The 144,179-nt window shown below is 40.2% G+C and overlaps 1 long non-coding RNA gene and 2 pseudogenes across 3 annotated transcripts; 1 reads left to right on the top strand and 2 right to left on the bottom strand.

The window, feature by feature from the left end:
* Positions 1–11,368: 11,368 nt before the first annotated feature.
* On the bottom strand, positions 11,369–12,147 carry LOC131816051 (tetraspanin-5-like; annotated as a pseudogene).
* A 21,858-nt stretch (positions 12,148–34,005) lies between these two features.
* LOC131815643 (cilia- and flagella-associated protein 251-like) lies at positions 34,006–80,140 on the top strand (annotated as a pseudogene).
* Positions 80,141–84,101: 3,961 nt separating this feature from the next.
* LOC131816052 (uncharacterized) lies at positions 84,102–102,734 on the bottom strand. 3 transcript variants are annotated; one of them, XR_009347925.1, is made up of 4 exons: positions 102,453–102,733; positions 99,575–99,661; positions 98,755–98,845; positions 84,102–84,284 (listed from the first exon to the last, which is right to left on the bottom strand). It is a non-coding gene; the product is annotated as an uncharacterized LOC131816052 (long non-coding RNA). The 3 variants fall into 3 exon arrangements; XR_009347926.1 differs by lacking the exon at positions 84,102–84,284 and adding an exon at positions 98,016–98,573 and having other exon boundaries at positions 102,453–102,734; XR_009347924.1 differs by lacking the exon at positions 84,102–84,284 and having other exon boundaries at positions 98,711–98,845; positions 102,453–102,730.
* Positions 102,735–144,179: the final 41,445 nt, after the last annotated feature.

Below are 144,179 nucleotides of genomic sequence, written 5' to 3'. Positions count from 1 at the left end.
CCTGAGTTGGGTTAGGAAGTGAGCTTTCCCATTTTCAGAATGGATGTCACAGATCCATTAAAGATCCATTAAAGAAACCTAGTTCCTTTAAATCAGTGTCAGTTATGCATTATGTATTTTATAACCCTATTTTTATTTATTGGAATATCCATTTTCTCCCTACAAAAATAGCATTATTTATACACACACGAGAAAGTCACTGCAGAATACAAAAAGACTTGATGTTATGTCAATGTGATTCATGTATTCTCTATTCTTGGATGGAGAGAAAGGATGAAATGCTATCTCAACACTGCCTTTGTTCCTCAGCTTGTCACATGTATCTTGAATTATTCTTAAGCATGACATTTCTACTCTGCTAGTAATTCTATTGTTTTTTGGTAATCTGTAGGAAAGACTGTCCCTACCAGTAAAATGCCTGAAAATTGAAATCTTCATGAAAATATCTTTAAATGTAAATAAGAATTAACAACATAAACATTATTCTATTTATCTATATACCACTGGTGATTCCTACTGTTACCTTTGTCCCAGAAAAAGTCTTAATTTGGGAGAAGTTTCATGAAGTTTTATTTTCAAAATATCACTTTTTAAGAATTAGCAAATACCTTTCAACTTAAAATTTGCAAATGAAGTAGGAGGGAATTTCCATGTACTCTTTACCAGCATTTCACCAAGATGATTTACATTCAAAATAAAGTTTACATTCAGAATGGTTGTTGGTGTTCTCTCTCTTTCTCTTACTCATTCACTATCTCACCTTATATAAACGTACATATATATGTATGTATGATATCTTTTTGATTTTGTTTTTGATTTTTCTGTATGTGCATAATATCTCTGTAATGAAGATAATATTACCATGACTCCAAGGGACTTTGATTAATAAGGAATCATTTCCCTATTGCTTTGACCATTATCTAAAACATACTTTTTTTTTTTTTTTTTAAATTTGCCTTGCGTCACTGATGCAGTATACTAACTAGTTTTGTTCTCCAGCTTGGACTTACACTCAATAAATAGTCATAGAAATCACAGTGAGGATTTATAAATGTGATTTCTAAATATATTCAAATCACACCAAAGATCTAAGTTGCTCTCTGGATGCAAATGTGCAATAAGAGAAAAACAGAAAATCTAGACTTAGGCAGAACACTTTGTACAAAACCTTTTTACATATTATAAGCAGAAACTTGTTTTATTTATATCTTTGGTATATCTTTAGTATATCTTTGGCCCAGCATAAAGTTAGTTGAAAGAAAGAAGCAAGTTCCACTCCTAGGCATATAACTTAAGAGTACATCATGACTTCAGTCGAAAGAAAGGAAGTTCAGTCAGAGTAATAAAGTTTGAAGCTATGGGATGAAATATTTCTTTGGAATGAATGGATGAGAAGCAGTAAAATTTAACCCCCATGTCAATATTTCTCAAATTTTTTAATAACTTTGCATTGTTCTGAACAGCATCTCAAAGGGTGTGCCAAGATAATCAATTATTAGGGAAAGTTTATAGCTCATCATATATGAGCTGAATTCCAAGAGATGCTCAAATTTCACAGTCCACACTTTCCATACATTTTTCATTGGGTGGCCTTTAAAAAGTTTTCCCGAATATCTCCAACCATCCATCCTTCTTTTTCTTATGCTTTCTGTGGGTAACTGCCTGGTCTTAGGCCCAGAAACTCAACCCTGGCATTCAACAGTGGAGGGATCTAAATAATCTCTTCTTTTAACCTCAAAACATTATAATGCTACATATCCTATCCAAATAGGATCGACTTGGCTAGGAATAAAACAGTGAAGATAAATGAAAACTTGGAAGTAACTTGTCTTTTGTTGGCATTTTCATATCATGTTCTTATGAAACATTGTAATAAGTAAGACCAATAAGATAATAATATAATATTCAACATGAAATAAATTTTAGGTTCTGTAAGTTTTAATGGGACAAATCATGTCATCTGCAAATAGGTCAGGTTTATTTCTTCCTTTATTGTTTTTATGTTTTTAATTTTCATTTTTTGCCATTTTTGTACTTGTTAGAACTTCCAGAACTGTGCTGAATAAAAAGGATGAGAATAGACATCCTTGTTTTGTTCCTAATTTTCGGAAGAAAGCATTATCTTTCACCATAATATAATGATAGCTGTTTTTCTTTTCTTAACCTATTAAGGAATTTCCCCTTCCATTTCTACTTTTCTGAGAGCTTTTATTATGGATTATTGTTAAAATTTGTCTTTTTTACTTCTTGGATTGGATGATAGAATGATGCAATTTTTCTTCCTTATCTTGTTAACAGGATGGATTGTGTTGATTGATTTTCAAATACTGAATTAGACTGCTATACTAGGATACTTGGTCATGGTGTATAATATTTTTTCTCAATTTTATTAGCTAATATTTAAAGGATTTTTTTGTGACACTAATATCATCAAATGAATAGGAAAGTGTTCCTTAAAAAAAAAGGAAAGAAAGAAAGAAAATGAACATTTTCCTCTCCAAAAAAAGGAATGTTCCTTTTCTTTTTTCCTATTTTCTACAAAGAGATTATAAAATTGCTGTTAATTTGTCTTTAAAAGTTTGTGGAGTTTTCCAGTAACAATGCCTGTCCTTGAAATTTCTTTCCTGGGAGTTTTTAAATTACAAGTTCAATTGTCTTAGTTGTTATAGGGATATTCAGTTTATTTCATATCAGAGGAGCTGTAGTTATTTGTTTTCTTTGAGGAATTGGTCCATTTTGTGGAAACTGTCACATTATGTAAGGAAAGTTATTTGGAGTATACCCCTTTTGTTCTTTTAAGTCAACAGTGTCTGTAGTAATATCCCATAACATTTCATTGTCATCTGTTTTTTTTCTTTGCCATTGTTGCTGGAAATCTGTTAATTTGATTAGATTTTACAAAGAACTAGCTTATAGTTTAATTGATTTTTCTCTGTTGTTTTCCTGTTTTCACTTTATTCTTCTTTTACGTTCATTTAAATTATTTTTTCAGTTATCCTCAGGCTTATTTTGCTCTTCTTCTTTATTATTATTTTTTTTAGTTGGATGCTTAGATTGTTGTATTGAGACATATTCTTTATTTTTTTAAAAATATTTTTAATTTATTTGACAGAGAGAGACTAAGCAAAGAGACAGGCAGAGAGAGATGTGGAAGCAGGCTCCATGCTGAGCAGAGAACCCGATTAGTCAGGGCTCAGTCCAGAACTCTGGGATCATGATCTGAGCCAAAGGCAGAGGCTTTAACCCACTGAGCCATTAAGACACCCCTAGACCTTTTCTTTTCTAATGTATATTTTCAGTGCTACAAATTTTCCTCTTAGCACTGCTTTATCTGTAACCCACAAAATTTGATTTGTTGTATTTCCATTTAACTCAAGGCACTTTTTAAAATTTTCTTTAAAATTTTGATTCATGGAGTATTTAAAAAGGTGTGATTTAGTTTTCAAGTGTTTCAAGTTTTCTTATTATTTTTCTCTTATTTATTTCTAGTTTGATTCCATTGTGGTCAGCACACTCTGTAGGATTTCAAGTCTTAATTTTTTTAAAGATTGATTTATTTACTTGTTGGAGAGAGAGAAAAAGAGAAAGAGCATGAGCAGGGGGAGCAGCAGGCAGAGGGAGGCAGAGGTAGAAGCAGGCTCCTTACTGAGCAAGGAACCTGATTTGGGACTCAATCCTAGGACCTTGGGATCATGACCTGAGCTGAAGGCAGATGCTTAACTGACCGAGCCACCCAGGATTCCCTCAAGTTTTATAATTTGTTGAAATTTCATGGCCTAAGATAATGATATATTTGGTATTTATTCCATGAGAATTTGAAAAGAACATGTTTTCTACTATTATCAGGTAGAATGTTCTATAAATGCCAATTAGATCTTATTGACAAATGGTATTATTAAACTCTTCTAAATAATTGTTAATTTTATTTCTAGTTGTAGTTGAAAAAGGGGTCTTGAGGTCTCCAATTATAATTGTGAACATGTTCATTTCTTCCTTTCAGTTCTCTCAGGATTTGATATATACATTTTGCAGCTCAGCACCGGTTTGGTGCTCAAAGAATTATGATGACTGTATCTTATTGCTGTGGTAGTTTGGACTTTTTACCATTATATAATGTCCCTGTCTGTCTCTCATAATTTTCTTTGCTCTGAAGTCTATTTTATCTGATAGTAGTATAGCCAGTTTTGCTTTCTTTTAATAAGTGTTTTCACCAAATATCTTTCTTCCATTATAATTTTAAGCAGCATATACTGTTTTATTTGTGGTAGCATTTAGGGCAGGGGAGGTTCTTTGTTACTGCTAGGCAGGGTGGTCTTCTTGTGGGCTCCACTGACATTATGGTGAACTCAACCTCATTACAACCTCATAATGGCAAATTTTTTGACCCTCCCCTAGGTCTCCTTTGACAGTATTGTAGTGGAGAGAGAGCAAGGTGTCCTCTTTTACCTCTTTTACCTCAGTGGGGGTAAAACTTCCACTCCCCTGTTTGACATTCCAGTGACATGTTTAGTTGCCATAACAGCCTTGCAGGTAGAGAAGTCTAAGTTCCCCATTTAGCATTTGCTGGTGTGGTTCAAGTGGGGCCACAGTTTTTCTGTGGTGTTTCCCTGGATTAAAGCAGCTATTATTTAAAAGTTCTGCCTTGAGAGGCTGCACCTTTGAATAGAGAAAACAGGCTTTAATTGTGAATTTTTTGCCTGTGCTGCATTATACTTCCTTGTTGCCCATTTCTTAAGCTTCAAGTCTAGAATATATGAGACCAAAAGAAAACCTAGACTACTAAACACTGTTGATGGTTATCTTCTGAGGTCCCTGAACAATCTATTTCCTTCTCTCCAACTTTTAGAGTCCTCTTATCTTTATTTTATATAGAATGCCCAGGCTTTCAGTTGTACTCAGTGGGGAAAAATAGATAGAAGTATGTCTATTCCATCTACAAAGAAGTAGAGGTCTCCAGGGAAAAGTTTAAAGTCTACAGGCCTAAAAACACAAGTTGTTGGATTTTCAGATAAACTTACCAATAGAAGCTAGACTTTGATGTCTTTTGAATCCCAGTCAATTATTTGCCAGGTCTTAGATAGTAAAGATTGTCTTTGGTAGATATTTGAGAAGGCCCTTATAATATCTAAATTCTTTGTTTCATCAAATAATCCCAAATTGCAGTGGTTTATAGTAGCAATCTTCTATCTCCCTTACAAAACAGTCTTCAGGTGAGTTATAGTTCAACTTCAGGCTGTGTCAGACTCAGGTGTTCTGATTTAGGGCTATGGTCTGCTCCTCATGTTTTCTCATTCTCTCTAAAGAGAAAAAATAAAAAATTAAAAAAAAAAAAAGAAGTTTGAGGTCAAAAAAGAGAATTTCTCTTTTCTCTAAAGAGAAATTCTCTCTAAAGAGAGTTCTCTAAAGAGAAATTCTCTCATTTCTCTCTAAAGGAGAAATTCTCTGAATATATGCTGTTTCATGGCAAGGGCTGAAATAAGAAACTGACCAATATATGCAATGACTATTAAAGCTTCCACACAGAACTGATATATTTTTGCTTTTATTTCTATTTCATTGGCTAAATCAAGTAACATGGCCAAGCCTAAAATCAATTAGGTATAGAAGTATAATACTTTTCTACAAGGCAGACAAGTTACATGGCAAAGGGCACTGATATATAATCTTTCAAAGGAGGGAGTGCATAAATACAAATTTTTTACTATCATAATCTAAGAATTCTCAGGCTCTAGGTTAATTGGGATAAAACATGATTTGATTTGACATATATTTTGAAATAGAGAATTGTCAAAATATATTTTATTCTTTTTAAGATTTTATTTATTTATTTGAGAAAGAGAGAACACAAGCAGTGGGAGGGGCAGAGGGAGAGGGCAGACTCTCCTTAGAGCAGGAAGCCCAATGCAGGGTTCCATCTTAGGATCTCCATCCCAGGATCCTGAGGTCAATGACCCAAGCAAAATGGCAGATACTTAAGTAACTGAGCCAACCAGGTGTCCCTCAATATATATTTTCTATTAAAGATGCAAACCTTGGGGTGACTTGATTTCAGCTTAGATCATGATCTCAGGGTTGTGAGATCAAGGCCTGCATCGAGCTCTACTCTCAGTGGTGAGTCAGCTTCTCTCCCTCCCTCTCTTCCCACCCCATACAATCTCTCTCTCTCTCTCTCTCAAATAAATACATAAATCTTTTAAAAAGTAAATAGAGATGTAAACCTCATCCTGGGGGGAAAAAGCAGCTCCATAATATGTTGCAAAGTTTTTTTTCTTTTGCATATGTTTTAAAAGATAAGAATAACTAGTTATTAACTTAAAGTGATGTGTCAAGTAGGGTACCTGAAATGCATGTTAGGTTTCAACTTAATTTTTAAAATAAATATCATAAAAATTATCTCCAGGTCAATACTTTTCAGACTAATTATGTTTTAGTTTGCATCCCAAAATCTCCATTAGAATAGGTGCATCACAAGGCACCTGAATAGCTCAGTGCTTTAAAGCCTCTGCCTTTGGTTCAGGTCTTGATCCTGGGGTATTGGGATCCAGTCCCACATTGGGGTGTCTGCTCAGCAGGAAGCCTGCTTCCTGCTCTCTATCTGCCTGCCTCTCTGTCTACTTGTGATCTCTGTCTGTCAAATAAATAAATAAAATCTTTAAAAAAGAGAATATAGGTGTATCTACAGAGATAGAAATATCTCTATTGTCTCATGAAATCCTATGTTAAGGCCAGATATGGAATAATTCATAAAATGATAGCAAGGGAGTAAAAAGATTTTTAGGCAGCTGGAGTGAGAAGAAAAATATAAAGAAAATGTTCTGTCCTGGGGACTATTTTAAGTCAAGAGTCTGGGGCAAAATTTTATGTAGCTGCTTCTTTCTAAATGAAATAAATAATTCTTAGCCCCATAAATTCAATAGTGAGCTCAAAGGAGTTCCACATAAAGGATTACATCATAAAAGAAGCAGTACAGTATAGTGAGATATAAATTAGTTTGTGCTGCTTACCTTTGTTTAGTTACATATCTTGTCATTTGTTGATAACTACTCAGATAGAACAAAAACTACTTAAGATATCTTTGTTCAAGGCCCAGTATAGAGTAACTGAAAGGAAATGAGGTAGTAATTTGATCCTATCCTTCCTTATAAAAGACTTCTGTCTTCAACATATTGTTGGGAAAAGTACAGTGTTGGTGGGACACTGACTGTTCCTTACTTTCTAATACCTGTGATTGTGAGACACAACATAAATTGAGTTGAAAGTTGCCTTTTTCTGTTGTCTATTATTATTATTGTTGTTATTCTTTTCATTCTAATGAATTCAATAAAAAGTACCTAGTAAGTGGTAACCATATATTGGCACACAGTAGACACTCAAAAAGAGTTAACTAACTGATATATGGTCTCATGAATCCAATAGAAGAGGTGAGACAGATGACCAAACAGATAAAATATAAGACAGTATATCATGTCTACCCTGGAAATATGCAAAATGTTAATGGGACTCCAAGCAGTAGAGATTCTATGTTATTGGGGGGAGGGGAACATATGAGAAAGAAGAATGAAATCTACTTTCAAGGTGGATTTGACACAGGCTTCAACATTTAGGTAGAATTCTAGCAGGTAAATGTGGGACATAAGTAAGAAAAAGATAGGATGCAGTTCCAATAAGAGAAGGAGGAGGTAAGACTGAAAAGGCAGACAAGAAGCCTGTATTAGTTGGTTTGGGCTGCCATAACAAAATACCACAGATGGAGTGACTTAAACAAGCACTTATTTTTTAACAGTTCTAGACTCTAGAAATCCAAGATCAAGGTCACCATTAGGGTTGGTTTCTAGTGAGACCTCTCTTCCTGGTTTGTTGATGCCCACCTCCCTGCTGTGTCCTCATGCACATGTGGAGAGGGAGAAAGCTTTGGTGGTTCTATCTCTTCTTATAAGGGTACTTGCCCTATAGTATTCAGGCCCCAACCTTATAATACCATTTAACCTCAATTACCTCTTTTAAGGCTTTATTTCTAAATACAGTCACATGGGCTTAGGTCTTCAACATAGGGATTTTGAAGGCAGACAGTTCAGTCCATAAAAGTTCCCAAAGTGGATAATTTTCAATGTAGACTGCAAATTAGGACTTAATTCACTTAGAATTAGGGAGCCATTGACACAAAAACCTGGGTTAGAACTGTGACATGTCAAGCTTTGTATACCTTCTTAATTGCTTTCCTCTAGGTCTGGGGCTAAACATGACATAGCCTGTTGTTAAATTCACAAGTACTGATCATACAAATATCCTTAGAGTTTCATTTGATACTAAGGAGTAAATGAATCCTAAGGAAATCTTCACTGTACTTATAAAATATTAATATAAGTAAACCAAAATTACTTAAACTCAGCCACTCTTTTCAGTTAAAACATTCAGTACTGCTAGATTGTTCTGAGTATAAATCTGAACTGTAGCTCTACATGTCTGTACACAATCAGCCTCTCTAAAATACTTGATGCCAAATAATCCAGGTGAAGTAGAGATATGTTTTGTTTTATAATTACTATGAAAATGTGGGTATCAAAAAAAAATAGAGTTTCTGTCTTCGCTGGCAGAATATAATTTTAGTTGTTTCTTTTATTGCTTTATGAATTATTAAAAGCTTTTGTCATTTCATTCATGTTTAGCTAAAAAAATTAGGCATGATTTATGGATGCTTAAAATAAGGCAATATGAAGTAGAAAACTAAAAGCACAATCTCATTAATTCACAACTTAAAAATTCTTCCACCAAAAGGGGAAAATATTTTGGGATTTCATTCTCATAATTTTCAATATTGTTTACATAATCTGAACTCATCACATAATTAAATATTCTCTGGTTTTATTTTTGTCAACTCAGTGCTTATGCTTCTTAACTCTTTTTAATTGGGTATGTTTTCCTGTCTGTTAGAACAGACAAGTTATTAAAACAGGTTTTAGTCTGTTTTATTACAGTTTATTAAAGAAGATGCCAAAGTAATTCATACTAGCCATAAGTTAAAAAAAAACTAAAAAGAATGTCTCTTGAGTTTGTAATTTCATACTAAATGTTGAGATGTATTAAAAGTTATTTTGTCATGTGTGATAAGAACATATCAGATTTCTGTGTAAAGCATGGCAGTGCAAGAGTCATTTGACTCTCAGGTAAGGGAACAACATAATGCTTGCTAACCTTGGTTTATCACTTTTGGTTGACTTTCAAAAGTCAATATCACATTTAGTAGAAAGGACATCTCATTTTAATAAAAATGTGAAAATTTTCACAGGGGGTGTGAAAATATATAGTTGTAGCATCTTTTTATTTTTTTAAGAAGAACCAATTTATTCATGACAGCTTTAATTACAACCACTCTCAAGTATAAAAAAATAAAGGGTAATTAATTAAAATTTAGAACTTACTTGGACTTGCTGATTAGCCTTTCACTGGATATGCCAAAGGGAGGGCATCTTGCCTGATTCTGAATCAACTGGTCAGATGGAGTTAACTGGAGAATGAGGTAATAAAAAGAGACAAGAGTGCCAACCACAGGGCTCAAGTCTTCTCCAGGTTGTAATGACACTACAGAATGACAACTGCATGTGGGCAGAGATGATACGGAATTATCTTATAGCCGGGATATGGAATGAACATCTCCAACTGTACAGAGACACAAAAACACACATGCAGTCATACACACACCCACACTCCAAAGACAGTTTTCAAAGAATCTTTGTCCTTCTTCTGAGCAGATTAACACATTCATCAGCTGCCATGATGCAACATAGAGCTAAAACAGAAAACCTTGCTAAGTTTCCATAAAGTCTGCTCGCTGGATGCCTAGTTTTGTGTTGGCAAGTGGGTCATCACTGCAAAAGACACCTGTGGTTTTCCCAGCATTCCACAGGCTACGATCTGCTCCCCAGAAGAGGGACCTCCTGGCAGAAACTAGCTGGGTTCAAATCAGAGGGCAAAATTCATCCCTCCCCAGGCTCATGGGGACAGGTGAGTGGCAGCACCTGAAAGTGGTTTCCCACTTTGGGTCACAGAACACTTGTCCCATCAATGAACTGCCTCCCAAAGTATTTGTGCTTTGTTACCATCCTGATGGTTAGTCTGAACTATGAGAACAGAAAGAGCTCTGGCCATGCACTCTTTCTTTTAATAAAAGCAAACTGAAACCAGAATAAGAACAACAACAAAAAAATTAGGATATTTCTGATTGTGTCAACACTGTTTCAGAATTAGGTGCGATTCCATTCAAAGAGAAGGGGGGAGGGGCTGCAGACAGGTCCCTGAAGACTGATAGGGCAAAGGGATCATGGAGTCCATGGAAACACTTGCAATAGCCCAGCCAGCGGGACCCTCCCTGGCCACGGAGGACATACCACACCACTCAGGGTGGTGAACTTATGAAATAAATGCTGACCAAATAACATTTATAAATGTTTGTAGGAAAGACGGCAGGAAAAGGAGCTGGTAGAGTCAGATTCACAGATCATGCAGGGAGAGTACACTAAAAAAATAATTAATATTTGAGCTGAGTAAGAAAATGCTTTAAGAGAAACTGTATTCTAGTTCCCACTTTTGGGAGACAAAAACAAAAACATACGAAAAAGGCAGAACAAAACCCAGAATATTACAGTTTCCAAAGAACCCAAGAACTAATTTGGTGGGCTGGAGTGAAGGGTATTAGTTAATGCCTCTCCATTAACCTCATTTTTTCCTTGAATTTCATGGAAAATACAGCTCAGACCTACTGACAACAACAATCTGTCCTGTTAAAATTCAGCATCATTAAGTGTTCCAAAGCCCTTACTCCATACACATGAAACACACAAGTCCCCTTAAAAGAGACACTTCAGGAGGGACCAGGCATGCCCACCCACCTGACTTGTTGAATGTGATCACAACATCTGAACCAAAGACAAGCTGTTTTCTTCTTGGGATGATAGTTTTTGGGATGCCAAAAAAACAAAACAAACAAACTGAAAAAAACCCCTGAAAAACCAAAAAAAAAAAAAACAAAAAAAAAACAAAAAAAAAAACCCAAACCAAACCAAAAAAACCCACAGCCCTCCCAGGTTATGGGTTGAGTTTTAGAATAGATGCACTTCTTTAGGCCATGGGCCAGAAAGTCCCTTCAAGGTCTGATGAAGAGCAAAAACTGCCTGTTCCAGCTCTCTGATCACTGAAGAAATGAACAAGGCTGTGTGCTCCACAAATTCAAGTATAGCTGGGTCCCTCACCCTCCATTTTTTTCTTTTTTGGTAAGTATCCAACCATCCCAACCATCTATAAATTCATGGATACAGCAGAGATGCATGGTACAATGACTTTCATACTGGTTGTCTTTTTAATTTCATCAGTGAAAAGCATTTCCCAGTTGTACCTGCCCAAATCCAAGTTCTCGGCAGTTCCATCCTGTGGGATTGCAGCGTGGATGTGGCTGGGCATGCTGGAGGGTCAGGAAGGCTGGGTCCGTCCAGTGTCATACAGCAGTGAGGCAGGGCTCTACCAGCTGGCCCTGACAGCTTGGATATTGCTAACCAAATTCTGAGCCAGGCAGATCCCAAAAATCTGTAGCAAAGCAATGCCTATGAAAATACCAGTCACCATGGTTAAATTGTCCTACAACCACTTCTCAAACTGGAGCACACAGCCTTTCGTGTAGATTACAACCTGCTGGTCAACTTCTGGTTTTTGCCTGGCATCATAGCCACACTGAGTGTTGATGACATCTTCTGTGGGGTCTTTGGTGCAGCTGGAGAATGGCATGCTGCTTTGCTCTGAACTTGTGTGGGAATCTGTGCAATTGAAGCAAATATTTAGGTTCCAATCATCAGCTCCAAAAGCCCCACAGCACTGCCAGAACTTCAACAGGAAAGTGTTTTCCCTTATTGATCCAATGCACCCTGCGAATCCCAAAATGAACATCATTCCTCCCACCAGGAGGAAGAGCCAGACTGGGTCAAAGCCTCCGAGATCAGTGGTGGAAGAGATATTAGACTGAACTCCTTTTTCATTCCATGCCTACAGTTCAATTCCAAGAAATGCTATTCCCAAGAACCAAAATATGACACTGAAGCCAAATATGAAGTATTTGATGCAACAACTGACTTCAAGACAGTTGTAGCGCTTCCCGGACATCCATCCTCTGGGTTTATGAAGACACTTGCCCTGGCAGCCTGAGTTTGGGAGAAGGGGGTGGGATTATGGACATTGGGGAGGGTATGTGCTTTGGTGAGTGCTGTGAAGTGTGTAAACCTGGTGATTCACACACCTGTACCCCTGGGGATAAAAATATATGTTTATAAAAAATAAAAAATTAATTAAAAAAATTATACTCATGAAAAAGACAATTCTATCATGGGATATTTTCACTCTTAAAAATATATCACTTATTTTGCTATTTGATTTTAGAACCTCTCATTTTCCCTGAGTATATACATAGGTTCTTTATATAGCTTATAAAGCCTTCTATGTCTACATCATTCCTGTTGAACTCTACAATAAACCTGATAGGCAGACAGAGCATCTCTTAATCTGATAAAACACCATCTCTGAGAGTTCAAGTGACTTGCCCAAGATAATACTGCAAATATCTGAAATAGGCAAATTCAAAAACTGTTTTCAGAATCAAGCATCAGATGGTATTATACTACATATATTAATATTTTTATTGGATAATATATTAAAGTTCTCTAAAGTATATACTAAAGTTCTCTTCTGATATTTACTTTTGGAAAAATCTGATGTTTCCACATATGTAATTAATATGCACTTTATTTTAAGCAATTCTAATTTTTATTATGCAATTTTGTTTTAATCATTTCTAATTTTATGTGATTTCAAGATAATTTGAAAATACATATTTGGAGTTCTTAAAAGCGAGTTAGTTGGTTACTTGCTAGTAGTGACTGGACTCATCCAGCATTGTAGCTTTTAGAGATCTTCCACCTTTTCTCTTAGCATGACCTTTCAATAAAATTAGTGTATATTGTCTGAGAACTGTTATTATTTCAAATGAAACACATATATTGAAATATATCAGTAGGCTCTGGACTGTCAGTGTTACAATGTAGTTATATCATTTATGAATTTTATTTAATAAGAATTCATCTTTGGAAGCTTATGAAAAACAGATAGAAAAGGAATTAACAATAATAATTTAAATTCCCCTGTCTAACCTTAACATGAATATTATCAATATTTTCAATGTGTAATTTTGTTCATTATATTATGATACATAGTTATATCAGATATGAATTTATTGTATTAAATAAATGTGCCTATACCAAACAATGCATATTATTTTTAGTCAAGAATTTAAGATAGCTTTTCTAGAATGTTTTGATTCTATACAATTTTTGCCTTTGTTGCTGAATTCAAAAACTGATATTCTTTCAGATGTTTTCCCATTGTAATCTTCAAAATGGGAAATAAATAAAGGCCTAAGTGGAAAGAGGATTTCTTTGAACCAGAAATCCAATTTGAAAAATGGAATGGACTATTTCCAGGATAAAATGAAAGGAGGGAAGTGGGAGTCTTTCTGAAATAGAATCCAAAGAATTCTATGATTTCTTACTATTGGCTTGATGAACTTTAATTGCCATCAACCAAAAACCCCCAGCTACACTCTTGTGGTCAAAAGTTATGACTTGATGCAGCAAAAGAGTCCACACACCATGGGAATTTGTAGGGTATCACAAAAGAAAGAGAATGAAGTCAGGAAAAGAGAACTGGAGTTTTGGATGCTGGAGTCAAGGGATGACCTTGGGAAGCATTGGTCAGATGGTGTCAATGCAAGCGTTGCTGGAACTCTCGGAGGTCTCTGTCTTTAGGATTTGTGAGCCCATGTAGAATCACTGCTGATCAGCTTGTGGGTAGTCTTATCTATATCACATAGATCTAAGTAAACTGGTGTTAAAAGAATGAATTTAGATAATTGGTGATAAACATGATTTCTCTGGCACCTTCTATCTATTTTGTGATTCAGGATATATTTTTAAATTGTGGTCTGTGTTTCAATTTTCACTGCCACTATGTCCACAATTTTTTCTCTTTCTCACTATTGACAAAATTTATCATTGAGGGTAAGTCATTTAAATTCCCTATTTAGTCAATCAGTGCTTTCATTTGTATAATAGAAATCTTGCCGTTGACATTCAATAAACTCTACTTCTAAGTCTGAAATACTGAAGCCCAGATATTCACTCTTAAACATCTATCTTTAAGCATAAAGAAGGAGCTGAACTTTGTATCAGGTAAGCTTTGTCCACCATCACCTCAAATTCCACATTGGAAAAATTATAAAAAATATGATTTTGAAGTATAAAAAACAGAAAATGCCAAATCCTTACTTCCCAAATACTTACTAAATATGTGAACATAAATTGAAATATAAAATTCTGGGTGCTTTCATACACTATGAATTTAATTCTAAGTGCACTCTTGTTAAGTAAAAAAAATATGATTATAATGAAACTGTTGACTCAAAATGAATATTCATCACCTTTGTCAGAGATCAAAAGAAACAAAGCAACCACAGATGAAATTGAAAACACACAGTTGCATTGTTTTACTAGTTAGTTCATCTGCTCAGGTTGCCATAACAAAATACCATAGACTGGGCAGCTTAAACAAGAGAAGTTTATTTTCTCACAATTCTGATGAGTGCAAGTTCAAGATCAAGGTGCCAGCAACATTTAGTTTCTAGTGGGAGCTCTCTTGCTGGTTTGCACATGGCCATCTTCTCTCCAAATGCTTACAAGCATAGGTATCTCTCCTCTTCTTAAAGGGACACCATCCCTGCTGAATTAGGATCCCCACTTTTATGGTTTTATTTAACCTTTAGTACATTGTTACTGGTCCTGACTCCAAGTCCAATAAGTCACTCTGGACCTTAAGACTTCAGTTTATGAATTAAGGCACAATTCAGTTGAGCACTAGTAAACCCCAAATAATTAATTTGCCTCCAGCAAAATACTATAACCTCCATTAAGAGTATAAATGTTTTGTTACTTTTACCTCATGAAAAAATAAATCTACATAAAATGGAAGGATTTCCATTGTCTTCTCTTGGCAACCCTTTATCTTTCCATTGAAAATAGGTCCCTTATGAGGACAGTGAGATATCCCTTGAACTGGACTGGAAAAATCTGCCACTTCTCAATCCCACCTCTGACCTCCTTAGAGATTATCTTGGTAGGATGCCTGATGGGGTTGGCTTTGAATGATCTTACCTTCAGCACTTCCTTAAACATGGACATAAAAAGGATCTGCTTTGGGGCACTGGGTGGCTCAGTGGGTTAAAGCCTCTGCCTTTGGCTCAGGTCATGATCCCAGGGTCCTGGGATTGAGCCCACATCAGACTCTCTGTTCAGCGGGAAGACTTCTTCCTCCTCTCTCTCTGCCTGCCTCTCTGCCTACTTGTGATCTCTGTCTGTCAAATAAATAAATAAAATCTTAAAAAAAAAAAAAAACCAGACACATAGATCAATGAAATAGAATAGAGAGCCCAGAAATAGACCCTCAACTCTATGGTCAACTAATCTTTGACAAAGCAGGAAAGAATGTCCAGTGGAAAAAAGACAGCCTCTTCAATAAATGGTGCTGGGAAAATTGGACAGCCACATGCAGAAAAATGAAATTGGACCATTTCCTTACACCACACATGAAAATAGACTCAAAATGGATGAAGGACCTCAATGTGTGAAAGGAATCCATCAAAATCCTTGAGGAGAACACAGGCAGCAACCTCTTCGACCTCAGCTGCAGCAACATCTTCCTAGGAACATCACCAAAAGCATGGGAAGCAAGGGCAAAAATGAACTATTGGGATTTCATCAAGATCAAAAGCTTTTGCACAGCAAAGGAAACAGTTAACAAAATCAAAAGACAACTGACAGAATGGGAGAAGATATTTGCAAACGACATATCAGATAAAGGACTAGTGTCCAGAATTTATAAAGAACTTAGCAAACTCAACACCCAAAGAACAAATAATCCAATCAAGAAATGGGCAGAGGACATGAACAGACATTTCTGCAAAGAAGACATCCAGATGGCCAACAGACACATGAAAAAGTGCTCCATATCACTCGGCATTAGGGAAGTACAAATCAAAACCACAATGAGATATCACCTCACACCAGTCAGAATGGCTAAAATCAACAAGTCAGGAAATGACAGATGCTGGCGAGGATGCGGAGAAAGGGGAACCCTCCTACACTGTTGGTGGGAATGCAAGCTTGTGCAGCCACTCTGGAAAACAGCATGGAGGCTCCTCAAAATGTTGAAAATAGAACTGCCCTATGACCCAGCCATTGCACTACTGGGTATTTACCCTAAAGATACAAACGTAGTGATCCAAAGGGGCACGTGTACCTGAATGTTTATAGCAGCAATGTCCACAATAGCCAAACTATGGAAAGAACCTAGATGTCCACGGACAGATGAATGGATAAAGAAGATGTGGTGTATATACACAATGGAATACTATGCAGCCATCAAAAGAAATGAAATCTTGCCATTTGCGACAACATGGATGGAACTAGAGCGTATCATGCTTAGTGAAATAAGTCAAGCAGAGAAAGTCAACTATCATATGATCTCCCTGATATGAGGAAGTGGTGATGCAACATGGGGGCTTAAGTGGGTAGGAGAAGAATAAATGAAAGAAGATGGGATTGGGAGGGAGACAAACCATAAGTGACTCTTAATCTCACAAAACAAACTGAGGGTTGCTGGGGGGAGGGGGGTTGGGAGAATGGGGGCTGGGGTTATGGACATTGGGGAGGGTATGTGCTTTGGTGAGTGCTGTGAAGTGTGTAAACCTGGCAATTTACAGACCTGTACCCCTGGGGATAAAAATACATGTTTATAAAAAAATAAAAAAATTAAAAAAAAAAAAAAAAGGATCTGCTTCCAGCAGTTTAAACTGAAGTGAACTACCAAGATTTAAATAAAACAAAACAAAACAAACAAAACCCACAAAAGACAGTTTAACTTTAAAAGAAATTTTACTTAAAATTTCCAGTTTTCTTTTAAGACTTATTATAGCCTAATTTAAATGAACAGATTTCTAGTTCACTATCAATTGGCTAATTATTGACTAGAAAGTTTCCTGGTTTTCATCCTATTTCAAATAAAGGAAAGGCTCCATTATTTGGAGATATAAATGGCTAACTTAATTTCCAAAAACATTATTTCATTTATTTTATTCAATATAGTTGGACTTATTTTTAATGAGCTTTGAAAAAAAATTCTAGCTCACTGCTTGTGTTTGCAGTTGAATTTCTTTTATGAAATAATCTATGATGTGGCTTCATTAATTTGATTTTTAGCTCATTATCACATCACAAATAGGAATTCTCTAAATTCTGATCTCTTATCCTTCCACTTGACCCAAAAGAGATAAAAACAAAACAAAATAAAACAAAAAAACCTTAATTCCCACTGCTATACAGAGGGGTATATTTTACTGTATTTTTTTTCCTTGTAAATGGAATGGCACATGTTGTTTTAGCAAAGACATCTTTTATTATTCTTCCCTTTCCTTTTCCTGATTACAACACTCTCTCCCCCTCTCCCTTAGGTAAGTCAATACTAAAAACTCAGTGTGTCTTCATATGTATTTTCCTACATTTATGGATTACATAAAGCTATATAGTCAGTCAGTGTATATCCTCATTCACACGTATACAGAGTTGGGTTTCTTTGTTCCTGTTTTTATTTCTGATTTTCATTACCTTGAACAACTCTATAAAAATTATCTTTAGAGATTCCTGGGTGGCTCAGTTGGTTAAACAGCTGCCTTGGGCTCAGGTCATGATCCCAGGGTTCTGGGATCAAGCCCCACTTTGGGCTCCCCAGTAAGTAGAGAGCCTGCTTCTCTCCCTCTCCTTCTGCCTGCAGCTCTGCATACTTATGCTCTCTCTCTCTCTCTGTCAAATAAATAAATAAAAATAAAATCTTTTTTTAAAAAGTTATCTTTATATATAAGTTCTTACAAATTGGTACATTTGTTTCTACAGAATAGCTTTCTAGGAAAGGAGTAGGTATCTTTTCTTAGTAGATATTTCATATTCTCATTTTACAGATTAATAATACTGAGGCTTTTTAGAATAGAGCCTAAACTTGGTTAATCACATTACGTTTCAGCCAGCAATCTAAGCTTACCCTTTCACCTCATGTTCATATCAACATGAAATCTGTAACATTAAACTTTCTCTCTGGTTAAATCATTATATTGATTTCTATTTCCCTAGTAATTAGTCATTTTTCTTATTCCCAAGGGTGTTAGTTATTTGGATTTGAACTTGGTATATTGTGTATTCATATCTTTACCCATTTTTAGACTCTGTGTTTTGCCTTTTTTCCTGAAGTTTGTAAGAACTTTTTGTTTATTACTCAAATGAACTCATGGCCTGCTATTTCCTTTTTCATTTTTTTCCAGATACATCATATCTGTCTTTTTTGGTATATCTTTTTTTGCATACAGATGGTTTTAATTTCATTTAATAAATTCTGAATTTCTAGATACTCTAGGTGTCTAACATTGCACATGAACTATCTAGGTTTTCTTGCACTATTGCCAGAAAACAATCAGTGTTTTAATTCAACTGGTGTTAATTTTTGTAAATAGTGTAAGACAGACAAGGATCCCTTTTTAATTCCTCCTAGATCAATGCATTGCTATTTCAGCGCTGAATATGAAATTTTCTAGTCTTTTCTCATTGAATGCCTCTACCACAATTGTTGTATTAACTTTATTATTTTGACAAGGTATTCAGAGTCTGATGCTTATCAGCTTATCAGCTACCCAAGTGTCCCTCAATTCCTTTATTCCTAACAACTGATTCTCTTTCTCTATTAACTTGTGTTGTCAAAAGTGATAAAGACCAAGAAATATATATAGAAAGTCTGTGATTTGTCTTCATCATCCCTTCCATGCATTTCTGCCTTTTAATGTCTATTTCTCCTCTTTGCTTCCTGAGAACCTTCTTTCTACTGCTTCTCACCCTCCATTGGTATCACTTCCACCTCCTGTCAAGCGCACCTTTCTTTATTCCTCTCAAATTAGTCATGTCCTAATACCTTTCTACAGGTTTTCATGTCATGAGATAGGTTGATAAATATTTTTTATACACAGCTTCAATTTTTACAGTGATCCCCCAAAGTAGGTATTATTATTATCATCACTGTTACTGAAGAGCCACACCAAAAAATGGCAAAGCCTATATTCAAACACAGACATTCTGATCATAAATGTCATGTGTTTTTTGCTGTCCTTTATTTATAAATGACTGTTTTGTTTGATTGACTAATCTGAGTTAGGGTGACAGTGATTAAGAATCAGTAGATAATTTTCCAAAGTTTATCATGTCAAATGTTTTTTCTACATCAATTGAGATGACCATGTGGTTCTTCTTTCATTGATTTGTTCTATCTCATTGATTGATTTGCGAATGTTGAACCACCCTTGCAACCTATGGATAAATCCCACCTGGTCAAGTGGAAAATCGTTTTAATGTACTGTTGGATCCTATTATTGAGGATCTTGTTGAGAATTTGGCATCCACGTTCATCAGAGACATTGGTCTGAAATTCTCCTTTTTCATGGGGTCTTTGTCTGGTTTGGGGATCGAGGTAATGCTGGCTTCATAAAAACAGTCTGGAAGTTTCCCTTCTGCTTCAATTTTTTGAAACAGCTTCAGGAGAATGGGTATTATTTCTTCTTTGAAAGTTTTTTAGGATTCCCCAGGGAACCTGTCAGGTCCAGTGCTCTTGTTTTTTGGGAGGTTTTTGATCACTCCTTCAGACTTGTTACTAGATATTGGTCTAGTCAGGTTGTCAATTTCTTCCTGATTCAGTTTTGGAAGTTTAGAGGTTTCCAGGAATTCATCCATGTCATCTAGATTGCTTAACTTATTGGCATATAACTATTGATAATTTCTGATGATTGTTTCTATTTCCTTGGTGTTAGTCATGATCTCTCCCTTTTCATTTATAATTTTATGAATTTGGGTCTTCTCTCTTTTCTTTTGGATTAGTTTGGCCAAAGGTTTATTGATCTTATCAATTCTTTCAAAAAACCTGCTTCTAGTTTCGTTGATGCATTCTACTCTATCTCTAGTTTCTATCTCATTGATCTCTGCTCTAATTTTGATTATTTCCCATTTTGTGCATGGGGTTGGCTTGATTTGTGGTTGATTCTCCAGTTCTTTAAGGTGCAAAGTTTAAGTGATTTGACTCACCATTTAATAGATTTATTTGGTCACAGAAATGCATCTGTGTATGTGTGTGTTTATGTACGTGTGTAAAGCAATTACTTTACATCTCAGGAAATACTTTTTATCTCAGGACATACTTTTAAGTTATTATCTTTACTAAAAAAAATCACATTTCTAAATGAAGGAAATTGGTTTAAATGTAGAAATATTTCACATGCCATAGGAGAGTGACTGAGAAACTAGAGTAAAGACTAGAGGTTAGAATTATTATTTATAGGAATATAATGAATAATAAATTATCTATTATTTATCAGGACCACCTAGGGTACTCAGAATGTCACTGGACATCTCAGGTGTACCCTTCCTTTACAATTCTAAATACTCATAGAATAGCATGTACTCTTTATGGCAAGGCATCATGAACATGTGCATTTGTATTAGAATCTCCATATATAGCAAATAAAAACACAGAGTACACAGTTATATATACTTCTCAGATAAAGGACAAATATTTGTAGTATAAGCATGTGTGTGCCATGCAATTCTTGGAATTCATGATAACTAACAATAATCCATTTTTATCTGAATTTAAATTTAAATAGGTATCATGTACTTTCTCTGGCAACTATTTTTATATATCTTAACACTACACTCAAATCAGTGTTCATATTGATGTTCAAGACAACAACAACTGATAACAGCTACATAGGGTCATCACATTGCATTAGCCTATTTTTAATGTTGCAATAGAACCCATATAACATAAAGTTTACTGTCTTAGCCATTTTTAGGTATGCAGTTCAATAGTGTTAAGTGCATTCACATTGTGCCACCAATCTCCAGAGTTCTTTCCATCTTGCAAAACAGAAGTTCTATACCCATTGAAGAACCTGTCATTTCCCCCTCACTGCAGCCCATCAATCAGCATTCTACTTTCTGTGTTTTTGAATTTAACTACTCTAGGTACCTCTTATAAGTAGAATCATGAAGTATTGGGTTTTTTGTTTTTGTTTTTGTTTTCTAGCAACTGTCATTTCACTAAGCATAGTATCATTAGGGTTTACGCATGTAGCAGGTGTCAGAATTTTCTACCTTTTTAAAGGCTGAATAGTATTCTACTTTTAGTTCTCTATTCACCTGTAAATAGATATTTGGATTGCTTTACCTTTTTTGGTTATTATAAATAATGTTTCAGATTTGGTGTCTTGGTCTGTTAGAGTTATAGTAACAAAAATCCACTGACTGCGTAGCCTATAAACAGCAGAAATGCATTTCTCACAGTTTTGGAGGCATGGTTGGGTAAGGGCTCTCTTACAAGATGCAGACTTCTCATTGTGTCCTTCCGTGGTAGAAGGGGCTGGGGAGCTCTGTTGGATCTTTCTTATAAAAGCACTAATCCTATTTATGAATATTCTACCCTCAACCTGTTTACCTTCCAAAGGCCTCACCTCCTAACACCACCATATTGGGCATTAAAATTCTAACATTTAAATATTGGGAGATCATATTAATTTTAGACCATAGATTTGATTTCTCCTCAGTCTCTTCTTCTTATCCTGTAAATGGTCATTTTCTCCCTGTATTGTCTGTCTTCTAGGTAAATCTGTATCCTAACTTTCTTTTCTTATAAAAAACACCAGTCATATTAAGTTAGGGCCAAACTCATTTAAATTTAATTCCCTCTTTAAAGACTGTATCCAGATACAATCACTTTCTGAGTTACTAGGAGCTAGGAATTTGGAGGGACATAATTCTGTTAGTAATAGGGATAAAACCAGATACAATCACTTTCTGAGTTACTAGAAGCTAGGAATTTGGAGGGACATAATTCTGTTAGTAATAGGGATAAAACTAACAGAACCATAATTCTGTTAGTAATAGGGACATAATTCTGTTAGTAATAGGGCTAAAACCAAAAGTGAAATTCTTAGATCATATGGAAATTTTGTTTTTATTTTTTGAGGAAACTCCATAAAGTTTTTCATAGTAACTACACCTTTTTGTTATATATCTAACATAGTGCATAAGGATTCTTTTCTCTACATCCTTCACAAAAATTATTTCTTTTTTTGATAGTAGCCATCATAGTGGGTATGAGGTGCTATCTCATTGTGGTTTGACTTGCATTTTCCTAATGCTGAACATCTTTTCATGAACTTATAGGCTATTTCTGTATCTTATTGAAAAAAAAATGTCTATTCAAGTCCTTTGTCCATTTTTGGTTTTTATTTTACTTATTTATTTTTCAAAGATTTTATTTATTTGTCAGAAAGAGAAAAAATGAGCAGAAGTAGGAGGAGCAACAGTCAAAAGGAGAAGCAGTCTCCCTGATGAGCAAGGTGCCTGATGTAGGACTTGATCCCAAGACTCTGGGATCAGGACCTGAGCTGAAGGCAGACACTTAACCCACTGAATAACCCAGGTATCCATGACCATTTTTAAAATTGGATTGTTTTGTTGTTGAATTGAAGGAGTTTTTTGTGTAGTCTGGATATTAAACCTTTATCAAATATATGATATGCAAATATTTTCTATCCTTCTGTAGGCTGCCTTTCACTCTATTATGTCCTTTATGCACAAAAGTTTTCAATTTTGATGTACTCACTTTTTCTGTGTTAATTTTTGCTGCCTGTGCTTTTCCTGTCGTATCAAAGAATTCATTTCCTCATCCTACATCATGAGGCCTTTCTCCTGTTTTCTTCTAAAGTTACATAGTTGTACCTCTTTCATTTAAGTTTTTGACCCATTTTGAGTAAAGTTTTGTAGATGGTGTAAAGTAAGTGTGCACTTCACTGCGTTGCTCATGAAGTTGCAATTTCCCTAATATCATTTGTTAAAAAGACTCTCCTTTCCCCATTGAATGATCTTGGCACCTTTGCCAAATATCATTTGACCATTTAGATTAGAGCTTATTACTGGATTATCTGTTCTTTCCATTGACCTATAGGTCTGTCTGTATTTCAGCAGTACCTTATTTTTAGTACTGTTGTTTTATGATAAGTTTCAAAATCAGGAAATGTCAGAACTCGAAGTTCATTCTTGTTCAAGATTGTCTTGGCTATCCTTGTTCTCTTGAGATTCCATATGAATTTTATGATAGCTGTTTTTATTTCTGTAAAAAATGCATTGGGATTTTCATAGAGAACACATAAGTCTACTATTTTGATGGATATTTATTCTGTTCTTACTCAAAAACAGTTCTTAGTATTTAGAGTCATATCTAATTTTATTAGTTTGGATATTATATCTCCATGGGAGGTAATGTTAAAGATGCTACCAGGCAGCAAAAAGCAGCACTTTTGAGATAGGATAGCATAAAGAGAAAAATAAAAACCTTAATTTACAAGTATCAAAAGTTAAAAAAAAAGGATATATATGTATGTATTTATGTATTGTTGTGCTCTGGCTGCCATAACAAAATACCACAGGCTGCATGGCTTACATAGCAGGAACATACTTTTTCATACTTCTAGAAATTAGAAGTTCAAAACCAAGGGATCTACAGGTTTGGTTATAGATGAGGTCTCTTACTGATTTTCAGAAAACTGCCTTCTTCTGTGTCTTCCTATGACCTTTCTTCTGTGCTTGATGAGAGAGTGCTGTTCTCTGATGCCTCTCCCTCTTCTTTTTTTTTATATAATTTTTTATTTTTTATAAACATATATTTTTATCCCCAGGGGTACAGGTCTGTGAATCACCAGGTTTACACACTTCACAGCACTCACCAAAGCACATAGCCTCCCCAATGTCCATAATCCCACCCTCTTCTCCCAAACCCCCTCCCCCCAGCAACCCTCAGTTTGTTTTGTGAGATTAAGAGTCACTTATGGTTTGTCTCCCTCACAATCCCATCTTCTTTCATTTATTCTTCTCGTACCCACTTAAGCCCCCATGTTGCCTCACCACTTCCTCATATCAGGGAGATCATATGATAGTTGACTTTCTCTGCTTGACTTATTTTGCTAAGCATGATACCCTCTAGTTCCATCCATGTTGTCGCAAATGGCAAGATTTCATTTCTTTTGATGGCTGCATAGTATTCCATTGTGTATATATACCACATCTTCTTGATCCATTCATCTGTTGATGGACATCTAGGTTCTTTCCATAGTTTGGCTATTGTGGACATTGCTGCTATAAACATTCGAGTACACGTGCCCCTTTGGATCACTACATTTGTATCTTTAGGGTAAATACCCAATAGTGCAATTGCTGGGTCATAGGGCAGTTCTATTTTCAACATTTTGAGGAACCCCCATGCTGTTTTCCAGAGAGGTTGCACCAGCTTGCATTCCCACCAACAGTGTAGGAGGGTTCCCCTTTCTCTGCATCCTCGCCAGCATCTGTCATTTCCTGACTTGTTGATTTTAGCCATTCTGACTGGTGTGAGGTGATATCGTATTGTGGTTTTGATTTGTATTTCCCTAATGCCGAGTGATATGGAGCACTTTTTCATGTGTCTGTTGGCCTTCTGGATGTCTTCTTTGCAGAAATGTCTGTTCATGTCCTCTGCCCATTTCTTGATTGGATTATTTGTTCTTTGGGTGTTGAGTTTGCTAAGTTCTTTATAGATTCTGGACACTAGTCCTTTATCTGATATGTCGTTTGCAAATATCTTCTCCCATAGAATAAAATATTTAATTTAGAATAAAAGTTTCCTGAAAATACAAAATACCAGTACTTTATTGATATTGAAGTAAAAAGAAAATGTGAGCGGTATATAAATGGTAATGATTTATTTTTTTAGACAAATACTGTTCTAGCTTCCATGTGATCTCTTAAAAAAAACTAAGATAAAGGTTAAAAAGAATTAGAGGAACTACTGAGTACTGGACAGTGGTCCTACATACGAATGAAATTTGAAAATTCTTACTTGAAAGCAAAATTTATGTTTTTACTTTTATAGAATATAGGAAAACTACACCTTGAAAAATAACTGCCTTCTAAAATTATATCAAATATCTATGCTATTTCAGTCACCACGAATAAATCAGAACTCTGTAAAGGCTTTCAAATACAATTTAAAACCACCAGTTTCTTTACCAAGATTATGGATTTAAATTAGTAGTTAATCAAGTCTTTATTTAACAATACTGTTTCTTGTATCACTATTTATGTTAGTTATTTATTTTTAAAATTTATTCTCTCTCTCTCTCTCTTTTTTTTTTTTTCTTTTTAAATTAACACAGCCAGAGTTTCCCAATTCTCCATGGAAATCATGTCACCTAAAGTCAAGTCACTCACTATTTAGAATAACAATACTTTTTTTAAATTAAAAGATTTTATTTATTTATTTGACAGAGATCACAAGTAGGCAGAGAGTCAGGCAGAGAGAGAGGAGGAAGCAGGCTCCCTGCTGAGCAGAGAGCCTGATGTGGGACTCAATTCCAGGGTCCTGGGATCATGACCTAAGGTGAAGGCAGAGGCTTTAACCCACTGAACCACCCAGGCGCCCCTAGAATAACAATATTTTTGAACTCACTGATAGGAAGTTCCAGTTTCACTGCTTTTGACAGCAAGTTAATTCCCCTCTCTTACAGCCACAGGTAGCAAAATTAGTCAAGGACAGCTGACTTTCAAACAGAACATTGTATAACAAGAGTATTAGTATAAGAATATGGTGAATTACAACCATAGCTTGAATTAAGACCTGGAAGATATTCTAAATCTATCACTTGAAAAATGTATTACCCTAAGCTTTTTTAAATTATTAAAATTGAAAAGGTAAAACAAAATAATGAAATGGAAAAGTAGGAATAGTTGTTTTACATAATGAAAAGGGTGTTGTAGGGACCAAATGTCTGTGAAAATGCCTGGCATAGTGAATTTAAAATAGTCTTTATTAATAAGTATTCTACAAAAGCTTTATATGCTTTAAAAAAACATAAAATTATATGTGTTTTAGAGACACATGGAAGTACAAGTTATGGTTAAGATCATTTCTGTTCCAGGGCAGCTGGGTGGCTCTGTGGGTTAAAGCCTCTGACTTTGGCTCATGTCATGATCTCAGGTTCCTGGGATTGAGCCCTACATCAGGCTCTCTGCTCAGCAGGGACCCTGTTTCCCTTCCTCTCTCTCTCCACCTGCCTCTCTGCCTACTTGTGATCTGTGTCTGTCAAATAAATAAATAAAATCTTTAAAAAAAGATTATTTATGTTCCTAGAATGACATTTTGATATATGTTGGGAGCCACTGGTTTTATGTGGCACAGAGAAATGATGTTTTCAAATGTTCAGTATCTGAAAACTTGATATTCTTTCATGTTTATCATCCAGTGTTCAACAATTCATCTTCAAAATTATTTAGGTAATATATACTATATACTCCTAAGTAAGAATGATATGGAAATAATCCAAGTTGACCCCTCTGTACCATTTAATCTTAAATAATTATACTAGTTGTGGATGACTAGGACACTATATCAGATTTAAAAATAACAAATAAATATACAAGAAAACAGAAAAACTGCATGCTTATCTCCCTTCTGTGACTAATACTTCTTGTATGACTTTAGACAACTCATCTGATCTTTTATACACTTGGCAATTCTATTAAAAAATGAGGGGAAAATATCATGTTTTGTATCCAAAAGGGAATAGGATTCTCTTAAGTTCCCTTCAAACATTAAGATGTTTATAATAAGTATAAAACATCTATTTTAAACTTCTACAAATTTCCACAAAAAAAAGGTTTCTACAAATTTAGTCCCTTATTGTATTGAAAAGAGATGACATCATCCAAAAAGAGCTATTCTTTGTTAAATATTCATAAAATCCAGTAATTTCTATATTGCCTGTGGTACAACAGCCATAAGGAAATACAATATTATTAACATGAAGAAAATTAAAATAAACATAGAGTGCATTTAAAATGCAAATTAGTTTATTTGATTGCACAGTCTACACTCAAAGTAACTCAAACCTGCAAACTGTATGACAAGCGAGATTACAAAGTGAGATTAGCTCTGTGCCAGTGACATGTATTTTGATACAGTAAGTGATTAAATTCTTCACATTTAGTAAAAGAAAAGCCATTATGAAAATAATGGTTGGAATCATTGTAATAGTTACACATAAATTATTTTGTTTATAATAAAATGTAGTTGGAACAAGATAAGGCTGACAGTTATCAATATATGTTCTCCCATCTCTTGGGCAGTCATTCCTGGAGGGTGATTAGCAAACTGGAACATTTTGATTTGAAGTGGCCAAGTTTCTAAAATTGGATCATGAATGTATGTGGTCAAATGACAAGAAAATCTCCTGAGAATGAGGATTCATGTATTCCAATTCTACTTTAGTGTCTTAACAAAGTTGCACATCCTTTATGCAGTTTGCATTTTTTTAGAAGAATTATCAAAATGATAAAACTGGGGGGAAAATAGTTTACACTGTCAAGAGTCTGACATTGACATTGTAAGAAAACCCATTTGTAGGGAAACACAGTAGACTGAGAGAAAATTTTACTTGATATTACAATTTATAGCTGTGTGGATACTTTACTCTCTAATTTATATATAATTAATTACTAGACCGTCTTTTAGGGCCCTTTAGCTCCTCATCTTATGAGCTGTGATCTCATCACTTCTAAAATGAGGAAACTCATTTAGGAGTTTCATTTCCACCTCCAATGAGGAAACTCATTTTAGGGCCTTGTAAAAAGCCAATGCACTAATAATAAATGTAACACACTTATCATAGCCTCTAATACATTTTCCAAAAAGTGACTAAATGTTAGTATAGATAGCAGTCACTCAGTGAACAATTCTGTTCACACCCCATTACCTAGTAATCCCCAAATTTTAGTCCCTCTCTGTTATGTATGATATTAAAAAGTATATCAGTATCCTCTAAAGTTGTCAGTGACCAATGCACAAGATGGTACTTTACTTTTTGCTGTGATCATATTTTTTTAAAGGACCCCAAGATCACATTATTATAAAGGACCCCAAATTCTGCAGATTAAACCAGGAATGAACCATGAACTCAAGAAGGATCTATAAGGTTAAAGGAATAGATTTTATACTAAACAAACAAAACAACAACAAAAATGAAAACCAGGTTGAAATAACCCATTTTTAAGCCTGTGAGGTGGCGTTTCTTGAAAACCAGTTATTAACTCTTTTCTGTCATGTAGAAATTTTCACATCTGAGGTCCCATAAAGGATATTTCGTTTAACAAGTGTGAACATGGGTTTCTGATAAAGTTCTTGTTTCAACATGCTTTGGATGAGGTGGAGACTGGAATAGTCACCAAGAAAATGGTGTCTTTTTTTCGTTTCCACCTCCAATTGAGAAGAAAATCTATCGGTTACAGACACAACCATTTTCTTAAATACATAATTAAAAATGGCTGCCTTGAGGTGCCTGGTGGCTTGGTAGTTAAATATCTGCCTTTGGCTCAGTTCTTGATTCCAGGGTCCTGGGATCAAGCCTTCATCTTAGGTGCTACCTGCTCACTAGGAAGCCTCCTTCTCCCACTCCCCCTACTTGTGTTCTCTCTCTTGCTGTCTCTTCCTGTCAAATAAATAAATAAATAAAAATCTTAAAAAAAATGCTGCCAAATCAAAAGCTTCTGCACAGCAAAGGAAACAGTCAACAAAACAAAGAGGCAAGCCACGGAATGAGAGAAAATATTTGCAAATGTCAGTACAGACAAAAGGCTGATATCCAGGATCTATAAAGAACTTCTCAAACTCAACATACCCACAACAGATAATCATGTCAAAAATGGGCAGAAGACATGAACAGACAATTCTCCAATGAAGACATACAAATGGCTATCAGACACATGAAAAAATGTTCATCATCACTAGCCATTAGGGAGATTTAAATTAAAACCACATTGAGATACCAACCTTACACCAGTTAGAATGGCCAAAATTACCAAGATAGGAAACAACATGTGTTGGAGAGGTTGTGGAGAAAGCGGAACCCTCTTACACTGTTGGTGGGAATGCAAGTTGGTGCAGCCAATTTGGAGAACATTGTGGAGATTCCCTAAGAAATTAAAAATAGAGCTTCCCTATGACCCTGCAATTGCACTATTGGGTATTTACCCCAAAGATACACATGGAATGAAAAGAAGGGCCATCTCTACCCCAATATTCATAGCAGCAATGGCCAAGGTCATCAAACTGTGGGAAGAACCAAGATGCCCTTCAACGGACAAATGGATAAGGAAGATGTGGTCCATATACACTATGGAGTATTATGCCTCCATCAGAATGGATGAATACTCAACTTTTGTGTCAACATGGACAGGACTGGAAGAGAGTATGCTGAGTAAAATAAGTTAAGCAGAGAGAGTCAATTATCGTATGGTTTCACTTATTTGTGGAGCATAAGGAATAACATGGAGGACATGGAGAGATGGAGAGGATAAGGCAGTTTAGGGAAATTGGAAGGGGAGATGAACCATGAGAGACTATAGACTCTGAAAAGCAACCTGAGGGTTTTGAAGGGACGGGGGTGGGAGGTTGGGGGAGCCTGGTGGTGGGTATTAGGGAGGGCACGTATTGCATGGAGCACTATGCGTGGAGCATAAACAATGAAATGTGTTACACTGAATAGAAATTAAATTATTTAATTAAAAGCAATTTATATATATATATATATATATATATATATATAACAAAACAAAACAAACAAACAAAACTGGGTGCCTGAGTGGCTCAGTGGGTTAATCCTCTGCCTTTGCTCAGGTCATGACCCCAGGGTCCTGGGACCCAGCCCTGCATCTGGCTCTCTGCTCAGCAGGGAGCCTGTTTTCCCCTCTCTCTCTGCCTGCCTCTCTGCCTACTTCAGATCTCTATCAAAGAAATAAATAAAATATTTTTAAAAAACCCTAAATATTCCTGTTGTTCATTAGTACCCCATGCATCTCCATTTTATTTTTACTTATTAATTTAAATTATATATATATACACACATTTGACAGAAAGAGACAGTGAGAGAGGGAGCACAAGCAGAGAGGGAGCACAAGCAGGGGAAGTGGGAGAGGGAGAAGCAGGCTTCCTGCTGAGCAGAGAGCCCCAGGCAGGGCTTTATCCCAAGACCCTGGCATCAGGACCCCAGCAAGAAGCAGATGCTTCACAATGGAGCCACCCAGGTGCCCCCCTACATTACCTATTAAATAAGTTTTATTAAGCAACACTTTTTTGGGTCTGCCTTCTATGTGTTAACGCTAACACATTGTGTTTTCCTTTGCTCTTTTGTGATCACTGAGGATGTTAGGAATCTTCATGTGTTTATTGGCTGATTTTTTTTCTCTTTGTGATATTTCTGTTCAAGTATTTTCATTGTTTTTAAGTTACCTACCTTTCTTTCTTGATTCATAGTTATCCTACATATTTTTGTATACAGTTAATTAGTTCATATATCAATACAGTGTTTCACAGTTTTAGTCTTGTCATTTGGTGGGCAAGAATTTTTTTTTTTTTTTTTACCTTTTAATGAGTAGAGTACAACTTGCCAACCTTTCTTACGCTTCATGTTTTTGGTGTCTTGTTGAACTAATCTTTGTCCCCTCCCCCAGATCGTAAAAATGTTTTCTTATTTTACCTTCTAGAAAATTTGTGATGTCATCTTTTGAATTTAGGCCACATCAGTCTGGAATTGAGTTTTAGGCTATTTTCTTCCATGTGGATATTCAACTAGTTTAGCACTGATTTTTCAAAGTCTGCCATTTTTTGTTTGTCTGTTTTCTCTGGTTACTAAGCCCCTAAATTTTTGTCCATTGTCTTACAATTTTTTTTCTTCATCACTTTTTATATCCCTTTTTAAAAATACATATATTTTTCCTTTATATCTTTAAAATGCTGATAAATGCTGTCAGCCTCCAAATTTCTGCTCACTAAAAGTACATACAAACTGAGAAAAAAATAAATGTAGACTTACAAAGAATAACCATTTAGCTTTTATAAATCCTTCTTTTAAAACTAGAGAATTTACTTTAACAAATAGAAACAAATTCAGAAGGAAGGAGTAGGATGAAAGTTACCTTCATTAGCACATAAACAGATATTAAATACCAAAGAAACTGTAAACCCCGAAAAGATGAAAACTGTTTTTCAAAAGATGGCATATGACTTTCGGTAACAATAGCTTTCATGGAGATTTAGGAGGTCGAGGTGGTAGAATTGTTCAGTAGGAACCAAAAGCATGCAGATAACCTTGTAATGAAAAGAAGGAAGACTGGGTTTCTAAACAAAAATTTTTTTTAGCATATATATATATACATATATATATATATATAAACTACCCCAGTCCTAAACCCCAGCACCTGGGGGTGTGACTTTATTTGGAAATAGGGCCCCTGTGGATGTAACTAGCTAGGATAAGGTCATATTTGAGTAGGGTGGGCCCCTAATTCAATAGAACTTGTGTCCTTATAAGAAGGGAAACTTGGGACACACAGATATGCACTGAGGGAGAAGGCCATGTGAAGAAGCCCAAAGCCAGAGAAATACTTGAAACTGGGAGAGAGGCCTGGAACAGATCCCTCCTTAATACCTTCAAAAGGAGCATAGCCTACCAACATTGAAGCATCTAGAACTGTGACACTGTCCATTTCTGTTGTTTAAGCCACTAGGTTTGTGGTATCTTGTTATAGCAGCCCTGGAAAACTAATACAAACCTTGTTAGAGGAAAATAAACCAACCATAAGCACATGGGGAATTGGAAAAAAAAATATATGTGTGTGTGTGTATATATATATAGAAAAACATTAAAACATTGAAAAAGAACACACATTTGTGAACCCTGTGAAAAGGAAAACAAGCAAGCAAACAAAAAACAAAAACAGCCCAGGATTCACTCAGCTTTTCATCTGGAGGAGTTCTGGATGGTGGGGGTAGGGAGGAGATTCCAAGGAAAAGATTGGAGTCTCCCGGTGTGAGGAAAGAGAGATTGGAATTCAGGAAAGCTGGAGTGATGAAAAGGGCATGGGTTTCAGAAAGAAGGAAGTCAAATAGAAAATAAGCTCTTGGAAATGCACACTGGAGTCCTCTTGAGTCCTTGCTCAATAGGAAGCAGTGTGTGTCTAAGAAAATGCCCCAGGTTCTAACAAAGCGTAAAGGCAAACTGAACCAGATGGTTGCCAAGACTCATTCAAGGCTAGAGGTTATTGGAGTTCCAACCAGCCAGAGGGAAGTTATTTTGTCTAAGTCAGAATATTCAGTAGAGACCTGGTAAGGATCACGAGTTAGTAGCGGGACTCAATGAACCCTAAAATAAAGGTTACTCTACAGATTCCCTCAACAAGTTGAAGAACAATTTTAGAAACAGAATTACCTACTAATATCTCACTGCCTGTGTGACAGCCAATAATAGAAGTCATCTGACAAATGACTCAGTTCATCTAAAGGAAGGTAGTTCAAAAGGGAGGATGGAACAGATGGGAAAAATAAAATACAACTAGCAAGGTAGTAGACTTCAACTCAAAGATTTCAAAAATTACCTTAAGAATTAACTATTAATATTCTATTTAAATAAAAGACCTAAATATGTTAGTGAAAAATAAACTTTAAATAGGATGCACAGGATAATATAGATTTTGTGAAAAGAAAAATTATGAAAAGGGCTATACTGTAAACATAGTAATCATCAAAGGCTGAATTTAATAGGTATTGACAATAGACAATAGAAAGACAACCAATATAATGAACAGAGAAAGACGACAATTCATAACAACAAAGGATCAATTTATAAATATATGGCCATCATAAAGGTGTCTGCATCCGGTTAGAGAGCTTCAAAATACAAGAAGCAAAAACGTCCTGAAAAAAAGAAATTGACAAATCCATAATTCAATTTGGAGAATTCAACACTCATCTGTCAATAATTAATAGAAGAAGCAGATAGAAAAATGGCAAGTAAATAGACCTAAAAATCCATTCAACCTGCTTGACCTGTTTGGCACTGGAACACAAGGCCCAACAAATGCAGAATACCCAAGGACGCAGGAAATACTCATTGAGATCAACCACATTCTAGCCCATTTTAAAACAAGGCTCAATAAATTTTATATTTTATTTTTTTTTTAAATTATTTATTTATTTGACAGAGAGAAATCACAAGTAGGCAGAGAGGCAGGCAGAGAGAGAAGGAGGAGGAAGCAGGCTCCCCACTGAGTAGAGAGCCCGATGCGGGACTCGATCCCAGGACCCTGAGATCATGACCTGAGCCAAAGGCAGAGACTTTAACCCACTGAGCCACGCAGGCGCCCCTCAAGAAATTTTTAAAAAGCAGCTGAGGGGCACCTGGGCGGTACCCTCAGTGAAGTGCCCAACTCTTGGTTCTGGCTCAGATCCTGATCCCAGGCTCTTGCGATTGAGCCCTGAGGCAAGCTCTGGGCTTGGTGCAGAGTCCACTAGGACTCTCTCTTCGCCCTGCCCTTCCCGCCTCCCCCACTCACGTGTGCTCTTTCTCCCCAACAAACAAATCTTTAACAAAAATGAACAACAGTTGAGAGTGGGAGGGGTGGGAGAGAAGCGCCAGAAGGGAAGGGGGAGTCGGAGGAGCCCAAGATACTGCCTTCTCCCCAGGCAGGGCTTGTTCAGCCGCAGCCGCGGCCTCCTCTGGGCAGAGAAGCAGAGCGCTTGAGCTTAGGCGCGCGTCAGCGGGGCAGCCTGGGCCCAGAGAGCCCCGCTAGCAGCGAGTAGCGCCTCCAGCGCCCTCTGAGCGCGCTCGCTTGGGGGCCGCAGGGCCGCAGACCAGTCCAGGGAGGAGGCGAGGGCAGCTCCCAGGCGCCCCTCCGGGGGGCTGGCGGGATGTGCATGGAGATCCCCGCAGGACTGACGGAGCTGCTGCAGGGCTTCCCAGTGGACAAGTCGAGGCACCAGCCTGCAGACCTGCTAGAGTTCGCGAGGCCGCACTTCACGCGCCTGCAGCAGCAGAAAGAGGGCAAAGGCGCCCTGTCCTTTGGCCATGAGGGCGGGACCTTGGGGCGCGGGAACCGCCGCGGGGGCGGCACCCCCAGTAAGGGAGTCACTTCGCGGAGTAGCCAGGAGGTGGGGAAATTTAGTTTTCTTTTGGCAAGGAGGAATTTACCGAACAGCTCATACCTAGTCTTCGGAAAGTCAGAATTGCAGGTGCCACCAATGCTGCTTCTTACGCCTTGGCGCCTTGGGAATACGTTGGGGGACGGAGCTGAAGACAGTGGTTGAGAGGGAGGAAGGCTAATTTCAGGACAAGGGCCCCTGTGGTGCCTCTCCCATACTGACTACCAGGGGGCGTGCCCGCCGGCGCGAGACAGAGCCTTGGACACGTGACCACCGGCCGGCCCTCCTGCCTTGTGCTGGCCCTGGTGGCGGTTACAATGGGGCGGGGCTTGGGTGACAACCACAGGGAGGGAGCGCTTGGAGGAGAAAGCAGTGGCCACTGGAGGCTGGGGAGGTGACCGAGGGGTCCAGGTGGCAGGAGGGCCAGTCCTTTGAGGCCCTTGGAGGGCGCACTCTGTGAGTTGGGGTTGGGGGTCCTGGTGTGGGAGGGCCTGGTGCCCCTCAGGGGATTGGGGATGCTTGGGGGCCAGGTCAGCCTCAGAGAGACCTAAGCTGGAGGAAGGACCTGTGCCTCTGTGTCCCCCTTCCCTCCCCCACAGACCCCTGCACTTTCCTCCCCTCCCCTGGGCCCCGCATCAAGATGCGCTGACAAAGTTTGCAGTTGGAGCAGGCCCCCTACTCAAGGCCCTGGGCCTTGAGTGCTTTTTCCACCTGGAGGAACTGAGCATTAGAGAGGTCTGCCTCTTTCCAGCGGTGTGAGCCCATTAAGTTATTTCAACTCCCAGAGCCACAAATTCCAGTTTGTCCAAAGAAATGAATGAGAGACTATGTTAGAAGGCTGTTAAACTGTAAACGATTGCTGCCTTTCTCAAGCCCTCTGTGGCAACTGCACTGAACGTTTTACATAGGACACCTCAACCCCAGAAATTAGGGTTCTCACTTTTATCCTGCCTGTGAGCAAATAGGCACTCTGAGGGAACAGCCACTTGCACAAGGTCTCAGAGCAAGTGAGTGGTGGAACCAGGATTGAGTGCTAGGAGAGGCCGACTGCAAAGCCCACGCTTTTAACCACTAAGTCGCTGCTTCTGTCCTTATTTACATAATTAGAATTGTTGTAAATGCCTGGGTTATCATTTTGCTTGCCTGTGGGAATATGAATGTATACAAAGTGAGTTACAGAGCTCTAAAATTATTCCTGGAAGGATGAGAGGCCCTGACATCAATATGCTTCTGATTAGGTATAGGTTTTCCCAGAAGTATGAAATTCTTTTTATTCCTGTGGAAAGGAACCAGAGCTGGTATTGCAGAGTTCATTGATAGGTTCATGTACTAGGAAATTAAAATGGGAAGCAGAGTGAACTGCCGATGGTTATGGTCAATATTTCTCTAAAGGAAATTCCACAAAGAATGTCAGGTGCAGGGCAGATACTTACACAGTCAGTCATGTCAGGAACTTCCCTAGTAAGTAGTAATTTTAAGTCATTCATCTATCCATTCATTCATTCAGAATCCTGGAATACTCACCATTTGCCAGGCTATGGGGATAATACAAACAAGACACAGTTCATTCTCTTAAGGAGCTCTAGGGTGTGTAGGGAGGCCAACTGATACCTGAGCACCATAAAACAATATCCTAAGTGCAGTGATTGAGAGATGCATGGGAGATATTTAAAAAACAAAAATCAAGGACACTTAGCCCAGCTAGGAGGATGGTCAGGGAAGGCCTCCTGGAGAAGGTATGCAGGGGAGCTGACAGAAAGAGTTCCTAGGGGTTAGTTGGAATGCAATTGTCTTAGAACACAGTCAGCATGATTATAATAATGTAGGCTCTCCCTGCGAAGGAGAACTCAGCTATGATCCAAGAAGAAGAGTGACTGTGACTCGCCCATCCTTGGAGATGACCAGGGCCACTTAGAAGAATGGTTTTGCTGTGTGGTTCTGCTCATAGGCCAAGAATAAACCTGGCACATGCATGATTCATGTTATTTAAGTATAAAATGTCCCAGGCTCCTTTTTATTTTTTTAAATTATTATTATTATTTGTTAAGATTTATTTATTTGACAGAGAGTGAGAGAGAGCACAAGCAGGGGGAGAGCAGGAGAGGGAGAACAGATGCCCCACTGAGGAGGCAACCCAATGTGGGGCTCCATCCTAGGTCCCAGAATCATGACCTGAGCCAAAGGCAAATACTTAACTCCCACACACCCCTGAGGCACCTTTTTGAAATAGTTCATAGTTCCAGTGTGAGAGGAACACTAAGTCTGGCTGAGTAGGAACAGAAAGAAAAGTAAAGGAGGGAATGAAGCGGCTATACACTGTATTTGGAATCACAATCTTCTTTTATTTCTTTTTTAAGAGAACACTTGGAGAGTGAAAGGATGCATTAGAATCAGAGCATTTGGAAACAAATGAGCCTTTAAGAGACTTGAGCTCAAAAGGAAAATGTCTTGATTTGGATCAAAGCGGTTCCAAGGAACCAGAGATTAGTTTCCCTGAAATACAGCCCTCAAGCGGGCTTGGGGAGAAAATTGATCAGATCCTCAGAATGAACTGGGATGGTAAAGGAGAGAGGAAAAAAAGATGATCAGACTTAAGTGAGTGACAAGAGGAAGAATTCCAGTCCAAAGCAGAAATCCCGGAGAAATCACTGGTGTCTACCAGCGAGGACATATTGTTTTGAAAGGATGACCGCGCCAACGTGTATCCTTTGGAAGGGAATGTAACATGGATTTTAGTGTCCTCTAGTGCTTTAAAAGCATTGTGAAATAAGGGGATTTTATGCATATGGAAGAAAAAATACCACCAGAAATATCCTTTTGAACTAATAACAGACTCCTATGTTTTAAAGTTCAGTTCAGCGCTCTGGAGGGACATGTGTGACAGAAGTGCTGACTCTGGGCCTGACATCTGGGTCCAACAGTCTTGCTCCCCAGGCAGGAAATTCTGGACATGGTTTTTCTGTTACATAGGGTGCCCTTTCTTGTGGGAGACTCAAGGACAATCTCTCCCTCTCCTCCCCATTCCCCTTCTTTCTCACTTCCTCCTCCTGCTCCTCCATTCCTTTCCCCTTTCCCTCCTCTCCTCACCTCTTCTTCTTTAGATGGCTTGATGCTTCTTCACAAGCTCCTAAAACCATTACGGGCTCCTAAAACTGCACGTTCGGAGATGGACCAGAAAGCAAAAGGTATGGGAAAAGTGAAAGCCACTGAGAAAGGCACCAAGGGGTCGACTGACATCTGTCTTTGCCGCACAAATATCACCATTTACCAAGAGAATAAGAGGAGGAGAGTTTTTCCCTTCCTCCTCCGTGTGCCACTGAAAATTGCTTCCTAGGATTCACCTCTATTTTTCCCTGTAGATTCTGCCTTTGGAAGATTTGTAAGCGATCGGATGCACGTAAAGTGTTTAATGTAGTTCCTGACACACAGTGAGCACTGGACGGGTGTTCACATCTGGATGATGATGGTGGTGGCGGCATTGATGAGGATGATGGCAAACACCTAGTGGGAGAGGCAGACAAATGACAGCCTCATTGCTGTAGACTGGGTTTACTTTGAGCAGTGGAGTTCAAGGTCAAAACTTGGGCTTGTCCAGTCTGAAAGATAGGACAAGATTTAGAGACTGTAAAGACTTTGGGCTTGTTTAGTCAGCCAGCACGACATCTGGGGATATCGCTAATGAGAGCAAGTGTCCTACATGCCAGGGGTTTGGGTCCCCTGTTAGCCTTGGGCTCACTGCAGAACTCAACTCTTCTAGACCATCTCCCTCCGCAAATTTGTTTAGCTCCTTGAGGACACCTTCTTTCTGTTCCTTTCTGTTCCCGTTCCTGTATTGGTTTTCTCTATCTCTCTCTCTCTCCCTTTTTAAATTTTATTTATTTGACACAGAGAGAGAGATCACAAGTAAGCAAAGTGGCAGGCAGGGATAGAGGGGGAAGCAGGCTCCCTGCTGAGCAGAGAGCCCAATGTGGGGCTCTAGGACCCTGATATCATGAGGTGAGCCAAAGGCAGAGGCTTAACCCACTGAGTCACCCAGGTAACCCCCCCTTTTTTTATTCCTGTTAAAAATAATAGGTGCCCTTAAAAAAAAAAATTAAAGCAGAGGTACCTGGGTGGCTCAGTTGGTTAAGTGCCTGAGTCTTGATTTCGGCTGGGGTTGTGATTGTGATCCCAGGGCTGTAATCTTGAGCCCCGCATGGGGCTCTGCACTGGGGATGGAGCCTGCTTGGGATTCTCTCTGCCTTTCTCCCTCTGGCCCTCCCCCTTCTAAAAATAAATAAGTTAAAATTTAAAAAAAATCAGGCAGATTCCTCTTCTCACACAGACCACACCAAATCCATTTCCTGAAAATGACTACCATTCCAGGTTTGTATAAATGTATATCTTTCCATACCTTTTCCTGGGCATCTATGGACACATCTGTGTGTGTGTGCACACACACGACACATGCTGTGTTTTGTTTTCTTTACCAGTCAGATCTTCTGCATGACCACTTAGTATGTCTCAGAGGGTTTTCTGTATCAGGGAATGTAGAACCACTTCCTCATTTTAAATTCAACCAATGCCCTGTTATGGATGGCCGTTTTTTTTACTTCTGATTTGTTCTCACCAAAGGGGCTTCAACAAGTGTGTTCCTGCCTCTCTCTGCCTGTAGCATCCCCCTTTTCCTTTGGGGTCCCCGCCTTACCCTAGAGGCCTGGAGTAATTCAGAGTGTTCCTGGTAAGTAGGCATAACCCTGGATACTGACTTCCACCAAGAAAACAAGGTGTCATGCATTTATGAGAAGGAATCTTTGATGATTGTCAAGTGCAGTGAAATCTGCTTTGGACCATAGCGTTTTTTGTTCATGTTTGGAAGGTTGCTGTAAGAGCCGGCTACTCCATGACCATTCACCACGAACGGTAGCACTAGTGCCCAGCATCAACTGATAGCGCGTGCTTTCAATGAGTGTGAGCGCTGCTGGAGCAAGGAGGTCCCGTTAATACTGAGTGAGTCAGTTGCTAAAAGTCTCTAATCACTTATCCATTACTTTAGATGCTACCACATTCAATTAATTGGCCTCGGCTAATTTTTTAAATGGAATGTTTCTATTTTAAGTAATCTCTGCACCAAACAAGGGGCTGGAACACTCCGAGATCAAGAGGCATAGGCTTTACTGACTGAGCCAGCCACATGCGCCTAAAAGGACTATTTTTTGGAGCAGTTTATATTGATTGCAAACGAAATGAAAAGTACAGAGTTCCCATATATTCCCTTGTGTCCCCCACCAGGTTCTTCTTTTGTTAATATCTTTATTAGTGGGGGACATTTGTTAAAGGTGATGAGCCCATGTTGTCTGTTATTATTAAATAACATCCATATTTTACTTTAGGGTTCACAATTGGGGGTGTAACATTCTCTGGGCGTTGACTAAGGTATGATGAGGTATATCCACCACTGTAGTGCCCTACACACTTGTGTTACTGCCTTCAAATCCCTCGTGCCCCACTCTCCATCCCTGCCTTCACCCCCTCACTCCCTGGCCATTATTCCACCCCCCATCTTCATAGTTTTACTTTTCCAAAATATCATGTAGTTGGAATCATACAATGTGAAGTCCTTTTTTTTTTTTTTTTTTTTAAGATTTTTATTTATTTGTCAGAGAGAGAGAGAGAGAGAAAAAAAAACACATGTCAGGGGAGGGGGAGAGAGAGAGAGAGAGAGGCAGACTCCTGGATGAGCAGGGGGCCCAATGCAAGGCTCCATCCTAGGACTCTGAGATCATGACCTGAGCCGAAGGGAGACTCTTAACCAACTGAGCCACCCAGGTGTCCCCACTGTGTCCCCCTAAGGTTGGGGGGACAGCCTTGTGTCCCCCTAAGGTTGGCTCCTTTCACTTAGCAAAATGTATTTAAGATCTCTCCATGTCTTTTCCTGGCTTGCTAGTTTATTACTTGTTATTTCTGAATAATACTCTTTTGTATGAATCCACAGAATTTATAAACAGTTTTAATCACTTCCGTGATTTTTACAAAAGACTTTGCACACAAAACTATGCATAAGTAAACTACTATTGAATTAAAAGTAATAGATTTATAATAGCTCAAATTTTTCATTTCAGAAAATTTTAATCTTGGATTTATTCCTGGGAATATGGAATTTTTAATCATGCTTAGGGAATTTTGTCTCTTTGTGCTTTATTCTTCCAGGGGAAATGGTATATGAGGACCAAATACAAATATTTCCAGCTGAATAATTGCCTTTCTTATGAAGTTCCTTGGTGACTATACTGTAATTTCCCCTTTCTATATATTTTCATGAAGTAAATTGAATTTCACTATATTAAGTGCTCACTATGTGTCAGATACTGAGCAGCCTAGGTTCTGGGGATTAGGAGGATAGGACGTTCTTTCTGTTTACTGTTGACTTTCTTTTCTTTTTTAAGCAAGGTATAATTCATATACCATTAAATTTACCTTCTTAAAATTTAAAATTGTGGTAAAATACATATAAAGTAAAATTTAGCATCTTCAAAAAAAAAAAGATTTTATTTATATATTTGACAAAGAAAGAGGCAGAGAGAGAGAGGGAACACAAGCAAGGGAGTGGGAGAGGGAGAAGCAGGCTTTCCCAGGAGCAGGGAGCCTGGCAGGGGGGTCGATCCCAGGATCCTGGGATCATGACCTGAGCTGAAGGCAGACACCCAATGACTGAGCCACCCAGGCGCCCCTCATCTTTCTTTTAAATATTTATTTATTTGAAAGAGAGGGGAGGTTGGGGAAGGGCAGAGGAGAGTCTTAAGCAGACTATTCATGGAGCCTGATGTGGGGCTGGATGCCACAACCCTGAGATCACAACCTGAGCCAAAGCCAAGAGTCAGTTGCTGATCCAACTGTGCCACCAGGAATCCCTAAAATTTACCATCTTCACCATTTTGAAGTGTACAGTATCGTAGTAGGTACATTCACACTGTGCTGCAACCAACACCTGGAACTCATCTCGTGAAAAGGAAACTCCCTACCCATTGAACAACTCCCCGTTCCCCAGCCCTGCTCCTGGCAACCACCATTCCACTTTCTGTCTCTATGGAACTGATTCTTCTTGGGACCATGTCTGTGGAATCCTACCATATTTGTATTTCTGTGACTGGTGGATTTCACTTCCATGATGTCCCCAAAGTCCATCCATGTCATAGAGCATCGGGTCTCCTTCCTGTGGAAGCCTGAACAACACTCACATGTTGTTCATCCATTTGTCCATCATGGGACACTTGGCTTCCTTTTACCTTCTGGTTTCTGTGAAGTATGCTGCTCTAAACATGGGCATGTGAATGTCTCCTTGAGAGCCTGCTTCCAGGTCTTTGAGCTAGGTATCCAGAAGTGTCATTGCTGCATGATACACTAATTCTGATTTCAGTGTTTGGAGAGCTCTCCCTGGGGTTTTCCAAAGCAGCTGCATGATTTCACATTCCTACCACAAGTGACCAGTGGTTCCAATTTTTTCACATCCTCATAAAATTGACCCCTTTAAAGTATACCATCCATTGCTTTTTTGCATGTCCACAAGGTTGTGCAGCTGTCACCACTGTCTAATTCCAGAACATTTTCATCCCTCACAAAATAAATCCATATCCCCTAGCCATCACTCCCCAACCACCTTCCCCAGGCCCCCAGCAGCCACTGGGCTCCTTTCCACCTCTATGGATTAGACTGACCCTGTACTGTGTGTGGCCCGTTTTACTCAGCTTCATGGATTCGAGGGTCCTCCATGCCCTAGAATGTGGTTGATGACGTTCTTGAAGAGATTTCTCCTACTTTGGACTGAAGATGTGAAATCCTTCCCCTCCAGAGACTGCGCCAGGGGTGCCTGGCATCACAGTTCTGGGCTCCATGCACTCAGTGTCTTGCTGGTCTTGCCTTTGCCTTCCAGACCATAACTTGATCTTTTGGATGGAACAGTTCTCTTCCTGTTTACTACATTTGAGATGAAAACCAGCGAGTTCTTCTGTACATCTGTGCTGACACTGTGTTTATCTACAATGTCTTCAGAATACTCAGCACCATCTTCAGGTATGCAAGTTTTTGTTGTTGCTTTTAAAGATTCTATTTATTTATTTATTTATTTAAAGAGAGCAAGCAAGAGAGAGCAATAGGGAGAAACAGACTCCCCTTCTCAGAAGAGAGCCTGACGTGGGGCTCGATCCCAGGATCCTGATATCAAAGCCTTAGCTGAAGGCAGACGCTTAACTGACTTAGCTGCCCAAGAGACCCCGGACATATATTTTAATAAGGACCTTCCTTAAGTCAATGCCTAGGTCAAAAACATCACAGAGGGTTTCCCAAAAGCCTAGTCAGTACTCAGGGATCCATGCCATGTAGGTGCAGAATTTGCTCTCTAGATGTCCAGAAATACCCAAGCCCACAAGCAGCCCTTCTTGGAGCTTAGTTTAATGTGCAGCACTGAGTCCAGTGCTGCTGGGAGGGAGAAGGGGGAGTTTGTGTCTGTGGAGCGAGGAAGGAGCAGCAGGCAGAGGGGCTGAGAAATAGGGACCATGCCAGGCAGGAGTCCAGCCTCCTGCAGAATCAGGTGGCTGGGAGTGGCCTTGACTATCCATCCATCCATCCATTTATTCCTTCGTTCATTTATTCCATAGGTATTTATCAGAACCTCTTTGTTTCAGATTCTGGGCCTGTAGTCATGAACAAAACATGGAGCTTATAGTCTCATAAATACACAATTACGAATTACAACAAACACTCCAAAGGAAATGTGGGCTGAGAGAGATCAGGAGAGAGATCAGGAGTGAGATATGGCCCTCCAGTTGGTTGTGCTGGCAAACATGCCCTTTGTGCCAAGATCTGACTGACTGAGGAGAATGAACCAACCAGGGGCAGTTTGGGGAAAAGCAGTCCAGACCCAGGGAGCTGCAGGTTTGCAGGCCTGCCCAAGGGGCCCAGAAAGAAGGCTGGTATGACTGACATGGAGTGAGCAAGGGAAGAGGAAGGAGGGAGGGAATGGGCTATTTCCTGGCAGGCAGCACTAGCATTTTGTTTGTTTCCAGAAGGTTCCTGAGTTACTGGGAAAGGATTATGGGGGGATGGGAATGAAAGCAGGGAGACCAGCAGAGAGGCTTTTGCTCCAGATCTGCTCAGTGGCTTGAGTGGACACTGTTTAAGGGAGAAGAGGCCAGCAGGGCTTCAAGGGGATTGGAGGTGGGGCAGAATCCCATTTATTCCCCACCTGGGTTCACAGTTGGGCACATGCCTAGATCTGTAGGGAGCCCTTGTCCTTGTGGGGAGTGTGGCTTACCCTTCAGAGGTTTTGCGGGAGAGAAAATCAGAAAACCACTGGTTGTGGAGAAATGCCAGGGAAAGGCCATAGGAGTGGGGTTTTCAGCCCGATGAACCTGGAAGGGGAGCTTAGTTCTCTCTGTGGGGCTCCAGCCTCTCTGGTCATCCTGAATGTTTCAGAGCATTTTCTCTGCATTTCTGCAGGGCCACACTAATGTGATCTCCTGCCTCTGAATCAGGGAAGATAGGTGGTGGATTGCCATGGCTGACAAAGTGCCCGAATTCCTGATAATCATATGGGACTCCTTCATAGGGTAGGTGTGGTGCAAGCCTCTTTTTCTCTACTCACTGTAGCGTATCTGCAACAAATGAGAAATGCTGGTCTGGGCATGCAGAAGCCAGAGCTGGGATGCCGGTGAGGGTGAAGCGGCCTGGGGAGGCTGGCCATCCTGTTGCCTTGAGGCCCGGTCAAGTGACATTACCTTCATGAATTTCCCCAGCTACAATTATTGGTCCTTTAGGCTGAGAAACTTGGTTTGGCGATGTCCCAGAGTAGATTAAGGAAGTTAACACTAACCCAGCTTGGAGGCCCAGAGAAGTGAAGCCATTTTCCCCTTCTACAAAAAAAGAGGCTAATCATACCCACTGTTTTAGTTTCCTTGGGCTGCTCTAAGAAATTACCACACCCTGGGGTGCCTGAAGGTCTGAGCAGGTTAAAGCCTCTGCCTTTGGTTCAGGTCCTGACCCCAGAGTCCTGGGACCCAGCCCTGCATCTGGCTCTCTGCTCAGCAGGAATCCTGCTTTCCTTTCTCTCTCTGCCTGCCTCTCTTGCCTACTTGTGTGATCTCTGTCCATCAAATAAATAATTAAAATCTTAAAAAAATAATTACCACATGCTGAGGGGCTTAAAATAACAGAAAATTATTATTCCCTCACAGTTCACGAGGCTGGAAGTCTGAAATTAGGGTGCCCTAAGGGGTGGTTCCTTCTGGGGCTCTGAGGGAGAACCTGCTCCAGGCCTCTCTCCCAGCTGCTAGAGGTAGCTGGCAGCCCTTGGTTTTCCTTGGCTGGTAGACTAATCACTCTAGTCTCTGCCGCTGTCTTCACATGATGTTGTCCTCCATGTGTCTCTTTGTGTCTGCACTTCTATCAGCTCAGCAGTCATTGGTTTTAGGATTCATCCTAATCCACCCTCATCTGAACTAATACATCTCAAGGACCCTGTGAGCATTATATGCTCACATCCTGAGGCTCTGGGTGGACCTGACTTCTGAGGAGGCCCTCAACACACTGCACTTACCTTACAGGACTGTCATGAAGACCAGTAGCGCACAGTCCATGGCCCATGATAGATATTAATGTGTGTTTTATTTCTTCATTCCTGGTCCTAGAGGCAGAGTGCAGTGCTAGATTAATTGATAAGATTGTATGGCCCTGATTGAGTTGTGGGGGTTGGTGACATGGGGGTGGATAGTCCAGTTGGGGATGATTAGGAAGAAGTTGTTTAAAGCTCTTGGGTGTTCTGGAAAGTTAGGTTGATACAGGTACCCCAGTTGACTGGTGACGTCCTACGGACCTGTTACTTAATCCTGGTCCTCATCTTACTAGACGTCTCAGTGGCATTTGACACTTGTCATTGCCTTGGCTTTTGTGATACCATGTCACCTTGGTTTTCATCTGCCTTCTGAGACTCTGCTTCCTCTGGCCCAAGATGGTGAGGAGGATGTGGTTGGTCCTTTTCTCCATCCAGAAGGGAGCAGACCTGGGGTGGTAACCACACCATCTTCATCTCCCTAACAACCTCATAATTCTTCTTTTCATGGATGAGGAAGCAGCTGGAGAACATTCCACCTGGATATCTCCTGCTAAAATATCTCCCAAGCCCTGTTGCATCTCCTCCCAGAGGCCTTCTAAAGCCACCTCTGCTGCCCCTGCCCACCCACTCCAACCTGGCCAGCCTCCTCCTCTGCAGCTTCACTCTACAACCCAACCTCCAGGATGGTGATTTAGAATACACATAACATGAAATTGACCATCTTCACATTTTTAGAAAAGTTTTCTTTATTATTTACTTAAGAGCAAGAGAGTGTGAGTGGGGGAAGGGCAACAGAAGATGGAGGGAGAATCCACAAGCAGACTCCTTGCTGAGTGCAGAGCCCAACATGGGGCTCGATCCCAGGACCCTGAGATCAAGACCTGAGCTGAAACCAAGAGCCAGCCGCTTTACCAACTGCGATACCCACGCACCCCATTGTAAAAATATATATTTTTTAATTTAAAGATTTTATTATATGCTGGAGGCAGAGGCTTTAACCCCCTAAGCCACCCAGGTGCCCCAAATTATGTTTTTAAAGGTCCAATTTGGTGGCATTAATTACATTCACAATGTTGTGCGACCATCGGCACTATTTCTGGAACATTTTCATCACCCCAAACAGAAACTCTGTGACAGTGAGCTCCCCATTCTCCTTCCTCTCAGCCCCTCATCAACTTTCTGTCTCTATAGGTTTGCTTGTCATTATTTTATGTCCGTGAATCATATGTGTCTTTTTATGTCTGGTTTTTCTCTCAGCATAATGTTTTCAGAGTTCTCCCGTGCTGTGGTATCAGTCAGTGCTTCCTTTATTTTCAAGATTCTATCACATGGATATACTGATTCTGCTTATCTACCCATCTGTTGATTTTTAATAATCTTTTAATTGAAAGCTAAGGTCTCCTTTGGCCACCATCTCCAATCTTCACCCTCTTCCTGGAGGTAGTCAATTTGGTATGTTTCCTTCCAGAACATTTGCTGTTGTCCTAAATACAGATCCATGGACATCAGCGTGTAGCATTGTGTGGTTGTTTTCCACAGCATTTTGAGTGTGATCTTTTCACAAAGGCAAAATCTGTTTGTGTTACTCCCCTGCTGAACACCCTTCAGAGGCTGCCTCTTGCTAATGCAGCCTGAGATAGAGGGAAAAACGCATCTTGCATCCTAGTCATGGAAACTTGTCCCCCAGAAAGTGGAATTCCCCTTCCATGTGCCTGGCTGTCACCTGTGGCTGTCACACGCTTCCAGCTGCAAGTAGTGGGATATCTGACTTACACCTGAGGGAAAGTTGTTCTATCCGTGACAGAGTCCACAGGCAGGAAGGGTGGGCACCTCACATGTGTCTCTTCTCTGAAACTGTTGCTGATAGCTCCTTTTCCCCAGGCATGGCTGGCCCCCTTAAAAGGCTTTATTCTTTGGTTTTTTCTTTTCTTTTCTTTTTTCTAAGATTTTATTTATTTATTTGACAAAGTAGAGAGCACAAGTAGGCAGAGAGGCAGGCAGAGAGAGAGAGAAGGGGAAGCAGACTCCCTGCCGAGCAGGGAGCCTGGTGTGGGGCTCGATCTCAGGATGCTGGGATCACTACCCAAGCTGAAGGCTTAATTGACTGAGCCACCCAGGCTCCCCTCTTATATTCTCTTGCTTATAAAGCTGTCTCCTCGACTAGACTAGGGGTGACTCTGACAGTGATTTTTTTTTTCTTTTTAATTACAAACTAAAGTGCATCTTTGGTTAACAATTCAATATGTCAGTATGAGTGTTATGATATAGTAAATGATGAATTTGGGACCCAGAAAAGATTAGCTGGTTTTAGAATGAATATTCACTTTATTAAAGTTATAAACTCAGAACCATAGTTTTCCCTTAAGTTTTTTTTATTCAACTTATAAATTTTATACCTTTTATAAATCTAGCAGATTTTTATAATTGCCTTTAAGGGGGTTTTGATTAATGTTTGGCCCAACTCACAAATTTGATTATTAATTCCTTTTAAACATTTTTATTTTTTTTTTAAAGATTTTATTTATTCATTTGAGAGAGAGACAGTGAGAGAGAGAGCATGAGCGAGGAGAAGGTCAGAGGAAGAAGCAGACTCCCCATGGAGCTGGGAGCCCGATGCGGGACTCGATCCCAGGACTCCGGGATCATGACCTGAGCTGAAGGCAGTCGTCCAACCAACTGAGCCACCCAGGCGTCCCCCTTTTAAACATTTTTAAACTGCACTTAGAAACTGAATATAGGGCGCCTGGGTGGCTCAGTGGGTTAAGCTGCTGCCTTTGGCTCAGGTCATGATCTCGGGGTCCTGGGATTGAGTCCCACATCGGGCTCTCTGCTCAGCAGGGAGCCTGCTTTCTTCTCTGTCTATCTGTCTGTCTGTCTACTTGTGATGTCTCTCTGTCAAATAAATAAATAAAATCTAAAAAAAAAAAAAAAAAGAAACAATATATTTGGTTTTATCTCTAAGTTCTTTAGTAGCCTGATTAAAAAATAAACCCTTCACCCATACTTAGAGAATTATTATAAATCTAATAAATTAGACATAACTATGACAAATCTTAAGTTCTCATAAGTATTCTAATACTGTTTATAAACCAGTATGATTTGAATGTAAAATCACAAGTCTGAATCAATGACGGGCACAATTTTAATCCATCAGAGTCACAAATTTAATCCATCATAGGCTCTGATACATTAAATTCTTTTAAACATCACCCATTCCTAAGCAAAATAAGCAGATTCTCTTCCCACCAATATGTTTATAGAACAGGCCCAGATGACATCACTGGCTCTCTGTTTTAATTCTGGAAAGCCACAGGGATAAGATGTTTTTCCACACTAAGGACATCATGGTGCCATTCACAGCAATGTTAAGACTGCCTTCTCTCAAAGGATTTGGGGGGCTAGTTCCCAGGGGGATGAAGCCTTCTCAGGTGACAGAAAACCAGCCAGGTCCTCAGCCGGGGCACAGACTTGGTCCCAGCCAGTGGGGGCGCTGGAGTGACCTAGGAGGCCTGCTGATATTACCTGTAACAAGAGCTCAGTAGTGAAAAACAATGGGAACCACCAGCCCGTGGTCCTGGATCATCAGGACGTCCTACCACAGGCCTTCGCTCCCCCGACCCCTGTGCTGCCGCTCACTCACATCACTCACAGCCTTGCTTCTGTTTCTCTGGCTTGCTTAGATATTTAAGTATCTCATTTAATTCTGCATGTGACAAGGTTTTTCCTGCTTCTTAGGGTTCTACAGTCTTGCCAGTGACACGGTATAGTAGTGAATGAGGGAAGGAAAAGTGAGTCCTTCCTTACCCAGACCCATCTCCAGAGTCACCCTTGTTTAGTTTAGAATCTGTTCCTCTAGACTCTTCTGTGCACAGAAATGTGTGCACTCTCTCTCCCTCATGCAGGATGAAGTTAACTACACTGTTTGGCAACTTGCTTTTTTCACAAAATATTGGTCACCTTCCCACATTGGCCTCATTCTTTTTTTTTATTTAGCTATTTTTCAGAGAGAGGGGGAAGAGATAGAGCATAAGTAGGCAGAGTGACAGGCAGAGGGAGAGGGAGAAGCATGCTCTCCACTGAGCAGGGAGCCTGATAACAGGACTTGATCCCAGGACCTGAGCTGCAGGCAGCCCCTTAACCAAGTGAGCCACCCAGGTGCCCCTGCCTCAATCTTTTTGCAAGTAGCCTAGTTTTTCATTATATGGTTATGTCATAATGTTTTTAAACAGTTCCCACATCCGTGGATATTTGTGTTTTGAGATTTTTTTTGCCATTAAAGCAGTGCCATGATGAACATGATTTTATATTTATCTCTGCTTAATTTCACTATTATTTTTCTGGGAAAAAAAGCTGTAGAAGAGGAATTGTTGAGTCCTAGGGTGTGTGCATTTAAAATTTTGACAGATGCAGCTAAGTTGCTGTCTAGAAAGCCTGTGCTTATTTTCATTCCCTCTTAGCTGGGAGGGCACTCATTTTCCTGAGAGCTGGGGTATTGTCCTAGGCATCTTTTTTTCTTATTTCCATCCTTCATGCCTGGCACAGAATCAGCACTCAATAGTGGGTGACAGTCGACTTCATGAAGAGAACTAACAGCATGTTTGCATAATGCTGAGTTAGTTTTATTATTTTTTAAAATGAGGTAAAATTCACATAAGGTAAAATTCGCCATTGTGAAGCCTGTGATTCAGTGGCATTGAGCGCGTTTACAATGTTGTGCCATTGCCGCTTCTATCTAGTTCCAACTGCTGTTTTAAAGTCATCTCTATGCCCAAAGTGGGGCTGGAACCCACAAACCCGAGGTCAGGAGTCACATGCTCCACCAGCTGAGCCCGCTGGGTGCCCCTAGTTCCAAAATCCCAAAAGGTAAACCTAAAGCCCTCAGTCATCCCTCCCATTCCCCCTGGCAGCCACTGACATGCCTGTCTGTCCCTGTGGATTTTCAAATTCTGGACACTTCATATCAATGAGCTCGAACGACGTGTGGTCTTTGTGGCAGGCTTCTCTACTTCACGTGATGTTTTGGGGGGTCCACCCCTGATACAGCAGGGGTCCATGCTTCCTTCCTTTGTATGGCTGGCTGCATCACAATCTGTTGTATGGATGGACCACATTTTTTTCCTCCATAGCTTTTGAAGCGAGTTTCTCTGGGGAGCAAGGCAGACCTCCGCAAATGGGTGTTCCCTGGTCCTGTTTTGTAGCATTCCTGTGCACACAATATTGACAGCTGCCCAGAAGGCAACAGCATTGGGGCCATAGCATCATCCGGGATGCCAATTATCTGGCAACCATCTCCGATGCTGAAATCCAGGTATGGGGCACGTGGAGGTGGCCTCAGTGGGCTGGCCAGCCTATCAAGTGGGTCCTGGTGAGCAGCTCTCCTCGGGCCTTGTGGTGATGTGATGCTCTCAGGGAAGGACCAGACCCCATGGCCCCTCATTGGGGGTTCTCTTCCTGGGGTTTAGCTCATGTTGCCATGTTCCTTAGCCAAAGTTACATGGCTACCATGAGAGGTGTCGGATTTGTCAACAGCCTTCAGGTACCTTCTCATTCTCCTCCATCTGCTGTCACTCACAGGAAGTTTTGCATCTGGAGGTGGACCTTAGCCGTGGAAATGCCAACAAGTACCTTCAACCTCCTCAAAGAGTATGGTGTTCAGGTGAGCTCAGTTTGAGTGTGCAAAGCTAGTTTACAGTCACACCAAGCCCAGGTCCAAACGTATTTTTGGTTTTGCTGGCATTCAGTTATGGTTCACTAGCACTTGTAAACCAAAACAAAACAAAACAAAACACGACCGTATCCTTGATCTCATTTTACTCTTCTTAATAGTGAGCAATATTTTTTTGAGCATGTATTATGTGCCAGGTTCTGCTAATTTTGTTACAGCAAGATTCTGACGCAGTGCATGCAAAGGTGCTGGGGACGGGTTCTTTAATAACACAATGGACTGCTACTGTTAAGTACTAGGTAATTTGTCTGAAGTCATGGGCCAGCGGCCTTTCCTGTTCTAGACATGCTCTTAACTGCTCCTGAGACCCAGAAATTATTAGTCTCAGTTTGCTTGAAGCGACTTGCCAAGGACACCCACCGAGTCAACTCTTCCATTCTGCGTTGTCACATTCATCCTTGCACCCTTTGCTCACCACATGGCTGCTCAGCCCCTACAATGTGCCAGACAGTGCAAAGTGCTCACCTGGGTGCAGGACCCAGAACCCAGTCAGAGGGCCTGGGTGACTGGGCTCTCCTGGGCACATGTCATGCTGTAGCTTCATGTCCATGTCTCTCCTTCTGACCCCCCCCACCTTCCCTCTAGGTCTCTTCATGTCCACGTCTCTCCTTCTGACCCCTCACCTTCCCTCTAGGTCACCTTCCTCTCAGCTTTTATAAGCTGAGCTGATACAGTAGCCACTGGCCATAGTGAGTTTTTCTGTTGCTGCAAGAAACCGCTCTGTGACTTAGTAGAGCTTGCATTGAATCTATGGATTGCTTTGGGCAGTTGTCCTCTTAACAATCCATGAGCACAGTGACGCCTGTGTGGCTCAGTAGGTTAAAGCCTCTGAGCTTCTGCTCAGGCCATGATCCTAGGGTCCTGGGATTGAGCCCTGCATCAGGCTCTCTGCTCAGTAGGGAGCCTGCTTCCCCCCACCTCCTGCCTGCCTCTCAGCCTACTTGTGATCTCTGTCTGTCAAATAAATAAATAAAATCTTTAAAGCAAGTAAACAAACAAAAAACAAAAGAATCCACAGGCACAGGCTGTCTTTCCATTCTCTTACATCTTTTTGAGTCTCCTTCAGCAGTGTCCTTTGCAGCAAACAAACCCTCCACCGAAAGTTTGTTCCTAGGTCTTTTTATGATATCATAAGTGGATTGGTGTTCTTCATTCCCTTCGTGGGTTTTCATTGCTAGTCTATAGAAACACAACTGCTATGTGTAGGATTTTGTGTCATGAAACTTTGCTGAATACATGTGGCTACTTGGATTTAAGTTGGTTAGAGTGAGATAAAACTAGAGATTCAGGGGCGCCTGAGTGGCTCAGTGGGTTAAACTGCTGCCTTTGGCTCAGGTCATGATTCCAGGGTCCTGGGGTCGGGCCCCACCTCAGGGTCTCTGCTAAGCAGGGAACCTGCTTGCCCACTCTCTCTGCCTGCCTCTCTGACCACTATGTGATCTCTGTCTGTCAATTAAATAAATAAAATCTTTAAAACAAAACAAAAACAAAGAAACAAAACTACAGATTCATTTCCTTGGCATCACTACATTTCAAGTACTCCCCAGCCACCTGTGGCCAGTGGCTGCCAGGTTTGACAGAACAGATGAACCAATATCTTGGTCACAGAGGAATGTGCTGTGTACAGTGCTGCAAGGCCCCAAGTCTGGAAGGATTCTGCCATCTTCTGCCTGCTCTACATTCTTGCCCACCCCGCTGGACCGAGCCCTTCCATTTGGCTTGAGTCACAAAGGGTGAGCGAGCTCTCAGCCCAGCCCAGCTTTCTAGTAGGCTGGCTGTTTCATTTCTAGAGCGAACTGTCTCACACCTTCTCTTCATCTCTCCCCATCCCTTCCTCTTCCTCTTGGCTGATGACCTCTCTCATTTTGCGTTGAGAGAATGGGGGCCATCAGATACAGACACTGGCCTGTTCTCACTCTCAGCCTACAACCTGCTTCATCCTCACCACCGTTTCCTGCCCCTCTGAGTGTACCAGCGGCCAGTGCCCGAGATGCCACTCCTCTCGGGCGCCCAAGGCCCTCTCCTGCAATGATCCGCTCTCTCTCCCTCCCTGGCTATACCCCGAGCCGACATACATGTGTTTGTTTCCCCGGTCTTTGGGGAACACCACTGACGGTGCATCACCCTCCGGCTCTGGCTCTCTGCACCTTTCACAGTTACATGTCTCTGAGGTGCTGTCTGTGCCTGCTTCCTGACTTCATCATGTCTCATTTACTCTTTTGTGCCCCAAAGATTTGACCTCTTTATATTTTCATTGCTAAAGGAGGCATACATCCAAAATGTGTCCATTTTAAGGCATGAAACAAAAGGTACCTGTGTGTTTACTGCCCGATGAAGAAAGAAAATCACCCAAACCCTGGAAATCCCTTTGTCCTCCTTCCACAATCCCGTCTCCTAGGTAACTAGGGGTAACTAGTTAACTAGGTAACTAGGGGTAACTAGTTAACTAGTGTCCCAGATTTTGTGTTACACATTCCCATGCTTTCCTGTATACTTTTGTCTAGCAAGTATCTCTCAGTACTTTATTTATTTATTTTTGAGTGAGAGAGAGAGAGAGAACGTGAGCAGGGAGGGGCAGAAGGAGAGGGAGAGAGAGACTCTCATGCAGACTCCAGGCTGAGTGCAGAGCCTGATGTGGAGCTCGAACTCAGGAGTCTGAGATTCTGACCTGAGTCAAAATCAAGTGTCAGATGCTTAACCAACTGAGACACCCGGGTCCCCGTCACCAGTTTTTTAAAATAGGCTCCACAGCCAGCATGGGGCTGGAACTCAGGACCTTGAGATCAGGAGCTGTGGGTTCTACTGGCTGAGCCAGCCGGGTGACCCTCCCTCAGCACTATCCTATTTTGTTTTACTTGTTTTGTTTGGGGCATATCAGGAATCATAATTGCTTCATTTTTTCTGCCTTGTTTCTGAGAATCATCCATTTTGATTACTGATCTATAATTCACTATTTTCATGCCTATCTAGTCTCTTCTACTTTGAATATAATATAGCTCATTTATCTATCCTACTGATGATGAACATTTTGGTTCTTCTGATCTGTCTTCCACCTACTCACAGCTCTACCAAATCTGTGCTTATCACAGTCACTGGCATTTCCAAGTGAAGCAAGCACTATTACATCGGCATGAGCACCGTTCCCAGTAGGTGCTGAAGACACCTTCCTTGTGTTCACAACCTTCCCTGAGCTACTCTGTGGCCTTATCCTCTTTGACTGCACACCTTCCAAATGCTGGATGTCCTCAGGGTTGAGTTGTGGGAGCTCCTCTTATGGCGACACCTTCTTCCTGGATGTTCTCTTCTCCATTCCCATGACTTTTAAGTCCTGTGCACTCCCAAGATACACCCGAAATCCTTCCTCCCCTCTCCATTTCCACGGCCACCACAGCTCCTTGCATGACTACAACATCCTTCCAGCTGAGCTGTGTTCACTCTTGTTCCAGTCCTTCCTGCCACACTGCAGCAGCCAGAGCGATAGTTCTTAAGTGAGCTGGACAGATCATACCACTCTCTTACTTAAAGTCTTTGAGTGGCTTCCCTTTGTGATGGGGATAACCCTAAGCTTCCCTCCACCCATCTTCCAGCATCTACCCTCCTGTTTATTAATGTCTGTCCATTTGTATTCCCTGGAATTTTACAGAAATGGACTCTTTTTGTGGCAGGTGCTGACTTCTTTTAATCAATTTAATTTTTTTATTTGATTTAATTTTTGAGATTCATCTATGAATGCAAAAATAGTTTATATAGCTTATTTCTCTTTATTCCTCTTTATGTGTCCTTTAAAATGTGAATGCTGAGTAGTCATCAAATGGATATGTCACAATTTGCTGATTCACCTGTTAAAAGACATTTGCTCTGTTTCCTGTTTGTGGCTGTTGAAAACAAAGGTGCATGAACTTTCATGCACAAGTCTTTGTAGGATATATGCTTTCGTTTCACTTAGTAATTATCTTTGTTTCTGAAGGCTATTTGCCCTAACTATAGGGCTGTAGGGTGGTAGTTATTTCCATATGCTGAAGATACTATTGTCTTCAGACTTAACGCCATTTCCGTTAAGAAGTCAACTATCAATCTTATTGTTCCCTCTTCTGAAAGTTATGTATGTCTTTCCCCTCCTACCCCATTCTGGCCGCTTTTAAGGTTTTCTGCTAATTGTTAGCAGCTTTTAAGGATGTGTCTCTATGTATATGGCTATGTTGTTGATTTTTTTAAAAATCCAAAATTGGTGCCTAGCTGGCTCAGTCAGTGGAGTATGTGACTCTTGATCTTGACTTGTGAGTCAAGCTCCATGTTGGGCAAAGAGATTACTCACACACACACAAAAAGGATAAATAAATAAAAATGAAAATCTAAAAAACGTATCTTCTGGAGTTCTTTGAACTTGGAATATCTTTCTTTAGTTTTGCAAAATTCTCTCCCACTACTTCTTTTAACATCGCTTTTATCACCTTTTTTTCTTTCCTCTTCTTTTGGTACTCCAATTATACAGAAATTAGACCTGTCTTGTGCTCTATCTCTCTTATTGTCTATATTGTCTGTTCTTTTGTGCTTTATCCTTCATTGTGGACATTTTATCCTACAATTTATCTTCCCATTGTACTGACTAATTATTTCTTTGGCTATATTTTATTTTCTGTTAAATTATCTTTTGAAGTTTTTTAAATCAATTTTTTTTTTCAGATCTAGAATTTCCGCTTGATACTTTTTAAAAGTTACTGCTGAGATTGCCCATCTTGCCCTCTACTCTCTGGCACATCGTGACCACAGTTATTGTCAAGTCTATTTGTGTCGATGTTATGCCTGCATCTCCTGGGGTCTCTTGCTGATGATTGCTTCCCTCCCGATTGTCAGTTGTTTGGAAATGTCTCTTTCATATGCCTGGTTGTGTTTCATTGGATGCCCAGTGTCATGCTTTAAGAAGTCTAGGAATAATTTGATACTCAGGATGACACTTTCCTCCAAGGAAGATTCACTTTTGCTTCTTGTTGGCATCTGGCAAAGTTCACGAGATTAACTGATTAATTGCATCACTAATTGCAGTGATTTGAGGCTGATTTCCAGCCTTTTTGAGGACTTGTCCATGCATTTACTTCCAACAGTTCTGCCCCACCCCCGGCCACCCCATTCCCCCCACCCCTGCCAAGGCTGATGAGCTGTCCTGAAATTACTTCTCAAACATTAGGTCTGGTCCTTCACATACCTGGAGCAGGCATGGAGTAGGTGATGGTGTGGAGGTTGGAGGAATGGAACTTAAGTTGTGTTTCTAGAAGTTGTCTTCCAGGGCTGCCCCCTGCATCCCTTCAACTCAGGCTGCAGCCACCCCCTCCCATACACATACCCCCACAGGACATGTGCCTCAGTCTCCCCAGGGAGCTCCGTGGTGGTGTGGTTGTTGTTAAGCTTCTGCACTTTGTGGTTTCCTCACTTGCATAGTTACCACAGGGTTGATTTAATGGAAGGGAGCCAGGAGTCCATGCTATTCACCATGTTGGCAGGAATCAGAGACTCTTTCCAGTATTTGCATTCACTCCAAGTTACCTTGTGGCCTTGTCAAATTTAGAAATGTGTATGCAGCAGGTTTTTGTCCAAAAGGGCACAGAGTAAAGGTTATCAGTGAATATTGTGCTACTTTTGCTTGTTCCAATTTACAGATGATGAATTATAATAAGACTAAATAAGAAAGGGGACACATTTGAGGCCAATAATTTTAATGTTCAGGTTTTCAATTCTATTCCTATTGCTTGCAAAATGCTGTTGTCTTTTCTGTTTTATATTCCTACTCATCTATTTAATATAATATAAATATTATTTATTTTTAACATTTAGCTTAGCCAGAGAGAAATAGAAAATTTGTAATAATGTAATATATTTCCATAATTTATATTTCAGAACTATTTTACTTTTAATCCAACAAATAATAAAGAATTGGTGAGCAACAGTAGAACACAAGTAATATATTATTTGTGGGTAAGTAGAAATATTTTGATTTGTCTTAAATGTAGGGACAAGTATATGTTCATTCCCCAAGTAGAGATGTTTTGGTAATGTAACCATACGGTATCTACTTAGGAAGCAATAAATATGTGTTAAAATGCTTTGATTTAATTATAGCATTTACTTTAGTCTCATTGGAAACTAGTGTATTAAGTCAGAAGCAGATAATTTTTTAAATTTATTTTTTATTTATTTTAGGCATAACAGTATTCATTATTTTTTCACCATACCCAGTGCTCCATGCAATCCATGCCCTCTATAATACCTACCATTTGGTACCCCAACCTCCCACCCACCCACCAATTCAAACCCCTCAGATTGTTTTTTAGAGTCCATAGTCTCTCACGGTTCACCTCCCCTTCCAATTTCTCCCAATTCCCTTCTCCTCTGTAACTCCCCATGTCCTCCATGCTATTTGTTATGCTCCACAAATAAGTGAAACCATATGATAATTGACTCTCTCTGCTTTACTGATTTCACTCAGCATAATCTCTTCCAGTCCCATCCATGTTGCTACAAAAGTTGGGTATTCATCCTTTCTGATGGAGGCATAATACTCCATAGTGTATATGGACCACATCTTCCTTATCCATTTGTCCGTTGAAGGGCATCTTGGTTCTTTCCACAGTTAATTTAAATTTCATTTAATTTTTTAAAGTAATGAGGCAAATATTTATTTGAATGTATTTAACATGTTTAAAAAATACAGGGTTTTTCAAGACCTTGGTTTTTACCCCCTTTTAGAAAGGAATTAGCAAACAGATCAGCAATGTGTATACTGACACAGGGCAGAATCATGAGATTAAAAAAACATCAAACTTAAACATAAAATTACCACATGACCCAGCAATTCCTAAATCCAAAGGAATTTAAAACAAATACAAACATACAAACGTTCATAACAGCAGTATAATTGTCAGTAGCCAAAAGATAGAAGCAAACCACATGTCCCGCAGCTAAGGAATGCATAAACAAAATGTGGTCCTTCTGTACAATGGACTATGATTCGGCCATACAAAGGAACAAGGCACTGACACCCACTACGACATGGATGAATCTTGTATACATCATGGTAAAGGAAAGAAGCCATACACAACAAACCATGTGCTGTATGAGTCCATCGATGTGAAATGTCTGGAAGAGGAGAATCCATTGAGACAAAGTACAGAATGGTGGTTGTTGGGCCTAAGGGAGGGGCATGCATGATAACTTAATGGAGGGGGGGTCTTCCTTTTGAGGTGACGAAAATGTCCTGAACTAGACAGAGGGGATGGTGCCCAGCGTTGTTAGTGTACTAAGTGTCCCCGAATTGTACACTTTAAAATGACTAATGGTTGGAATGCCTGGCTGGCTCAGTCAGTGGGGCACGTGGCTCTTGATCTTGGAGTTGTTTGGTGTAGAGATTATGTCAAAATAAAATTGTTATTTATCTATTTATTTATTAAGATTTTATTTGTGTATTTGACAGAGATCACAAGTAGTAACAAGAGGCGGAGGGGAAAGCAGGCTCCTTGCTGAGCAGGGAGCCCAATGTGGGGCTCGAACCCAGGACCCTGGGATCATGACCTGAGCCGAAGGCAGAGGCTTAACCCACTGAGCCACCCAGGCACCCCTCAAAATAAAATCTTTATAATTAATTGAATTTATATTTTAAAAATATTTCAAGCATAAAATCTTTAAAAAAAATAATAAAATGATTAATGGTTAATTTTATGTTATGTGAACTTTACCTCAATGGAAAATGCAAAGCAAAATCAAAAACACTGATTCAGTCACCAATTTTCAGTGCTAGTTGTAACTTCTGGTACTTATTGTAGCTTTAATGCCTTAGAAATGTAGCATTCAGATTTTCATTTACTATCATTTAAAGTCAAAATCATTTGTGGCATTAAAAAAAAAATATTTGCTTTTCTTTCCGAATGCTTTCAGATGTTCCTTGAGGCAGGTTCTCTTATCTGAGGAGGTTGCAAAGCTCTGACCCTGTTTAGATGCATTCCTTTTGATTTTGTGGTTATAGTAGTTCTTTCTCTTAGAAACCAGGTCTTTTTGTAATAGTGATTATTTTTTCTGTACCCCTCAGTATGAAGAGGGAGATATACTTGCTCACAGTGCCCCACGTTTAACAGAAAAAGTGAGTAATGCTTCCTGCATTTTTATATATCAGATGTTGTAGAGAGTAAATATGTGTAAGCTTAGTCACTCTTTATTTGTCTTCATAGTACACCATGGGCAAATCATTGGACATTTTTACTTGGGTCCTTTACTGTATTGAATTGTCAGCTGAAAATAATGGAACCATTGTTCAAAATAAAATATTATGTAAAAGAAATTTGACTACCCTGAGAAAATACCCCCCCAAACGTGATGCCTGTACTAATATATGTGTGCATATGACAAAGAATGAAAAGTTAGTTCGGAGTGATATAATAAAGAGTTGAATGTGAGTGGCTCATTTTTAGGCTATCCAGTTCTCAGAATAATAAAACATGATCTTACATATTTAGACGTTTCAGAGCCAGTACAAAGGTGGTGCATCAGGTGCATCAGGCAAGTTATCTTGCCTGCCTGCTCACCTGGAGCCATTGTTGCATCTGAGGTGGACTCAGGTCCCGTCTCCTGCCACAATTTCTGCATTTGACACCCATGTAAGCTGCCCACAGTGAGCACCTGATGGTGTTTCTTCTGCTTCCTTTCTTCACTCTTGGTAGAATTTATAGAAATTTATTTTTAAGAGGGCATGCAAAAAAAAAAAAATTTGAGATGGATGGATACAAAGATGATTCTGTCCAAACCTCTTTTTCATAAGTCAAAGTTACCAAACAATAAAGTCAATTCTCATTATATGTGGCAGTTATGTTTCACAAAGTCTCTGCAGACCTCAGCGAGTACAAAATCATTGCTCCTAGGAGAGGTATAGGATTAGATTCCTGCCAGCCTCGGGTCATAGCAGTTTCTCCCACAGATAGATACATAACCTTGTCTTATGTGTGTTTTCTTTTGAAGACACCGTGTTTAATACATGATGTTGATGCATTAGCACTGACTCACAGCCAGCAGCTCTGAAACGCATGCCTGAATGACATTTATCTAACTCAGGTATATTCTCTGGAAGGTACGTCATTAGACTGCCTTTCAGTACCATGTTTGCATTAGTTTAAATACTGCTCTCACCAAGAAAAAACACCTCAAAAACGTGACCCATGTGGCAGTAAGCAGACCCTGGAAAGACACTTGTTTACAGTTTGAAAGCTGGAATAAGAAGGCAGTGCATGTCTTCACTGGACTCAGCTAGGAACGTGTGCACAGGGAGAGTCAGATTTTTGCCACTCCGCATTTGCACGTGTCTGCAAACCATCATGAAGGGGCCACAAGGGTTGATTTTGGGGTTATAAATTGTAGCGAGTAGGTGAGTTTGCAAATACAGAATCCACAAGCCATGACAATGCCTTGTATGAAAGTAGAGCAGCTCTTAGGAAGAACTTGATGGCCTCCCTTGACCAGTGATTGTTTTTTGACCCTCCTGTGTTCAGGGCAGAAAAGGTGAGCCCGAGGATCTTCTAAGTGTTGTTAGAGAAGGGGGCAGCAAACTTGCTGTATCACATGTCAAATGAAGGCATTTCTCTGATTGATTCATTCACTGTACATTCATTGTGGGGCTCCACTCACCTCTCTGGGTTCTTTCTACACTTTGTCTCCAAGACATTGCCTAAGAAAGATGGCTCTCATGCCTTATTTTATGTAGCACAGATTTCATGAGGTGTCTGGGGCATGTCTGTGTACAGTACTTAATTTCTACTGATGGGAAAATAGTTCATGGAAAAAGTTTATAGTTATAAGACTGGGATAATTATTTTGTGATCTCTTACAACCGGAGCATGCTTTTGCACAAGACAGACATTAGTCTCTTTTATCAGTCTCTGAAACCTCGGTAAGAGAAGTTGAACAGATATAAACAAGTGGTTAAACACTTTTTCATTGCTTGAAGCAAACATTTTAATGAACCCCGTGCACAGCCCTTCACTTGCTCCTAGCAAACCTTCAGAGGTTCAGCAAATGCCATGGCCTGCACCATGGCAATTCATGGGGAAGAGATTTCCTAGTGATTGTTTTTTTTTTTTTTTATTTTTATCTTTTTTCCTACTGTAAATCAATGTAATTTATAAAATATGCCACACTGACAAATGCTTTGTTTTATATTTATCACCAACGTAATGTGTAATCTGTCTTCTGAAAGGCAGACCTTCAACAAGCTCATGGGAAAATTTAGCCAGTCAGTCTTTCATTTGAATTTAACATGAATACTTTCCATGACAATGGAAGGGAAGCTGGTTGTCTGGGACATCCACTGCCCACCATAGCCTACCTCCGCCTCTGTGGCTTTCCTCAAATCACACCTTGTAAATTGGTCCATTTTCAGAAAGAGGGCATCACTTGTGCCCTCTACAGTGGATCTGTAATTAACTTAATGAAAAAGCAGCAATCAGTAATTATGAAAGTATATTACAACCCTTTTGGATGTATACACATATTTTGTATATGCAGTAAATATTTCTGGAGAAAGTCCTTATTAACTGGGAATGTTTGGTGAGGAAATGAACACAGAAGCGGGATCAAGGGTGGGGGTGGCTTCACCTCTTCTCATGATCTCATTTGTACTAATTGGTTTGCTTTTTAAAAAAAATATTTTTATAAACATATAATGCATTATTAGCCCCAGGGGTACAGGTCTGTGAATCCCCAGGTTTACACACTTCCCAGCACTCACCATAGCACATACCCTCCCCAATGTCCCAACCCCCCCACCTTCTCCCTACCCCCCACCCCCAGCAACTCTCAGTTTGTTTTGTGAGATTAAGAGTCTCTTATGGTTTGTCTCCCTCCCAATCCCATCTTGTGTCATTTATTCTTTCCTACCCCCCAAAGCCCCCACGTTGCATCTCCACTTCCTCATATCGGGGAGATCATATGAGAGTTGTCTTTTTTCCAACTGATTGATTTCACTAAGCATAATACCCTCTAGTTCCATCCATGTCATTGCAAATTGCAAGAATTCATTTCTTTTGATGGCTGCATAGTATTCCGTTGTATATATATACATACCACATCTTCTTTATCCATTCATCTGTTGATGGACATCTAGGTTCTTTCCATAGTTTGGCTATTGTGGACATTGCCGCTATAAACATTTGGGTGCACGTGCCCTTCGGATCACTACGTTTGTATCTTTAGGGTAAATACCCGATAGTGCCATTGCTGGGTCGTAGGGTAGCTCTATTTTCAACTTTTTGAGGAACCTCCATGCTGTTTTCCAGAATGGTTGCACCAGCATGCATTCCCACTAACAGTGTAGGAGGGTTCCCCTTTCTCTGCATCCTCGCCAGCATCTGTCATTTCCTGACTTGTTAATTTTAGCCATCCTGACTGGAGTGAGGTGCTATTTCATTGTGGTTTTGATTTGTATTTCCCTGATGCCGAGTGATGTGGAGCACTTTTTCATGTGTCTGTTGGCCATCGGGATGTCTTCTTTGTGGAAATGTCTGTTCATGTCCTCTGCCCATTTCTTGATTAGATTATTTGTTCTTTGGGTGTTGAGTTTGCTAAGCTCTTTATAGATTTTGGATACTAGCCCTATATCTGATATGTCGTTTGCAAATATCTTCTCCCATTCTGTCAGTTGTCTTTTGGCTTTGTTAACTGTTTCCTTTGCTGTGCAAAAGTTTTTGATCTTGATGAAATCCCGATAGTTCATTTTTGCCCTTGTTTCCCTTGCCTTCGGCGATGTTCCTAGGAAGAAGTTGCTGTGGCTGAGGTCGAAGAGGTTGCTGCCTGTGTTCTCCTCAAGGATTTTGATGGATTCCTTTCTCACACTGAGGTCCTTCATCCATTTTTAGTCGATTTTCATGTGTGGTGTAAGGAAATGGTCCAGTTTCATTTTTCTGCCTGTGGCTGTCCAATTTTCCCAACACCATTTGTTGAAGAGGCTGTCTTTTTTCCATTGGACATTCTTTCCTGCTTTGTCAAAGATTAGTTGACTATAGAGTTGAGGGTCTATTTCTGGACTCTCTATTTTGTTCCATTGATCTATGTGTCTGTTTTTGTGCCAGTACCATACTGTCTTTTTTTTTTTTTTTAAGATTTTCTTTATTTGACAGAGAAATCAGAAGTAGGCAGAGAGGCAAGCAGAGAGAAAGAGAGGAGGAAGCAGGCTCCCTGTGGAGCAGAGAGCCCAACATGGGGCTCGATCCCAGGACCCTGGGATCATGACCTGAACTGAAGGCAGAGGCTTTAACCCACTGAGCCACCCAGGTGCCCCAGTACCATACTGTCTTGATGATGACAGCTTTGTAACAGAGCTTGAAGTCTGTAATGGTGTTGCCCCCAACTTTGGCTTTCTTTTTCAATATTCCTCTGGCTATACGAAGTCTTTTCTGGTACCATATAAATTTTAGGATTATTTGTTCCATTTCTTTGAAAAAAAAAAGGATGGGATTTTGATAGGGATTGCATTAAATGTGTAGATTGTTTTAGGTAGCATAGACATTTTCACAATATTTGTTCTTTCACTCCATGAGCATGAAACATTTTTCCATTTCTTTGTGTCTTCCTCAATTTCTTTCATGAATTCTTTATAGTTTTCTGAGTATGGATCCTTGCCTCTTTGGTTCGGTTTCTTCCTAGGTATCTTATGGTTTGGGGTACAATTATAAATGGGATTGACTCCTTAATTTCTCTTTCTTCTGTCTTGTTGTTGGTGTAAAGAAATGTAACTGATTTCTGTGCATTGATTTTATATCCTGACACTTTACTGAATTCCTGTACAAGTTCTAGCCAATGTGGAGTGGAGTCTTTGGGTTTTCCACATATAGTATCATATCAACTGCAAAGAGTGATAGTTTGACTACTTCTTTGCTGATTTGGATGCCTTCAACTTCTTTTTGTTGTCTGATGGCTGAGGCTAGGACTTCTAGTACTATATTGAATATCAGTGGTGATAATGGATATCCCTGCCGTGTTCCTGACCTTAGCAGAAAAGCTCTCAGTTTTTCTCTATTGAGAATTAATGATATTTGCATTTGGTTTTTCATAAATGGCTTTGATGATATTGAGGTATGTGCCCTCTATCCCTACACTTTGAAGAGTTTTGATCAAGAAGGGATGCTGTACTTTGTCAAATGCTTTTTCAGCATCTATTGAGAGTATCATATGGTTCTTGTTATTTCTTTTATTAATGTATTTTTATCACATTGATTGATTTGCGGATATCGAACCAAACTTGCAGCCCTGGAATAAATCCCACTTGGTTGTGGTGAATAATCCTTTTAATGTTCTGTTGGATCCTATTGGTTAGTATTTTGGTGAGAATTTTCACATCTCTGTTCATCAAGGGTATTGGTCTGTAATTCTCTTTTTTGATGGAATCCTTGTCTGGTTTTGGAATCAAGGTGATGCTGGTCTCATAAAATGAGTTTGGAACTCTTCCTTCCATTTCTATTTTTTTGGAACAGTTTCAGGAAGTAGGAATTAATTATTCTTTAAATGTTTGGTATAATTCCCCTGGAAAGCTCTCTGACCCTGGGCTCTTGTTTGTTTGGAGATTTTTGATGACTGTTTCAATCTCCTTACTGGTTATGGGTCTGTTCAGGTTTACTATTTCTTCCTGGTTCAGTTGTGGTTGTTTATATGTCTCTAGGAATGCATCCATTTCTTCCAGATTGTCAAATTTGCTGGCGTTGAGTTGCTCATAATATGTTCTTATAATTGTTTGTATATCTTTGGTGTTGGTTGTGATCTCTCCTCTTTCATTCATGATTTCTTTTATTTGGGTCCTTTCCCTTTTCTTTTTGATAAGTCTGGCCAGGGTTTTATCAATCTTATTAATTCTTTCGAAGAACCAGCTCCTAGTTTCATTGATTTGTTCTATAGTTTTTCTGGTTTCTATTTCATTGATTTCTGCTCTGATCTTTGTGATTTCTCTTCTCCTGATGGGTTTAGGCTTTCTCTGATGTTCTTTCTCCAGCTCCTTTAGGTGTAGGGTTAAGTTGTTCATTGGAGAACTTTCTTGTTTCTTGAGGAAGGCTTGTATCGCTATATATTTTCCTCTCAGGACTGCATTTGCTGTGTCGCACAGATTTTGAACCATTGTGTTTTCATTATCATTTGTTTCCATGAGTTTTTTTCAATTCTCCTTTAATTTCCTGGTTGAGCCATTCATTCTTTAGAAGGATGCTCTTTAGTCTCCATGTATTTGGGTTCTTTCCAAATTTCCTGTTGTGATTGAGTTCAGTTCTAGCTTCAGAGCAGTGGTCTGAAAATATGCAGGAATGATCCCAATCTTTTGATACCACTTGAGACCTGATGTATGGCCCAGAATGTCATCTATTCTGGAGAATGTTCCATGTGAACTAGAGAAGAATGTGTATTCTGTTGCTTTGGGATGGAATGTTATGAATAGATCTGTGATATTTATCTGGTCCAGTGTGTCATTAAGGCCTTTATTTCCTTGTTGATCTTTTGCTTGGATGATCTGTCCATTTCAGTGAGGGGAGTGTTAAAGTCCCCTACTATTTTTGTATTATGGTCGATGTGTTTCTTTGATTTTGTTCTTAATTGGTTTATATAGTTGGCTGCTCCCATGATAGGGGCATAGATATTTAAAATTGTTAGATCTGGGCGCCTGGGTGGCTCAGTGGGTTAAGCCGCTGCCTTCGGCTCAGGTCATGATCTCAGGGTCCTGGGATCGAGCCCCGCGTTGGGCTCTCTGCTCAGCAGGGGGCCTGCTTCCCTCTCTCTCTCTCTCTCTCTGCCTGCATCTCCATCTACATGTGATTTCTCTCTGTCAAATGAATAAATAAAATCTTTAAAAAAAAAACAGTTTAAAATTGTTAGATCTTCTTCCTGGACAGACCCTTTGAGTATGATATAGTGTCCTTCCTTGTCTCTTAAGTAGTCTTTTGCTTAAAATCTAATTGATCTAAGGATTGCCACCCCAGCTTTATTTTGATGTCCATTAGCATGGTAAGTTGTTTTCCACCCCATCACTTTAAATCTGGTGGTGACTCTGGGTCTAAAATGAGTTTCTCATAAACAACCTATTGATTTTTTTTTAATCCATTCTGATACCCTGTGTCTTCTGATTGGGGCATTTAGTCCATTTACATTCCAGGTAACTATTGAGAGATATGAATTTAATGCCATTGTATTGCCTCTACAGTGACTATTACTATATATTGTCTCTGTTCCTTTCTGGTCTACTACTTTTAGGCTCTCTCATTGCTTAGAGGACCCCTTTCAATATTTTCTGTAGAGCTGGTTTGGTGTTTACAAATTCTTTGTTTTTGTTTGTCTTGAAAGGTTTTTATCTCTCCTTCTATTTTCAATGATAGCTTAGCTGGATATAGGATTCTTGGCTTCATATTTTTGTCATTTAGTGCTCTGAATATATCATGCCAGTTCTTTCTGGCCTGCCAGGTCTCTGTTGATTAGTCTGCTGCTAATCTAATGTTTTTACAATTGTATGTTACAGACTTCTTGTCCTGTGATGCTTTAAGGATTTTCTCTTTGTCTTTAAGACTTGTAAATTTTACCATTATATGACAGGGTGTGGACCTATTCTTACTGATTTGGAGGGGGGTTCTCTCGAACCTCCTGGATTTTGATGCTTTTTCCCTTTGCCATATTAGGGAAAATCTCTACTATAATTCTCTCCAATACCTTCTGCTCCCCTTCTTTTTATTCTTCTTCTGGAATCCCAATTATTCTGACATTGTTTCATCTTATGGTATCACTTATCTCTCGATTTCTCCCCTCATGGTCCAGTAGTTTTTTGTCTCTCTTTTGCTCAGCTTCTTTATTCTCTGTCATTTGGTCTTCTATATCACTAATTCTCTCTTCTGCCTCATTTATCCTCGCAGTGAGAGCCTCCATTTTTTAAATTGCACTTCATTAACAGCATTTTTGAGTTCATACTTGGTTAGCTTTTGTTCTTTTATTTCTCCAGACAGTGTTTCTCTAATAACGTTCATGCCTTTTTCAAGCTTGGCTAGCACCTTGGGAATCATCATTCTGAACTCTAGATCTGACATATTACCAATCTCTGTATTGATTAGGTCCCTAGCCTTCAGTACTGCCTCTTGTGTTTTTTTGTTTTTTGTTTTTTTTTTTTGTGGTGATTTTTTCCACCTTGTCATTTTAATCCAGATAAGAATATATGAAGGAGTGAATAAAATACTAAACGGGTGGCAAAGACCACAGGAAAATGTGCTTTAACCAAATCATAAGAGAACCCAAACCATGGGGGGAAGAAAGTGGGTAAAAAGAAGATCAGGAAAAAAAATTAAACAGTAAACAAACAAAAAATATATATATTAGACTGTTGAATAGAACAGGGTCACCCACTTAATTTGGGGAGTATTTTGGTCTCTTAGAATAAACCACCTCCCCAAATTTTAAAGAATGAAAAGCATATATAAGGGTAAACACAATGAAGGGATGGAATATGGTTATGAAGATGAAAAATATTTTTAAGTTTCTATAAAAGGAGTTGATAAGGATAAATTGGTTGGGAGAATAAAGAAAAAGAAATTGGAGACAATCTGCTCAGGCTGGAGACTATAACAAAGCCCTGTGCTAGATTTAGGGTGTATTTTGATCTATTAGAAGTTGTAACCCATATTATTTTTAGAAGAAAAAAACCCTATGTATAAAAAAAATAAAGTTAGATACAATGAAGGATAAAATATGATTTTAATAATGAATGTTCCAAATGTTTTTTTCTTATGAAAGGTATTGTTAAGAGAAACTAGTTAAAAACGTTAAAAGAGGAGGGGGTAAAAGTTAAAAAAATTAGCAGTAGAAAAAAAAATAAAATTAAAAAAACGTACTAAGTTTGCAAGACTAAAGAATCGTGGGGAGAAAACCATGAATTCCCTGCTTTGCTTCCTCCTTCTCTGGAATTCTGCTGTTCTCTTGGTATATGAACTTGGTCTTTGCTGGATTTCTTTTTTTTTTTTTTTTTAAATTCTTTATTATTTATAAACATATATTTTTATCCCCAGGGGTACAGGTCTGTGAATCACCAGGTTTACACACTTCATAGCACTCACCAAATCACATACCCTCCCCAATGTCCATAATCCCACCCCCTTCTCCCAAACCCCCTCCCCCCGGCAACCCTCAGTTTGTTTTGTGAGATTAAGAGTCACTTATGGTTTGTCTCCCTCCCAATCCCATCTTGTTTCATTTATTCTTCTTCTACCCACTTAAGCCTCCATGTTGCATCACCACTTCCTCATATCAGGGAGATCATATGATAGTTGTCTTTCTCTGCTTGACTTATTTCGCTAAGCATGATACGCTCTAGTTCCATCCATGTTGTTGCAAATGGCAAGATTTCATTTCTTTTGATGGCTGCATAGTATTCCATTGTGTATATATACCACCTCTTCTTGATCCATTCATCTGTTGATGGACATCTAGGTTCTTTCCATAGTTTGGCTATTGTGGACATTGCTCCTATAAACATTCGGGTGCATGTGTCCCTTTGGATCACTACATTTGTATCTTTAGGGTAAATACCCAATAGTGCAATTGCTGGGTCATAGGGCAGTTCTATTTTCAACATTTTGAGGAACCTCCATGCTGTTTTCCAGAGTGGCTGCACCAGCTTGCATTCCCACCAACAGTGTAGGAGGGTTCCCCTTTCTCCGCATCCTCGCCAGCATCTGTCATTTCCTGATTTGTTGATTTTAGCCATTCTGACTGGTGTGAGGTGATATCTCATTGTGGTTTTGATTTGTATTTCCCTGATGCCGAGTGATATGGAGCACTTTTTCATGTGTCTGTTCGCCATCTGGATGTCTTCTTTGCAGAAATGTCTGTTCATGTCTTCTGCCCATTTCTTGATTGGATTATTTGTTCTTTGGGTGTTGAGTTTGCTAAGTTCTTTATAGATTCTGGACACTAGTCCTTTATCTGATATGTCGTTTGCAAATATCTTCTCCCATTCTGTCAGTTGTCTTTTGATTTTGTTAACTGTTTCCTTTGCTGTGCAAAAGCTTTTGATCTTGATGAAATCCCAGTAGTTCATTTTTTCCCTTGCTTCCCTTGCCTTTGGCGTTGTTCCTAGGAAGATGTTGCTGCGGCAGAGGTCGAAGAGGTTGCTGCCCGTGTTCTCCTCAAGGATTTTGATGGATTCCTTTCGTACATTGAGATCCTTCATCCATTTTGAGTCTATTTTTGTGTGTGGTGTAAGGAAATGGTCCAATTTCATTTTTCTGCATGTGGCTGTCCAATTTTACCAGCACCATTTATTGAAAAGGCTGTCTTTTTTCCATTGGACATTCTTTCCTGCTTTGTCGAAGATTAGTTGACCATAGATTTGAGGGTCTATTTCTGGGCTCTCTATTCTGTTCCATTGATCTATGTGTCTGTTTTTGTGCCAGTACCATGCTGTCTTGATGATGACAGCTTTGTAATAGAGCTTGAAGTCCGGAATTGTGATGCCACCAACGTTGGCTTTCTTTTTCAATATCCCTTTGGCTATTCGAGGTCTTTTCTGGTTCCATATAAATTTTAGCATTATTTGTTCCATTTCTTTGAAAAAGATGGATGGTACTTTGATAGGAATTGCATTAAATGTGTAGATTGCTTTAGGTAGCATAGACATTTTCACAATATTTATTCTTCCAATCCAGGAGCATGGAACATTTTTCATTTCTTTGTGTCTTCCTCAATTTCTTTCATGAGTACTTTATAGTTTTCTGAGTATAGATTCTGTGTCTCTTTGGTTAGGTTTATTCCTAGGTATCTTATGGTTTTGGATGCAATTGTAAATGGGATTGACTCCTTAATATCTCTTTCTTCTGTCTTGCTGTTGGTGTAGAGAAATGCAACTGATTTCTGTGCATTGATTTTATATCCTGACACTTTACTGAATTCCTGTATAAGTTCTAGCAGTTTTGGAGTGGAGTCTTTTGGGTTTTCCACATATAGTATCATATCATCTGCGAAGAGTGATAATTTGACTTCTTCTTTGCCGATTTGGATGCCTTTAATTTCCTTTTGTTGTCTGATTGCTGAGGCTAGGACCTCTAGTACGATGTTGAATAGCAGTGGTGATAATGGACATCCCTGCCGTGTTCCTGACCTTAGCGGAAAAGCTTTCAGTTTTTCTCCATTGAGAATGATATTTGCGGTGGGTTTTTCATAGATGGCTTTGATGATATTGAGGTATGTGCCCTCTATCCCTACACTTTGAAGAGTTTTGATCAGGAAGGGATGTTGTACTTTGTCAAATGCTTTTTCAGCATCTATTGAGAGTATCATATGGTTCTTGTTCTTTCTTTTATTGATGTGTTGTATCACATTGACTGATTTGCGGATGTTGAACCAACCTTGCAGCCCTGGAATAAATCCCACTTGGTCGTGGTGAATAATCTTTTTAATGTACTGTTGAATCCTATTGGCTAGTATTTTGTTGAGTATTTTCGCATCTGTGTTCATCAAGGATATCGGTCTATAGCTCTCTTTTTTGGTGGGATCCTTGTCTGGTTTTGGGATCAAGGTGATGCTGGCCTCATAAAATGAGTTTGGAAGTTTTCCTTCCATTTCTATTTTTTGGAACAGTTTCAGGAGAATAGGAATTAGTTCTTCTTTAAATGTTTGGTAGAATTCCCCCGGGAAGCCGTCTGGCCCTGGGCTTTTGTTTGTTTGGAGATTTTTAATGACTGTTTCAATCTCCTTACTGGTTATGGGTCTGTTCAGGCTTTCTATTTCTTCATAGTTCAGTTGTGGTAGTTTATATGTTTCTAGGAATGCATCCATTTCTTCCAGATTGTCAAATTTATTGCCGTAGAGTTGCTCATAGTATGTTCTTATAATAGTTTGTATTTCTTTGGTGTTAGTTGTGATCTCTCCTCTTTCATTCATGATTTTATTTATTTGGGTCCTTTCTCTTTTCTTTTTGATAAGTCGGGCCAGGGGTTTATCAATTTTATTAATTCTTTCAAAGAACCAGCTCCTAGTTTCGTTGATTTGTTCTATTGTTTTTTTGGTTTCTATTTCATTGATTTCTGCTCTGATCTTTATGATTTCTCTTCTCCTGCTGGGCTTAGGGTTTCTTTCTTGTTCTTTCTCCAGCTCCTTTAGGTGTAGGGTTAGGTTGTGTACCTGAGACCTTTCTTGTTTCTTGAGAAAGGCTTGTACCGCTATATATTTTCCTCTCAGGACTGCCTTTGTTGTGTCCCACAGATTTTGAACCGTTGTATTTTCATTATCATTTGTTTCCATGATTTTTTTCAATTCTTCTTTAATTTCCCGGTTGACCCATTCATTCTTTAGAAGGATACTGTTTAGTCTCCATGTATTTGGGTTCTTTCCAAACTTCCTTTTGTGGTTGAGTTCTAGCTTTAGAGCATTGTGGTCTGAAAATATGCAGGGAATGATCCTAATCTTTTGATACCGGTTGAGTCCTGATTTAGGACCGAGGATGTGATCTATTCTGGAGAATGTTCCATGTGCACTAGAGAAGAATGTGTATTCTGTTGCTTTGGGATGAAATATTCTGAATATATCTGTGATGTCCATCTGGTCCAGTGTGTCGTTTAAGGCCTTTATTTCCTTGCTGATCTTTTGCTTGGATGACCTGTCCATTTCAGTGAGGGGAGTGTTAAAGTCCCCTACTATTATTGTATTATTGTTGATGTGTTTCTTTGATTTTGTTATTAATTGGTTTATATAGTTGGCTGCTCCCACATTGGGGGCATAGATATTTAAAATTGTTAAATCTTCTTGTTGGACAGACCCTTTGAGTATGATATAGTGTCCTTCCTCATCTCTTATTATAGTCTTTGGCTTAAAATCTAATTGATCTGATATAAGGATTGCCACTCCTGCTTTCTTCTGATGTCCATTAGCATGGTAAATTCTTTTCCACCCCCTCACTTTAAATCTGGAGGTGTCTTCGGGCTTAAAATGTGTTTCTTGGAGGCAACATATAGATGGGTTTTGTTTTTTTATCCATTCTGATACCCTGTGTCTTTTGACAGGGGCATTTAGCCCATTCACATTCAGGGTAACTATTGAGAGATATGAATTTAGTGCCATTGTATTGCCTGTAAGGTGACTGTATAGGTCTCTGTTCCTTTCTGATCTACCACTTGTAGGCTCTTTCTTTGCTTAGAGGACCCCTTTCAATATTTCCTGTAGAGCTGGTTTGGTATTTGCAAATTCTTTCAGTTGTTGTTTGTCCTGGAAGCTTTTAATCTCTCCTTCTATTTTCAATGATAGCCTAGCTGGATATAGTATTCTTGGCTGCATGTTTTTCTCGTTTAGTACTCTGAAAATATCATGCCAGCTCTGTCTGGCCTGCCAGGTCTCTGTGGATAAGTCAGCTGCCAATCTCATATTTTTACCATTGTATGTTACAGACTTTTTTTCCCGGGCTGCTTTCAGGATTTTCTCTTTGTCATTGAGACTTGGAAATTTTACTATTAGGTGACGGGGTGTGGGCCTATTCTTATTGATTTTGAGGGGCATTCTCTGAACCTCCTGAATTTTGATGCTCGTTCCCTTTGCCATATTGGGGAAATTCTCCCCAATAATTCTCTCCAGTATACCTTCTGCTCCCCTCTCACTTTCTTCTTCTTCTGGAATCCCAATTATTCTAATGTTGTTTCGTCTTATGGTGTCACTTATCTCTCGAATTCTCCCCTCGTGGTCCAGTAGCTGTTTGTCCCTCTTTTGCTCAGCTTCTTTATTCTCTGTCATTTGGTCTTCTATATCACTAATTCTTTCTTCTGCCTCATTTATCCTAGCAGTTAGAGCCTCCATTTTTGATTGCACCTCATTAATAGCTTTTTTGATTTCACCTTGGTTAGATTTTAGTTCTTTTATTTCTCCAGAAAGGGCTTTTATATCTCTCGAGAGGGTTTCTCTCATATCTTCCATGCCTTTTTCGAGCCCGGCTAGAACCTTGAGAATTGTCATTCTGAACTCTAGATCTGACGTATTACCGATGTCTGTATTGATTAGGTCCCTAGCCTTCGGTACTGCCTCTTGTTCTTTTTTTTGTGTTGAATTTTTCCGTCTTGTCATTTTGTCCAGATAAGAGTAAATGAAGGGGCAAGTAAAATACTAAAAGGGTGGCAACAACCCCAGGAAAATATGCTTTAACCAAATTAGAAGAGATCCAAAATCGTGAGTGGGGAGAAAGGGGATAAAAAGAGGTTCAAAAAGGAAGAAAGAAAAAAGAAAAAAAAAAAAGAAAAGAAAAGAATATTTTTAAAGAAAGAAAACACCTAAGAAAAATGTAAAAAAAAAATATATATATATTAGATAAACTAGTAAAAAATCGTTAAAAAAGAAAAAGGTAACAGTTAAAAAAAAATTTTACCCGAAGGCGAGAAAAAAAAAAAAATGAAAAAGAAAAAATTAAATTAACTGCAAGACTAAAAAAAATCACAGGAAAAAAGCCATGAGTTCCGTGCTTGGCTTTCTCCTCCTCTGGAATTCTGCTGCTCTCCTTGGTATTGAAACCGCACTCCTTGGTAGGTGAACTTGGTCTCGGCTGGATTTCTTGTTGATCTTCTGGGGGAGGGGCCTGTTGTAGTGATTCTCAAGTGTCTTTGCCCCAGGCAGAATTACACCGCCCTTACCCAGGGCCAGGGTGAGTAATCCGCTCGGGTTTGCTTTCAGGAGCTTTTGTTCCCTGAGCGCTTTCCGTAGAGTTCCAGAGGACGGGAATACAAATGGCGGCCTCCTGGTCTCCGGCCCGGAGGAGCCGAGAGCCCAGGGCCCCACTCCTCAGTGCGCCCTCAGAGAACAGCGCCCAGTTACTCCCGTCTGCCTGACCTCCGGCCGCGCTCCGAGCTCACCGAGCCTGCGACCGGTTCAAGGTAACACGGAGCTGCGAGCTTACTGTCGGCTCTGTCTCTGTAGCCGGCTTTCCCGTTCCAATACCCGCAAGCTCTGCGACACTCAGACACCCCCGATCCTTCTGTGACCCTGCGGGACCTGAGGCCACGCTGACCCCGCGTGGGCTTCGCCCCGGTTTAGCCTCTGGAGCGATGTCCCTCAGCGGAACAGACTTTTAAAAGTCCTGATTTTGTGCGCGGTTGCTCCGCCGCTTGCCGGGAGCCGGCCCCTCCCCCCGGGGTCTATCTTCCCGTCGCTTTGGATTCACTTCTCCGCCGGTCCTACCTTTCAGAAAGTGGTTGTTTTTCTGTTTCCAGAATTGCTGTTCTTCTTCTCTTCGATCTGCCGATGGATTTTCAGGTGTTTGCAATCTTTAGATAAGCTATCTAGCTGATCTCCGGCTAGCTGAAGCAGTCTCAGCTTGCTACTTCTCCGCCATCTTGACTCCTCCTCCCTTTGCTGGATTTCTTGTTGACTTTCTGGGGGAGGGGCATATTATAGTGATTCTCAAGTGTCTTTGCCCAAGGTGGAAGTGCACTGCCTTTATCAGGGGCAAGGTTAAGTTATCCGCTCGGGTTCACTGTCCCTGAATGCTTTCTGTAGAGTTCCAGAGGTCAGGAATGAAAATGGTGGCCTCCCAATCTCTGGCCCAGAGGAGTCGAGAGCTTGGGGCACTACTCCTCAGTGCACCCTCAGAGAAAAGAGCTCAATCACTCCCATCTCCCTGGCCTCCAACCTGTGACCAAACTTCTCTGTCTCTGGCACACGGTCCTGCCTGGATTCTCTGAACCTCGCCAATCCCTGAGTTCTTCCAGGGGGGTCTCCCTGGATCTTGTGGGGTCCCTGCTCACAGAGCAGTTGCCTGTGCCACAGATCACAATAAGGTAACCCTGAGGAGAGAGCTCCCTCCTTGACTCCATCTCTGTAGCTGGCTTCCCCACTCTAATACCTATGAGCTCTGCAACACTCAGATAGCCCCCATCCTTCTGTGAGCCTGAGGGACCTGAGGCCCCGCTCTGCTGGCATGGGCTTCACCTCGGCTTAGCCCCTGGAGTGATGTCACTCAATGGAGCAGACTTTTAAAAGTTCTGATTTTGTGCTCCATTGCTCTGCCGCTAGCCAGGAGCCAGCTCCTCCCCCTGTGGTCTATCTCCCCATCGCTTTGGAGTCACTTTTCCGCTGGTCCTACCTTTCAGAAAGTGGTCGATTTTCTGTTTCTAGAATTGCTGCTCTTCTTCTATTCGGTCTCCTTTTGGATTTGTAGGTGTTTAGGATGGTTTGATAAGCTATCTTGCTGATCTCCTGCTATCTGATGTTGTCTCAGCCTGCTACTTCTTTGCCATCTTGACTCCTCCCTGGTTTGCCTTTTTTTTTTCCCCCCATGTATTACTTTTAAAGAACCCCTTTGTTTTGGTGAAACAAAAACTTGCTTTTTTCCTTCCACACTCATTAGACTCATTTTAACCATAAATATTATGTACTTTAATTTTAAGGAAATGAAATAACTATATTGTTTCTTCTGATTACAAAACAACACTTACCCATTATGAAAATATGAAATACAACAGAACTTTATAAAGTTTGCTGACTGAAGAGGCTGTGGGGGCTCAGAGGGGGTCATTAAAGGCCTTGGTCTCAGACAGAAAGGGGTTCACATTCCAGACGTATCCCTGCCTTGCTGAATGACTCGGGGCAAGGGACTTAACTTGGCTGAGCCTCCATTTTTCCAGTGGAGCAGACTTTTAAAAGTTCTGATTTTGTGCTCCATTGCTCTGCCGCTAGCTGGGAGAAAATAGGCATGATGACACTCTCCCTCAGAGTGATTTTATGAGAAATTTTGTGAGACAAACCACGTAAAACTCTAGCACCTTGTCTGGCACAGGGGAGCTCTAGATAATCAGCTCTAGATTATCATCTAGATAATCATCGTTATTAGTATGCTTGAGAAGTTCCCGACAGGGACAGAGGACTCTCCCTCATGACAGGGACCATGTGCATATGTTTGGAGTCACTGTGCCGTTTGCTTTTCAAAAGCCCTACTTTTTTTTTTTTTTTTCATTTCTTTTAATACAGAGAGCGGTGAGGTCCTGGCATGTCTTTACAAAGAGAAATGCAAGTTGTCCTCACTCGGGGGTGTGGAAAATACAGTAGAAGAATTGCAGCTGATGATGAATCAGCCTTTAATTAGTTGGGGGGCTAGGGCCCAGTGAAGACCAGGCCTGTACTCCCCTCTCTCCATGGTAAATAAAATCCAGCCAGGACCAGGGAGCCCACCAAGGATCTTGAAAACACTTGGCTTGTTTTCCCATTTCTTTCCAGCAGATGGCAGTGAAAGATGTTCTCACCAATTACTCTGCCCACCTGCCTTGCTGATCAATCAGAAACTGCATTTAATCACTTTGCATCAATAAGAGGATCCCCCATCCTGCCCCCCCCCCCCGACCGTGATTAGACTTATGCCAGTGCATAATGCCAATACCCATTTGGGATGGATCTGAGAATTGGAAATAAAAGCCATTATATCACAGGACACTGCCTTTGGCTGTGACCACTGGACAGGGTTTTATATGCCCTCCTGTAAAGTGGATTGTGTGCTTTTACCAATATGTGTGATTTCGGAGGGCTGGTGGATGGACTCTGATATCTTCTGTGGTCTCGTGGCAGAGAATATCAATCAATGCCCATTACCACTGCATGTGGCTGATGGGAGAGGGCGGGGAGAGGAGAGTGAGACAGAGTGTGTGCTTTGCATTAGGTACCCCTGGGTCCCTGCACAGTCTAGCCACGGGGCCTGATGGGGCTGCTGTGTGTAAGTCGGTCCCCAGCGGTATTTGGGATATACTTGTACTGAAAGATTACTGCTTGTTTCACTGAAATTCAAATTTCATTGGGCATCCTGCATTTTTTATTTGCTAAATCTGGCAACCCCAGGCCTTGAGCAAATTTCTCAACTTCTCTGAGCCTTAATTTTCCAGATGTAAAGTGGAACGACTGTAAAATCAGCCACAGTGTTAAAGTGAAATTTGTACAACACCTGGATTCCAGAGCTGGACATAAAATGAACTGTTCAGGAGATGGTACTTACTACTGTTAGTTCCCAAACAGATGTTTTTGTTCATTTCAGCTATATTGTCACAGATGATAATAGAGGTAACATTAAGTTCTACAATTATACCCTGTCCATTGTTACCTGGTAAAGCAACTTCAGACTGAGCTCCATAATGATCCTGTCATTTTCCAAGGCCCCAACAGCTCCCCCCACCGAAAAATCAAACTATCCTCCAGACTGCACTCTAAAAGGTGAACTTTTGATTGTAAGGTAACTTGTTAATGAATCTAGGGCACCTGGGTGGCTCAGTGGGTTAATCCTCTGCCTTCAGCTCAGGTCGTGATCCTAGGATTCTGGGATCGAGCCCCATATCAGGCTCCCTGCTCAGCAGGCAGCCAACTTCCCCATCTCCCTCTGCCTACTTGTGACCTCTCTCTCTCTGTGTGTCAAATAAATCTCAAAAATCTTAAATAAATAAGTAATAAAAATGAATGGTAAAATAAATTAAAAAGTAAAATTAATAAAATAAAAGAAAATAAATAATTTGCAAATAAAATATTAAAAATTATTAAAAATAATAATAAAACTAACAATAGAATAAATAAATTGATAATTGCCCAGGTTACATTTCAAAGCAGAATTTTCAGGACACCCGACTGGTTCAGTGTGTTAACTCAGGTCATGAGGTCGGCATCCTGGAATGGAATCCCGCATTGGGCTCGCTGCTCAAAGGGGAGTCTGCTTCTCCCTCTGCCTCGGTCCCTCCCCCATACTTGTGCTCTCCATCTCTCTCTGACCAATACATAAATAAAATCTTTAAAAAATTTTAAGGCAGAATTTTAGAAATAACCTCTAAAAAGACGAGCTGCCCAGATGGCTCATGCGGTGGAGTGTGTGATGCTTGGTCCCAGGGTTGTGAGTTTGAGTCCCCCCTGGGTGTAGAGATGGATTCAGGCATGAGAAATAACCTCTAAAAACAAAGAATTTTGTCATTTTTCTCTACGGATAGATAAAAATCTATATCCACATATAAAAATATGTGAGCCATGTTATGTTGGGACTCCCATTACTGAACAATTGGAAAGCATGTTCAAGGGGGCACCTGGGTGGCTCAGTGGGTTAAAGCCTCTGGAAAGCATGTTCAAATACAGAGGATCTTTGGTCAAAGCAAACTGTTGGACTATTACCGATGGGATTACAGTTCAGGATTTCATTAACCCACCTCCCAGGCTTTCATATGGGGTGGGGGGTTGTCCTGCTACTCCATGGCCACAGACTATACAAGAACACAGCTGGATCCTGGCCTGGGGGGAATCGTTTTCAGCAGCAAAACACCAGGGAAAGAAATTCTCTTCCCAGGCCAAATTTTCAGCCTCCTGAGCCCCCAGCAGCATGTCTGTGGCCTCAGGAAGTGTCATTGCTTGAAGTTTCTCTGTGTGCCCCTGGTGTGGGTTGGGCCATGAGCAGATGAAAGCTCTGGTACTAGGCCAGCCCTGGACACAGGGAACGGTAGATGCCACCCACTGGTGCAAGCAGGTACAAGGTCCCACCAAACTGCTATGCAGATGAGGAAGAGACTGACTAGGACACAGCGGGGGTGACCTGCCCACTGGGAACCTGACGTGCAGCCAGGAGGAAGGGCAGGATCTAGATGGCCTCACTGTATCCCTGGGTCGCTGCTCCTCCCCTCTTTCCTATCTGCCCTGTGTCTCTGTGTGTGCATGTGTGTGTGTGTATATGTGTGTGTTGTCAGTCCCCTCTGTACTTCTCCCCTCCTACCTCCTTCTGCAATGCTGTCCCTTCTCTGCTTCTCTGTCTGCTTGCTGCCCCATCTTTCCCAACTACCTGCCACTGTGTCCACAGCAGTCAGCATCATCTCTCAGCCCCCAGGCCACCTTTCTTGCATGCTCAGGCCAGCACCATTAAAGCCCAAGCTGTACTTCCTGGGAGAGTGGCAAAAGGGGGCCCTGTGAGGGACAGGGGTACACCCCGCCTATGGCCACACTGCAAATGTAGCTGTCGGGGTCACGGCCAGGGTACAGGGAACGGGCCCCACTCAGGCCCCAGTCCCAGTGTGGGGACTGCCCAGCACCTTCTCCCCCTTCCCACCCTTCTCCAGCAAGTTCTAAGACCTATACAGATGAGGGACAGTCAGGGCCTGAGTTCTAGCCAGGCCTGCAAGCCTCTAGGACCCAGCTCTCAGCATGGACTCAGGGTGGCATCAGCCTACCAGCTGAGTGAACCTGCGACAGGCGGTGAATCATCTGCGTGTCTCGGTGTCCCCAACTACAGAACAGGGAAGAGAAGACTCTCTCCTTCTTAAAGTGCCTCTGAGGACTGGATAGGGATGAACAGACATGAAGAACTTGGCACGGCAGTTGCCGCAGTCAGTGGTGAGAATTCAGTTCTGAGTGGCAGCAGCAGCAGTGAGAGAGAAAAGCCCAGAGAGCACCAGGATCGCAGCTGTAGCTGACCGGGGGGCTTATCACCCATTGATGTGTGGACCCACACATGCCAGGGGACCGCTGGGGTCTCTGTGAGAGGGTATTACCAGAAACAATTGCCCTTTGGGTTTCAGTGGGTGCTTGTGGGGACTGTCCAAGGAGACTCCACACTGGGTGCTGTCAGAAAGTAAAGAAAGTTCTGTGAATGGAATCCAGTCCGTGGCATCTTCAGGGAGAACAGAGAGACTCAGCTGTAGATGTAACCCCAGACGTGGGTGTGCCAAGTGTACACGAAGAGCATGGCAAGGGCAAGCCAAGGGCACTGGAACAAGAATGGTGGACAAAAGGCAAGATGGAATGCCCACTTGGACCTTCACCCTGTTGCTGGATTAATCAAAATGGTTTCCCCTAAAGGTCTTCAGAGTGTCTCCTAGAGGCCAGCGTTGCACAACATGTGAGCCCACCGTCCAAGATGTCACCCAGAAACAAAGGGCCTGACACCCAGAGGAGGAGGCAATGGGGGCACTTGCCGAGGGAAGAGAGGATGCGTGCAGCCCTGCCATGCCCAGCTGACGGGTCCGCAGGGGCACGGCTATGGGACCAGCTCTTGTCCCTTAATGCTTGGGGCCCAGCCAGGGGAGATGGCTGGCACCCAGTGCACCCCCATTCCCCTTCCTCAGTTCAGCCTTCAAGCCCAAGAGATCTGTTCCCATCCCGAGGGTTGGGAACAAGGGGGTGGACCCCTCCACGGCGCCTCTGCAGGTCTGATTCTTGCACTGGGTGGCGACCCAACAGAAGCTGTGCGTGTGCACAGGGGTTCCTGCATGCGCACTCACTCCTCAGGTTCCAGGTTCCAAAGCTGTGTCCTGGCAACAGGCCCCACATTGTGTTCTAGGCCTTCGGCCACGACTTGGCAGCTGAAGGAGAGCGCTGCGAGCCTAGTTCGCTATCCCCAGCATCTGGCCTTACCCGACTGCTCTATGGGCACCTCCTTGAACAGGCCATGCCCCTCCCCCAGCCCCCAGATCTACGGGATCCACACCTGCCAGGAGGGCTCGTCCACCCCCGCCGGGCTCCTTGTGGCCGCAGACAACTCTTGGCGCCCAGGGCTCGCCCAGCGGTCCACGCCCCGGGGTCCACTCACAGGCGGTCCTCCAAGTCCCCCACAAGTTGGCAACCGCGCTCAGTCCTAGCAGCTTGGAGAAGGCACTCCATGATCCTGGCGACCCCGCGCTTTCTTCTGGGGCTCCTCACCTCCTCCTGCAGGTGGGGCTGCCAGCTGAAGGTGATGCTATGGGCTGCTGGATCGCAGGTGTCCTGCCGCCACCGCTGCGAGTCCATCGTGGACATGGTCACCCCCTGTGTGCTGCAGAAGCAGGTTGCCACCGGGCTGCGGCCCTCAGCACCCAGGAATGTCCACGAAGTCTCCAGAGGGGAGAGGATGTGCAGAGACCCCAGAGAGAGCGGCAAAGGGAGGGCCCAGATAGAGACTCACAGAAAGGACCCTAAAAGTGCTGGGGCCCCACAGGGAGCATTTAGGCCCCTGGGAGTCCAAGGAGGGCTCTCTTTCTTTGTGCCCAGGCCTGGGCCTCTGCTGAGAGCCGTCCCCCGGAAAAAGAGCTCAAAAGACCCATACAATAAGAAGTCCCCCAGCTCCCATAGGAGTTCCTGCCCCACTCGAAATGCCGTTACCAGTTCTTACAATTCCACCAGGGGCTGCTACCCGGTGCAGAGGAGGAGGGGTCTGGCCACAAGTCAGGCCTCGCGGCCCCTGAGATCCCCCAAAAAAGTCAGCCAAGAGAGCCCTTTGTGTCCTGCCGGAGTGCCTGCACTTTGCCAGAAGAACCACCAGCTGGAAAAGGCAGAAGGCAGCGCAGAGGCACTGCTCATCCCCAGCTGACTGTTCCAGGCCCCGAAAACGCAAGTTTCCACTGCTGCCACACAGGCGAGGGGAGCCACTGAGGCTGCTGTCACCCCCTGAGCTGGGGTTTCCAGTGACTGCTGAGGACCTGGATTGGGAAAAGACAGCTGCTCTCCAGCGCATCCAAGATGCTCTTCGAGGGGACACAGAGGCCACCTGCAGCTGTGACCCAACTTGCCCATCCAGTGCCTTGGCCCTGCCTACTGCAGTGGCTGCTCCCCTGCCAGCCTCTGACTCCCAGGTCACCTCTGTGGACTGCTCCCATTCTTCCCAGCCTCTCCTCTTGGGGTCTCACCCTGGCTGCAGTGGGAGCAACTTTGCATCTACCCAGGTCCTCTCGATGCAGTCCAGGGACAACAAGGCCTCAGTCACAGTCCCCACAGGCCTGCCTGCGCTGCCTGGGGGGAGTGGCAACCCGGGATCTACTGTCCAGGCCCCATTCGGGGCTGTTGGGGGGCAGTGGCCCAGAGCCAGCCCCCTTCACAGCTCTCCCCCGCATGGACAGCCAGCAGCTCAGGCTCCAAACCCTCTCCAGGCCCTGAGCACAGCAGTAGTCCAGCTGTCCTTGGGTAGTGGCACCCAGGCAGGTTATGTGGTTCCCTTACCCGCATCTGCCTCCCGGGGCACCCGTGCCAGTGCCCAGCCAGGTTCGGCTACCTCTCTTACTGTACTCGCCCCTGGCGCAGCCGCTGCCCCTGGCTTGACAGCTGTCACCCAGCTGCCCGGTGCCATGTCCCATGCTGGGCCCATTAGCCAGCAACCCCGCCCCCCAGGAGGCAGCACAATGCCGGCCCCCATCAGCATGGGGCTTTCCTCAGCACCCCCAGGTTTGGGGAGAGGAGCTGATGTTGCAGATCTGTGCTCCAGCTTTGGGGCTCTCAACATCACAGCAGAAACGAGCAGGGCCCCAAGCGGCCCACAGGGCTCCAGGGCAAGCCTGGGCCCCAACACAGGGGTCCGCCCACGCCAGAGCACCCTGTCGGGAGCCGCTGGAGCCAGCACAACAAACCAGCCTGTGTCGGGAGCCCCGAGGGTCCCTAGCTTCAGTCACATCCCCAGGCACCTGATCAAGAAGACCAAGAAGAGCTCCAGATCAGATGGCTGCAGCACTTCCAACAAGGCCGCCTGCAGGGACGGGAGCATCCTGGCCTTTCCTCCTAGGGGCCCCGCCTCCCTGGTCAGCAAGGCCCAGAGCAGCCTTGCCACCAAGAACCCCTCATCCCCTGCTCAGCGCTTGATTAAGTGCAAAAGAGCTGCACCGTGTAACAAGCCATTTTCATCCACATCACAGCCCATTGCCACTGCCCCTGGATAGGCAGCTGTCCCCCAGGTGCCGGGCGCCGTGTCCCATGCTGGGCCCAACAGCCAGCAGCCCGGCCCCCAAGATGGCAGCACAATGCCGGCCCCCATCAGCATGGGGCTTTCCTCAGCACCCCCAGGTTTGGGGAGAGGAGCTGATGTTTCAGATCTGTGCTCCAGTTTTGGGGCTCTGAGCATCGCAGCAGGAACGAGCAGGGCCCCAAGCAGCCCACAAGGCTCCAGGGCAAGCCTGGGCCCCAACACAGGGGGCCGCCCATGCCAGAGCACCCTATCCGGGACCGCTGGAGCCAGCACGATGAACCAGCCTGTGTCGGGAGCCCCGAGTGCCCCTCCCTTCAGTCACATCCCCAGGCACCTGAGCAAGACGAGGTCCGAGGTCCACATCAGATGACTTTAGCTCTGCCAGCAAGTCTGCTTGCGGGGACGGGGGCGTCCTGGCCTCTCCTCCTAGGGGCCCATCCTCCCTGGTCAGCACAGCCCAGACCAGCCTTGCCACCAAGACCCCCTCATCCTCTGCTCAGCGCTTGATTAAGTGCAAAAGAGCTGCACCGTGTAACAAGCCATTTTCATCCACATCACAGCCCATTGCCACTGCCTCTGGATTGGCAGCTGTCCTCCAGGTGCTGGACACCGTGTCCCATGCTGGGCCCAACAGCCAGCAGGCCGGCCCCCAAGCTGGCAGCACAATGCCGGCCCCCATCAGCATGGGGCTTTCCTCAGCACCCCCAGGTTTGGGGAGAGGAGCTGATGTTTCAGATCTGTGCTCCAGTTTGGGGGCTCTGAGCATCGCAGCAGGAACGAGCAGGGCCCCAAGTGGCCCACAGGGCTCCAGGGCAAGCCTGGGCCCCAACACAGGGGTCCGCCCACGCCAGAGCACCCTGTTGGGGACCGCTGGAGCCGGCACGACGAACCAGCCTGTGTCGGGAGCCCCGAGTGCCCCTAGCTTCAGTCACATCCCCAGGCACCTGACCAAGAAGACCAAGAAGAGCTCCAGATCAGATGGCTGCAGCACTTCCAGCAAGGCCACCTGTGGGGGCGTCCTGGCCTTTCCTCCTAGTGGCCCCGCCTCCCCGGTCAGCAAGGCCCAGAGCAGCCTTGCCACAAAGAACCCCTCATCCCCTGCCCAGCACCGGAGAGGACGCAAAAGATCTGCACCGTGCAATAAGCCATTTTCCTCCACATCACAGCCCACTTCCTTGGGGCCCAAGAGGCAGAGGCTCGGCTGAGCCAATACCTTCCTGGAGAAGTAGCTGGTGTTGCACTTCCTTCCCGTTGACACCGGTGCAAGACTAGTGTGGAATGGGAGACACAAATCAAGCCCAGTCCTGGAGCAAAACTGGGCTCCCAGCCTGCCACCCAATGTTGGGAAACTTCCCAATCCCTGACCCACCAGTTTGAAGGAAGGTGGCGGCTTGAGGCCTCGTCTGTGATCCCAGCAGCCATGGGCCTTGGGACAGTACATGGAGATCCGTGTCCCTTTGGCCTCCAGTCCCACAGCTCCTGGGACTTCTGCCGCTGCCCACAGGTTTCCCCTCCCCTCTCCCCATGTTCTTCACAGAACCTTTAGGTAGTGTTCATTTCATTAATTAAAGCCTGTTCTAGTTTCTCCGCATAGCTCTCCTGAGTCTCTTCTGTGGGTCAAGTGCGCAAAAGTTGGGAGCCGAATGGGTGCTGGCATGGGAAGCCCGACGCCATCATTTCCAGGTTCCCATGGACCAGCAGAGTGGGTAGGGCAAGAAGGATGGACCCTTGAAGAGTAGGTTTTCCATTTTGGGGATGGGCCTGGGAGAACACTGGCCTGGGGAGGGCAAAGTGGGGAGACTCACCCTTGCCTATTGGAAGCACTGCTCCTCTCCCACTGGGGACCCCATGGAATATTCTTGCTTCACAGCCCTAGAACAATGTAAAGACACTCCTGGCCTAGAGTATGGGTCTGGCATCAAAGGTTGTGGCTCAGGGCACAGGAGGATGGCTTTGCCTTGAGGGTGTGACAGCTCCCTGAGCGCTGAGTGACATCGCACTTCACACAAGCACCAGGCCTCCCTCCGTGCATCTCTTCCCTCTGCCAGGCATTTGGGGGCCCCTTCCTGATGGCACTGGGGAGAAGAATGAGGAACAAACAAGTCACCTGGGAGAGGGAGGGAGCAGGGACCACGATGAAAGACCGTCGCCCCCCAAAACTCCTCAGTCCCATATTTATTAGATACAAGATCACAACCAACAAATGAGGAGGTTATACATTAGTCATGGGTCTTGTAGGTCAACCAGAAGGAATGGGAGGCCTATGTCGACCATAGTCTTGTAGGTAAACAGAGTAGGCTGGCCTGGCCCAGCAGCATGGAATTTTTGGTTGAGCAAGTGCACATAAAGGGATTATTCTAACAGCAGGCTTTCATGAGGCAGGGGAGACAATGGAAAAGGGAAACAGGTGATGTTCCACCCTGAGCGGCTGTGCTTCAAGGACTTGTATCCTCCTCTCCACTGGAGGCCTGCTGGTAGTACAGGTTTTCTCAAGGTCATCGTCAAGCATGCTTGCGTGACCAGTACAATTTCTCATTAGTGATATTTTAAGCAGCCTACCTTTCTGAGGGATGGTTCCATTTCTCCCTTTTTGTTAATGCAGAAGCAGCAAAATCCGTTTTTCAAGTTCTTGAACCATTAGTCATCAGAAAGATTTCCGTGAGCATCTGAGGACTAAGGGTAATATGATTATAGCAATAAAAAGTGTCATCATTCCACCTATAATGCCAAGACCAGTGTTTTGATCCAAGCAAAGGGGTTTACATCAGACAGAATCATTTCGCACATTATTTGTGCGAAACTCATTCTTGAACATTGTAAGGATAGCAAGGAATGCCCTGAAGAGAATCTTGAAGCTCTTTAATATCCACAGTTAAATTACCGCCATAATGACTAGTAATATGGTGAAATCTTGTTCCACGGTATTTCTGATTTATTATAGGTGTAGGAGTAACACAGAAGGAAGAAACATTCTAATCACACGGAAGGTGAAGCCTTATATTTAGAAGATCTTCTCTCCTATATATATTATGGCTTCTTCTAAATCAGAGACTCTTTCATGAAATCTTTGATCTAGGACTGTTTGTTGATTCCAAGCCTTGCTGGCATTCTCATGTCATTTTTGCACAAATTGTGTGGTTTGTACGGTCTGATGCAAGGCCAATCCCACAGTGGTAGCCATAACAGTAATGGCTGTAATTCCTAGAATAGTTCGGTCGGAGGCACAGATGACAACCCGGATTTGTGACTCTTGTCTGAAGTGTGAAATATGTGTGTGGCAGGGGGACAGTTTTGTGGGACTGAGCCCCTGCTCTCTCCAGGTATCTATGTCCACACAGATAGTGTCAGATTGGAGTTACATGCACACTTAACTGGTGTCAGAGAATTGTTGGTGAGTGGAACACCCCCTCCCACACCCGTGGTGGAGTTGGGCACAGAACCCTTATGATTCCAAATATGAGAATGTCCAAAACCAAAACAAAAACCTCACGCTTTTTGCTAGTTTGGCTAAAACAGAAAGTCTAAAATCAAAGCCTGGTTTACAAATACATGATGTTACAATACATGATGTTTCTTTTTGTAGCATGCTTATAACATATTGTAAACATAAATATAATCTCATTTGGTTATCAGTGATATTTAAAACACAGGGATATGCAGGCAATATTAGTTTAAATATTGTCTTAACTGTTTTATGAAGGATTCATTTCACAGGCATGATTGATTACATTATTGACTATTGGCCATTGATCTTCATGTCCAGTTGTCTTCTCTCCCCAGAGGTCTGGCTGGTGGGCTCAAGGGTCCATGCCTCTAATCACAAGTTGACCCCACTACCAACCAGCCCCAGTTCCTAGGTGAGAGCCAAAAGCCACCTCATTAACATAACAAAAGAAACCTTTATTGCTATCCTCATTGGAAATTACAGAGGTTTTGTGCCTGAAATGGAGACACAGAACAAATAGTTCTGTTATATTCTATTTCAGAGAGATAGAAAGCAAAGGAATAACCTAAAGAATTATAAAAAGAACCCTAGATCAGTGAATAAACTTGATGAATTTTTCTAAGTTTTCAATAACTTTCTTTTTGTAGCATGCTTATAACATATTGTAAACATAAATATAATCTCATTTGGTTATCAGTGATATTTAAAACACAGGGATATGCAGGCAATATTAGTTTAAATATTGTCTTAACTCTCCAGATACTTTAGTCCAAGAACATCCATTTTTAATTATATATGTTGTTTTGAAAATTTAACAACTGAACTAAGAAAAAAACTATGAGTTCTTTCAACAAAGTGAATATTTTGTTGGAAAAAAAAGACCAGAAACGTTGTATAGTATTATATACCAAAATCTTATCTCATAGAACTTATCAACTTAAAAATTATTAAAAATTTAGAAGATTAAAAAAAAAAAACTTAAAAGTGCGCCTGGGTGGCTCAGTGGGTTATAAGCCTCTGCTTTCAGCTTGGGTCATGATCCCAGGGTCCTGGGATCAAGCCCCATATTGGGCTCTCTGCTCTGCAGGGACCCTGCTTCTTCCTCTCTCTCAGCCTGCCTCTCTGCCTACTTGTGATCTCTGTCAAATAAATAAAATATAAAAAAATTAAAAGATATCTTTGAAACTTTTATTTGTAGCTTCTTTTCATGAAAAATTAATTAAAAGTTACAGGGTGGGTTTTTTCACATGTACTATTAAAATGACAGAGACTCCAGAAAATAATTATTTGAGATCTCCTATTCAAAGATGTTTAGATTTCAAATTTCCTGGAACCAAATGAGAGAAGAAAGCAAGAACCTTATATTTCTGAAAACCATCTTTGAATCTTCTTATTCTCTTAATAAATATATAAATAGACTGAGTCCATCTCAAATGGGAAAACACAGAAGATGGAAGAATTTTCTTCAAATATTCAGAATTAACCAGAAATGTCAAGACTGCTAAGCAACAAATATTGAAATAAGTCAGTTCTAGAGATCTAATTGGTTTTATCAAATGATTCACAAATCAGCCAACATCCTATCTAACACTAGAAAGGAATTCCAAAGTCTACAGATAAGGAAAGGTTCTTAAAGACAAGTCAACTAACTCATAATATTTTTTTTTTAAATAATTGCTCCAGGCGAAGTCACCTTCCTTTTGAGGATAAAAGCGTATATTAGGTGGATTACTTCATTTTCTTTTGGAAGAGGGAAAGGAGCCATGTGGCAGATTACATCATTGGTGCTGACCAGAAAATTCCACACTGACCAGTTAAGACTATATTTCTGAGGGAGGTTGAAATAGGAATTAGCTTAAGATATTAAGTCTTGGTGGGTCTAGCACAAATGACTCCATTTTGGGCCTGCTATTTTTTTTTTTTTTTAAAACAAAACCTTTATTTGTGCGTTCTCAAAGCACGTGGTAAACAGTATACAATAATGAATTTTCTCCAGGACAGATTGTTTCTTTTTACAGATAAAAGGCCTTTGAAAATCAAGAATTGAAAACCAAACTTTAAACAGCCACAGTGACTTGTACAACTTTTTTAGACAAATAATTAAGCCTCATCATTGTTACCTTAATCTGTGACAGTAAATAAACACAAAATCCCACTGGTTGAACAAAATAGATGTTAGTCTCTGGATGCTGCCTTCTGAGCACAACAGAAACTTTCCCCATCCTCCCTCCTCCCCATCTAGGTCTCTCTTCTCCTCCTCCTTCTCCTCTCCCTCTTCTTATTCTTTGTCTCCTTCAGATTTATTTACTTATTTGATTGTTTACTTATTTATTTATTTATTTATTTATTTTAGAGAGGGTGGGGAGGGCCAGAGGGAGAGAGAGTCTCAAGCTGACCACCTGCTGAGTGGAGCCCAACTTGGGGCTCCATCCCAGGACCCTGAGATCACGACCTGAGCCCAAATCAAAAGTAGAACCCTTAGCTGACTGAGCCACCCAGATGCCCATCTAGGTCACTCTTTTGGAGGAGGGAGTGAGAGAAAATCTCAGAGAGCTGGCTTCAGTAAGATACCAACAGTGACAATAATGATGCAAATACCAACAAGAGCACACTGAACTGTCATCTTGCCATTTTAAGCACTTCATGTATATTCCTTCACCCCTCTCTTATGTCTACCCCAGGAGGCAGGTACTATTATTATCAGCATTTTTCAGTTATAGAAACTGGGGCACTTAAATTGGGTATCTCACTAAGGTCACAAAGGAAATGATGTGGCCAAACTGGAATCCTGATGGCCTGGATCCACAGTCCATTCTCCTAGTCATTACGCAAATGGCGCCACTCGGGGGAACAGTTGGCCTGGGTCACGCATCATCCTCAGGGGCCTCTGGGTCTCTGGGGCAGTGAGGTGGGAGGCGGATCAGGTTACATCTGATATATTTTCACTCTTTATTGTCCTTTTATTTCTGCCTGTGCAACTATTAATCTATTCTATACCATTTGATATGTTCTTAAATATCTCTGCATTCCTCTTCTGAGGCTTTTTCATAATCTCTTTTAGGATTTTAATTTACTGAGAGATGATAGCTGCTATTATTGCAGTGAGGACATTGGAGTCTGCATTTACAAGAGCGGCTGAGGGAGGGAGGCTGGCTTTCTCTACTTGGTTGTGTCACGCAGCCTTTGTGATCCAGGCTACAGGGCTTCATTCAAAGAAATTGGGAGGTTTCCTTCCTCCTCTGGGTCTGGGATGTATCACATAGCACAGCATGGCCTGGGACTTGAGCATAAGTAGAAGTACTTGACTGTGACATTTAGAATGAGGAATGTGGCAAATCTCTGGCTTGCAATGATATTTCTATATCCATCATTTTCATATATCTCTACTCTATTTTAGTTAATGTCTAAATCTGCACTCTCATTCTATCAGTCCTTTTCTCCCCCCCTTGAGATTACTTTAGATTGAGTTCCTCTGTTTCTTGGTCAAATAAATCATTTGAATTTTTTGTTTAATCATCAGTTAAAAGGGATTTTAACTTTCCCCGGTGCAGGTTTCCTGTCTTTGTAAGAAAAATTTTAAAATACCCATCTGTACTATTAAATGGCTGATTTAATCTGAATTGAACCCAGATTTCCTAATTTAAATGAGAATTGGTTGAACAAGCATTTTTTCATTTAATTTTCCATTCAATTTTCATTTCATTTCATTTTTCATTTGCAAGCGGTCTGCTCTTTGGGTTCATCCACTTGTTGTTCTGCTCTGTTCCTCCTGTAGCTGACATAGGATGTGGCCTCTTATCAGTCCACTTGGCAAATAATAAGGGCTTCTCGTGGCCCTGGGGGAACATGGCAAACTACCCAAAGCCCCCCTAGGACGGAGCTGTGAAAATGCAGATCCACGATCTGGACCACAGAGTGGTGTTTCCATTCACTGGGGTGGGAACTGCGCATCTGTGTGGTTTAAAGCTGTTTAGGTCAGAAAGGGCATCTAACCGGGATCCTCATTCTCCAAAGAAAGGAAGGAGTTAAATCAATGGAACTAAGCCAGGAGGAGGAATTGAATGTGTATTAGTCGGTATTCTTCAGAGAAACATCTCCATGTCATCTTTCTCTTAGAGAGGGATTTATTAGAAACTGGCTCACATGGTTATGACCCAGGCAGGAGAAGACCAATGTCCCAGCTCAAAGACAGAGGGTTAGAAGGAGAGGCATCTCCCTTACTCAGCCTTTTTGTTCTGGCTCAATCAGTTGGATGAAGCCCAGGAGCATTGGGTGGCAATCTGTTTTACTGAGTAACCGATTCCAATATTAGTCTCATCCAGAAACACTCTCATAGGCACAGAGCAAAGTTTCACCCAATTGGTCACCTTGTGGTCCAGTGAAGCCAACACAAAAAATGAACCATTGCAGCATATTCCACAAGAGTGAATGAAGCTTCTGGGTCATGGGGAAATGATACCAAATGAAGTCACGGAGGAAGAAAAGAGAGATTCCCATCTAGGAGGCTCTTTGGTTCACATTCTTTACTGTTGTGTGGGTTCTGTTTATTTTCTCAAAAGTTTTCCAATAGGAATATATTAATGCCTGGCTTTAAAGCACATTCCTGTAGAGTAAATTTTATACGTATTCCTCTAGGTACCTCCAATGTAAGTAGATGTAGTAAGCTCACATTTCGGGTTAGATTTCTCAGTCCACACAGGCCATGTGTAATTTTCAGACTATGAAGATTAATAAAGGGAATTTATAAATAACATGAATGGAAATTAATATGTAAGGGCTTAATTGTTCATGTTAAAAATAACATGGTTCCCCAGTGCATTTTAGGGGATGACCTTAATCATCCCATCTTGAAACCTGGAGATCTTGCCTACTGGAAAAGAACTCCAGAAAAAAAAAAAAAAAAACCTCTTCAAGCCCTTTGGAAAGGCCCGTTATCAGGTCTTGCTAAGCAACCATGTGCTGCCAAACTCCAGGGAATAGGCTCTTGGATTCACGTGGCACACTGGAGGAAATCTCCAGATTCTGTGGGACCTGCACACCATGAGGTGACCTAAAAGTACAGATTTCCCAGCACTGAAGTGGATGGCATCTCAAGAGACAGCTTTGCCATGATGCCTAAATGAGATCCATGTACCTTTTCTCACCCTTGCTTCCTCTCTCCTTCGTGGAAAGACAGTGCTCCATCCCACGTTTACCAAACCCTTGCAGAAGGGGGCAGCATTTTTTGTTGTTGTTGTTGTGATCTTTCAGAAACAGCCTCATCATAATGCCATGACAAATCAATCTTTCCCCTTATTTTTGCTGGAGGGCAGAGGTTTCTGAATCCATAAGTCTTTCTTTATTCGGAACCACTAACAGACTCTGGATTCTTAGCCACATTCACGGTCTCCACATTTGCACACTTACAGGCTGTATTATTGGATAACATTGGTTTCTAGACAGTACTTTGAGATAATACAATTCTAATGCAGCTTTGAAATCTTGCTGTTTTGCAAATAGTTGTCCACCTGTTGTGTCATGTCTATACCTGTGCTGCATCTTCCTGAGGGCACTCAGTTAATTCTCTGACAGACTGCTTGCAGGGCCCAGTATTCTGTTTCTGTTTTCATGACTGTTTGAAGCAGGGACTCCAGGAGGCATGCATGGCTCTGGGTTGGCCTCCATAGGGAGAAATGTTCTCTCGTAAGTCACTTAGTCTCCTAAGTGCCAATAACTATTTTCAGTTGGCTACTTTCTGACCTAGGGTCCTGACTTAGAACCACAATACAAGTTGGAATTTTCATTTGAATTTTTATTTTTCTTAAAGATTTTATTTATGTATGTATTTAAGAGACAGAGAGAGAGAGTATGCAGCAGGAGCAGCAGGCAGAGGGAGAGGAAGAAGCGGACTCTTCTGCTGAGCAGGGAACCCAATGTGGGACTCTATCTGATCCTGGGACACCAGGATCATGACCTGAGGCAAAGGCACATGCTTAACCGACTGAGCCACCCAGGGGTCCTGGCTTTATTTATTTGAGAGAGACTGCATGTGCTAGCCCTTGTGCGAACAGAGGAAGGTGCAGAGGGAGAGGGAGAGGGATAGGGTGAGAGAATCTCAAGATAAAGAAAGATCACCCATGACAGAATGGGAACTACTTAGTGACAGCAGGAGAGTGAGTCAGGGAAGCAAGTATGTAGCTTAGTAGTGGAAATGTGGGAGACAGGAAGCCCATTCATGTCCCCATGTTCCCAGAATCTCCTCTTCATTCACTAGTCTTGCCAGAAGTTTGTAGACCTGGTAGACCATGATTTACTTAACTGCATTTCCTCTGTTACATATATAGGTTCATATTATTTGCTATCATAAATAAACATGCAATAAGCATATTTTCTGAACATCAACTTTTAATCTACTGTTGAATGATTTTTTTCTTTTCTCCCTTTCTTTCTTTCTTTCTTTCTTTCAGATTTACTTATCTGTCAGAGAGAAAAACAGCAAGAGAGAGTTCACAAGCAGGGGGAGTGGGAGGCAGAGGGAGAAGCCATCGAGCAGGGAGTCTGACACAAGACTCCATCCCAGAGTCCTGGGATCACAACCTGAGCCAAAGGCAGAGGCTCAACTGACTGAGCCACCCAGGTGTCCCTTGAATAGTTTTCTTAAATTATATCTCAAGACTGAAATTAGGGGCGCCTGGGTGGCTCAGTGGGTTAAGCCGCTGCCTTCGGCTCAGGTCATGATCTCAGGGTCCTGGGATCGAGTCCTGCAAAGGGGCTCTCTGCTCAGCGGGGGCCTGCTTCCTTCCCTTCCCCTCTCTCTGCCTGCCTCTCTACCTACTGTGATCTCTCTCTGTCAAATAAATAAATAAAATCTTAAAAAAAAAGACTAAAATTATTGGACTGAAACATTTTTATCATTCTTGAGATTTATTCACACAGTCCCTTTCTAAAGAGTTGTATTAAGTTGCATTGGCTAAAATCTCTGTTAACCTTGTAACAATGACTTCCTTCTCATAGGAGTTCCTAGTCAGAGGAGCAACAAGTTCTTAGTTGCTTAGCTGCCCTTAGTAGTGATAGCAGCTACACAGACTTTGCCATCTTGGCAGAGGACAATGTAATGTTTATCAGCCTGGCCATGATTCATTGATGAATAAAACAGGTCATGAGAAGTTCAAGGAAAGCTGGCCTTAGTTCATTATTAAACTTTGTCTGCCTTGACCATTCTCTCTTTCAATTCAGATATGATTTACCTCTTCATTATTGAGGTTTTCCAAATCATATATTTCAAGATATTTCTTTTCCCTACCTGAAATAAGAATCAGTGCCCCTACACTTGTGAAAGGAGGAAATTGTTGACTTTCAGAAAGAATTCCTATAATGAATTTAAGGATGATTAAAAATATTGTTTTGCAAATTTACCATTCATGATAAAGGGGACACACACACAAATTTAAACATATGGCTTGATTTCGAGAGGAATTTTAAGGATAATATGGGTCACTGTATTTCCATTACTTTGAGATTCCTTTCCTTTGTCTGCCAACATACTTAACTATTGACAATTATGAGTAATATCAGACTGGTTTGTGTTAATCAGCAGCTGACTAATGTCATATAATAAGTTCATTTGATTTTGTAAAGAAAATAGCTGAAAATATTAATAATTAAATCTTGTTACCCATCTTATCTCTTCATGTGGAGTCACTACACAGGGGTGCATTAAACACCAGAAGATCAACTTTTTCCTTCAATCTCGGTAATAAGACATTGACCTAAATGTTTCAATAGTCAGAATTTTAAACTGGACTCAGAATTAAAAGAGATAAATACATAAATCTTTAAAAATACTTTCTTCCCATGTTTTTAGAGAAAAATGTATTAGAGGGCTAAAACTGTATACAGAAATAAATATTTTTACATTTTCTTTCAGATATAGGTTATATGCATTTACCTAAAAACAGGAAATTAAACTATTTACCAGAATTAACACAAAATGTATAAAAAGCCTCTGCTTTTCGACAGCTCATATGTTTATATTCTGGGTTCTTTTCGAAGATTAAATAAGGAAGCAAGCTCTCCTACATTCTATATAGATATACATATGCTTTAAACCTATTGCTCTAACTTAAACATTTATTTTCTGTAACCAAGAGAAATGTTTTATGAGATAACAAAAAACATCCAAAAATACATATGTATAAAAATAGATACACATATATTTGTGCATATATGTGTGTGTGTGTGTATATATATATATATATATATACATATATATATTTGCTTTCTACTTTACTCATAAAATAAAGATACATAAATAAATATATTGGATGGGACAATTAGAGAGGCCTAAAAATTGTGGAAGAGACACTGAAAATCTCAGTTGTCTGGCATTTTGTAAATCTTTAAACCATTGGGTGCAATTTTCTGTGAATCTGCAACAAAAATGTCTTTTTAAACAAAGTGCTTTCAAGGCACAATGCCATTTAAAGTATTCCTTTGGTTCCTCTGATGACTGAATTATATACATACTCACAAAACCATGTCTCATCATGCCACCCTGCACTGTCACAGGCACAGTAAACTAAAAACACCATATCTGGATGGGCTCTCACCCCTAAAGCCATTTCCTTCAATTACCACTTTGTACAGACTCTCATCCATGAACTCTAAAGCTATTTCTTACTTTCTTTCTTTTTTAAGATTTGTTTATTTGAGAGAAAGAGACAGAGCGCACACACATGCACACATGCTTGAAAAGGGCAGAGGAAGAGGAAGCAGACTCCCCACTGAGCATGGAGCTGATGTGGAGCTCCATCCCACAAACCCTGAGATCATGACCTGAGTTGAAATTAAGAGTTGGTCACCGAGCAACTGCACTTAACCAACTGCGCCAACCAGGCGCCCCCTGAGGCTGTTTCTTGAGATGGAATAGCTGAAATACTTCAAGGCAGTGTCCGAAGTATCAGGTATTTTATTAACATTCTTACAATTCTCCTATATATGTATAGAGACCTACCATTATTCACTAAATATTTTTCTTTAAATGGACTTTTTTTGTTGTTGTTGTTAAATAAATTTGCTCTAAAGGGAAATCAGTATTACTTCCTGGAAATAGAAATGACTACAAGAATAAATGGGATATAAATTTTTTAAAATGTCATGGTTATAGTTATTGCTTCCAGTCTGAGGGTGATGCAGGCCTTCTGCCTCTTTGTTAAAGAGACATTTGGAGGGGCGCCTGGGGGGGCTCAATCAGTTAAGCATCTGCCTTCAGCACAGGTCATGATCCCAGAGTCCTAGGATTGAGTCCCACATGGAGTCCCACATGGAGCCCCACATGAAGCCCCACATGAAGCACTCCCACACCCACCTGCCCACTGTGGGGGGAGGGAGGCTTCTCAGCATGGAGACTGCTTGTCCCTCTCCTCCTTCTGCCCTGCTTGTGCTCTCTCTCTGTCTTTCAAATATATAATAAATAAATACATAAGTAATACGAGACTGATTTGCTACCTACTATGCTAATGAGTAACCTCACAAATATGTAAATAAATAAAATCTTTAAGAGAGAGGGAAAAAAGAGACATTTGCAAGTGTTTAAAAGCTGTTAAAACTGAGACCTTCTCCCAGATGTAATCAAAATGGCTGTAGGAGGATTAGAGAGGAAAGAGCTTTTACATCATGTGATTCAAAGTTATTTAACACTCAGTCTTACCATCTCAGCACTGGACACATCACTGGGCTATATACACACAGCCTTACAACTTCCATTTTATCCAGGTTTCTAAAAGCATTTCTGTTTGTCGTTTTTGATGAAGTCCCAGAACCTAAGTGAGGTTCGGTGGGGTGAGGAGGTTCGGAGCCGACGACTAAAGAAAGAATTCTTAAGACGTCATTGGTGCAAAATGGTGGTTTATTAAAGCACGGGGACAGGACCCGTGGGCAGGAAGAGCTGCTGCCCCGGGTTGTGAAGGTGGGCATGTTATATACCCCACGGTTGGGGGGAGGTGGTGAAGGAATGGGAGATTTCGACAGAGTTCTCACATGCTAGGAAGGGCCCTACAAGGTGCCGGGGGGAGTCCTTGCCCTTATGGCCTGATCAATGTCGTCTTTAGGTCAGGCACTAACATCAAGATAATGGGGGATTCTTGGTGGGGCATTATGATCTGGCTATCATTCACATTCCCTTCTACCCCAGTCTCCTCCAGTTTATGGTGGGAGGGGGACATTAGGGCTTCAGGAACCAAGAGTTATTTGCCTCTGGAAATTTGTGCTATTGATAAGGTAACCTCCCTGTTTAGGTCTCTAGGACATCTTGTAGAGCAAGGGAGATTCCTGTTCTGCAGGATTGCGATCCCTGCAAGTTAACTATTTATCGTTTTATGGCAGTCAGGGGTGCCTGAGGAATGCTACACATATGGAAGGGAGCGGGTGAAGAGGGGGTGCAAGGCGCCAGCTTCTGCTTTGTCCTCAGCCAGCCTCCTGCTCCCTCATCACTTCTCCCTCTGCCTGCTGCTCTGCCTACTTGTGCTCTCTACCTCTCTGTCAAATAAATAAATAAAATCTTTTAAAAAATTGTTCTGAGGTACTATATATTAATAATCATTGCAGTATGGATTTTAAATAAAGGGCAAAATTGATATTAAAATACAGAAAATTATGTAGTTGAAAAAGAAAATGGATTAAATGACAAAGTTACTATAGACTGGATATAAGGTCTAATCACACACACCCTTAACCCATCCACATTCAGCTTTTGGGTGGTCTCAGAGCATTAGAACAGATCTAAAAATGGGGAAGTAAGCAAAAAAGGCCTCTGACAAAAAGTTTTAAATTCAAACAGCAAAATGCACTTGATTGATATGAGAGGCTCTTATTTAGAGCCCCTGAACTCTTAGCTTAAATACAAGTTTAACTAAATCACTTGTTTGGTCTTCTAGCAAACAGCACATGGAAAGAGAGAGCGGAAATGCCACTAACAGGTAACAGTAAAATAAGACAACATAAAGCAAGAGAAAAGAGACAAAGAGAGGAAATGAAAACTCAAAATCACTGTAGGCTCTAGCTACTCAGTGTAAGGAAGAAAGCCCTGAGTAATCCTCATCACAGCTAGCACAGAATAGCAACTAATGTTCATTTTAATGACCCTGAATCAATCAAAGATAAAGTTATGTTTAGTTTATTTTAAGTTATGTTTAGTTTATTTTAGGAATGTCAGGAAAGCCATATGCCATATCTGAAAAAGTCTTTTTTCTAAAACTAAAAAAGAAGCAAAATAAAAGTACTACTTTGTAAACAGGTAAGCTTAGTTATCTAAAACAATGATTTTGGGGGTGCCTGGGTGGCTCAGTGTGTTAAGCCTCTCTGCCTTTGGCTCAGGTCATGATCTCAGGGTCCTGGGATCAAGCCCCACATTGGGCTCTCTGCTCGGCAGGGAGCCTACTTCCCCCTTTCTCTCTGTCTAGTTGTGATCTCTCTCTGTGTCAAGTAATTAAATCTTAAAAACAAAAAAACCAAAACAAAACATAAAACAAACAAACAAAACAATGATTTTTATCATGGCTGTGATAATCTATGCCTAGTGTTCTGAATATTAAACAAACACAGAGTTTTATAAGTGGATCATAATACCTACGCTAATGCCTCCTTCTTCCTTCTTTCTTTGTCAGCATTCAGGGTCACCATCACTCAAACCACAGAAAGAGCTGACTGGCATGGAAGACCATGAGCCATGTCCTGAAACAGCCACGAGACTTCTAGATTTAGACTCAATTGTCGGGGCTTAAATTTTGTAATTATCACTCTATTAGTTACATGACTTTAAAAAATGAACCTCACCTCAGTTTCCACCTCTGTTAAAAAAAAGATATTTTGAATTTCTTATTTAAAGTTTTTATATACCAAAACCATATATTTAACACTAGTCATAGAGACAACAAAGAAGTAAGTTAAAATTTTAAAGGGCAAAACCTTTAATGTAAATTATGTAAATTAATGTAAATCATGTAACTCACCTAAGTACCTTTCTTGATAATCTAGTTTTTAATAGCAGTAACAAGTTCTAATAGGTAAGAATTTCTTACATATTTTGCTTAATTCCTTCTAAGCTGAAAAATAACTTCTGAGTTTAAAAAAGCAGAAAAACTAAATACTCTTAACAGTAATAATACACGTCAAGAAGCACGGAAAGCATTTTTATTTCTTATCCCTATCTGATACATGGTGTTAAGATTTTTTGCTTACAAAAAAGCACTTATAACAACAACAAATATCCAAAATTATCTAAGTCCTACTAATTAAAATATTAAAGGAAAACTGTGACTGGGAAATATATGTGTAACTTTAAATGGTGGTTCTGTAATTGTGATGTGTTTTTTTTTTTTTTTTTAATCTCTCCAGGCCTCATTCTCCTCTTTCTTCTGATTTCATCTCCTTGATCTCTAATGGGTAAATTCTCTATCCTCACATTCTCAATCCATTTAGCTTGGGTAGGGCTTATCCCAATGCAGCTGTTGGGGTGGGACTATGACTCAGGCCTAAACTAGTCATCTGCATATTTCAATCCCCTTTGGCCACAGTGAGACATTTTGAGATGGCATATGATCCAAGATGATCCAAGCAATACTCTTTCTGGGGCTTGTAAGACTAACTAAATAGAAAGAGTTTCTTTCCATGGAAGGATAAGGGAGGTGTTTGCTGAGAACTGAGAAAGTTTCTTCTTTAAACTTTCCATATTCTCAAATTTTCTTCTTACCAAGAAGAAAAAGACTACCTAGAAATAGCGCCAACAGAGAAGTTCAGAGTTAAGAAGATGCCTGTCATATCACTTGAGTTCCTGGAGCCAGCTGTGCCTGAAGCCACACACTTTACTTAAGCCAGTTTAAACTGGATTCTCTGTCACTTCTGACCAAAAGATGACTGATCCTTCCAAGACAGTAGAAGTTTCCTTTGAATTTTGGACAAGATGAATTACATCAGTTAAGAATTTACTTTGTAAATTATGGTGTATACTATTTAGTGGATTAAAAGTTAATTAATTTATCACTCAAGCTTCTTTGACCTAATCATCTTAACCTTCACTTATTTAAAAAAAATTAACTGTTATTGGACAAGGATGAACAGCTCACCAAGTCTGTAATTACTGGCTGAATGTGGACTTTGTTACAGTGTGCTGTCTCCAGAGTGCAAGCTGATGCTTCAGGGTTGATATCAGAGCACCTAGAAACAGAAAGAAAGAAAACTGTATTTTGCAACCATGAGGCAACCTATTACTGAAAAATTTTAAAATGTTCCACTGCTTTTTTAAAAAGCAGATTTAGAAAAAATGAAAATGCTTTAATAATGGCGGAGGAAAAAGAAATAAGATGTTATATTAATGAAAAAGATTGTTATATTGATATAATGTGCAAGAATAGAAACTACACATACATGCATACACATCTGAAGGAATTATGAATCTAATGAATACTATGCCACCCCAAAAATGAAATTTAAAAGGAATTTTTGAAAGATAGTCATGATACAATATTAAAAACATAGGAAATGGGAAAAAAAAGAAAGAAACACACTTTGGACCATGTGTGGTAGAACTGCAAGTGATTTTTATTCTCTTCTTTAAACTTTCCATATTCTCAAATTTTCTTAAAAATTTAAGTAATTTTCAATTTTTTTCTGGTAATCAGGCTATTTGCCTAAAATTTTTCAAATTTAGAAATGCCCTAAAATTATTTTGTTGCTTCTATAAATTATGTAGTATGATGGAACAGTTTTGGACATGCTGTTAAAATGTTTAGGGAAGAATAATTTATAATCTGAGTCCTTACTACACTTAAGTAGACCCTTTCAGATATATACCATTCATTTACAAAAATGATTTCATTCAGGCAGTCATACCCCAGTGAATTTCTTAGTGGAAGATGTGGATGAATTTGATATACTTATACTTACATGTACAAAGCTTGAGGACCTATCATAGAGGCTAGGAATGCAGATACCACTCCAGACCCTGATCCTACTTCAAGGCATATTTCCACTCTAAAAAAGCAAAATAAAATAAATGAGTATAGTAGGATAAAAATATACATCACAGAAAATGACGCTCAATCTACTTTTAATGTGTATTTCTCCAGCATCACTCGCCTGCAAATATATGGAAATACAAAAGAAATTTATAAACACACTAATTTCTGACAACCACTTTGTGCTCATTTAATACTGTTTAACTCAGAATTGTTTGGGGTGTGAAATTAAAGTCCATAAAATAGATGTATTCCAATTAATTACCACAAAACATTACATAAAACGATGGAATAAGGTTGAAGGTTGTAAATATTAATATGAAAAACATCAACCCTTCTCACAAGGGTTTAGTAGTTTAGTACTTCCCTAAAATGATAAGGTTAGTTATTATACTCTTTATTTATGATGTTTTCTCTATCATTTAAAAGTACATAACATTCACAAATCCATTAGGATATCCTAGGGGGGAAAAAACGTTCCCCCTTTCTCTTAATAGATTTAGAGCACGGAAGAAATTCATTATTTGTACAGCTGTACACTGAAGAGAGAAAATCTCACAGAATCTGATCTTAGAATATTAGTATAACTTTAAAATGCTTTTGAATAAATTCCTTATAACACTCTATTTTATCCTTCAATTAAATTTACTTCCCTCTCTATAATCTACATATGCATCAAAAGCACTAGTTACTCCATCACAGAAATGGGTTTCATGGGATTTAGGTCTTGCTGGCTACTAACGCCTCAGACGACTACCCAAAAATAAACGCTAGCAGCTTCTAACTTTTGGAATCAATCCACATTATCTGACAACCTTACCTGTTGAATTATCTGTTGAACCTTACCAGGAGGCTTTTATTTGAAAATAACTATCATGCTTTCATAAACAGAATCCCAAGAACAGAAATGATCTGACTTTATAACAAAATCAGCTCCTTTCACAGCCTACTTTGCAATGCAATTTGTGCTTGTACATCTTTCTGGGGTATCTTGAAACTTAAAAGAAATTTTATCTTGAAATTTAAAAGACAAATTACAAAAAGAAATATACCATTCGACATTCCAGTAAATCCCAAAGTTCCATCGTTTACAATGAAAAGCTGATGTAATAAGCGTTGGGGCATTTTACATATGGAAAAATCTGACCAGATTTAAGAGAGAGAAACACAATACAGAAATACAGATCTATGAAGCCTGACTGCTGTTTCATCTTGAGATACCAATTTCAAGTCTTGATCTTTAAATAAATCTAATTACTCAAATTCCTTTCATTAAAAAAAAAAGCAGGTATTCATTCTTTTAATCTCATTTAAAATATATGAGGGGCACCCCAACAAGTCAATTTTGTTATTTACAAAGTGCTAGGGAAAATTCCATAGGCTGCTAGCTCTGTAGCTATTTAAAATTTTAAGTTAATGAAAAATTACACTCTGCAGGCGCACTAGCCACGTTTCAAGGGTTCTGTAGCCACACGTGGCTAACTGGCTAGTTGTTCAGGGCAGAATATGCTGTTCAGTGGGTTTCAAAATACTTATCCATGCCATGATCCCACAATCTCACTTCATTTTTGTGTCCTTCCCTTACTATAGGGTGCTTTTGTATACTGAGTAAATTAAATGCCACGCACCTTCTAATAGTTACGAAAAAATTATATTAATAAGCCACGTTTTCAGAATATTTATTTTTTTTTAATTTTTTTTTATTTTTACTTTTTTTTTTTATAAACATATATTTTTATCCCCAGGGGTACAGGTCTGTGAATCACCAGGTTTACACACTTCACAGCACTCACCAAAGCACATACCCTCCCCAATGTCCATAATCCTACCCCCTTCTCCCAAACCCCCTCTCCCCAGCAACCTTCAGTTTGTTTTGTGAGATTAAGAGTCACTTATGGTTTGTCTCCCTCCCAATCCCATCTTGTTTCATTGATTCTTCTCCTACCCACTTAAGCCCCCATGTTGCATCACCACTTCCTCATATCAGGGAGATCATATGATAGTTGTCTTTCTCTGCTTGACTTATTTCGCTAAGCATGATACGCTCTAGTTCCATCCATGTTGTCGCAAATGGCAAGATTTCATTTCTTTTGATGGCTGCATAGTATTCCATTGTGTATATATACCACATCTTCTTGATCCATTCATCTGTTGATGGACATCTAGGTTCTTTCCATAGCATGGCTATTGTGGACATTGCTGCTATAAACATTCGGGTGCACGTGCCCCTTTGGATCACTACGTTTGTATCTTTAGGGTAAATACCCAATAGTGCAATTGCTGGGTCATAGGGCAGTTCTATTTTCAACATTTTGAGGAGCCTCCATGCTGTTTTCCAGAGTGGCTGCACCAGCTTGCATTCCCACCAACAGTGTAGGAGGGTTCCCCTTTCTCCGCATCCTCGCCAGCATCTGTCATTTCCTGACTTGTTGATTTTAGCCATTCTGACTGGTGTGAGGTGATATCTCAATGTAGTTTTGATTTGTATTTCCCTGATGCCGAGTGATATGGAGCACTTTTACATGTGTCTGTTGGCCATCTGGATGTCTTCCTTGCAGAAATGTCTGTTCATGTCCTCTGCCCATTTCTTGATTGGATTATTTGTTCTTTGGGTGTTGAGTTTGCTAAGTTCTTCAGAATATTTAGTTTTGAACGTGTTATCACATCACTGCTCTGGGGGCTTGTGGAAAAGATACACGCTGGCGTAGTAAGGAGCGGTGGAGCTCCCCAGACCAAAGCAACACCTCAGCAAAGTAGAGACACCTCGGCCTGCTCCTGACAGGTATCTAAAGGAAGATCGTCTGTACCAGCGTTCTGGTATCCATGTTCGCCAAGTCTGCGGACACCGCCTCCTCTCCTGTGGACTGCATGCCTTCTTTCCCGGGCTCTCCTTTGCCGCTGCCTCTCCAGAACGCTGAAGCCCTCTCCCACGGGGACCCTCGTCCTCCTCGAATCCTGTCAGTTCAGCCGCTGCTGCCTCCAGCGCCTCCAGCAGCAGGAACCTATCCTCTATGGACTCGTACACATTGGTGAAGGCGCCTTCCGCCCACGCGCCCATGCAGCGGTGCGGGAAGCTCGGAGCTGCCATTTTTCTTCCCTCCGTCCCACGCGCAGGCGCCAAAATTCCACGCGCGCAGGTCCAGCAGTGGAGGGCGGGGCAAGGGGGCGGAGCCATGGGGGCGGGGCGCCAGAGGCGGAGAGATGAATCCAGGCTTGTTATTTCTAAGTCTGTCGGTAAATGTTCTTGGAAATTCCAAGGGTTATGTAATCTGGAACTGCTGACCTTTGCTTTCTTATTTAGAATGTTTAAAATTTATTTTATTTTATAGGTTAGCCCTTGATGCAAGGCATCCTCGATTGTTTTTGACTAAGGGGAGTATTTTTTCCTTTACATTCAAAAGTTTTCTTCTATTCCTTGTTTGCAAAGAATTGAACAAATACATATGGTTATTAAATTTTACTTTTTTAATATCAATTGAACTTTAAGTTTTGAGCTTTAAGATTAAAATTTTGTCTCACTTAATTTTTTATTTTAGTGTGTTATAAAAATTACCTTCCTAATGTTGAATCATGAAGGCACTTTTTATCAGTCTCACTCAAGCAAGATGATTTTTCTTTTAATATCCTACTGAATTTGGAGTGCTAATAATCTAGCTCTGTTTTGATTATGCTGTCCTCACAGGATGAGTTAGGACATTGTTTCTGGAACATTTGGTAGAACTCACCCATAAAACTGGATGGATTTAGTGCTTCGTCTTTTTTTGTTTGTTTGTTTTTGTTTTTTAGTGGATGGTTCTCTACTGTTTTGGGGCATCCTCTATAGATTGTTAGATTCTTCAGGCACTTGCATTCTTTTTGAGTCAAATTTTGTAATTTCCCAATAAAACATTTTTACATCTAGTTTTTAAAATTTGAGTAATGAAGATACAAGTAAATATCTAGATACCATTTTTAAAAACCTGAGTATCTATTACCCAGAATTGATAATTAATACTACTTTCTCATATTTCCTTCCGAGTGTTTATTTTATTTTTAAAATACATATTATACTATATATTACTATTTAACAATTGTGTTAAATGCAATATTTTTTATTTTTTTAAAAGATCTTATTTATTTATCTGACAGAGATCACCAGTAGGCAGAGAGGCAGGCTGGTGGGGGGATGCAGGCTCCCCGCTGAGCAAAGAGCCCAATGTGGGGCTCAATCCTAGGACCCTGGGATCATGACCTGAGCAGAAGGCAGAGGCTTTAACACACTGAGCCACCCAGGAGCCCCAAAATGTAATATTTATTATAGCGAATTAGCTCACATGGTTATGGAGACTCACAGACCCAAAATCTGCAGAACTAATTTCCTATCCTTAAAAGAGTTTTTAAATATAAGAACTTACATAATACAGATGAAGTGGGTGTTTTTTCTGTATTCACCCTCAGTTTCATTTTGTAAACCTCTCTCCAACCCAACTTCTCTCACAAATTTAGCATGTATCCCTCTAATTAATATTTTTACGTTTTTACATTCAGATATTCACGAACAGTGAATGGCTAGTATGTTTTCAAATTTGTTTTGCTGGTAATCGGTTGGACAAACTGTTTTTCGCATTTCTTTTTCATTGAAAGTTCTCACTCCGTGTCTTCATATATATAAAGTTGGTTTACTCCTTTTCATTCTTTTTCAATGACAGATAGTATCTTATGTAAATATAAAATATCTTATCTGGAATGGATAAATATCTATTGTGTAAACATTTAATCCTCTCCATATTTTCATTATTTTAAGCAACACTGTGATTAACTTTCTCAAACAAGCTTTTTTTCTGATCCTGTACAAAAGTTTCCTGGATCCAAGCCAGAATGGATTAGCAGTATTGTATACACATTCAATTTTCAAATTTCAAATTTCTTTCCAATCTAATTGTGCTTAGTTGGTGGGAGACTTAATATTTGATTTTTTATTATTAGACTTATTTTTTAAATTTATTTTAAAACGAATTGGCCTTGTTGTCATTGAGTTTAGGCATGTGTTTATATGTTCTTCGTTTGAACTTCTTTCTTTGTGAACTGTCTGTTCATTTTTGCCTATTTTTTCCTTTTGAATTTTGTTTTTATTTCCATTAAAATTGATACATGCATAATTTAATAAGCCAAATAGTGCTACATGAGTAATGAAAAGCAGTCGAGTACACCAAGATTTAATTTCTCATGTCTTATTCTTCAGAAATGACCATTTTCAACTTTTATCTGCTTCTTTGGCCATTTATTCATATCTCTATATACGAAGCTTAAAACAATATTACTTCATTTCTCAATTTTCACATTATCTATTGAGTTCTTATGATAGAAGTTAAAGTTCACGTGATAGAAGGCAAGAATTTGGTTCTCCTGCTGCCTGAAAACAAATATAATTGCCAGGCCCCCTATCCCTTTTTTCCCAATATGGTTATATTGTGATTGATTGATTGACTGATTGATTTTTACATTATTCTGTCTATAGAAATGGTATCTGGACCTGATTTCTGTATTATACCTGTTACTTCCTTGCACAACTCTTTGCATTTCCTTAAAGTTAATAATCATCTGTTGTTTTATCTTCCTAGGTCTGCCATAACAAATTATTTCAAACTAGATGGCTTAAAAGAACAGAAATTTATCCTCTCTGTTTTGGAAGTCTGAAATCAAGGAGGTAGAAGGGCCATGGCTCCCTATGAAAGAATCCCTATGAAGAATCCTTCCTCGCCTCTTCTAACCTCCGATAGTTGACAGCAATCTCTGGCCTTCCTTGGCTTGCATCAGCAGCATAACTCCCATTTCTGCCCTGGTCTTCATGTGGACTTCTTTCCAGTGTATCTTTCTTCCTCCAAACCTCTTTCTTTATAAGGACACCAGTCATGAGGTTTAGGGCCCACCTTAATCCAGTATGACCTCATTTTGATTTGATTACATTTGCAAAGACACTTTGCAAATAAAGACACATGTACATGTGTGTGTATGTATGTATATGTGTATATGTGCATATATACATACATTATACATATATGTATATATATGTATATTTATATATATTCAGGATTTCAGCATTTCATTTTGGAGAATGTGATTGAACCCACAGCACCTAGTAATAACTGCTCTTTCATTTGCATAGTTATCTATATATCACAGTTCAGCCTCAAAGTCTTTTCTAGTTGTTTACCTCCTGCCTGACTCTACCTCAGGCAGAGTTTAAAGACATTGAGCATCCTGGTTAATTCTATCTAGTCTATTTAGGCACCACTGTATGTCTCTGGGACTCATTCCTGGGTTCTGTTTTTTCAGCTCTGATGCCAGGATGGTTGCATCTTACAGCTTCACTCCATAAATTCAGTGGCAGAGTCTTTTTCAGTTGCTTGCACTCAAGTCCGGTCATTCTCTCCTTCTTACTGGCCCCCAATGGGTCCTATGCTCATATTTGAATTGATCCTGTGGCCAGGTATATGATGAACTGATTTCCTCACACTTGCCCTGGGGCCCGGAGGGAGGTCTCATCACCAGCAGATAGAATGGTACCCCAAGAGCAAAATCGTAGTGCTGATATAGGTGCTGGGCAAAAACACAAAACACACTGAAGCGTGTTGGTGATTATTTTACTCTGGCTTGCTATTGCCTTTTTGTTTTGTTTATAATATCTCTTACTCTGCAGATGTTTTTAAATGATTAAATCTGCTTTTTTTTGGTTTCTGATTTATGTGTTGTGCTAAGAAAATACTCTAAAAGAAAAGTTTATTTTCTGGTTTCAAAGTATACACGTTACTATATTAATCGGATCTACCTTATTAACTAGGTCTTTAGATTTAGTTTAAGATTTTATTTATTCACTTGTCAGAGACACAAGCTGGGGCAGCTGCAAGGAGAGGGAGAAGCAAGCTCTCCACTGAGCAAGGAGTCTGATGCAGGACCCCATCCCAGCACCCCTGGATCATGACCTGAGCCTAAGGCAGATACTTAACTGACTGAGCCACCAAGGCGGATACATTTAAGTCAACATATATAATATATAACATATTATATATATATATATATATATAATCTGCCTAAGGCAGATGCTTAACTGACTGAGCCACCAAGGCAGCTCCATGTAAGTCAACATATATAATATATAACATATTATATATATATATATATATATATACATATATATATAAATATTATTTTAATCTTGATAGACTTTTTCAATATGATCAGTATCTTTCTATTTTTTTATTTTAAACCTTTGTTTTATTTTTATTTTTATTTTTTTTAATTTCTTTTTAATTAAATTTTTATTTTTTATAAAAATATATTTCTATCCCCAGGGGTACAGGTCTGTGAAACACCAGGTTTACACACTTCACAGCACTCACCAAAGCACATACCCTCCCCAATGTCCATAATCCCACCCCCTTCTCTCAAACCCCCTCCCCCCAGCAACCCTCAGTTTGTTTTGTGAGATTAAGAGTCACTTATGGTTTGTCTCCCTCCCAATCCCATCTTGTTTCATTGATTCTTCTCCTACCCACTTAAGCCCCCATGTTGCATCACCACTTCCTCATATCAGGAGATCATATGATAGTTGTCTTTCTCTGCTTGACTTATTTCGCTAAGCATGATACGCTCTAGTTCCATCCATGTTGTCGCAAATGGCAAGATTTCATTTCTTTTGATGGCTGCATAGTATTCCATTGTGTATATATACCACATCTTCTTGATCCATTCATCTGTTGATGGACATCTAGGTTCTTTCCATAGCATGGCTATTGTGGACATTGCTGCTATAAACATTCAGGTGCACGTGCCCCTTTGGATCACTACGTTTGTATCTTTAGGGTAAATACCCAATAGTGCAATTGCTGGGTCATAGGGCAGTTCTATTTTCAACATTTTGAGGAGCCTCCATGCTGTTTTCCAGAGTGGCTGCACCAGCTTGCATTCCCACCAACAGTGTAGGAGGGTTCCCCTTTCTCCGCATCCTCGCCAGCATCTGTCATTTCCTGACTTGTTGATTTTAGCCATTCTGACTGGTGTGAGGTGATATCTCATTGTGGTTTTGATTTGTATTTCCCTGATGCCGAGTGATATGGAGCACTTTTTCATGTGTCTGTTGGCCATCTGGATGTCTTCCTTGCAGAAATGTCTTTTCATGTAGTCTGCCCATTTATGATTGGATTATTTGTTCTTTGGGTGTTGAGTTTGCTAAGTTCTTTATAGATTCTGGACACTAGTCCTTTATCTGATATGTCGTTTGCAAATATCTTCTCCCATTCTGTCAGTTGTCTTTTGATTTTGTTAACTGTTTCCTTTGCTGTGCAAAAGCTTTTGATCTTGATGAAATCCCAATAGTTCATTTTTGCCCTTGCTTCCCTTGCCTTTTTGCGTTGTTCCTAGGAAGATGTTGCTGCGGCAGAGGTCGAAGAGGTTGCTGCCTGTGTTCTCCTCAAGGATTTTGATGGATTCCTTTCGCACATTGAGGTCCTTCATCCATTTTGAGTCTATTTTCGTGTGTGGTGTAAGGAAATGGTCCAATTTCATTTTTCTGCATGTGGCTGTCCAATTTTCCCAGCACCATTTATTGAAGAGGCTGTCTTTTTTCCATTGGACATTCATTCCTGCTTTGTCGAAGATTAGTTGACCATAGAGTTGAGGGTCTATTTCTGGGCTCTCTATTCTGTTCCATTGATCTATGTGTCTGTTTTTGTGCCAGTACCATGCTGTCTTGATGATGACAGCTTTGTAATAGAGCTTGAAGTCCGGAATTGTGACGCCACCAATGTTGGCTTTCTTTTTCAATATCCCTTTGGCTATTCGAGGTCTTATCTGGTTCCATATAAATTTTAGCATTGTTTGTTCCATTTCTTTGAAAAAGATGGATGGTACTTTGATAGGAATGCATTAAATGTGTAGATTGCTTTAGGTAGCATAGACATTTTCACAATATTTATTCTTCCAATCCAGGAGCATGGAACATTTTTCCATTTGTTTGTGTCTTCCTCAATTTCTTTCATGAGTACTTTATAGTTTTCTTAGTATAGATCCTGTGTCTCTTTGGTTAGGTTTATTCCTAGGTATCTTATGGTTTTGGATGCAATTGTAAATGGGATGGACTCCTTAATTTCTCTTTCTTCTGTCTTGCTGTTGGTGTAGAGAAATGCAACTGATTTCTGTGCATTGATTTTATATCCTGACACTTTACTGAAGTCCTCTACAAGTTCTAGCAGTTGTGGAGTGGAGTCTTTTGGGTTTTCCACATATAGTATCATATCATCTGCAAAGAGTGATAATTTGACGTCTTCTTTGCTGATTTGGATGCCTTTAATTTCCTTTTGTTGTCTGATTGCTGAGGCTAGGACTTCTAGTACTATATTGAATAGCAGTGGTGATAATGGACATCCCTGCCGTGTTCCTGACCTTAGTGGAAAAGCTTTCAGTTTTTCTCCATTGAGAATGATATTTACGGTGGGTTTTTCATAGATGGCTTTGATGATATTGAGATATGTGCCCTCTATCCCTACACTTTGAAGAGTTTTGATCAGGAAGGGATGCTGTACTTTATCAAATGCTTTTTCAGCATCTATTGAGAGTATCATTTGGTTCTTGTTCTTTCTTTTATTGATGTGTTGTATCACATTGACTGATTTGCAGATGTTGAACCAACCTTGTAGCCCTGGAATAAATCCCACTTGGTCGTGGTGAATAATCTTTTTAATGTACTGTTGAATCCTATTGGCTAGTATTTTGTTGAGTATTTTCGCATCTGTGTTCAACAAGGATATTGGTCTATAGCTCTCTTTTTTGGTGGGATCCTTGTCTGGTTTTGGGATCAAGGTGATGCTGGCCTCATATAATGAGTTTGGAAGTTTTCCTTCCATTTCTATTTTTTGGAACAGTTTCAGGAGAATAGGAATTACTTCTTCTTTAAATGTTTGGTAGAATTCCCCCGGGAAGCCGTCTGGCCCTGGGCTTTTGTTTGTTTGGAGATTTTTAATGACTGTTTCAATCTCCTTACTGGTTATGGGTCTGTTCAGGCTTTCTATTTCTTCCTGGTTCAGTTGTGGTAGTTTATATGTTTCTAGGAATGCATCCATTTCTTCCAGATTGTCAAATTTATTGGCGTAGAGTTGCTCATAGTATGTTCTTATAATAGTTTGTATTTCTTTGGTGTTAGTTGTGATCTCTCCTCTTTCATTCATGATTTTATTTATTTGGGTCCTTTCTCTTTTCTTTTTGATAAGTCGGGCCAGGGGGTTATCAATTTTATTAATTCTTTCAAAGAACCAGCTCCTAGTTTCGTTGATTTGTTCTATTGTTTTTTTGGTTTCTATTTCATTGATTTCTGCTCTGATCTTTATGATTTCTCTTCTCCTGCTGGGCTTAGGGTTTCTTTCTTGTTCTTTCTCCAGCTCCTTTAGGTGTAGGGTTAGGTTGTGTACCTGAGACCTTTCTTGTTTCTTGAGAAAGGCTTGTACCACTATATATTTTCCTCTCAGGACTGCCTTTGTTGTGTCCCACAGATTTTGAACCATTGTATTTTCATTATCATTTGTTTCCATGATTTATTCCAATTCTTCTTTAATTTCCCGGTTGACCCATTCATTCTTTAGAAGGATGCTGTTTAGTCTCCATGTATTTGGGTTCTTTTCAAACTTCCTTTGGTGGTTGAGTTCTAGCTTTAGAGCATTGTGGTCTGAAAATATGCAGTGAATGATCCCAATCTTTTGATACCGGTTGAGTCCTGATTTAGGACCGAGGATGTGATCTATTCTGGAGAATGTTCCATGTGCACTAGAGAAGAATGTGTATTCTGTTGCTTTGGGATGAAATGTTCTGAATATATCTGTGATGTCCATCTGGTCCAGTGTGTCGTTTAAGGCCTTTATTTCCTTGCTGATCTTTTGCTTGGATGATCTGTCCATTTCAGTGAGGGGAGTGTTAAAGTCCCCTACTATTATTGTATTATTGTTGATGTGTTTCTTTGATTTTGTTATTAATTGGTTTTATAGTTGGCTGCTCCCACGTTGGGGGCATAGATATTTAAAATTGTTAAATCTTCTTGTTGGACAGACCCTTTGAGTATGATATAGTGTCCTTCCTCATCTCTTATTATAGTCTTTGGCTTAAAATCTAATTGATCTGATATAAGGATTGCCACTCCTGCTTTCTTCTGATGTCCATTAGCATGGTAAATTCTTTTCCACCCCCTCACTTTAAATCTGGAGGTGTCTTCGGGCTTAAAATGAGTTTCTTGGAGGCAACATATAGATGGGTTTTGTTTTTGTATCCATTCTGATATCCTGTGTCTTTTGACAGGGGCATTTAGCCCATTAACATTCAGGGTAACTATTGAGAGATATGAATTTAGGGCCATTGTATTGCCTGTAAGGTAACTGTTACTCTATATGGTCTCTGTTCCTTTCTGATCTACCACTTGTAGGCTCTCTCTTTGCTTAGAGGACCCCTTTCAATATTTCCTGTAGAGCTGGTTTGGTATTTGCAAATTCTTTCAGTTTTTGTTTGTCCTGGAAGCTTTTAATCTCTCCTTCTATTTTCAATGATAGCCTAGCTGGATATAGTATTCTTGGCTGCATGTTTTTCTCGTTTAGTGCTTTGAAAATATCATGCCAGCTCTTTCTGGCCTGCCAGGTCTCTGCGGATAAGTCAGCTGCCAATCTCATATTTTTACCATTGTATGTTACAGACTTTTTTTCCCGGGCTGCTTTCAGGATTTTCTCTTTGTCACTGAGACTTGTAAATTTTACTATTAGGTGACGGTGTGTGGGCCTATTCTTATTGATTTTGAGGGGCGTTCTCTGAACCTCCTGAATTTTGATGCTCGTTCCCTTTGGCATACTGGGGAAATTCTCCCCAATAATTCTCTCCAGTATACCTTCTGCTCCCCTCTCTCTTTCTTCTTCTTCTGGAATCCCAATTATTCTAATATTGTTTCGTCTTATGGTGTCACTTATCTCTCGAATTCTCCCCTTGTGGTCCAGTAGCTGTTTGTCCCTCTTTTGCTCAGCTTCTTTATTCTCTGTCATTTGGTCTTCTATATCACTAATTCTTTCTTCTGCCTCATTTATCCTAGCAGTGAGAGCCTCCATTTTTTATTGTACCTCATTAATAGCTTTTTTGATTTCAACTTGGTTAGATTTTAGTTCTTTTATTTCTCCAGAAAGTCTTTTATATCTCTCGAGAGGGTTTCTCTCATATCTTCCATGCTTTTTTTGAGCCCGGCTAGGACCTTTAGAATTGTCATTCTGAACTCTAGATCTGACATATTACCAATGTCTGTATTGATTAGGTCCCTAACCTTCGGTACTGCCTCTTGTTCTTTTTTTGTGTTGAATTTTTCCGTCTTGTCATTTTGTCCAGATAAGAGGATATGAAGGGGCAAGTAAAATACTAAAAGGGTGGCAACAACCCCAGGAAAATGTGCTTTAACCATATTAGAAGAGATCCCATATCGTGAGGGGGGTGAAAGGGAATAAAAAGAGGTTCAAAAAAGAAGGAAGAAAAAAAAAGAAAAAAGAAAATAAAAGAATTAAAAAAAAGAAAACACCTAAGAAAAATGTAAAAAAGAAAAATATATATATTTTAGATAAACTAGTAAAAAATCGTTAAAAAAGAAAAAGGTAACAGTTAAAAAAAAATTTACCTGAAGGCGAGAAAAAAAACAAAAAAACAAAAAATGAATAAGAAAAAAATTAAATTAACTGCAAGACTAAAAAAAATCACAGGGAAAAAGCCATGAGTTCCGTGCTTGGCTTTCTCCTCCTCTGGAATTCTGCTGCTCTCCTTGGTATTGAAACCGCACTCCTTGGTAGGTGAACTTGGTCTCGGCTGGATTTCTTGTTGATCTTCTGAGGTAGGGGCCTGTTGTAGTGATTCTCAAGTGTCCTTGCTCCAGGTGGAATTATACCGCCCTTACCCGGGACCGGGGTGAGTAATCCGCTCGGGTTTGCTTTCAGGAGCTTTTGTTCCCTGAGCGCTTTCCGTAGAGTTCTGGAGGACGGGAATACAAATGGCAGCCTCCTGGTCTCCGGCCCGGAGGTGCCGAGAGCCCAGGGCCGCACTCCTCAGTGTGCCCTCAGAGAACAGCGCCCAGTTACTCCCGTCTGCCTGACCTCCGGCCGCACTCCGAGCTCACTGAGCCTGCCACGGGTTCAAGGTCACCCCAAGTTGCGAGCTTACTGTCAGGTCTGTCTCTGTAGCCAGCTTTTCCGTTCCAATACCCGCAAGCTCTGCGACACTCAGACACCCCCGATCCTTCTGTGACCCTGTGAGACCTGAGGCCACGCTGACCCCGCGTGGGCTTTGCCCTGGTTTAGCCTCTGGAGCGATGTCCCTCAGCGGAATAGACTTTTAAAAGTCCTGATTTTGTGTGCGGTTGCTCCGCCGCTTGCCGGGGGCCGGTCCCTCCCCCCAGGGTCTATCTTCCCGTCTCTTTGGATTCACTTTTCCGCCGGTCCTACCTTTCAGAAAGTGGTTGTTTTTCTGTTTCCAGAATTGCTGTTCTTCTCTTCGATCTGCTGATGGATTTTCAGGTGTTTGCAATCTTTAGATAAGCTATCTAGCTGATCTCCGGCTAGCTGAATTAGTCTCAGCCTGCTACTTCTCTGCCATCTTGACTCCTCCCCCTGATCAGTATCTTTCTTTCATCAATTCTGGGAATTCTATTTATATGTTCTTTGTTTTTTCCTTCCCTTCCATTCTCTGTTCTTTTCTGCTGGAATTCCAATTATATAGATGGAGATACACTCGATGTCTTCAGGTCTTTTTGTTTTTATTTTTTCTATCTGCCTTAGATTGGGCTACCTGGAAATGGATGCTGAGATGGAGATCTGCAGATAGAAGACTTATTGCTTAAGTTCTCTTGGAAACAATATCTGGGAGGGAAAGATAAGGAGGGTAGGGTAAAAGGAGAGTTGAACTGTGCTGCAGTTGTAAGAAAAGCTTCAACTGACTGTTCAGGGAGTTTTGGGGCTGGGATGACCCTTCAGATTGTCCTGAATCCAAGCAAGGGGGCCTGTGTGCCTTTGGAGAAAGGACATAAACTTGGACAAAGCAATTCTCTTTCTCATGGGTAATTCCTGGAGAGAGACTTGGCTGTGAGCTGCCAGCAGCCAGCAGGTGGCAGAACATTTGGGTCCCTGGCAGGGATCTGGGTGGTGGACCTCAGCATCTATTACACCATCTCTGTCAATCTGAGCACAATTTAGGCTTCCAGCGAGCATGAATATATTCTACTTTTGGCTTACCTATTAAGATTTTTATTTGGTAAGCATTTTATTTTTTCTAATCTGGGGTTCTTAAAAACAGTATTTTGTTTCATGGATACAGGGTCCATTCTCATTTCTCTGTAGTTTTCAGTTGTACTATTTTCAAAGTTTCCACTTGTTTACTGCATAAATTCTCCCTTAGTGATGTTCCTTAGCTTGTATGTTACTCTTTCATGGTGTTTGCTTACTTTAGAAGTTTACTGTCTGCTTGCATGGCTATCTTTGTAATTCAGGTTGGGTCAGCCTGCCTATGAAGGTATTATGTACACCAGAGTCAGCAACAGGGATTGTAGAAGAGGGGGGTTAGCTGCCAGACAGGGCCTCCCAGTAGGCTTCTCTTAGGGAATTAGAGCTCCCTCCTCCTCCTGAGCTTGGCCTCTGGCCCAACATTTACAGTTAATGCTCCAGCATATTTGTGTTTCCTACTCCAGATGGAAATGAGCCACTCTGGTGGCTGCTCCATGATTCTTTCCAATAAATTGTGTCCATGGCCTCGACACTTACTCTTCTGGAATTGCCCTGGCTTTCCTTGAACAATTATATGCTTTCTACTCACTTTTCAGGATGGGTGAGATGGTGTATCACCGCACTGAGTATCCTTTCCATCTTTCTTCTAGAAGGCCTTCTTGAAATACTGGGGCTGGAACCCTCAAAACTACATTTTTTTAGACTCCTTTGAAGCTCTAGTTTTGGATGTGATCTCGGTTACACTGATCACTTACAACACGTGAGCTTTAGAAGGCACAAGCGGAACACTCTGAAGCAGAGGCTGACTTCTCTTGTCTCTGTTACTTTGGCAGGCAAGCCAAGTTGCAGGGGATCTTGGTTTTCTGCAACAATTTTGGTGAGGGTCTCAGCGTTAGGGCTCTAGCTTTGTAGGTGTTGAGAGGCAGGGTGCATCTTTCTTTTGCTGCTGTGGGTGGTGGCATAGGTGGTCTGAGTCTGGAGCCAGCAACAGCAGCCAATTCCTTCTGGCAGGTCCAGAAGCTCAGTCCTGTAATGTGACTTTATGACATTAAAGTCATAAGTCCAGCCCAGAGCTGATCTTCTTCAGCCCTCCCAACTGCTATGATACCCATTAGCTATCCTGTAATGAATCCCCTTTAGCTTACCCAAACTAGAGTGAGTTTTGTATGCAGTAAAACCATCACTGATATATGGGGATTCCAGGCATTTTCTGGTATATTACAGTACTGCTTTCTTATTTCAGAGGTGTTTTAGACTTGTTATTTTAGGGGTAGTGCTAGTGGTTTTGGTGGTATGGTAGTAGGATCAAATGCTTAGACATTTTGATCTCATCTTCCTAGTGATAATTAATTTTTCTCAGAGATAACAGATTGACTAGCATACTGTAACAAGAGATATATTTAATCTTATAAAGGCTTTGGTCTGGGGCACATGGGTGGCTCAGTGGGTTAAAGCCTCTGCCTTCGGCTCAGGTCATGATCCCAGTGTCCTGAGATCAAGCCCCACGTTGGGCTGTCCCATTGATGGGGAGCCTGCTTCTCCTCTCTTTCTCTGCCTGCCTGTCTGCCTACTTGTGATCTCTTGTCTGTCAAATAAATAAAGACTTAAAAAAAAAAAAGCCTTTGGTCCAAGTCTCTTGCACTATAAAAAATAATATCCTTGCGCTTTTTTTTTTTTTGAAAGTTACTTTAACAGGTTCTTGTCCCATCTATGCCTGCGTGCATTTTAACAGAAACCACATGTTGCTGCTGGTGCTCTCCATGAATCCAAGACTGGCACCAATCTTGATGAGATTCCAATCTCCTCTCGATATAAGGGGACTCTTTGGGAGATTTCAGTTAATTCCACCATAGTTTAGTAGTCAGAGAGATAGGCCATAAGCCTAACATAGTCCATTTTCAGTGCATCTTTAAAAGTGAGTCTAAATTTTTACAACCAAAGAATTCTTTCTAAATGTTTTTTTTGTTTCCATAAAGCATCCATCCTTCAGGGTTGATCATTACACTTAAAATACTATGACGCAAGCTTGGAAAGAGTATTTGCAAAAGACAAATCTGATAAAGGATTGTTACGCAACACATATAAAGAACTCTAAAACTCAAAAGAATAATAATAATAAAAAAACCCCACCAGATTTAAGTATTCCGCAAAAGTTCTGAACAGACATCTCACCAAAGAAATAATACTGATTGCAAATAAGCATATGAAAATGCGCTCAACATTATATGTCATTAGGAAATCTCAAAACAATATGATACAATGGTTTACCTATTAGAATGGCCCAAATCCAGAACACTGACAACACCAAATGTTGGTGAGCATGTAGACAATAGGAACCTCATAGATTGCTTTGGAAATGCAAAGTGGAATAGCCATTTTGGAAGACAGTTTGGTGGTTTCTTCCAAAATTTAATATACTCTTACCATACAACCCAATAATTATGCTCCATGGCATTTACTTAAATGAGTTGAAAAGTTATATCCATGTAAAAACCTGCACAAAGATGTTTGTAGCAGCTTTATTCATAATTGCCAAAACTTGGAAACAACCAAGATTATTTGGTCCTTCAGTAGGTGAATGCATAAGTAAAACAGTGACACATCCAGACAATAGAAGATTTTCTTTTAAAGATTTTATTAATTTATTTGAGAGAGAGAGGGAGGGAGAGAATGAGTGATGGAAGGGGCAGAGGGAGAAGCAGACTTCCCATTGAGCAGGGAGCCCAATGTGGGGCTTGATCTCAGAACCCTGGGATTGTGACCTGAGCCCAAGGCAGATGCTTTAACTAAGTGAGCCATGCAGGTGCCCTCAGACAATAGAACACTTTTGAGCCCTAAAAAGAAATGAACTATCAAGCCATGAAAAGATATGGAGGAAACTTACATATATATTATTAAGTGAAAGAAGCCAATGTGAAAAGGCTAAGTATGTTATGATTCTAATTATATGACATTGTTGAAAATGCCAAACTATAGAGACAAGAAAAAGATCAGTAGCTGCCAGGGGTTAGTGAGGAGAAAGGGATGAATAGGTGAAGCACGGAAGATTTATAGGGCAGTGAAATTATCCCATATAATACTGTTATGGTGGAGAATATGAAATATATATATATATTTCAACAAAATCTCTAGAATGTACAACACCAAGTGTGAACCTTCAAGTAACCAATGGACTTCAGGTGATAATACTGTTTCACTGTAGGTTCACTGATAGTAACAAATGTATGTCTTTGGTGTGTGTGTAATGTTGATAGTGGAAGAAGCTTTGTTTGTGTATGTGTGCAGGAGGTATGCTGAAAATCCAAATGCTAAAAAATTCACTCCAGAAACTATGGAATTGGTCTTATAAGAAAGTGATCTTTGGGCTGATAGGGAAGTCATGGTACTAGATGTCTCTGCTTGGTAGGTCCTACTGAATTCTTAAGATTCTCAATGAATATAATTGATCCAGTTGGAATAGCCAAAAGAGTAACAGAAAGTATATGTAGTGATGATAAATCAGGCCTTGGAATTTGCAGATCAGGTGCAAAATCCTTATTAATTTCAGTCTTGTTGACGTTAATAGAATTTAGCAGTCTATAGTATAACAAAAAGATTGTGCATAGTTTTATTTAGCTCTTTGTGTTGCAAAGACTAGAGTCAAGTATTCCAAACAATTTTTTAAAAATGTTTAATGTAGTAGTTTACATATATTCCTTGGCAATTTAGTGTCTCAGAAACCCAAGAACAGAGTGCAGAGTAGAACAATCCCTGTGGAAAATGGAACAAGAACTGGAAAATGCTTTGGGATCCAAGACAAGTCTGAGATTCTCAAAAGTAAGAGCCTATTAATTTCACTGGGTGTCCATCATTAAGGTGAAGACAATATGCATGTAGTGTCTGCTCTATGGCTACCAGATGGCCTGCTTTTTCTGTATTTCACTATTCAGATTCCTGGAAGATGCATTTTGGTCTATTTAGGTAAGCATTTATTGGGCAGTCCAATAAGTCTGCTAGTCCCTGAGAATTTGTTTTGCTTGGGTTTGATCTATATGCCATCTAATTTTCTGATTACATCTCTCCATAATCACTGAGGCACAAGTGGATCTCTCTTTATTTGAGATCACATCTCTCGAGTGCCTGCAAATGTCAATGAAACTTGAGATACCTTCTCTGGATAGGGTTCAAGCTATCAAGTTATCTACCTTACAGTTGTAAACCATAGATTTCTTACAAGCAAGTGACAGAGTAGAACCCATCTACAAATAAGTGAAAGAGCAGAACCCATCAAAGGACCAAGCAGGCAATGAGGTTTTGTTTTCAGGATTATTATTTCTTCTCAAACCAAGAGTCATTTTATATCCTAGTAAATTAAAGGCAGCTGTAGTTTGCTAGGAAGAGGATGTGACTTAGTGTGAGGAAATACCCTTAAATCACACCTTTGCCCATATCTGGTAGCCTTGGGTAAGTTAATGAGCTTCTCTGAGCTTTAGTTTCCTCTTTATAAAATGTAACTAATATATAAGGCTGTTTTAAATACTGTATGGAAGAGATGGGCATATGGTAGATAATTATTTAAAAAACCAGAAGGAGACCCTAACTGTTCCATTTTACAGATAGAAACTGGGTCCAGACATGTGATTTCACTTGTTTAAGTCCAAGCAACTACTTGATTATAGTCAACACTGAAAACCAAGTCTCCTGACTTCCCAGACCAATGTCTCTACAAGTTCCTTCTTGGTTTCTACACAATTCTCAAAACTTGCTCTGTAAAAAGAATGTGTGTATGTGTGTAAAGTTACAGCTTTTAGTTTCTTTCAAAGTTTCTTTCAATGAACAAGACATATTTTTACAATTAGACTAAGAATTCCTGAGTTCTTAAAAAAAAAAAAAAGTATAGGGTTCTTATTTGCTGTGAATAGTGAATAAAAATTAGTCTAGAGGCACCTAGGTAAGCATCTGACTCTTGATTTCAACTTAGGTCATGATCTCAGGGTTGTGGGATTGATTTCCACATTGGGCTCTGTGCTTAGTGTAGTCTGCTTATCCCTCTCCCTCTGCTCCTCCCTTGCTTGTGTGCTCTTTCTCTGAAATAAATATAAATAAATAAGTAAATAAATAAATAAATAAGTCTTAATTACTAACTGTCCTCAAATAACATGTGTTTGAAAAGTAACTCCAGTCTTATCAGAGTGAATCTCCTCAGCTAGGTGTCCCTGGGCCTCCTGCAGTTACTCTGGGCATATTTTGGTGCTAAGGTCAAGAGCAAAGCCAAGACTCCAATTGGCAGCCAGATGGTGCAGACTGAATGGCCATGAAACCCAAGGTGATCTGGGCCTCACCTGGCTGAACACCACAATCCACAAGTGTGTTCCATGCCACACATTTCTCTGCCCCTTGAGCAAAACATGGCATGATGCCATGTTAATTTCATGTAATTCATTATGTTTTCAAATACCAAAGAGTTGAGTTTTAAGAAATGTTAACACACTAGATTCCAGATCTCCTTAGCAGAATACAATTGGTTTGTCCACATAATTACTTTTTTTGGCCCGGAGTACAAGATTTTCGAAGCATGTCTTCCTCCTTCTACTCATTATGATTTCCTCATAAACATTTATTGGCTGTTTTGTACAAAGCACCCTGGGAGGTACAAAATGACATCTGATGTACTCCTTCCTAATGGAACCCATTTTCTTATTGAGATGAGAATGGAGGCTCCTTGAGGTCTGGGATGTTGTCGATCTTACTCACTGGTAGGGTTCAGAGTCTAGAACAGTATGTGGCAAAGGATAGCCACCCAGGAAATACTTGTGGAGTGCAGTAATGGATTTACCTAAACGAGAAGCTAATCATGGCTTACATTTATGTTTATTAGTTTTCTCAACACTGCCTCATTGAGCCTCAAAACTCTTGAGGTAGGAAGTATTAATATTCCCATTTTGGAGATGGGGAAACCAAGGCTTAGGGGATTAGGTAACTCTTCCATTGGTGACCCAGGGCTTTTTACCAAAGTCATCTGGCTCTGAAGTCCACCCCTTTGCCACTCTGTTGCCCTGCATGTTATGCTGCCATCTTGCTTGGGGCAAAAAATACTCTTACCATGGTTTTAGAACTATAATCAAGGAATGTTTACAATGGAATCTCACTTGTGGTATAAACAGTAAGCACATTAGAAAGTTTTGTAGAGGGGTGCCTGGATGGCTCAGTGGGTTAAAGCCTCTGCCTTTGGCTCAGGTCATTATCTCACGGTCCTGGGATTGAGCCCCACATTGGGCTCTTTGCTCAGTAGGGAGCCTGCTTCCTCCCTCCCTCTCTGCCTGCCTCTCTGCCTACTTGTGATCTCTGTCTATCAGATAAATAAATAAGATCTTTAAAAAGAAAAGAAGTTTTGTAGAGTCTGAAACAGATGTGGAACCAAAATTGCCTGGGGAGGATAGGAAGGATTTAAAAGGTGAGAAGTAGAGTTCATCCTTTGACTTCTGGGAGATGACCTTGAAAATCCTCTTTGCAATATGATTATATTATAAACATATACAACATTATGACATTATTTTTCTTCTTCAATCCCATGTCATCATATTAAACAGTTCGTGTGGGGAAGAATTCAGTCTTGTTTATATTTTGATTTACCCTCAGTACTAGCATGGCAACTTTCCACTGATTTGAAAGGAATTGAAATTTTACTAGGATGGTAAGCTTGATGGATTGGGGAAGGCTAGTTACACCAACATACCCTAGACAAATTTGAATTCTGATAAGCTTGCCTCTTTCATGCTTTTCTCCAATCCATCCTTTTCTTTTTAAGAAGTCCAAAAGAAGAAAAAAAGAAAACAGAATATTTCATGTAAAATCATTTTTGACACTTTAGATGTCTAAGTTCTGGTCCAAGCCTGAGTATTGTTCAGTTCTACCTACATTCTTCCTATACTTGAGGGATTTCAAAAAATGTACTTAATGTTTTGGACTTGTTTTAATTTTCTCCAACTCATTTTCTCTTGAGGTTAAGAACATTTTGTTAATTTTCAAATACCAAAAGTATTTTGCACGCGATTAATAGGTTTAAAAAATAATCAGATCAGATTCAGAACATTTCCCCAAGGAAAGGAAGTGCACAAAATAGTCAAATGACTAATTGAAGAACAAAGGAAAGGAACTAAAATATCTCCCCAAACTAGTTCCCAAGGTATGCTCTTTTTCTATTATTAAACACTGACTAGTCTGCACTCTTGGTTTTTTGAAGTAAAACTTTGGTGGGAAAATTAATAACTGAATCCACTGTGTATTTCACACTAACATTAACATTCCCTTTCTTGCCAAACATTTTGCTATGAGCTTATGCATTCATGCTCTATATATTTTCCAACCTGTTCAGGTGTCCACCTTTCTTATTCCCATAAGTATTCTACTAAATTTTCAAGTGTTAATCCTGGAAAGGTAGAGCATCACCATATCTTTGTAGAGATTGATAATAAAAGCAAATTTTCTTTTCTTGTCCATAGAGGTAACACAAACTCCTAATTTGAATTTCACTCCATTAGGTAGGGTCTCCATAGGATTTGATGTTGATAAACTACTCAGTTTTGGAAATGCTTGGTATCTGAAGAAGAGTGACAAATGATGCATGACATAACTGACAAATTGATAAACTGGCTGAAATTGCTAAATTGATAAAATGATTAAAGTTGATAAATTGATAAGTGTTTCTTGAACAATGACTATTTTCAAAGCCAGCTTCAACTTGGGACTTACTACCTATTAGACAGAGGCAAGGATGTAGGGTCTTGGAGTACAGACTCAGTTAGGGATGTGCTTCCTGATACATTGCCAGCAAATCATGGACAAGATTCAGCTTTTCTTAGCTTGTTGTTCTTTCTAACTTACAATAACTGGGCAAGAATTTGACTTTCACACCCAAATCAATTCCTCAGTGTAACTGACACTTTCTAATGTGTTCTACTCCTTAGCAAGCCATGCCACACTCTATATTACTCTTGGCTTACACTGGAGTTAACACAAACTTTTCTTTCTCTGGATCTCATCCTGCTAAGAAACATTCACCATGCCTGCAAGATCTAATGATATCTGTTTGCATAAGTCAAACTCGAAAATGTTGATAGACTTATTGAGTCACTTATGTCAGAGACTTAGGAGACTATAAAGTGTCATGAATAATAGAAGCAGAAACAGCAGTAACAATAGTATTGAAAGGAATAAGAATGCCAAAAGTTAATATTTACTGAATGCCTTCTATGGAGCACTGTGCTAAGCACTTTACATGTAATAATGTAATTAACAAACCAAAATGCAGAGAGTTGAAATAACCTGCCCTGAAACACACAGTCCTGTGGTTGACATGGGAAATGATTTTTTCTGTAAAGTTTAGCAGAACTAACCATCTGAGAATTTTTTTTTAAAGGGAAAATGTTTTTACTATCATTTCAATTTACCACTATTTCCTGGATAGGTTTTCTTCTCTGGGTTTAGTAGAGATACATTTGTTTATTCTTCTTATGGTGGTTGCTCCTCATTTAAGGACATTGTATTTTTCTGTCGAGTTCTGAAATGTTTAAATGTCCACTTTTTCCCTGAACCAGACAAGTAATTTAGTATGTTCTCATGTTACTTTTCTTTCTTCCCCACATCTTATGCCGGTATTTTTCTAGAATAATTCTGGGTCATTGAAGATATATATTTTCTTCTTCTTCTTCTTCTTCTTCTTCTTCTTCTTCTTCTTCTTCTTCTTCTTCTTCTTCTTCTTCTTTGCTTTCATCTTACCCTTTTAATTAATTAATTTTTATTTTTTAAAGTAGGCTGCATGCCCAGCATGGAGCCCAATGCAAGGCTTGAAGTCACAACTCTGAGATTTAGACCTGAACTGAGATCAAGAGTCAGACACTTAACTGACTGAGCCACCCAAGTGCTCTACATATTACCCTTTTAAAGACCCTTTTCATGAAGTTTAAGTCCTCTCTGCCCTTACTGATTTTTGTCTTCTTGCTCTATCAGACAGAAAGAGTTGTACTACATTCTCCCCGTAGGGTTGCTTTTTCTTTTCGTTTTTCCAACTTTTACATTATAGATTTTGAATCTCTTTTAACACACGATCACACTTGTGATAAATATGTATTCCCGGTGAATTGAGTCTTTATCATCGTGAAATGTTTCATTTTTAGTAAAGCTGCTTATCTGAAAGCATATTTTGTGTGATACTCGGATAGCTAAACTAGGTTTTCTTTGATTGATGTCTAGCATGTCTTGACTTTGTCCATCTTTTTACTTTGAATCTTTTTGTATTTTTTTAGCTTAGGTATATATTGTGATATATATATCATATCACATATATATATCATATATGTGTGTATATATATATATATATATATATATATATCGTGAATTAGAGGTTTCTGTCCCCCACTGAATACATATATTAAAGTCCTAACCCTTCATGTGGCTGTGTCTGGAGAGAGGTCCTCTAAGGAAGTAACTAAGGTCAAATGAGGGTATAAAGATGGGGCCCTGATCAGATAGGGTGAGGGTCCTTATAAGAGACATCAGAGAGATTGTTCCCTTTCTCCATATGAGTACACAGCAAGAAGACAATTGTCTATAAGCCAGGAAGACAGCGATGACCTCCATCTTGCACTTCCCAGCCTCAAGAACTGTGAATAAATTTCTGTTGTTGAAGTCACCCAGTCTGTGGTATTTTGTTATGGCAGCTGACTGATAATACAGATTTTGGTACCAAAAAGTGGGATGCTGCTGTATAATTACCTCCACCTGTGGATGTGGCTTTAAGACAGTAATGGGCAGAAGCTGGGAGAGTTTTGGAGAACATGCTAGAAATTCTCGGTTGCCCTGAAGGGAGTGTTGATAGAAATATGCACATTAAAGGTAATTTTGGTAAGGTCTCAGGTGGAAATGAGGAATAAGTTAACAGGAACCGGAAGCAAAGCAAACTTCATTAAAAAGTGGCAAAGAACATGGCTGAATGATATTCCCTGCTCTGGGGAAGGTAGAGCCTGTGAGCAGTGAAATGGGCTATTTAGGGATGGGGTGTCTAAGCAAAGTGCTGAAGGAGCAGCATGGTTTCTCTCTACTGCTTATAATAAAATTTGAGAGGAGAGAGATACATTGAAGGAATTGTTAAGCAAAAACTAACCAGAACTTGGAGATCGGGATGTTTTCAGTCTATCCATATTGTGAAAATGAGGGATTGCTGCAAGAATGAGGGACAGAGATCAATATGTACTAAAAAGAGCAAGAAGGGAGTGGATGAACAGCCATTTGATAAAGAGATCAAATGTGCTTCATGGATTTAGCATACTTTCTCAGGAGAAGCCAGGGGTAAAAACTGAATTACACTAGTAAGATGCTGCCAGTTTGAACTAAAGGAGAGAGGAAAGGTACCTTTCTCTGATTTATTTTGCTTAAGCTTGATATTCTCTGTCCCATCCGTCTTGGTGCAAATTTATTATCTTTTATCTTATTTATTTCACCTTGAGCATGAATTACTTCTCTGGGTTTTAGTGTCCTCATTTATAAAGTAAGGTTGTTGGCTTAGATATGGTGCAGTCATAATTTGCTGGTTAGAAGGCATGAGCCCAAGCAAATGACCCCTTCAAACTCTTTCTATTTTATCAGAGTATTCTACCCCCAAATTCAAACAACTTTACAGATAGCCTGTTAATTTCATATCAGGCAGGTTTTTTGTTTTCAGTTTAAACCAAGATAAATGTTAGTGAGCAACATTTTTCATAAGAAAGTGTAGCTGACCTTTGAATAATGTGTTGGGGTACTGACCTCCCCACACAGTTAAAGATTCACATATTAATTTTGGTTTCTCAAGAACATAACTATACTAACAGCCCACTGTAGAAGCCTTTCCAATAACATCAACAGTTGATTAACAGATATTTTGTATGTCATATGGGATGAGGGAGCATAAGGCAAGCTGAGGATGAGGAAGCACAAGGCAAGCTGAGGACAAAGCATAAGGTAAGCTGAGGACAAAGCAGAGGATATGTGTGACATTCCTTCTGGCAACTTCCAACTATCATAATGTTAATGCTGTGCTAGGGGGAAAAACAATCTTAGCTTGACAATGGCAAACCCTCCAGAATCCTGAGTCTTCTTTAGCAGACTCCTTTTGGACACCTCCCTTTGCCCTTATCTCCCCCAACTCCCATGTATATAATCAGCTGTTCCTCAGAACCCCAGTGCAGCTCTTTCTGCCCACAGGTCCTATCCCCATGCTTTAATAAAACCAGCTTTTGCACCAAAGACATCTCAAGAATTCCTTCTCGGCTGTCAGCTCTGGATCTCACCTACACTGAAAAACTACATCAATATGAACTAATATAGTATTCTTATAATAAGGTAAGCTAGAGAAAAGAAAACCAGGAGAAAATACATGTATAGTACTGTGCTGTATATGCTGAAAAAATGTCAATATAACCGGACCCATGCGGTTCAAACTGTTGTTGTTTAAGAGTTAGCAGGAGTAGGGAAAACAGTTCTGTGTTTTCAGCTTCTGTTTCTGGTTTCCAGTTTTTGGCTTAATGACTATCAGACTCTAAAACCCCAAGGACCACCTTTTAGGAGTTTTCTGGTATTGCTAAATGCTCCTGGTAAGCTTATTGTACAGACCAGGATAATGGGAGAAGATTTGGGAAAATAGAAATTGGCAAAAGGAAGAAATAATTGAGGGGCACTTGGGTGGCTCAGACTTAAGTGTCTGCCTCTGGCTCAGGTCTAGATCTCAGGCTCTGTGTTCGGCTCCGTCCTCGGTGCGGAGTCTGCCCCCCACTCCTGTGAGCATGTTCTCTCTCTCAAATAAATAAATAAAATCTAAATAAAAGGAAGGAATAATTGATAAAAAGAGATAAAGGAAAGAGAAATAAACCAGTATGGGAGGAGAAAGAGATTGGAAGGGAGTGTGTTGTGGGAAAACAACAGCAACAATAAAACAAACATGTGATGACCCTACCTCAGGGGTGCTGATTACCCATTAAAAACAGCACCATTTTATTAAAATAGTCTGAAAAAGAGACATTTTGGAAATATCAGTTTGTTGAATTATGAGATGTACAAACTGTTTAACTCTAAGGGCATGGGTTGGATAAGAATCCACTTCTTCCTGGCTCTGTGAACTTAATTTCTTTAAATTGTCATTTCCTTAGCTGTAAAGTGAGTGCCTTAGTGAGAGTCTGCCTCATAATGTAATTCTGGGGATTAAATATTCACGGTTCAGATTTTGGCACATTGTAAATCCTCAGTAAGTGTTACCTCCTTTCAATGTTATTATTATTGTTACAATTATTATCAGCATCCTAGGTCGGCAGGCAAAAGAAAGTTATGAGCCTCATGCTTTAATTCAGCCCTAACTAGAGATTATAATTCATTCTAGCAGCCATGAGTGTCAATCAGCTGTTTCATGAAGAACTAGCTGTCATAAAACTTAAATTATGTCTATTTGCATTTAGTTCCTTCTTATAATAAAATTGAGTTCTTTTCCTGTCTGCTAAGAATGGAAAAAAGCTTTCCTGAAATAAGTTTTTTTTTTTTTAAAGATTTTATTTATTGAGATCACAAGTAGGCAGAGAGGCAGGAAGAGAGAAGGTGGGGGCAGCAAGCTGCCTGCTGAGCAGAGAGCCCATTGCAGGGCTCCATCCCAGAACCCCGAGACCATGATCTGAGCCAAAGGCAGAGGTTCAACCTGCTGAGCCACCCAGGCACCCTGAAATAAGTTTTGTTTAATAGTTTTAATAACTATTAACTGCTAACTTGGAGATGTTCTAACTTTAAATCTGGTTAAAGAATGTAAAGATGGAACCACATGTAGAATATACTGTGTGTCTGCTATCCTTGTTCCTTCTATGACATTGCATTTGCTAATTATATGAAGGTTAAAGTAAATTGTATTTATTAGAATATATTTGCTCTAGGAATTACATTTACTCACCAAGCCTTGTAATGTACACCAGCACTATAATCTTAAAATCACCATCCATAATTTCTGACTCGAATCTGAGACTTCATTAGAATAACAATGACCTTTGTCTCTAGATGCATATCTGTGATAAACTTACCTGTGGTTTTGCTTTCTGTGGCCAGCTGTGGTCTGGAGCTGATGATCCTCCTTCTGACATGTAGTCAGGAGCTTAGATTAGCCCAGTACTATGTCACAAAGCCTGTGGCATTTACTTCCCCTCATCTAATCATGTAGGCATTTTCTCATCTCCTCTCATGACAAGATGAAGGGAGACTACAGTATAAGAAGATATCTTGAGAGACCATAGTCACATGAAATTTATTACAGTATACTGTTATAATTGTCCTATTATTAGTTACTGTTGTTAACTTTATGGTGCATAATATATAAATTAAAATTTATCATAGGTATGTCTGTATAGGAAAAAGAGAACCTATAGGGTTCGATACAGTCCATGGTTTCAAGCATCTGTTGGGGATCTTGGAACACATTGCTTGTGGATACGGAGGAACCACTGTGTTTTAACAGATTTAGTTAGTAAAGCAGATACAAGGGTTTCTCTCACTGGACCTGCCACATTGTAGAAACATTATGTCTTTGTGAGATGTTTTCTGAGGAAGATAATTCTCCAAAAATTCCTTATGTCATCAGAGTTTATGCTGTTTCCTGGAGTGGAAGGCTATTATTCCTATTTTGTCAAAGAGTATGTGTGGATGAGGGGCTTCATAAATGCCAACAGCAGCTCTCCAGTGTGACCAAGACCATAACCTGAATCCTTTATTATAGATTCTCTTTTCAGTCTACACCATTGCTGTATAAAATTACAACAGTTCTGTAACACACACACACACACACACACACACACACAAAAGAGGAAGGAAAGCCAACCCCCAAGCTAGTAAGTCCTAAATTAGATGTAAACCCTTTAAAACCCTTTAAATAGTTTCTGGATATGAAACTAATAAAGTTTATTTGCCCTGATGGATGGAATGCTAAAAAGCTATTTTTGTTGGATTGTGAAAATTCATTAAAGTCTCTACATGAACAGCAATAAAAGTGTACTATCTATTGAAAGTTACCTGTTAGCTGATTTTGCCCACAGTTTTCAGGTATGAGACTTGGCATTTCAAGAAAATTAATGACCATCCTATTTTGGGTCACCAATTCCTTGCAGTTGATTATTATTCCCCAGAAATTTCCCTGATCCAAGTCTTAGAGCCAAACTAATTCTTTAAGAAAAAGTAATAATTATGAATAGGTGTTGTAACTCCATAAAGTCATAAAATAGATGGAGCTTCCAGTGTTTGATAAATTAAGAGAATAAATGAATTATTTATATGTAAAAGAGCAAATGAACATCAATAAGAAGTAGTACCTTGACTCTTCCACCTGCCAGAAGTATCACCTTCGTGGTTGTGGGTAATGCCGATTATTGAAACAATTAAGCAAATATGGGAGAAAACCATAGACTAATCTACCGAATGACCAATGTGTCCATGTCTATCCTGTGTGTGACATTTCCATAGATTCTGTGGGAGCTAAAGATATGTTTAAAACACATCTAGTATTTCTAAATATATCACAATTTGACTCATAAAGCAATACTTGATACAGACAAATAGAATTTTAGATCATGAATTAAATAGGGAAAGTTTTATAACTGGAGGAGAACTTAGAGATCACCTAGCCGAATCTACATGATTAAAGAAATAATTTAGTGAGATTTTAAAATTAGTTGGTTCCTTATAATTGTAACTGACACAACAGGCTCAGTCTTCTATTTTTTTTTCTCCCTCATACTGACTGCTATGGTCTCAGCTGAGCATCTAAGTTGAGTTATGAATTCAATTCATAATTGAATTATGAATAAGAATTGAGTTTTCAATACATATGTTGAAATCCTCACCCCTAGGGCAAAAGCATCAGGAGGTAGGTCTTTTGGGAGGTGACTGGGTTATGAGGGTGTTGTTCTCAAGAAGGGGGTGATTGCTCTTAAAAAAGGGATCTCACAGGGGAGGAGTCAAGATGGCGGAGAAGTAGCAGGCTGAGACTACTTCAGCTAGCCGGAGATCAGCTAGATAGCTTATCTAAAGATTGCAAACACCTGAAAATCCCTCCTCAGATCGAAAAGAAGAAGAACAGCAATTCTGGAAACAGAAAAACAACCACTTTCTGAAAGGTAGGACCGGCGGAGAAGTGAATCCAAAGCGACGGGAAGATAGACCCCCGGGGGGAGGGGCCGGCTACGGGCAAGTGGTGGAGCAACCACGCACAAAATCAGGACTTTTAAAAGTCTGTTCGGCTGAGGGACATCGCTACAGAGGCTACCCGGGGCAAAGCCCACACGGGGTCAGCGTGGCCTCAGGTCCCGCAGGGTCACAGAAGGATCGGGGGTGTCTGAGTGTCGCAGAGCTTGCGGGTATTGGAACGGGAAAGCCGGCTACAGAGACAGAGCGGACAGTAAGCTCGCAGCTCAGTGTTACCTTGAACCGGTCGCAGACTCAGTGAGCTCGGAGCGCGGCCGGAGGTCAGGCAGACGGGAGTAACTGGGCGCTGTTCTCTGAGGACGCACTGAGGAGTCCGGCCCTGGGCTCTCGGCTCATCCGGGCCGGAGACCAGGAGGCCGCCATTTGTATTCCCGTCCTCTGGAACTCTACAGAAAGCGCTCAGGGAACAAAAGCTCCTGAAAGCAAACCCGAGCGGATTACTCACCCCGGCCCCGGGTAAGGGCGGTGCAATTCCGCCTGGGGCAAAGACACTTGAGAATCACTACAACAGGCCCCTCCCTCAGAAGATCAACAAGAAATCCAGCGGAGACCAAGTTCACCTACCAAGCAGTGCAGTTTCAATACCAAGGAGAGCAGCAGAATTCCAGAGGAGGAGAAAGCCAAGCACGGAACACATGGCTTTTTCCCTGTGATTTTTTTTTAGTCTTGCAGTTAATTTAATTTTTTTCTTTTTCATTTTTTGTTTTTTTTTTTTCTCGCCTTGGGGTAAAATTTTTTTTTAACTGTTACCTTTTTCTTTTTTAACGATTTTTTACTAGTTTATCTAATATATATATTTTTTCTTTTTTATATTTTTCTTAGGTGTTTTCTTTTTTTTATTTCTTTTTTTTCTCTTTTTTTTCTTTTTTCTTTTTTTTTTCTTTCTTCCTTTTTGAACCTCTTTTTATCCCCTTTCTCCCCCCTCACGATTTGGGATCTCTTCTAATATGGTTAAAGCACATTTTCCTGGGGTTGTTGCCACACTTTTAGTATTTTACTTGCCCCTTCATATACACTTATCTGGACAAAATGACAAGACGGAAAAATTCAACACAAAAAAAGAACAAGAGGCAGTACCGAAGGCTAGGGACCTAATCAATACAGACATTGGTAATATGTCAGATCTAGAGTTCAGAATGACAATTCTCAAGGTTCTAGCCAGGCTCGAAAAAGGCATGGAAGATATTAGAGAAACCCTCTCGAGAGATATAAAAGCCCTTTCTGGAGAAATAAAAGAACTAAAATCTAACCAAGTTGAAATCAAAAAAGCTATTAATGAGGTGCAATCAAAAATGGAGGCTCTCACTGCTAGGATAAATGAGGCAGAAGAAAGAATTAGTGATATAGAAGACCAAATGACAGAGAATAAAGAAGCTGAGCAAAAGAGGGACAAACAGCTACTGGACCACGAGGGGAGAATTCGAGAGATAAGTGACACCATAAGACGAAACAACATTAGAATAATTGGGATTCCAGAAGAAGAAGAAAGAGAGAGGGGAGCAGAAGGTATACTAGAGAGAATTATTGGGGAGAATTTCCCCAGTATGCCAAAGGGAACGAGCATCAAAATTCAGGAGGTTCAGAGAACGCCCCTCAAAATCAATAAGAATAGGCCCACACCCCGTCACCTAATAGTAAAATTTACAAGTCTCAGTGACAAAGAGAAAATCCTGAAAGCAGCCCGGGAAAAGAAGTCTGTAACATACAATGGTAAAAATATTAGATTGGCAGCTAACTTATCCGCAGAGACCTGGCAGGCCAGAAAGAGCTGGCATGATATTTTCAGAGCACTAAACGAGAAAAACATGCAGCCAAGAATACTATATCCAGCTAGGCTATCATTGAAAATAGAAGGAGAGATTAAAAGCTTCCAGGACAAACAACAACTGAAAGAATTTGCAAATACCAAACCAGCTCTACAGGAAATATTGAAAGGGGTCCTCTAAGCAAAGAGAGAGCCTACAAGTGGTAGATCAGAAAGGAACAGAGACCATATACAGTAACAGTCACCTTATAGGCAATACAATGGCACTAAATTCATATCTCTCAATAGTTACCCTGAATGTTAATGGGCTAAATGCCCCTGTCAAAAGACACAGGCTATCAGAATGGATACAAAAACAAAACCCATCTATATGTTGCCTCCAAGAAACTCATTTTTAGCCCAAAGACACCTCCAGATTTAAAGTGAGGGGGTGGAAAAGAATTTACCATGGTAATGGACATCAGAAGAAAGCAGGAGTGGCAATCCTTATATCAGATCAATTAGATTTTAAGCCAAAGACTATAATAAGATATGAGGAAGGACACTATATCATACTCAAAGGGTCTGTCCAAGAAGAAGATTTAACAATTTTAAATATCTATGCCCCCAATGTGGGAGCAGCCAACTATATAAACCAATTAATAACAAAATCAAAGAAACACATCAACAATAATACAATAATAGTAGGGGACTTTAACACTCCCCTCACTGAAATGGACAGATCATCCAAGCAAAAGATCAGCAAGGAAATAAAGGCCTTAAATGACACACTGGACCAGATGGACATCACAGATATATTCAGAACATTTCATCCCAAAGCAACAGAATACAAATTCTTCTCTAGTGCACATGGAACATTCTCCAGAATAGATCACACCCTCGGTCCTAAATCAGGACTCAACCGGTATCAAAAGATTGGGATCATTCACTGCATATATTCAGACCACAATGCTCTAAAGCTAGAACTCAACCACAAGAGGAAGTTTGAAAAGAACCCAAATACATGGAGACTAAACAGCATCCTTCTAAAGAATGAATGGGTCAACCGGGAAATTAAAGAAGAATTGAAAAAAATCATGGAAACAAATGATAATGAAAATACAACAGTTCAAAATCTGTGGGACACAACAAAGGCAGTCCTGAGAGGAAAATATATAGCGGTACAAGCCTTTCTCAAGAAACAAGAAAGGTCTCAGGTACACAACCTAACCCTATACCTAAAGGAGCTGGAGAAAGAACAAGAAAGAAACCCTAAGCCCAGCAGGAGAAGAGAAATCATAAAGATCAGAGCAGAAATCAATGAAATAGAAACCAAAAAAACAATAGAGCAAATCAACGAAACTAGGAGCTGGTTCTTTGAAAGAATTAATAAAATTGATAACCCCCTGGCCCGACTTATCAAAAAGAAAAGAGAAAGGACCCAAATAAATAAAATCATGAATGAAAGAGGAGAGATCACAACTAACACCAAAGAAATACAAACTATTATAAGAACATACTATGAGCAACTCTACGCCAATAAATTTGACAATCTGGAAGAAATGGATGCATTCCTAGAAACATATAAACTACCACAACTGAACCAGGAAGAAATAGAAAGCCTGAACAGACCCATAACCAGTAAGGAGATTGAAACAGTCATTAAAAATCTCCAAACAAACAAAAGCCCAGGGCCAGACGGCTTCCCGGGGGAATTCTACCAAACATTTAAAGAAGAACTAATTCCTATTCTCTTGAAACTGATCCAAAAAATAGAAATGGAAGGAAAACTTCCAAACTCATTTTATGAGGCCAGCATCACCTTGATCCCAAAACCAGACAAGGATCCCATCAAAAAAGAGAGCTATAGACCAATATCCTTGATGAACACAGATGCGAAAATACTCAACAAAACACTAGCCAATAGGATTCAACAGTACATTAAAAAGATTATTCACCACGACCAAGTGGGATTTATTCCAGGGCTGCAAGGTTGGTTCAACATCCACAAATCAGTCAATGTGATAGAACACATCAATAAAAGAAAGAACAAGAACCATATGATACTCTCAATAGATGCTGAAAAAGCACACCCGGTACAATTAAAAAATAAAATGAAATCTTTTAAGAGAGAAAGAGAGAGAGAGAGAAAAGAGCAGTTTCAATGATCCTGCTATCTGTGGTCTGAAAAGCAGAGGAGTGACAGAACTGTTGCTCTTTGGCAATCTCTTAATTTGAAGTTCATAGACTTCAGGGATCTGGCAACTCTCTAAATGCACATGAAAGTATTTTCCTTCTAGAGAAAAAGTGTCTACGTTTTTTCAGTTTCTCACCCACATCTGTTATCCCCCTGAAGTTAAGAACCACTTATTTCCTGAAGGCATGAAAACACAATAAAGTCAAACCTCAATTTATCTTGCTACAAAAGATAAAGCTCAAACAGTTCATTTATTAGTTCATTAAAAACAAACATTGAGGAAAAAGATGGATAGCAGGAGGGCTCTGGGAAAATGATCACCTGATTTTGGTTCTTTTTCTCTTTACAGAGAGAGACTCACAGGCCTACCAAGCATAGGCTGCTTTTCCTTCCAGTACCCAGGAGAGTCTAGGTATTCAGAGCTCTCCGCACCATGACCTGGTCCCCATGAGCTGCCAAAAGATAAATGGCAATGTAAGGGTCTTCTAGATGAGGAGGAAAAATAGAAAAACTACAGCACAAGTCCAGTGCAAAAGAATTGTTAGAATAACAGAAGAATGATTAAAACAAAAACAAAAGAACTGCTGTTATAAGCAACAGATACGAGGCTTCTATGAATTTGAATTTGACAGCATGATATCTGAATTAAACAACTATGCAGGTAAATTGAAGGTAAGGACGGTTGTTACTGATGCTTCCATGATCAGCTGCAAGGAAAACCTCAAAGTACAGTACAAGGGGAAACCCTGGCTGTAGGCAGCTTGGGGCAGGCAGAGCCCCACGACAGGGTGAGGCCAGGAGGGCGCGGGGAACCGCACAAGCCCCTGGGCATAAAGGAGCCCATGCCCCCGGGGCTCTCCCCAAGGCCTGTTCATGGTGGCGGCTCTTCTTGTGGCACTGTCCCACGTTCCACTGCCTCTCAGCCCACCAGATGGTATGGTATGGCCTCCTCACCTGTGCCTGGAAGGGGAGCATCGCCCGGTGGTCTTCAGTGACCAACATGTGCAAGTGCGTTCCACCAAGGAGGCCTTCGGCTTCGAGGTGACCGTGGTCGCCCCCACCGTCCGTCACGCCATCAATCTGCTCATGTCCGTGGCCTTCCTCACCCGCTGCCTCGTCTGCTGCGTGAAAAGGAGCGAGCAGCGAGGGACACGGCCACCCGGCTGTGGCTCCCACTGAGAACCGGGCACCTGGAGACGGTGCAGGACGTTTACCTGGGCCCTTGTCAAGAGCCCGAAGAGCAGAGTGGCAGCGGGGAGCCGAGAGCAGACCCGGCCACTGCCCGACCACCGCAGCTTGGCCGCAGAGCTGGACAAGGGCTCCGGAGGGCTGCCCGGCGCAGCCCTCGGCGTGGACTAGGATCCCTGCGCCCACCATCCCAGCGGCTCGCCTGGCTCACAGGACATATTTCCCAAAAGGAGAACCTGGGTGCACCCCGCCTGCTCCACCTTGAGGATGTCCCCACAGCACGCAACCTGCGTCCCCCGGGGTGACAGAGGGCCAGATCTGACCGCATCGCCAGCCACCTGCTCCTGGACGTGTGTCCAGCCTGAGACTAGTCGGTGAAATCAGTGTCCGGGCTTGGCGATCCCACAGGGAGCAGCGCTGGGGACTCCAGCGGGATGTCCTGTCCCAGGGGAGCTCAGCTGGAGCAGTTGTTTAGATGTTTCCCTAAAACTGTCGCGGCGGTTCTGGAACCAGCTGGGGCCTCCATCTAGCCGAGCCCCTTCACAGTGGCTGCAGACGTTTTACGCAAATCTAGCTCTGCCTGGTGTAGGAAGCCGACTGCAGACTTCCCGCAGCTGCTGCTGGCCGCCTGGTCGTCCTTCGCAGGTCAGGGCCTATGCCTGCAAGCAGGGACCTCGCAGGGGTGCTGCATCCTTTATCTGCAAAGGAGTCATGAGGGTGGAGAGATATGGAAGAAACAATTCTTATACTGAAAAAAAACAAAAAATACAGGCGACTTGGATGTATGATTTAAGGATCCCCACTATGGCAATAATTGGCATTTCTGAAGTGAGGAAAAAAAAAAACAAACTAGAAAGACATTTATACGAAGTCAATAAATTCTTGAGATTGTAGATTGTAAGGCTGCCTGAATTACAGGCTTTGCTGATAAGAAAAGACCTGCGCATGTATCAGTAAAATCCTAGAACTTTTAGTAAGGAAGAGGATATTAGGAACCTCTAGGCAGGAAGAAAAACCAACCGACCAAAGCAAATTATCAGTGAAGCATTGGACAATGGCATCCTGTCTAATTTTTAAAATTATTTCCTGAAACCTGACAGATCGTGGAATAACAGCAGTGAGAGAGCTGCAAGCTAAGCTGTTGGGAGGTAAGATACCATGGGCTGGAATGATAGAATGAGAGACAGAGGTGAGTGTAAGTAGGAATGCAGAGTATATCAACTATGCACCTTAAAAAAAATACCTTGTGAAAATGACTGAACAGTAATTGAACCACAATGGAAATCTTAAGGTGGAGAAAATAAAGCAGCAAGGCAACTGTGGTGAGCAGCAATAAATGTCCCTCCCTCCTGTCATCCCTTCTTCCTTCCTTCTTAACTTCTTTCATGTTTCCATCTACACATCTATCTGAATAGAATTTATTATCTTGAAATGTGATCCATAAGTATTATGCAAGGTTTTTGAAATAGGAGGGATATGCTTTAAGGAAATTTCTTGTCCTTCCTCCATTCAGAAAGTACTTTGAATTTAAAAACATGAAAACTATTTTAATTAAATTAGTTACTAGATAGGGGTGATCACTATTACCATTATATCTAACATTATTTTGGAGGTGCTAGTGAATGTAGAAGGTATGAAAAGAAAACAGATATAAACTTTGAGAAAAAAATACAAAATTATCTTTTTTTTTTTTTGCTAATGATATTATTATACATCTAGAAAAGTCAAGATGCCCTAGTAAATGTTACTGTATTTAAAAAGCAGAATTTGTCAAGGGCATGGATATAAGATACATTTTTTAAATTTATCTACTTTAGCAAAATACATAGAAAGGGTAAAATTTTCCTACTTACAGTCACTGAAAAATATAAAATACTTAAGAATAAATTTAATAAGAAAGACAAAGTGTCTCTATAAAGACTAAAAAGTTTTACTGAAAGGGGCTCATGGGTGGCTCAGTCAGTTAACTGTCCAGCTCTTGATTTCTGCTCAGGTTGTGATTTCAGGGATATGAGATCAAGCTCCATGTCAGGCTCCATACTGGGTGTGGAGCCAGCTTAAGATTCTCTCTCTTTCTCTGCTCATCCCTACCCCCTCCTTTTTATTTATTTATTTGTTTTTTTTCTACTGAAATAAATTAAATAAGATTCAAACAAATGGAAAGGCATATGTTGGATAAGAATACTTAATGGAACACATATTAAGTCCATACAACTAATGGATGTACAAACATAATATACTAAAATTAGAATTGGCATTCAATTGGGACATTTTAAAAAGGAGGATAAAGGGGTGCCTGGGTGGCTCAGTGCATTAAAGCCTCTGCCTTCAGCTCAGATCATGATCTCAGGGTCCTGGGATCAAGCCCCACATTGGGCTCTCTGCTCAGCGGGAAGCCTTCTTCCTCCTCTCTCTTTGCCTGCCTCTCTGCCTACTTGTGATCTCTATTGGTCAAATAAAAAAATAAAATATTAAAAAAAAATAGGAGCTCAAAGTCCCTACTGAAGAATAATTGCCCCAGGATAGCTCAGAAAGTGCACAAGGAAAGAATAGTGGGAGGTCTTATCTTACCGGATATTACTATGAATAATAAAGGTATTGTGTCTCAGTCGTATGGTATTGGTAGAGGAATAGAATAAAGAAAGAAAGGAATAAATAAAGAATAAAAATAGAATCAAATCTTTAAAAAAATAGAATAGAATAGAATAGAGTAAAGAAAGAGACCAATGAAGATGATAGTTTAATGTATTTTTAAAGTGGTAGCTCATTTTAGGGGGAAGTGGATCAATTATTTAATAAATGGTATTTGGACAACCGACTATACATCTGGAAGAAAAGAAAATTGGATCCTTATCTTATTCTACATTTTTAAAAAGATTTTATTTATTTATTTGACAGAGAGATCACAAGTAGGCAGAGAGGCAGGCAGAGAGAGAGGGAAGCAGGCTCCCCATTGAGCAGAGAGCCCAATGTGGGGCTCGATCCCAGGACGCTGGGATCAGGATCTGAGCCAAAGGCAGAGGCTTAACCCACTAAGCCACCCAGGCACCCTCTTATTCTACATTTAAATGTAAATTTTAGATGGCTGAAAAGCTTACATAGTAAAAATAAAATTGCATAAATCTTGTAAGAAAATCTGAAAACTAAATGTATAAAATCTGTAGACCAAGAAACATATCTTCCAAAAGCATGGAAATCCAGAATCTATAAAATATAGAAAAGAGAGACAGGGGTGCCTGGGTGGCTCAGTCAGGTAAGTGTCTGCATTTGGATCAGATCATGATTTCAGAGTCCTGGCATGGAGCCCAACCTCAGGCTCCCTGCTCAGTGCTTCTGCCTGCTTCTCCCTCTGTCCCTCTCCCTCCCCCTATTCATGTTCTCTCTCTCTCAAATAAGTAAATAAGATCTTAAAAAAAATAAAGAAGAAAAGAGAGGCATATTTAAATTTATATTATAAAATTAGACCCTTGATATGACAAAAGATCTCACAAACAAAACAAAGACAAACATTCAACTTATAACAAAGTACTTGTAACTGATGGGTCCAAATATTTGACAAACATTTGACAAAAAAAATAATTTGACAAAAAAAAAGAATTCAGTTGAAAAACAGACAAAGAACAGTGAATGCAAATGGCCAAAAAATTTATTAAAAGATTCTCAAATTCATTATTAGTAAGAAAAATTTAAATTAATGTAAAAATAAAATGCCCCTTTACATCAGACTGACAAAAATGAAAAAGAACTATGATAACTGTTATTGGTGGTGGGGGATAGGATTACTGTCATGGCTGACAGAAATATGGGGTGTTCTAGGATTTGGCAAATCCATCTGCCAACATTTATTAAATTTTTAAAAATATGTATACTTTTTGGCCCAGCAGTTCCAGCTCTTGGACTTTTTCCCATAAAAAGAAAAGCATCAGTATGTAAGGCCATGTGTTTGTAGTGGCAAAAACCTCATTAGAAGTAATGAATCACTGCAGCATCTTTTGACTTGTAGTGATTTCCACAAAGTATTTTTGTGAGAGAAGAGCAAGACATGGAAAGTTCAAGATCCTCTTTTGTAAAATTACCAATAATACTCACATATGTAGACATATCTACATAATTTTTTTTAGATTTTATTTAGATTTTTTAGATTTTATTTATTTGAAAGAGATCACAAGTAGGCAGTTAGGCAGGAAGAGAGGGGGAAGCAGGCTCCCCACTGAGCAGAGAGCCAATGTGAGACTCGATCCCAGGACCCTGAGATCATGACCTGAGCCAAAGGCAGAGGTTTAACTCACTGAGCCACCCAGGAGCCCCTACATGTACACTTCTATATAGGATTATATGGCCAGGGATTATGTGGAAAGTTAGGCTAATGTGGGGAATGGAGAGAAAGGAGAAAGCTAAAGAAAACAATCCCTTTTTCACTTATAAAGGATGAATACTAGCCATAGTTGAGGATATAAAATTTCATGATCTGAATTGTGAATAAAATTCCCAATGACGAATTCAATCAACTGGAGCCTGTCAAATCACCCACTTAGGAGGATATAGACTTTTGGTATTTGTATATGTGTGAAAGTGTATGCTTTTTTGCTTATGTTTATTTATAGTCTCATATTTTTGGAAGTAGATGTTTTAAAACCCATACATAAGCAATAGATTTTTAAAAACTTTTAAAAAAGGTTTTATTTATTTATTTGACACAGAGAGAGAACATAAACAGAGAGAACAGTAGAGGGAGAGGGAGAAGCAGGCTCCCCACTGAGCAGGAAGTCCTGCCCCAGGACCCCGGGATCATGACCTGAGTTGAAGGTAGATCTTTAATCGACTGAGCTACCCAGTTGCCCCTAAAAACTTTTTTCTAAAACAGTCATACCTATAATACCCTAAATAACATTTATAAATATATGTCTTATATTTCATTTTAAATAACTGATGGAAAAGTAAAAGTAAAGGATATACTTTTGATGTTAGAAGACAGTCTATTAAAGACTGATGAAATAAAATAAATATTTTCTTCTTCTATTTATATAGTTATTGTTCCCTTCATGTTCTTTTACTACTTTCAACCAAAGGAAAAACCTCTGTTGAACATTAAAATTGGACGATAGAATGCTTTTGAAGGAATACTGAGAATGAAAGCCAGACATTTTCTAGGCATCAGTATCAGTTTCAGATGATCTTCTTTAGAAGAAAAATCAGGGATGTTCTTTTGCTGTTTGTCTGCTAATTATCTGAGGTATTTGAAAACTCAGAGTTGTTCAGAGAGGTTTCAACATTTAGATCTGTCAACTCTTAAATTCATATTCCAATTTCAGAAGTATTCTTAACTCAAGTTTTGGACCAAGGTATGGGATGTAGAATTTCTGTTCATAGTTATCAAGTCAAAACCTTGTCAAACCTCATTTGAGGTAGTGTGACATAGATGTGGATTTCTCTCACCTCACCTCCAACTCCTCAGCACAGTAATGAAAAGTGTAGGCACTGACACATTTTACTTTGATAAACACCTTGACTTCTTTGCTCAGCTGTATTGAATTCAAAGAAGCATATATGGCCAGTTTCAACAAATGCAGAATAATCTATAGGAGAATTAAGCCTAAGTCTTCAGAAACAATTCAAATAACAGTAACCATCTTTGGAGCAGATGACCTAAAACCAACTTTGAAAGAGAAAATTAAAATATTTAAACTTTGGAGGTGTACCTAAAGTACTCACAGGATAAATGCAAATTCAATTTACAGTGAAATTATTCTCCTACTAGTTTGGCACTGAAAAGTGCATATTGACAAAGGTATGGAAAAACAAGAAATCTCATGTATTACTAGTGGAAATATACCCTTCCAACTTTTTTGAAAGGTAGTTTCCAATATCTGTAATAATTTAAAATAAACAGAATCTTCAACCCAAAATTCACTCTTCTGGAATTTTTCTACAGATGAACTTTTTATGTGTATGTGCAAAGATGTTCATTGTAATATTTATTGAAGTAGCAAAATATTGGAAACAACCTGGATGTCAGCCAGTAGGGATCTGGTTAAATAAGTTATGGTATGGGGTGCCTGGGTGGCTCAGTGGTTTAAAGCCTCTGCCTTCAGCTCTGGTCATGATCCCAGGGTCCTGGGATCGAGCCCTGCATTGGGCTCTCTGCTCAGCAGGGAACCTGCTTCCTCCTATCTATGCCTGCCTCTCTGCCTACTTGTGATCTCTGTCAAATAAATAAAATCTTAAAAAAAAGGAAGTTATGGTATAACTATAAAATGGAATATTATGTATAATTTATAGAGGAAAGTGTCAAATCTACATGTGTCAATATAGAAATATCTCCAAAATATTTTATGTATTTAATTATTTTTTTATTTTTAAAAAAGATTTTATTTATTTGAGATAGAGGGAGCATGAGCAAGGGGAGGAGAAGAGGGAGAGGGAGAAAGAATTTCAAGTAAACTCCACACTTGGAATGGACCCTGAAGCAGGGTTCAATTGCATGACCCTGAAGTCATGACCTGAACCAAAATCAAGAGTTGGACACTTAATTGACTGAGCCACCCCTCCAAAATATTTCAAAAGAGAAAGCAATGTGGGTAGGGTATGCTTACATTTGTGAAAAAAGGAAAACATGCATAGTATTTAAATGAATACTTAAATATATGTGTGTGTGTGTCTATATATACCTAGAATATATATACATAGAATATATGAACTAATACTAAGGCTCATCTGGGAAGGCAAACTGGGAAACTGGAGGTCGTGGATGGGCTTAATTGTATATTCTTTTATATTATTTGAATTTAAAAAGATAAGCATTTATTTATCACTTAGTATATTCCAGATTTTATGCTTATTTTATGGATGAGGAAACAAGCCCAGTAAAGCAAGTTGCTTGTGTTTCCACAGCTGGTAAGTAATGGAACCAGTGTTTGCATGAAGGCAGTGTAAGTTCAGAGCCTACCATCTTACCTAAACATGAATATACATGACCTCTTTCCACAAGTTAAAACAAAACAAAACAAAAACCTAAAGTTCATTCACTAAGTTAGAAAATCCACAATAGTGGATACCATTTAAGAGGTATCATTTCATTTGTGCTTGTGTAATTGGGAAATGGTTTCTGTTTGGTTAAAGTTTTGGGTTGCACCTAGTAAATCCTTCTCAGTCTTGGACATGTTGTAAAAGTCATTTAGAAAAATCTTGAAACTATGTAGCTGCTCTCAGCTGGACTATGTCACATTCATCTGCTTATGTGTCTCTGCTCTGAAGTTGTTAAGTAGCAGCCTTATGGCCCCAGAAGCTGAAAAGATATGATAACATGTGCCACATCATTGAAATTTGCATTTGCTTGACATTGCGTGAACTAATCTATCAGCCCATGGGCAAAACTGAATCCAGGTGTCCGTAGTTTCATTTCTGTCTGATTAACCTATAAGTGGTTTTGCTTCTTCCTGATGAGACACTCTTTTACATAAAGCAGGGAAGTTAAGGAATGAGCATAAGACAGAAAATATTACCAATTGGAAAGAGCCAGAGGAGTTAGGACCGAAAGACAAACTTTAAATCTTGGCTGATTATATGGCTTTGGACAAATCGCTTAACTTTCTGAGTCTCAGTTTACTATCTATATAATTAAAAATGCTCCAGGTGGTGGGTATTATAGAGGGCACGGATTGCATGGAGCACTGGGTGTGGTGAAAAAATAATGAATACTGTTTTTCTGAAAATAAATAAATTGAAAAAATTAAAAAAAAAATGCTCCTACCAACCACAGAGGTTGTTACGAAGATCAAGTGAGGTAACATGTTAAAGTAACTAGCTCAATACCTGGTAATGATCAATGTCTTCATGAATTAAGAGCATTCAGCTCAATACGTAGTACCTGGTTGCTTCTCAAAATAATGAGCTAAATCTGAATTTGAGTTCCTTGAGAGTAGGCACTCATAGCTGTTACGTGACTGTATAAATCACTGAATGAATGACTATGATTATGACAGCTGTGTGCAACCTTTGTGTTGCAACTTCACCTTCTAATGATGCATAGTGAGCCAGGCTGAAGACCCAGTGTGAATATTTGTCATGGGGGTATGAGAATGGGGGACTTAACAGTTCTTAGAGGAAGTGCAATTTAAAAGAAAAAAAATAGATTTTATTTATTTGAGAGAGTGCACAAGAGGGAAAGCATGAGAAGGGAAGAGGGGCAGAGGAGAGAGGGAGAAGCAGACTCCTCATTCAGCAGGAAGCCAGATGCAGTCCTCAATCCCAGGACCCTGGAATCATGACCCGAACCCAAGGAAGATGCCTAACTTAGCCACCCAGGCACCCGAAGTGTGATGTTCTGGGAGGGTTTTAACTCACGGCATGTAGTTTAGAACATGTTTCTTAGTTAATATCACAGTACAGTTTCTTTAGTTCAATAGAATCTGCCTTCAATTTAGTGATTCATTTGTTAGTTTACTACTGTTATTATATTTGTGTTCAAGAAAACTTAAGTGTTCAAAAACCTTTGCTTCCAGCTCTTTTTAGTAATTATTTACTTTAGCAGTAACTGAAACTCTTGGAGAATTAGACAGGGGAAATAACAGGAAGAGTCCAGGAAGTGGGAACACACTCAAGACAACTCCCGATTGTCATTTCCTGTCTCAGATCAGTCTCATGATCATAACATCCTTGGCTGAAACCACACCCTAAAACATGACTGTGCCTCTTTGTCTTGGCTCAAGAGTGTTTGCCCTACAGTGTGAGATTCTGTGCCCCTTCCAAGGGAGGATACTTAAGTCCAGCACTGGTAATGAGGCAGAGTGACTCCAGGGAGAAATGCCTAGTGTCTGGGCCCTGCTCTGTTGGGTTTATGCTGAAATCTGCAAATTGAGAAGTCTTAAACTGCAAATCGAGAAGTCTTAAGCACAATTGTGCTTTTAAAGTCTGGAGGCACTACATAAGTGTATGAATCTTGTTCAGAACAGTTTAATTAGTGAGTTCCCCTTAGCAATTTGCTAACTTAAATCCTGTTGCCCCTAGTTTTTTTTATTTTTAGTAAACAGTTATACTGTATATATTACATTAGAAAAAAGAATCTGAACTAAACAGTGATTTTATGTTGTTGTTGTTTTCTGTTAATTGTGCAAAAAGAGTGAAAATGACAGAACATAAATATTCATGAGTCTGACAATACTTGGCATATGGATGTGAGGGATCAATCATTGTTTGAAAGAGGATAGCACTATTTTCTTTAAATTGAAATTACCAAGCCACTGTTGTTTTTGTAGTCCTGGCATCCCATTGTATCTCTCTTGTCCCCATGAACTGATTTCTACTCATTTACTGACTACCAGAGATCCTTGGCTCATAGACCCATAAATTGAGTCCAAAAGGAATCATAATGGAAGATAATACACATTTTTAAAGTTTTCTTTTTCCCCCACTGATGAGTTTTTCTCTTCCTTCCTGTCTTCTTACCTGTTTTTATCTTCTACCTACCCATTAAAAAAACATTTTGAAGATATTTCCTGTTTCAAGTGTAGGGATGTACACATCCAGTATTCTTGGTTTCAAATAATAGGATTTGACTCTTGTTAACTTAGGCTAAAAAAAAAAAAAAAAAAAAAAAATTACATGGACCTACATGGGATAACTCACAGCCTGGAAGAAAAGCTCTGGAAGAATGTGGGGAGGCAGAGCCTGGCTAAGATTTTGGTGGAAGAAAGACCCACTCTCTGTGGGAATAGGAAAGATCTTCTGCTTTTTAGGCTTGCATATAGGTCATAGTTGGACCTTTACCTGCCACCTTTTTAGAGATTTCCTCCAAATGAGTAGAACATTTCATGATACTTGGCCTAATGAAATATGACTTACATTGGGTATCAGTGAAACTTTCGCTCGGGTGGAACTGCATCTCTGTTTTCCAAAGTTCTAGGGACAAGTA

Source organism: Mustela lutreola, chromosome 15, assembly GCF_030435805.1.
Source record: "Mustela lutreola isolate mMusLut2 chromosome 15, mMusLut2.pri, whole genome shotgun sequence".
Lineage (NCBI taxonomy): Eukaryota > Metazoa > Chordata > Mammalia > Carnivora > Mustelidae > Mustela > Mustela lutreola.
Note: the sequence above shows the minus strand (reverse complement) of the source record. Positions and strands in the feature narration are given on the sequence as shown.